Source organism: Oncorhynchus kisutch, linkage group LG29 (genome assembly GCF_002021735.2).
Source record: "Oncorhynchus kisutch isolate 150728-3 linkage group LG29, Okis_V2, whole genome shotgun sequence".
Taxonomy (NCBI): domain Eukaryota; kingdom Metazoa; phylum Chordata; class Actinopteri; order Salmoniformes; family Salmonidae; genus Oncorhynchus; species Oncorhynchus kisutch.
Window position 1 is genome coordinate 36,122,755 of NC_034202.2, and position 113,610 is coordinate 36,236,364.

Genomic DNA, 113,610 nt, shown 5'->3' on the forward strand with positions numbered 1-113,610 from the left:
CTGGGTCTTCCTTTCCTGTGGCGGTCCTCATGACAGCCAGCTAACTCTGGGTCTTCCTTTCCTGTGGCGGTCCTCATGACAGCCAGGTAACTCTGGGTCTTCCTTTCCTGTGGCGGTCCTCATGACAGCCAGCTAACTCTGGGTCTTCCTTTCCTGTGGCGGTCCTCATGACAGCTAGGTAACTCTGGGTCTTCCTTTCCTGTGGCGGTCCTCATGACAGCCAGGTAACTCTGGGTCTTCCTTTCCTGTGGCGGTCCTCATGACAGCCAGCTAACTCTGGGTCTTCCTTTCCTGTGGCGGTCCTCATGACAGCCAGGTAACTCTGGGTCTTCCTTTCCTGTGGCGGTCCTCATGACAGCCAGGTAACTCTGGGTCTTCCTTTCCTGTGGCGGTCCTCATGACAGCCAGTTTCATCATAGCACTTGATGGTTTTTGCGACTGCACTTGGAAGAAACTTTTAAAGTCCTTGAAATGTTCTGGATTAACTGACCTTCATGTCTTAAAGTAACGCTGGACTGTCATTTATCGTTGCTTATTTGAGCTGTTCTTGCCATAATATGGACTTGGTCTTTTACCAAACAGGGCTTTCTTCTGTATACCACCCCTACCTTGTCACAACACAACTGATTGTCTTTCCTACCCTACCAGCTAACGATGTCATTCTTCTGTGAGCTGCTCCATGCAGCAAACTTTTGCTGGCTGCAGAGGATATTCCGCTGAAACAGGGCTGTGTGCTGCACTCATGTGAATATATTTCACGTGCTTTTTGATTCTGTAGGCGACGTTTGTGTATGATCTCTATTGTACTACATAATTAATAAGTAGTAAACCTCCACTACACTACTTTGATACGCAACAGAAGGGATTAAGAAGTGAGTATAGGCAATGCCCACTGAAAAAAAGTGGGTATAGGGTGTATAACTGCTTATAGCTTTCCACCACACCACTGGCCATTTGTGTTTTACAAAAAGTGCACTCTCCTCCGTCATTGCGCTGGTATTATGGTTGCTGTCAGTGTTGCCAACAGTGTTGCGAGTATTCAGACCCCTCTAGCGACACATTTTTAAAAAAGTGACTAGCGACAAATCTAGAGACCTTTTCTGGTGTTATTGGAGACTGATGTGAAAGCATGTATCGATCGTTCTTACTCTTCTCAACGAGCAGAGGGTGCTGCCGTGGGCCCCACCCCGTCCCAAAGCACTCACAGGTGGCCCAGTCCCAGAAGATTTGTAGTTCTAAACATATTTAGGGTGTTTTTTACTCACTTTCTGTTTCTCCCACGACCTCCTCTCTCCTACAGAGTCCATCACAATTACATGGCCAATTCAGCAAATTGGGCGATGAAGTCGTTTAGCAACTTCTAGCGACTTTTAGGACTGCCAATAGCTACTTTCCTTACTGAGGAGTTGGCAACAATGTCCGTTCAGTATCACGAGCCTGGTCCAATAGGTAGGTTCGCTACTGCGCAAACAGGTCTTCCATTAACTAATAGTGAGCGCGCAACTTTACAGCAATTTGCCCCACTCTTCCCTACCAATTAGTCAAGGCAATTCGGACAAAGTTTGAGGTTATTTTTTAATTTAAGTAAAGGAATGTAGCCTAATGTTACGAGTAAAATAGAAATCCCACGTTTCAATAGGCATTAAGAACATTGTTAAAGAAAGGAGTGAATATATTTGACCTGGGCCCCGAGTCCATACAAGACCGAGACACTCAATACTGCTTGTCTTGTCTTACCATCCAACTGGAAGTCCAGAATGACACAGAGCAGTGAAAAGTAAAATTGGACCCAGCTGAGACCTTTCCATCGACCCGGCTTCATAGTTCACTGTACTTCACTTCTCCACGTCTCTGTAGTGATGGGACGATTGACACCTGAGCTCCGATGCCAATAGATCCAATTTTCAAAGCACTAACGTTCCAATACGACAACGTATTGATAGTGAAGTTATGTTTGATACCGGAGCTCCGAGGCATCCGTCGAAATCGCTAAGCAGTTTATTTCAAAGCAGTGTGCTGATGCATGTATCTGCTTTATCAGAAGTACGTTATAAAAGACCAAAGTTTCGTTTCGTCAAACCAATTAGGTGGTGGTTCGGTATTGGTTTCGGTAGAAGACAAGGCTACACAATATTTTTGACAACCAGATGTCACTAGTGCAGTGATTCTCAACTGGGAGTTCGCGACCCCCATGGGGGTCATGGGATAATAATAATGCCACAAAGAACGTTTGCATATATCGCGCTTTACTCATCTCATATGTATATACTGTATCCTTCACTAACTATTCATTACAATCTGTTGCATCTTAGCCGCTCTGTCACTGCTTTAAACATTATTTTGAAAAGGGAACCACCGCACCGAAACTTTCATTTTGAAAGAATCCCGCCGCACCACTATTGTTGCTGACTTAACACATCCAGTGCGTCCGCAGTGGTGAAATGGCAAGCTATGTTCGGACTCCGAGGCTTTTCGCGCTGCACTCACTGACCAATACAATAACGTTCTCGCCACACACACACACACACACACACACACACACACACACACACACACACACACACACACACACACACACACACACACACACACACACACAATGAAATTACAGATTTCTCGACACACACACATTTCGCTACACCCGCAACAACATCTGCTAAATATGTGTATGTGACCAGTAAACATTTGGTTTGACACATTGACCCAATAAAAACAAATCATTCTGTAACATTGTTTTGTTTTAAATGTGACACGTCCAATCAGATAATATACAGCTCTTCTTCTGACAGCTAGTTTGATTGACAGCTATGCAGATGTGTTCTGCAGGCATTGCCCATGTGGATAGTCAACGGTCATTTAACATATGTAGTCTAGCTGTCAGAGTAAAATCATGGGCCTGTTTTTATGACATGCAGCTCCCTCTTCATCTACTGCTGCTTCCAACGTCAACAAAAAGGCAGACAACCCGGTCTCTGTCAAGAAGAGAAAATACGACCCCGACTTCATAAAATATGGTTTTACATAAATAGAAGACAGGCAGGGTGAGTGTAGACCGCAGTGGGTCCTATGCAACAAGCTGTTAAGCATAAAACCCTCCAAAATTAAAAAGCATCTGGGCACCAAGCATCCAAGCCACAAAGGTAAGACAGCTGACTTTTAAAAGGACATGTCAACATCTGGAGGCCTCACAATATTCATTGAACAACGTATATGCATGGTACAAGAAAAGTCACTTCGCACATCATACCTTGTGGCCCAGCGTATTGCTAAGCACAAATAAGACCACACCAGCGCAGAGGATCTCAGACTCCCTGCTGCGATTGATATGTGCACTGAAATAGTGGGAGAGTCAGCAGCCAACAAACTTAAAACCAGACCCCTATCCAATGACACCATGAGGAAAAGAATCCAGAACATGTGTGAGGACATACACTACCAGTCAAAACCTTTAGAACACCTACTCATTCAAGGGTTTTTCTTTATTTTGACTATTTTCTCCATTGTAGAATAATAGTGAAGATGTCAAAACTATGAAATAACACATACAGAACCATGTAGTAACCAAAAAAGTGCTCAATCAAAAGATATGAGATTCTTCAAATAGCCACCCTTCGCCTTGATGACAACGTTGCATACTCTTGGCATTCTCTCAACCAGCTTCACCTGGGAAGCTTTTCTAACTGTCTTCAAGGATTTCCCACATATGCTGAGCACTTGTTCGCTGCTGTTCCTTCACTCTGCAGTCCAACTTGTCCCAAACCATCTCAATTTGGTTGAGGTCGGGGGATTGTGGAGGCCAGGTCATCTGATGCAGCACTCCAGCACTCTCCTTCTTTGTCAAACATCCCTTACACAGCCTGGAGGTGTGTTGGATCATTGTCCTGTTGAAAAACAAATGATAGTCCCACTAAGCCCAAACCAGATGAGATGGCATATCGCTGCAGAATGCTGTGGTAGTCATGCTGGTTAAGTGTGCCTTGAGTTCTAAATAAATCACTGACAGGGTCACCAGCGAAGCACCCCCACACCATAACACCTCCTCCTCCATGCTTTACTGTGGGAAATACACGTGGCGATCATCCGTTCACTCACACCGCGTCTTACAAAGACACGGCGGTTGGATCCAAAAATCTCACATTTGGACTCCAGACCAAAGGACAAATTTCCACCGGTCTAAGGACCATTGCTCGTGTTTCTTGGCCCAAGCAAGTCTCTTCTTATTGGTGTCCTTTAGTAGTGGTTTCTTTTCAGCAATTCGACCATGAAGGTGTGATTCATACAGTCTCCTCTGAAGAGTTGATGCGGAAATGTGTCATTTATCTTTGCTTATTTGAGCTGTTCTTGCCATAATATGGACTTGGTCTTTTACCAAATAGGGCTATCTTCTGGCTTAGCTTTTGCTCTGACATGTACTGACATCTGTGGGACCTTTAACAGACAGGTGTTTGCCTTTCCAAATGATGTTCAATCAATTGAATTTACCACAGGTGGACTCCAATCTAGTTGTGGAAACATCAAGGATGATCAATGGAAACAGGATGCAACTGAACTCAATTTCGAGTCTCATAGCAAAGGGTCTGAATACTTTATGTAAATAAGGAATCTGTTTATTTTAATACATTTCTAAAAACGTGTTTTTGCTTTGTCATTATGGGGTATTGTGTGTACTGTAGATTGCTGCGTATTTTTATTGATTTTATCCATTTTAGAATAAGGCTGTAACGTAACAAAATGTGGAAAAGGTCAAGGGGTCTGAATAGGCATTGTATGCAGCACCCCATTAGGTCCTGCATGAGCTGGAGCTGTGTGATAAGATAAGCTCTGTTTGCTAGCTGTTAACAAGCTATTTTGGTTAGGTCAAAGATCTGTGGTCAGCTAGGTGCTTATGAAAATTTGCTAGATATCCACCGACTGTAGTTACATGTACAACGCATGTTACCATCCTTACAACTAAAAAGAAAACCTGCATAGGCTAGCATAATGACTATTTTGACCTTTTTGTTGACAAGTCTTTAGTGTAGTAACTTTCTACGTGATGACATGCTAGCTAGCATTAGCCCACCAGGAAAGGGATATTTAGCTAGCTAGTTAACTTTAATTCATTGTTCGTGAAGTCAGACTTGCTAGCTAAAGATAGGCCAGCACCATGGCAAGGATTGTTGGTTAGCTAGCATGGCACCACTTAGAAGTCTGACGACATGAATGGTGAGCTAATGTTAACTAACTAGCTCGATAAATATTGCCGAGTGGGCTAGCCAGTTTAGGCACCTCCATTCCAGGAGAAATGTCCCATCCCCATAGTAGGATTTTAGATGTGCAGAAAGACCAAAGCCCAGTCTATTGTACCGTTACCATAGTTTAGTCCGTGGGTTATGGAATTTTAATATAGGATTTGTTACCATTTTAGTAATCAAATGGTTTTTTAAAGTATTTCAGATGGGCGACCAGAAACCCAGTGACAACATTCAGGTCTGGAGCCACACACAAGCCTAAGATCACCATCCTAACAGTTGGCATTATGCATTGGGGCAGGTAACGTTCTCCTGGAATCCGCCAAACCCAGATTTGTGCGTCAGACTGCCAGATGGTGAAGCGGTTAGCTTTACACCACTCCAGACAACGCTTGGCATTGCGGTCTTAGGCTTGAATGTTGTCACTGTGTTTCCGTTCTGCCCATCTGAAATACTTTTTTAATATTACCTCGTGGCTTGGTTTTTCCTCTGACATGCACTGTCAAATGTGGGCCCTTATATAGACAGGTCTTTACAAATCATGTACAATCAATTGAATTTACCACAGGCGGACTCCAATTAAGTTGTATAAACATGTTAAGGATGATGAGCTCAATTTCGAGTCTCATAGCAAAGGGTCTCAATACATACGTAAGGTATTTGCTAACATTTAAAAAAATCTGTTTTCGCTTTGTCATAGTCTAGTTGATCAAGACTCATGACATCCTTTAGGTATTTAATAATAATAATAATAAGTGTTGCGTTCGAGACCACCTAAAGTGAGACCGATTCAAGACTGGAGCGAATCAAGTCTGAGTCAAGACCGAGACCGATTCAAGACTGGAGCGAATCAAGTCTGAGTCAAGACTAATTTTGTTAAATCGTCACCATAATAGTTAAACATGTCCAGTATTTCTGTGTTCATATTTCAGAAGAATTCTTTAGACATTTAGAATGGTGAAAAAAATGCATGCTGAGGGAAAATAGAGCCAATACAAATGTTTATTATCCCAAACACAGTGGGGAACAATGGGGTCGTTTACGCTTTCAGAGAAAGGCTAAGGATTTTTAAAAAAATTATACAAATCACATTATTATTCTTTTCAATGATGTTCTGATTCAATCTCTTCAGTTTTTGCTTGAAAGGAATCGGTTAACACTGAACAGAAAAAAATATCCATTCAGGATTTCTCTTGGGGAGATAAATGTACACTGAACAAAAATATAAATGCGACATGTAAAGTGTTGGTCCCATGTTTAATGAGCGTAATTAAAAGATCACAGAAATGTTCCGTACACACAAAACATTTTTCTCTCCAATAATCCACGTCAAATGTCGTTTTAGAGAATTTGGCAGTACGTCCAACCGGCCTCACAACCGCTGACTACGTGTAGGGCATCCTGTGGGCGAGTGGTTTGCTGATGTCAACATTGTGAACAGAGTGCCCCATGGTGACGGTGGGGTTATGGTATGGGCAGGCATAAGCTATGAACAACGAACACAATAGCATTTTATCGATGGCAATTTGAATGCACAGAAATACCGTGACGAGATCCTGAGGCCCATTTCTTTTAAGGTATCTGTGACCAACAGATGCATATCTGTTTTCCCAGTCATGTGAAATCCATAGATTAGGGCATTATTTATTTATTTAAATTGACTGATTTCCTCGTATGAACTGTAATTCAGTAAAATCTTTGAAATTGTTGCATGTTGCGTTTATATTTTTATTCAGTATAGCTAACTAAAGTCAGCCATTGGCTAGGCCATCAGATGCTTGATAGAAGACATCTGCCATTCAACCGTATTAGGGCAATATTTTGGAGTGACAGTGGAATCAACCGATCACATTGACTTGTAATGGCCAACAAGTCACCGTCCAACAGCAAGCAGTAGTAGCTAGCTAGCTTTCGTTGTAGGCTAGTTTGCAGCGGCTGCAGCAGGTGTTATAGAACAGGATGTTGTTGCTAATTTGTTAGCTTCTCCCTTTTCAAGATGAACTTTCAACAAGAAGTTTAGTTTCAAAAGATCACCATCTGGTGAGTGGAACTGTGTTGTTTTATTGCAGCTCACATGCTGTTATCTCTTTGAAAATAACGTGTGTGAAACATTGTTGCATTTAAACTTTAGATCACCGGTTACTTTGTGTGCTTAATGTGAAATGTTTTTTTGCAATGGGAAATAATATTTGTACATTTTGATTGAGAAATGCTTAGCCTAATGGTTGTGTTTTTGTATTCTTATGACTGGGACCTACTGGGTTATTATGTCAGAGTGAATGGACTGCTGTCTTTCTATCGGCCCTATAGACCCTTTTCCAGTACACGACACACTGACCTCACACACAGATGTGTGCGACTCTCGGCGGCAGTAAGAAAGCCATCGCCATCTGCGCCCATTCAACATAGCCTAGATGTACTTTTTTATTACTTTTAAACAAAATAACTTTTTTGAGTTCTCATATGCTTACAATGATGTTTTGATTCTTGCTTGAATAGTCGCTAAGATTATATTTGGTTGTGATCTTTGCAAAATAACTATTTTGAATGCAGCAGTTGTTAGCTAGAATGCTAACACTCATTGATATAGGCTGTAGCAAAAGCTAGCCAAATAGCCATTTACTGGTTGGAGTTGAAGTGTTTTTTAAAAGTATAATGCAGTTGATTTGCGATGATGACACAAACATTATATTAAGCAGAACATTCATATGAGCCTTAAAATCCAATTATAATCGAAAATTAGTGTGAAATGCACTCATAAGCAACATGTAAATAGAGGCTTTTTTTGCTGCTATTCTATAAGAACACCCCCTTGTTCTGCCACCAACTTGCGGGCATCGCACTCTTGCGTCAATATTTGTAAACACAGAAAGGGGTCTATGCAGTGGTGTCTGGAGAAGGGGGTCTTGTGTGAAAAATCCTATGTTTTCCTATACATTTCCAAACTTTACTCTCAAAAATAACACTTTAAAGTTCAAAGTCTACAACAATGCTGAAACCACACCAGGAGACCATTTTTTTTTACGTCTGGGAAAAATCAAAAAATATATTTTTAGGGTGTAGTTGCCCTACATTGCAGTCAATATTTAATTGGGACGTTTTAAGGGGGAAGCCTTAAGAGATGTTCATGCAAACAGTACATGATGACTAGATTACACATCGCAAATAGCCTACTAACCAAGACTAAGGACCAAACTTTTTCATCACCTGGTTTGCATACCCATTGTTGCATTAGTTAGCATTTACTGGTATTTAGCATAAATTGAAAGGTCTTTCCTACCGGCTACCGATGTCATTCTGTGAGCTGTTCCATGCGGCTGAGACTAGGCTGTGTGCATGCAAATATATTTCACGTGCTTTGTATAGGCTACTTTGTGCATGATTTCTCTATTGTGCTAAATAATGAATATGTTGTATACCTCCACTACACTAATTTGATAATACATTTATAAAACAACAGGTCGGAATTCAAGTCCACAAATGTATTGTTTAAAGTTTATTGACTGTTAGGGAAATTACACCCCACAGAGGTAGGATTAGATAGACATAATTACAACCATTTAATCTGAAAAGTACCCACTAATGACTCCCAACTGTAAACCTCCATCATCAAAGTACTTCACTTATTGAGATTTCCAGATATAGTGCGTTTTATTCATCCAAATAAATCTAAATATAATCAAATGGACTTTTTTGATGTTATTAGAAGAAAAGAAAAATGGACTGACTTGGGTAAATTATTCTAGATAAACCATCAGTCTTGGACAAAATAATATGGCCCAAAACTGACATATCTCGTTGCAGCCACTGAATTATACTATCAATGTTTAAAGATTCTCTATCTGAAATGTTTTTAGTGATAACAATCCCTAAATATTTCAATTCCTTTTTAACAGGTATGGAGGCAATATTGACAGAGTCACAGAAATGAATTAGCATGAGATTACATTTTTTAAGGTTGAGAGTCAATCCAGAGGCCATAGAAAATTTATTTATTCTGTGAATAGCCACCCTATCCTTTAGGAAAAGTGCAGTATCATCTGAAAATTGACTGATATTTAGATCTTTACCAAAAATACATATCCCTTTTCAATTCTTAGATGTTAAGAAATATGGCTAATAAATCTGTGGCTACAATAAATAAAAGAGGCGACATTGGACAACCCTGTATAATTCCTCTAACAATAGAGAAACGAGGGGATATTCCATTACTCAATGCTAGTATCATTACATGGGCCATTCTGCTGATTCAGTGCTTTTTCCGTCCCCAGGACATTACATGCATAAATATTCATGAAAAATCTGTATAATACTAATACTATAAATATATTATCAAGCAGTGTCCTGCACTTTGTCCTAAATGCAATTTTAAGATGCATCATGTAAAACCTTAATGAAAACTACCGAGAACACTGATTTTTATTTTATTTTAGTCCATCCACACTAACACTACACTTCACCATGAAATATTATGATTAGAATCCTTAAGAAATATTTTTTGGGTGTGTTATTGTGTGACTCTATTTCCAATTTAGACTTAAAATACATTTTCTCATTGGAAATTCAGAATATAGTAAAAATTGACATTTTAGTCGTGTCCCCAGGTTCACTCAGTCCTGTTACCCTGACACATTCCACCCTCTAAACATTTGGGATCAACAGGAAGTAGCATCATTTGAGTCTCCTGAAGGCCATGGCATGACCGAAAGTTCTCTCACTCTTTCTTCCTGTATCTTTTATCATATTGTAAGTATGACGGAGAATGTCAATCTCAACGTACAGTCCTGTTACCTAAATGTATTTCTTAGATGTTGTGTTTTGTGTTTTTTTTTCCAATATAGTTTTGGTAAACCACTTGAAGGTGCTAAGTGTTCTCATGCTATTAACATTGATGCCATGTGGCTACATTTCATGTATTTGCTAATGCTATGCTAAAAACTCAGTCCTATTACTTTCAGTCCTGTTACCCTTCATATGAGTAACAGGACTGAATAAGAGTAACAGGAGTGAGAAGTTTGAATGAAATAGCCATTTTAAATGTGTATCTGGTATTTCACATTGATACATTATAATACTATTCTCTTGGTTTTTAGTTTTACAGTTGGAATTACTGAAGGTGTTTTCAGTTTTACAACGTGAACACATTACTTACAGGGCGTCAATCGATTAAGTGCTGCAGAGAAGCAGCGGCGGTATTGTGCTCGACGTGATGCAGACCCAGAAAGGAGAGACAGATATTTGAAGAAGGAACAGCAGAAATACAGGGAGGACATAACATCAGGCAGGAAGAAAACAGTCAGATACTTGAAGAAGGAACAGCAGAAATACAGGGAGGACATAACATCAGGCAGGAAGAAAACAGTCAGATACTTGAAGAAGGAACAGCAGAAATACAGGGAGGACATAACATCAGGCAGGAAGAAAACAGTCAGATACTTGAAGAAGGAACAGCAGAAATACAGGGAGGACATAACATCAGGCAGGAAGAAAACAGTCAGATACTTGAAGAAGGAACAGCAGAAATACAGGGAGGACATAACATCAGGCAGGAAGAAAACAGTCAGATACTTGAAGAAGGAACAGCAGAAATACAGGGAGGACATAACATCAGGCAGGAAGAAAACAGTCAGATACTTGAAGAAGGAACAGCAGAAATACAGGGAGGACATAACATCAGGCAGGAAGAAAACAGTCAGATACTTGAAGAAGGAACAGCAGAAATACAGGGAGGACATAACATCAGGCAGGAAGAAAACAGTCAGATACTTGAAGAAGGAACAGCAGAAATACAGGGAGGAGATAACATCAGGCAGGAAGAAAACAGTCAATAACATTAGTAAGAAGGAAAAGCGCAGACGTCGCAAAAAGTGAAAGGAGACTTACCACAGGACCAAGTCCAGGGAAGAAGCCCTAAAGCATCTCACCACACCTCTAGGTAGCCCGCAGCTTTCACCAGACAGAGCAGATCATCCAGAGCCAAGCAGTTCAAGGTCAGGATGAGAGTTAGTGCTAGTGTGTTAAATGGATTATGTGTAAAATGATTGATGGCTTGTTAATAGGGCATATAGGGTAACATTTTATTGTAGCCACTTATTAATTAACAACTACTGTGATGTACTTGTGTGTTTTAGGCAAAAGGATGAAGGGCTTAAAAGGAAGTGAAAGCCAGAGAAGCTCCGGAAACAAACTGAAGAGATACAGTGCCTTGCGAAAGTATTCGGCCCCCTTGAACTTTGCGACCTTTTGCCACATTTCAGGCTTCAAACATAAAGATATAAAACTATTTTTTTGTGAAGAATCAACAACAAGTGGGACACAATCATGAAGTGGAACGACATTTATTGGATATTTCAAACTTTTTTAACAAATCAAAAACTGAAAAATTGGGCGTGCAAAATTATTCAGCCCCTTTACTTTCAGTGCAGCAAACTCTCTCCAGAAGTTCAGTGAGGATCTCTGAATGATCCAATGTTGACCTAAATGACTAATGATAAATACAATCCACCTGTGTGTAATCAAGTCTCCATATAAATGCACCTGCACTGTGAGTTCTAAAATCCGTCACATGCAACATGGAGTGCATGAAGTGCATGTATGGGGACTATGCGGTGTGCAAGGACCTCTCGTCCCGTCTCTGGCCAATACAATGATAAGAATGAAGTGACTTATGTCCAGTGGGCAACTGTGGATAAGGAGCACAAGAATGACCCCAATGGCGGCACATTCATAGTCACCATCAAAAAAAAAGAGTTACAGACCACCCAAGAGCAACTGCTGGAACAGCTGAACCTGATGCTGCGCAAGTTTAAGATGCACACTTACAACATCAAGAATCAGTTCACCCACTACGGGGCACTGAAACAAGGCTTCAAAGCACATGAACGCTTAATTCATGTTGACTTTTCCGAAAAGGACCTCTAAGTACGCCACAGAAATACAGACGGTCCACTTCAGAGCATCACACCAGCAGGCAACATTGCACACAAGGTGTGCTTTATGTGCATACAAAAACCGACCGGTGTCCTTCTGCCCCGTCTAGGGCCCACCAGCAATCTGGCAACACTTGTCACCAGTGCTTGATTATGTGCAGAGTGCACATCCAGACATCTCCACTATCCATTTTTACAGTGATGGCCGTTGCACTCAGTACAAGCAGCGAGGGAATGTTTTCCTGTTTTGTACTGAGCTGTTGAGAAGAGGATTCACTACTGGAATGTGGAACTTCTTTGAGGCAAGCCACGGCAAGGGTGCCCCAGATGGAGTGGGCAGGGCCCTGAAGAGGACGGCTGACAGTCTTGTCAACAAGGGGACTGATGTCCCTGATGTTCAGTAACCCTAGGCCATGGAGAGCTGACCTACAGTGATGTCAGCTGCTTGTTCACAGCAAGACAACATCTGAGCTGTGAGCGCTTTAATGCAAAGCATTTCACATTCAATCGACAGAAGGCTCCCACAACCAGAGATCAGTGGCAAAGTTCTGAGGTTGTTGGCAAATGGTGTGTGCTGAAGTACAAATGGTCAACTTGACACACGTCAAGGTTCGTTGAATGAAAAGGATTGGAGCCAACAGGTTTCGCTGGCCAGCCCGCGAAGACATCCTTTCGTACCCGTTTCAAGACATCCTGTGTACCATCCCACGAGCGAGGCAAGTCACAGGTCGTTACATGGAAATTGACAACGAAGTCTGGGACAAACCAGAGACTGTTTCTTAGAAAAGGCAAGGGAAGTTTTTTTTCATTAATTTATTGCAATTCTATATGAAATACAAATTGTATGTCATGTTTGCAAGTGAATGTTGTTTTATATGCAGAAAATACATTTTAAGTTAATATTAGATAATGTTGAGTCAATGTAGAGATATAAGGATCTGCTTAATAAGCTTAGCTTTTTGAATTTGTCTTTCTTGCCTTTTGTAGAGGAAGATGGAGAACCCATACTGTGCAGAGGCAGGCTGCAGGGGGAGGAGCGATACTCACACCTCTCTCCACCGCACGCACACACACACACATTTATATATTTATTTTATTTCACCTTTATTTAACCAGGTAGGCTAGTTGAGAACAAGTTCTCATTTACAACTGCGACCTGGCCAAGATAAAGCAAAACACGAACATAAAAACAACAACACAGTTACACAAAAACAAATGTACAGTCAATAACACAATATAAAAAAATAGTAATAAAAGAATAAGTACAGTGTGTGTAAATGTAGAAGATTAGGGAGGTAAGGCAATAAATAGGCCATAGAGGTGAAATAATTTCAATTTAGCGTTAATACTGGAGTGATAGATGTGCAGATGATGATGTGCAAGTAGAGATATTGGGGTGCAAAAGAGCAAAAAAATGTATAACAATATGCGGATGAGGGAGTTGGGTGTGCAATTTACAGATGGGCTATGTACAGGTACAATGATCGGTAAACTGCTCTGACATGTCATGCTTAAAGTTAGAGGGAGATATGTCTCCAGCTTCAGTGATTTTTGCAATTCGTTCCAGTCATTGGCAGCAGAGAACTGGAAGGAAAGGAGGCTAAAGTAGGTGTTGGCTTTGGGGATAACCAGTGAAATTTTCAACTGTTCTGCCTGTGATTATTATTATTTGACCATGCTGGTCATGTATGAACATTTGAACATCTTGGCCATGTTCTGTTATAATCTCCACCCGGCACCCCACATAGCCTGGTTCCTGATCTCGCAGAAAAATTAATCCATGCTTTTGTCACTTCTAGGTTAGACTACTGCAATGCTCTACTTTCCGGCTACCCGGATAAAGCACTAAATAAACTTCAGTTGGTGCTAAATACGGCTGCTAGAATCCTGACTAGAACCAAGAAATTTGATCATATTACTCCAGTGCTAGCCTCTCTACACTTGCTTCCTGTCAAAGCAAGGGCTGATTTCAAGGTTTTACTGCTAACCTACAAAGCATTACATGGGCTTGCTCCTACCCATCTCTCTGATTTGGTCCTGCCGTACATACCTACACGTACGCTACGGTCACAAGACGCAGGCCTCCTAATTGTCCCTAGAATTTCTAAGCAAACAGCTGGAGGCAGGGCTTTCTCCTATAGAGCTCCATTTTTATGGAACGGTCTGCCTACCCATGTCAGAGACGCAAACTCGGTCTCAACCTTTAAGTCTTTACTGAAGACTCATCTCTTCAGTGGGTCATATGATTGAGTGTAGTCTGGCCCAGGAGTGGGAAGGTGAACGGAAAGGCTCTGGAGCAACGAACCGCCCTTGCTGTCTCTGCCTGGCCGGTTCCCCTCTTTCCACTGGGATTCTCTGCCTCTAACCCTATTACAGGGGCTCAGTCACTGGCTTACTGGGGCTCTCTCATGCCGTCCCTGGAAGGGGTGCGTCACCTGAGTGGGTTGATTCACTGATGTGGTCATCCTGTCTGGGTTGGCGCCCCCCCTTGGGTTGTGCCATGGCGGAGATCTTTGTGGGCTATACTCGGCCCTGTCTCAGGATGGTAAGTTGGTGGTTGAAGATATCCCTCTAGTGGTGTGGGGGCTGTGCTTTGGCAAAGTGGGTGGGGTTATATCCTTCCTGTTTGGCCCTGTTCGGGGGTGTCCTCGGGGCTAGGGTCAGTTTGTTATATCTGGAGTACTTCTCCTGTCCTATTCGGTGTCCTGTGTGAATCTAAGTGTGCGTTCTCTAATTCTCTCCTTCTTTCTTTCTCTCTCTCGGAGGACCTGAGCCCTAGGACCATGCCCCAGGATTACCTGACATGATGACTCCTTGCTGTCCCCAGTCCACCTGGCCGTGCTGCTGCTCCAGTTTCAACTGTTCTGCCTTCTTATTATTCGAACATGCTGGTCATTTATGAACATTTGAACATCTTGGCCATGTTCTGTTATAATCTCCACCCGGCACAGCCAGAAGAGGACTGGCCACCCCACATAGCCTGGTACCTCTCTAGGTTTCTTCCTAGGTTTTGGCCTTTCTAGGGAGTTTTTCCTAGCCACCGTGCTTCTACACCTGCATTGCTTGCTGTTTGGGGTTTTAGGCTGGGTTTCTGTACAGCACTTTGAGATATCAGCTGATGTACGAAGGGCTATATAAATCCATTTGATTTGATTTGATTGATATCAGCTTATGTACGAAGGGCTATATAAATAGATTTGATTTGAAATATACCTGCTAGAGCGTGTGCGTTCTGCGCGTGCTATAATTTTACATTGGAGATGTTTAATATGAGTCAGGAAGGAGAGTTTACAGTCTAACCAATGTGTAGTCCTTAGTGTTTCCCAAGATGGCGTAGCAGTAGGTCGTCCTGTCCTGTCGTGTCCCTGTATATATCGTTTATTTTTCGTTTTTTACATATTTTCTCCACATATCTCTTTGAAAACATTTTGCTAAACCCTAAGCTTCCAAATACTCTCCTGCAACCTGACTCACCCAATGTAGCTATTTTTCCTAAAGTATTTATATTTACTTCGGGACCCCTCAACTGAAGCTAGCCAGCTAACCAGCGGGTATGCTAGCGGTCTCCAGCTAACCGGTCATCAGCTAACCTGTAGTTCGGAAAGCTCTCGCCTGTTCGTACAACGCGACTTTAACCAGAGCACAACGGACCTATTTATTTTTCATCCCAGGATTCCCACCGCAAACGGAACATCTTTCAGCTGGATTTTTCAGCAACTAGCTATCTAGCTAAACCGCAACCTCGGATTACTCCTGGCTAGCGTTTCCACCCACTTAGCTTGAAGCTAGCCCGGCCGTAGCACCTGTGCTACCACCGTAGCATACTCCTGAGCTACAATACCCGGGCCCACGACCGGTCTACCGATGTCATCGCATGAAGAGGAATAAACAGACTCACCCCATCGCGACGTCCCCCAAAGGCTAACTCTCTAGCCCTGCTTGCTAATTCGGCCTGCTAACTGCTAGCTTGTCCAGCTCCGGCCCGCTAACTGCTACCTTGTCTAGCCCGGGCCTACAAACTGTTAGCACAGGCCTGCTAACCGCCTGAATCGCCGCGTCTCAAACGCTCACCGGACCCATATTTACTTTCTCTCTTTTGACTTTTCATTTGTTTATACCTTCCGGAAACCTGCCTCACCCAATGTGATACGGAATCGCTATTATTTTTTATTTATTTTTAGAACACACTCAAGAACCTCCAGAAGCTAACCAGCTAACTAGCTACAAGCTATTTAGTCATTGTTAGTTTTTTTAAAACCTGGATAACACTCGCCAGGCCAGCTTCCCTGCCCCATCCACCGCTGCCCCCTGGACACTGATCTCTTGGCTACATAGCTGATGCACGCTGGACTGTCCATTAATCACGGTACTCCATTCTGCTTGTTTGTTCTATCTGTTGGCCCCGTTGCCTAGTCTACGCCATTTTACCTGCTGTTGTTGTGCTAGCTGATTAGCTGTTGTCTCACCTACTGTTTTAGCTAGCTTTCCCAATTCAACACCTGTGATTACTGTATGCCTCGCTGTATGTCTCTCTCAAATGTCAATATGCCTTGTATACTGTTGTTCAGGTTAGTTATCATTGTTTTAGTTCACAATAGAGCCCCTAGTTCCACTCTTCACGCCCCTGATAACTCCTTTGTCCCACCTCCCACACATGCAGTGACCTCACCCATTACTACCAGCATGTCCAGAGATACAACCTCCCTCATCATCACCCAGTGCCTGGGCTTACCTCCGCTGTACCCGCACCCCACCATACCCCTGTCTGCGCATTATGCCCTGAATATATTCTACCATGCCCAGAAACCTGCTCCTCTTATTCTCTGTCCCCAACGCTCGAGGCGACCAGCTTTGATAGCCTTTAGCCGCACCCTCATACTACTCCTTCTCTGTTCCGCGGTGATGTGGAGGTATACCCAGGCCCTGCATGTCCCCAGGCACCCTCATTTGTTGACTTCTGTGATCGAAAAAGCCTTGGTTTCATGCATGTCAACATCAGAAGCCTCCTCCCTAAGTTTGTTTTACTCACTGCTTTAGCACACTCTGCTAACCCTGATGTCCTTGCTGTGTCTGAATCCTGGCTCAGGAAGGCCACCAAAAATTCAGAGATTTCCATACCCAACTATAACATCTTCCGTCAAGATAGAACTGCCAAAGGGGGCGGAGTTGCAGTTTACTGCAGAGATAGCCTGCAAAGTAATGTCATACTTTCCAGGTCCATACCCAAACAGTTCGAACTACTAATTTTGAAAATTACTCTCTCCAGAAATAAGTCTCTCACGGTTGCCGCCTGCTACCGACCCCCCCTCAGCTCCCAGCTGTGCCCTGGACACCATTTGTGAATTGATCGCCCCCCATCTAGCTTCAGAGTTTGTTCTGTTAGGTGACCTAAACTGGGATATGCTTAACACCTCGCCAGTCCTACAATCTAAGCTAGATGCCCTCAATCTCACACAAATCATCAAGGAACCCACCAGGTACAACCCTAACTCTGTAAACAAGGGCACCCTCATAGACGTCATCCTGACCAACTGGCCCTCCAAATACACCTCCGCTGTCTTCAACCAGGATCTCAGCGATCACTGCCTCATTGCCTGTATCCGCTACGGAGCCGCAGTCAAACGACCACCCCTCATCACTGTCAAACGCTCCCTAAAACACTTCTGTGAGCAGGCCTTTCTAATCGACCTGGCCCGGGTATCCTGGAAGGACATTGACCTCATCCCGTCAGTTGAGGATGCCCGGTCATTCTTTAAAAGTAACTTCCTCACCATTTTAGATAAGCATGCTCCGTTCAAAAAATGCAGAACTAAGAACAGATACAGCCCTTGGTTCACCCCAGACCTGACTGCCCTCGACCAGCACAAAAACATCCTGTGGCGGACTGCAATAGCATCGAATAGTCCCCGTGATATGCAACTGTTCAGGGAAGTCCGGAACCAATACACGCAGTCAGTCAGGAAAGCTAAGGCCAGCTTCTTCAGGCAGAAGTTTGCATCCTGTAGCTCCAACTCCAAAAAGTTCTGGGACACCGTGAAGTCCATGGAGAACAAGAGCACCTCCTCCCAGCTGCCCACTGCACTGAGGCTAGGTAACACGGTCACCACTGATAAATCCATGATTATCAAAAACTTCAATAAGCATTTCTCAACGGCTGGCCATGCCTTCCACCTGACTACTTCAACCTCGGCCAACAGCTCCGCCCCCCCCCCCGCAGCTCCTTGCCCAAGCCTCTCCAGGTTCTCCTTTAACCAAATCCAGATAGCAGATGTTCTGAAAGAGCTGCAAAACCTGGACCCGTACAAATCAGCTGGGCTTGACAATCTGGACCCTCTATTTCTGAAATTATCTGCCACCATTGTCGCAACCCCTATTACCAGCCTGTTCAACCTCTCTTTCATATAGTCTGAGATCCCCAAGGATTGGAAAGCTGCCGCAGTCATCCCCCTCTTCAAAGGGGGAGACACCCTGGACCCAAACTGTTACAGACCTATATCCATCCTGCCCTGCCTATCTAAGGTCTTCGAAAGCCAAGTCAACAAACAGGTCACTGACCATCTCGAATCCCACCGCACCTTCTCCGCTGTGCAATCTGGTTTCCGAGCCGGTCATGGGTGCACCTCAGCCACACTCAAGGTACTCAACGATATCATAACCGCCATCGATAAAAGACAGTACTGTGCAGCCGTCTTCATCGACCTTGCCAAGGCTTTCGACTCTGTCAATCACCATATTCTTATCGGCAGACTCAGGAGCCTCGGTTTTTCGGATGACTGCCTTGCCTGGTTCACCAATTACTTTGCAGACAGAGTTCAGTGCGTCAAATCGGAGGGCATGCTGTCTGGTCCTCTGGCAGTCTCTATGGGGGTGCCACAGGGTTCAATTCTCGGGCCGACTCTTTTCTCTGTGTATATCAATGATGTTGCTCTTGCTGCGGGCGATTCCCTGATCCACCTCTACGCAGACGACACCATTCTATATACTTTCGGCCCGTCTTTGGACACTGTGCTATCTAACCTCCAAACAAGCTTCAATGCCATACAACACTCCTTCCGTGGCCTCCAACTGCTCTTAAACGCTAGTAAAACCAAATGCATGCTTTTCAACCGGTCGCTGCCTGCACCCGCATGCCCAACTAGCATCACCACCCTGGATGGTTCCGACCTAGAATATGTGGACGTCTATAAGTACCTAGGTGTCTGGCTAGACTGCAAACTCTCCTTCCAGACTCATATCAAACATCTCCAATCGAAAATCAAATCAAGAGTCGGCTTTCTATTCCGCAACAAAGCCTCCTTCACTCACGCCGCCAAGCTTACCCTAGTAAAACTGACTATCCTACCGATCCTCGACTTCGGCGATGTCATCTACAAAATGGCTTCCAACACTCTACTCAGCAAACTCGATGCAGTCTATCACAGTGCCATCCGTTTTGTCACTAAAGCACCTTATACCACCCACCACTGCGACTTGTATGCTCTAGTCGGCTGGCCCTCGCTACATATTCGTCGCCAGACCCACTGGCTCCAGGTCATCTACAAGTCCATGCTAGGTAAAGCTCCGCCTTATCTCAGCTCACTGGTCACGATGGCAACACCCATCCGTAGCACGCGCTCCAGCAGGTGTATCTCACTGATCATCCCTAAAGCCAACACCTCATTTGGCCGCCTTTCGTTCCAGTACTCTGCTGCCTGTGACTGGAACGAATTGCAAAAATCGCTGAAGTTGGAGACTTTTATCTCCCTCACCAACTTCAAACATCAGCTATCTGAGCAGCTAACCGATCGCTGCAGCTGTACATAGTCTATTGGTAAATAGCCCACCCTTTTTCACCTACCTCATCCCCATACTGTTTTTATTTATTTACTTTTCTGCTCTTTTGCACACCAATATCTCTACCTGTACATGACCATCTGATCATTCATCACTCCAGTGTTAATCTGCAAAATGGTAATTATTTGCCTACCTCCTCATGCCTTTTGCACACATTGTATATAGACTCCCCCTTTGGTTTCTACTGTGTTATTGACTTGTTAATTGTTTACTCCATGTGTAACTCTTTGTTGTCTGCTCACACTGCTATGCTTTATCTTGGCCAGGTCGCAGTTGCAAATGAGAACTTGTTCTCAACTAGCCTACCTGGTTAAATAAAGGTGAAAAAAAAAAAAATTAAATAAAAAAAAGTCGTCCACATATTCTAAGTCAGAACATCCAGAGTAGTGATGCTAGTCGGGCGGGCGGGTGCGGGCAGCAATTGGTTGAAGAGAATGCATTTAGTTTTACTAGCATTTAAAAGCAGTTGTAGGCCACGGAAGGAGTGCTATATGGCATTGAAGCTGGTTTGGAGGTTTTGCTAACATAGTGTCCAAAGAAGGAATTTGTGTGTTTTTGTTTGTTCACCCGCCTCTTGATGATTGACCACAAGTTCTCAATGGGATTAGGGTCTGGGGAGTTTCCTGGCCATGGACCCAAAATATTGATGTTTTGTTCCCCGAGTCACTTAGTTATCACTTTTGCCTTATGGCAAGGTGCTCCATCATGCTGGAAAAGGCATTGTTCATCACCAAACTGTTCCTGGATGGTTGGGAGAAGTTGCTCTCGGAGGATGTGTTGGTACCATTCTTTATTCAAGGCTGTGTCCTTAGGACAAATTGTGAGTAAGCCCACTCCCTTGGCTGAGAAGCAACCCCACACATGAATAGTCTCAGGATGCTTTACTGTTGGCATGACACAGGACTGATGGTAGCGCTCACCTTGTCTTCTTCGGACAAGCTTTTTTCCAGATGTCCCAAACAATGGGAAAGGGGATTCATCAGGCTTTACCCCCGTCCTCAGCAGTCCAATCCCTGTACCTTTTGCAGAATATCAGTCTGTTCCTGATGTTTTTCCTAGAGAGAAGTGGCTTCTTTGCTGCCCTTCTTGACACCAGGCCGTCCTCCAAAAGTCTTCGCCTCACTGTGTGTGCAGATGTACTCACACCTGCCTGCTGCCATTCCTGAGCAAGCGTTGTACTGGTGGTGCCCTGATCCCGCAACTGAATCAACTTTAGAAGACGGTCCTGGTGCTTGCTGGACTTTCTTGGGCGCCCTGAAGCCTTATTCACAACAATTGAACCGCTCTCCTTGAAGTTCTTGATGATCTAGTAGTGTGGGCTCAATAGCATCTCATTCGTGTGCAAGATCTTGAGAATCAGCTATACATGTGATGGAAGAATGCATTGCACATGTGATGGAAGAATGCACTGTTCATGCAGAGGGTTGCAATTCCATTGAATTGGGGATTGACCAAGAATTAAGTAAATATGTATCAGACACCGGGATGAGACACTCCATATGTGGTCTGGAGTGCTGACTTGTGTACTACAACACGTAGTAGGTAGTAGTAGTGAAAATAAAGTCTAGACCAGATTACCCCAAATGTTTAATTATCATAATTTATACATACTCTTTTACATACAGTTAGGTTGGAGTCATTAAAACTTGTTTTTCAACCATTCCACAAATTTCTTGTTAACAAACTATAGCTTTGGCAATTCAGTTAGGACATCTACTTTGCACATGACACAAGTAATTTTTCCAACAATTGTTTACAGACAGATTATTTCACTTATAATTCACTGTATCACAATTCCAGTGGGCCAGAAGTTTACACTAAGTTGACTGTGCCTTTAAATAGCTTGGAAAATTCCAGAAAATGATGTCATGGCTTTAGAAGCTTCTGATAGGCTAATTGACATCATTTGAGTCAATTGGAGGTGTACCTGTGGATGTATTTCAAGGCCTACCTTCAAACTCAGTGCCTCTTTGCTTTACATCATGGGAAAATCAGCCAAGACCTAAGAACATTTTTTAAAATCTTCCACAAGTCTGGTTCATCCTTGGGAGCAATTTACAAAACGCCTGAAGGTACCACGTTCATCTGTACAAACAATAGTATGCAAGTATAAACACCATGGGACCATGCAGGCGTCATACCGCTCAGGAAGGAGACACGTTCTGTCTCCTAGATATGAACATACTTTGGTGCGAAAAGTGCAAATCAATCCCAGAACAACAGCAAAGGACCTTGTGAAGATGCTGGAGGAAACAGGTAGAAAATATCTATATCCACAGTAAAATGAGTCCTATATTGACACAACCTGAAAGGCCTCTCAGCAAGGAAGAAGCCACTGCTCCAAAACCGCCATAAAAAAGCCAGACTACGGTTTGCAACTGCACATGGGGACAAAGATCGTACGTTTTGGAGAAATGTCCTCTCGTCAGATGAAACAAAAATATAACTATTTGGCCATAATCACCATCGTCATGTTTGGAGGAAAAGGGGGAAGCTTACAAGCCAAAAAACACCATCCCAACCGTGAAGCACGGGGGTGGCAGCATCATGTTGTGGTGGTGCTTTGCTGCAGGGGGGACTGGTGCACTTCACAAAATAGATGGCATCATGAGGTAGGAAAATATGTGGATATATTGAAGCTCAAGACACCAGTTAAAAGTTAAAGCTTGGTCGCAAATGGGTCTTCCAAATGGATAATGACCCCAAGCGTACCTCCAAAGCTGTGGCAAAATGGCTTAAGGCCAACACAGTCAAGGTATTGGAGTTGCCTCACAAGGCCCTGGGCTCAATTCAATAGAACATTTCTGGGCAGAACTGAAAAAGTGTGCAAGCAAGGAGACCTACAAACCTGACTCAGTTACACCAGCTCTGTCAGGAGGAATGGGCCAGAATTCACTCAACTCATTGTGGGAAGCTTGTGGAAGGCTACCTGAAACGTTTGACCCAAGTTAAACAATTTGAAGGCAATGCTACCAAATACTAATTGAGTGTATGTAAACTTCTGACCCACTGGGAATGTGATGAAAGAAATCAAATCTGAAACAAATCATTCTCTCTAGTATTATTCTGACATGTTACGTTCTTAAAATAAAGTGGTGATCCTAACTGACCTAAGACAGGACATTTTTACTGTCAGGAATTGTGAAAAACTAAGTTTAAAATGTATTTGGCTAAGGTGTATTGTAAACTTCCAACTTCAACTGTAAATGAATGGATCAATTGATAGCGAGAGTCATACATTGTAGAAGATTACTTCCCCAAACAAAGTCCAGCTTTTTAATGTCATAGATACAAACCAGTCATTCCCATGTGCATCAGAGTCAAGTCTTCCTTGGTAAATGTACCACTTGTATCTAGCCTTAAAGCAACAACGTGCCCCCTAGGTTGAAACCCTCTAGGTCAGGTGTTCTCAAACTTTTTTGCTTGGCGACTACCAATTGAGGTGTTTTTTGAGTCGCAACCCACTGTCATGATGTAGCCCTTTCTGGGTGTCTATTGTGGCTTCCACCGCTCTCTCACGCTCTCCTAAACCCAGGTTTTAGTGTCTCAGGTCATAAATTCCTGGCAGAGACTCTCTCCCCGTGGTCATGCAGAGAGAGCACGGAGACTGCAGTATTTTGAAGAGGCGCAACAACCTCAAGAGGCTGATGAAATTTGTCTCGTCACCAAAAACACTCTGTCGGGCTCTATCACCGATTGGTACGGCAACTGCTCCGCCCACAACCGCAAGGCTCTCCAGAGGGTAGTGAGGGACTGCACAACGCAGCACGGGGGCAAACTACCTGCCCTCCAAGACACCTACACCACCCGATGTCACAGGAAGGCCAAAATGATCATCAAGGACAACAACCACCCGAGCCACTGCCTGTTCACCCCGCTATCATCCAGAAGGCGAGGTCAGTACAGTTGCATCAAAGCTGGGACCGAGATGCTGAAAAACAGCTTCTATCTCAAGGCCATCACTAACATTGAGTGGCTGCTGCCAATATACTGTCTTTAATCTCTAGCCACTTTAATAATAAATAATGGGATGTAATAAATGTATCACTAGTCACTTTAAACAATGCCACTTTATATAGTTTACATTCCCTACATTACTCACTCATATGTATATACTGTACTCTATACCATCTACTGCATCTTGCCCTATGCCGTTCGGCCACCGCTCATCCATATATTTAGATGTACATATTCTTATTCATTCCTTTACACTTGTGTGTATATAAGGTCGTTTTTGTGAAATTGTTAGATTACTTGTTAGATATTACTGCATGGTCGGAACTAGAAGCACAAGCATTTCGCTACACTCGCATTAACATCTACTAACCATGTGTATGTGACCAATAAAATTTGATTTGAGAGAACAAGGGACTTCACTTGGCCAAACTCCTAAATCGCCAAAATGGGAGAATTAAACAGTATGTCTACTTTTGAGAGTGTGGGAATGGTCCGTGGACACTTAAGGGACAGTTATGTTGAGTGTTTCATTTGACCTCATGAAAGACAGGAAACACACAAAACGGTATATCTTAAAAAGTGAAAATTTCCCAGCTGTCAGGTTTACATCTAAATATTGTGAAACGTATGTGATTAAACATGAAACTATTTGTGAAAAGATGTAATGTAATGTTAACCTTCTAAATGAGTATGGATTTAACTAGTCAGTGGCTACGCCCACGTGAGCATAGAAATTACATTGGCGTTTTCTACTGGAACGCATAAAACCCACTCCTGATGAAATTCACCCCAGACTAAGCAAACCCCAGCGTGAGCCGAGGTTGCAAATGGTTGAATTTCTGAGACCAAAACATGCCGGGTGACGCTGGTGTGCAAAGTGGTTGAAACTTCAACTCTACCAAAGGACAAGACTATTCCACGTGGAGCATTGGCTACACGGCTGGAAATGGTTCATCTGAGACTATCGATCCCTACAGAATAAGAGCAAATCTTAGATACTAATTACTAGTCTGCAGCTAGAAATGACGTAAACCGAGGACGAGAATACAGACAACCGCCGAAACATCTATTCTATGAGAACATTTCTGAACGGTACTCTGAAGTAACCATTCTAACCACTAAATACTTTGATCTTCGGGGAAACGTAACCAGAGAGAGACTGATCAACTCTCCAGCAGACGGACCAGATTCCAACAGACAATGACATACGGGTGTAGATATATACTTGCAATCATTCTCGAATGAGCAGCCGTATATGTGTGAAGGATTAGCATTTCAATGTATATAACTAGACTGTGTGTAATGAATCCATTGGTCTTTCCCGCTCTTTCTCAGTCCCACACCTTTCCCATTGTCCGTCCACCAAGCCGTCCTATCGGCTTAGCCCACTAGGGACTCTTTCCGGTCATTGTTAGTAACCAATATCTACTGTTTGTTCATGGTCACGTGTTTGGTTTATATCTTCTTTGATTAAAGATAAGGATTTATATTCATCTACTGTCATTGAGTACGCACACTAATAACTCTATTAAACTGATTGTCATGTAAAACACCTTACTCTGCTGATCTTAAGCGTACACCGGTTAAAACATGGTTTTCTGAGCAATCTTTCAAATGATTATTATTATATAAAATAGGCTTCCCAAAAATACAAGTTTATTTCAACTGCCGATTTTCTGCATTTATCAAAGTCCCATCAGGTAGTCTGATTTCAGATGTGTCCATGGAAACATGATTTATTTGGGAAATCGTTAATTCTTGCAAAGCATGTAAACGTTTAAAAATCGGAATATTCCCAATAATCGTATTATTGTGTGCCATATGTAACCTCTTGCGGTTTCTAAATAAGCAGTGTGCACACTCACGATGAAACCCCCCACTAGACCGACAGGACACAGAAGAACTAAAAGGACTTTATTACAGTGGAATCTTTGTTCAGTAGCCCTCTGCCAAACAAAATACTCATTACAAACTAAATATTACATTTGTCTCCTAAAACATTCTTTCTCAATTTCTTTTAAACATTTTTTAAAATCACTTTTTCTATAATTGTATATATTCTTTTATGTAAGACATTCATCTTTTTTTGCACAACCTATCCAGTTTAATACAGATTGCATGGCGTGGGAATGGTTCCAGTAACTCTACTGATCAGACCGTAGAGATCCCGTCTCTCCACGGATGAACCAGAGTGGATCTCTTATTTTAATCTGACCATTCAGAGTATAATCTAGATGTCATCATAATCTGACCAACTGAATTACATCAATCGATGTAGATAAAAAAAAAAAAACATTTCTCTCGATAAGAGAAATAAAAACCCGAACAGCAAATGAAAACCATTAGGAAGGAAGAGGAGTACAGCACATCCTCCTCAGTTTGGGGAGAGACCTGAAGGTTCTTTGCAGAAAGAATGAGTGGACAAGAGAAGATGGAGAATAGTTCACAGGTCAGTAGCGAGTCTGAACAAGTAGAGACAATAGAATCCAACGGAATTTAATGGGATCCAACGGAACTCGATAGAACCCCAATGGAACTCGATAGAACCAACGGAACTCGATAGAACCCCAACGGAATCTAATAACACTACTCCAGGACCACACTGTGTGTGTGTGTGTATGTACAAGGTGTTGTTGATCATGTTCTTTCATTCATTTCCTTGTTTCAAAGCATTGGTAAAGACCATGTCAGTTATCACAGAGATTTGTGTCTTCACAATACAAGCAGTTAATTGGTCTCAACTTGGATTTGTTTTTAAATGTCGATTTTTTTTTCAATTCTAAAAATGTACAATATTAACACATTATTTCCTATACATCCCACATGAAATTGCTGTTAAATCAACTATTTATATATATATTCTTTTACCACACCTCCTCCCCCACATATATATATATATATACATATAGAGAGAGAGGGGTCTGTCTGTCTATTTGAGGGGGTCGGGGGGTAACGACAGGGGGCGGTGCAGGAGCAACAGCAGCATCACCACCCACCCAAAAGGACATTCAGCAGTCATAAACCAACACCTGTACTGTTCTGTACTAAAGTCTGTATGGCATACTGTAGTGTACTACACCTGTACTGTTCTGTACTAAAGTCTGTATGGCATACTGTAGTGTACTACACCTGTACTGTTCTGTACTAAAGTCTGTATGGCATACTGTAGTGTACTACACCTGTACTGTTCTGTACTAAAGTCTGTATGGCATACTGTAGTGTACTACACCTGTACTGTTCTGTACTAAAGTCTGTATGGCATACTGTAGTGTACTACACCTGTACTGTTCTGTACTAAAGTCTGTATGGCATACTGTAGTGTACTACACCTGTACTGTTCTGAACTAAAGTCTGTATGGCATACTGTAGTGTACTACACCTGTACTGTTCTGAACTAAAGTCTGTATGGCATACTGTAGTGTACTACACCTGTACTGTTCTGTACTAAAGTCTGTATGGCATACTGTAGTGTCCTACACCTGTACTGTTCTGAACTAAAGTCTGTATGGCATACTGTAGTGTACTACACCTGTACTGTTCTGTACTAAAGTCTGTATGGCATACTGTAGTGTACTACACCTGTACTGTTCTGAACTAAAGTCTGTATGGCATACTGTAGTGTCCTACACCTGTACTGTTCTGAACTAAAGTCTGTATGGCATACTGTAGTGTACTACACCTGTACTGTTCTGAACTAAAGTCTGTATGGCATACTGTAGTGTACTACACCTGTACTGTTCTGAACTAAAGTCTGTATGGCATACTGTAGTGTATAGTATGTTTACCCCCAGACAACCTCCACCGTTCTAGAACTCTCCTTTGAACATTCTGTAAACCCCACAGTTCTTATTCAGTAACCCTCAGATCCTCACTTCCACCCATCTTCCCTTAAATCCCTCTATGACTTGACCTCAACTTCCTGTACCAGTTCTATAACGCCACCCTCTCGTATCACTCTGTTCACATACACCATGCCCCATAGGTGGGAGGGTCAGGGGGGGGGGGGTGATTTGAGGGATGGAGATAAAAAGGTGAAGGAGAGCGAGAAAAGGTAAGAGAAAGAAATGGTGAATATGGATCATGTGAGATCCACTTTTTCATGGAAGTGTGTTTATGTCTGTTTGTACAGTAAGTGCCAGCATCCCTGTGAAGTCACATGATCACGGCAAAGTGCTGTTGTCATTGGATCAAAATGGCCGTCCAAACCAGAGACTGACAGTGACGTGACTGATTAAAACCCAAGAGAAGTTTTCTGCGATGTTCCAAACCAGCATACGGAACAACTCCCTGTTCAATGTGTCCGTCACGGTCTGAACTCAGTGGCGAACACAACTTATTACAACCAGCTTATAAGCATCCTGACGTTTCAGGTTCGTGACATACTGCATAAAGACTAAATCAAGTAAAGGATTGACAAATGTAAAGTGCTTATAAAGTGGTTTGCCACTATTAGAGTATGGCACAGCTACAGTACGTTCTAGCACAGTCTCCTGTCAGTCGATACCAAGGACGGGCAACTTTAACGGGGTGGGGGGCCAAAATAAAAACAACAGAACTCATCATGAGGGGCCACAGTGCCTTGCGGGTTTACGTACCCACATCCATAAACACATGCAGTAAGAGATATTGGTTTCCCCTATGACTCCCAACCTAGTGTGCTGTATCCACTGTGTATGATACCTGTATATGTATGGCTGTGTGACAATGTATGAGTTGGGCCTGCGTGTGTGTGTGTGTGTGTGTGTACATGCGTGTTTGGTCAGGTGTATGACAAGCGTGTTTGGATAAGTGTGTGTTACACTCCAGCTGTGGGTGTTTGTGACTCTCAGATGTGTGAGTATACACACACACACACACACACACACACGTGTATCATAGCTTTCTGATGAGAACCCTATAGGCCCATCTCCAAAACAGAAACTTCAAGAAATGGGGGAAAAAAAGTCATATTTTTAACAAACATAATTACCAAACTTCAGGACCTTTTATAAACATATGTTCTTAGTCGTAGAGTCAGGAAATATTCAGTCTATATTGGAGGGGAGTTACTGCATTCAATACAAATGGAGTTACAAGGTTTCCATCAGACAGCAACGGTATGTATATGTGCAGAGTGTCTTCAGCTAATAATCCTTTATATCAGTCCTGTCACACGTACCAGGGTTTCACGTGTGTGAATTGGAAATGTGTTTTTTTGCATATCCCAACTCTCCCTGAGACGCCCTCGGAGAGTGGGGTCACGGCTAGGGTCAGCCATTATGAACGGTGACTGAAAGCATTCGGGGTTAAGTGCCGTCGACAGACCACCCCCCCCCCCCACCACCAACTTGTCGGCTTGGGGATTTAAACTAGAGACCTTTCGGTTACTGACCCAAACCTCTAAACGCTGTCTTGGTGTGTGTCTAGGTGTATGACAGATGTGTGTGTCTAGGTGTGTGTGTGTCTAGGTGTATGACAGATGTGTGTGTCTAGGTGTGTGTGTGTCTAGGTGTATGACAGATGTGTGTGTGTCTAGGTGTATGACAGATGTGTGTGTCTAGGTGTGTGTGTGTCTAGGTGTATGACAGATGTGTGTGTGTCTAGGTGTGTGTGTGTCTAGGTGTATGACAGATGTGTGTGTGTCTAGGTGTATGACAGATGTGTGTGTGTCTAGGTGTATGACAGATGTGTGTGTCTAGGTGTATGACAGATGTGTGTGTCTAGGTGTATGACAGATGTGTGTGTCTAGGTGTATGACAGATGTGTGTGTCTAGGTGTGTGTGTGTCTAGGTGTATGACAGATGTGTGTGTCTAGGTGTGTGTGTGTCTAGGTGTATGACAGATGTGTGTGTGTCTAGGTGTGTGTGTGTCTAGGTGTATGACAGATGTGTGTGTCTAGGTGTGTGTGTGTCTAGGTGTATGACAGATGTGTGTGTGTCTAGGTGTATGACAGATGTGTGTGTGTCTAGGTGTATGACAGATGTGTGTGTCTAGGTGTGTGTGTGTCTAGGTGTATGACAGATGTGTGTGTGTCTAGGTGTGTGTGTGTCTAGGTGTATGACAGATGTGTGTGTGTCTAGGTGTATGACAGATGTGTGTGTGTCTAGGTGTATGACAGATGTGTGTGTGTCTAGGTGTATGACAGATGTGTGTGTCTAGGTGTGTGTGTGTCTAGGTGTATGACAGATGTGTGTGTCTAGGTGTGTGTGTGTCTAGGTGTATGACAGATGTGTGTGTGTGTCTAGGTGTATGACAGATGTGTGTGTCTAGGTGTGTGTGTGTCTAGGTGTATGACAGATGTGTGTGTCTAGGTGTGTGTGTGTCTAGGTGTATGACAGATGTGTGTGTCTAGGTGTGTGTGTGTGTCTAGGTGTATGACAGATGTGTGTGTGTCTAGGTGTATGACAGATGTGTGTGTCTAGGTGTGTGTGTGTCTAGGTGTATGACAGATGTGTGTGTGTCTAGGTGTATGACAGATGTGTGTGTCTAGGTGTGTGTGTGTCTAGGTGTATGACAGATGTGTGTGTCTAGGTGTATGACAGATGTGTGTGTCTAGGTGTGTGTGTGTGTCTACGTGTATGACAGATGTGTGTGTCTAGGTGTGTGTGTGTCTACGTGTATGACAGATGTGTGTGTCTAGGTGTATGACAGATGTGTGTGTCTAGGTGTGTGTGTGTCTACGTGTATGACAGGTGTGTGTGTGTCTAGGTGTATGACAGATGTGTGTGTGTCTAGGTGTATGACAGATGTGTGTGTGTCTAGGTGTATGACAGATGTGTGTGTCTCGGTATGTGTGTGTGTGTATCTAGGTGTGTGTGTGTGTCTAGGTGTATGACTGTGATTATTATTATTTGACCATGCTGGTCATCTATGAACATTTGAACATCTTGGCCATGTTCTGTTATAATCTCCACCCGGCACAGCCAGAAGAGGACTGGCCACCCCACATAGCCTGGTTCCTCTCTAGGTTTCTTCCTAGGTTTTGGCCTTTCTAGGGAGTTTTTCCTAGCCACCGTGCTTCTACACCTGCATTACTTGCTGTTTGGGGTTTTAGGCTGGGTTTCTGTACAGCACTTTGAGATATCAGCTGATGTAAGAAGGGCTATATAAATACATTTGATTTGATGACAGATGTGTGTGTGTCTAGGTGCGTGTGTGTCTAGGTGCGTGTGTGTGTGTCTAGGTGCATGTGCGTGTTTCTAGGTGTGTGTGCGTGTGTCTAAGTGTGTGTGAGTGTGTCTAAGTGTGTGTGTGTGTGTCTAGGTGTATGTGTGTGTGTGTGTGTGTGTGTGTGTGTCTAGATGTGTGTGTGTGTGTGTGTGTCTAGATGTGTGTGTGTGTGTGTGTCTAGATGTGTGTGTGTGTGTGTGTGTGTCTAGATGTGTGTGTGTGTGTGTGTGTGTCTAGATGTGTGTGTGTGTGTGTGTGTGTCTAGATGTGTGTGTGTGTGTGTTGTCTAGATGTGTGTGTGTGATGTGTGTGTGTGTGTGTGTGTCCTAGATGTGTGTGTGTGTGTGTGTCTAGATGTGTGTGTGTGTGTGTGTGTGTCTAGATGTGTGTGTGTGTGTGTGTGTCTAGATGTGTGTGTGTGTGTGTGTGTGTCTAGATGTGTGTGTGTGTGTGTGTGTGTCTAGATGTTGTGTGTGTGTGTGTGTGTGTCTAGATGTGTGTGTGTGTGTGTGTGTCTAGATGTGTGTGTGTGTGTGTGTGTCTAGATGTGTGTGTGTGTGTGTGTGTGTCTAGATGTGTGTGTGTGTGTGTGTGTGTCTAGATGTGTGTGTGTGTGTGTGTGTGTGTCTAGATGTGTGTGTGTGTGTGTGTGTGTGTCTAGATGTGTGTGTGTGTGTGTGTGTGTGTGTGTCTAGATGTGTGTGTGTGTGTGTGTGTGTGTGTCTAGATGTGTGTGTGTGTGTGGTGTGTGTGTCTAGATGTGTGTGTGTGTGTGTGTCTAGATGTTGTGTGTGTGTGTGTGTGTCTAGATGTGTGTGTGTGTGTGTGTGTCTAGATGTGTGTGTGTGTGTGTGTCTAGATGTGTGTGTGTGTGTGTGTCTAGATGTGTGTGTGTGTGTGTGTGTGTGTCTAGATGTGTGTGTGTGTGTGTGTGTGTGTCTAGATGTGTGTGTGTGTGTGTGTGTGTGTCTAGATGTGTGTGTGTGTGTGTGTGTGTGTGTGTGTCTAGATGTGTGTGTGTGTGTGTGTGTGTGTGTCTAGATGTGTGTGTGTGTGTGTGTGTGTGTGTCTAGATGTGTGTGTGTGTGTGTGTGTGTCTAGATGTGTGTGTGTGTGTGTCTAGATGTGTGTGTGTGTGTGTGTGTCTAGATGTGTGTGTGTGTGTGTGTGTGTCTAGATGTGTGTGTGTGTGTGTGTCTAGATGTGTGTGTGTGTGTGTGTGTGTGTGTCTAGATGTGTGTGTGTGTGTGTGTGTGTGTCTAGATGTGTGTGTGTGTGTGTGTGTGTGTCTAGATGTGTGTGTGTGTGTGTGTGTGTCTAGATGTGTGTGTGTGTGTGTGTGTCTAGATGTGTGTGTGTGTGTGTGTGTCTAGATGTGTGTGTGGTGTGTGTGTGTGTCTAGATGTGTGTGTGTGTGTGTGTCTAGATGGTGTGTGTGTGTGTGTGTGTCTAGATTGTGTGTGTGTGTGTGTTGTCTAGATGTGTGTGTGTGTGTGTGTCTAGATGTGTGTGTGTGTGTGTGTGTCTAGATGTGTGTGTGTGTGTGTGTCTAGATGTGTCTAGAATGTGTGTGTGTGTGTGTCTAGATGTGTGTGTGTGTGTGGTGTGTGTCTAGATGTGTGTGTGTGTGTGTGTGTGTGTGTGTGTCTAGATGTGTGTGTGTGTGTGTGTGGTTCTAGATGTGTGTGGTGTGTCTAAGATGTGTGTGTGTGTGTGTGTGTGTGTCTAGATGTGTGTGTGTGTGTCTAAGATGTGTGGTGTGTGTGTGTGTGCTGTGTGTCAGAGGTGTGTGTGTGTGTGGTGTGTGTTAGATGTGTGTGTGTGTGTGTGTGTGTGTGTCTAGATGTGTGTGTGTGTCTAGATGTGTGTGTGTGTGTGTGTGTCTAGATGGTGTGTGTGTGTGTGTGTCTTAGATGTGTGTGTGTGTGTGCTAGATGGTGTGTGTGTGTGTGGTGGCTAGGATGTGTGTGTGGTGTGTGTGTTGTGTGTCTAGATGTGTGGGTGTGTGGGTGTGTCTAGATGTGTGTGTCGTAGATGTGGTGTCTGATGTGTGTGTGTCTAGATGTGGGTGTGTGTTGTAGGGTTTCTAGGATGTTGTGTGTGGGTGTGGTGTCTAGATGTGTGTTGTGTGTCTAGATGTGTGTGTGTGTGTGTGGTGTCTAGATGTGTGTGTGTGTGTGTTGTGTCTAGATGTGGTGGTGGTCGTAGATGTGTGTGCTAGAATGTTGTTGTGTGTGTGTGGTCTAGATGTGTGTGTTGTGTGTGTGTCTAGATGTGCTAGATGTGGGTGTGTGTGGGCTAGAAGGTGTGGTGGTGTGCTAGTAAGTGTGGCTAGATTGTGTGTGTGGTGTGTGTCTAGATGTTGTGTGTGTGTCTATTGTGTGTGTTGTGTTCTAGATTGTGTGTGTGTGTGGTGTGTGTCTAGATGTGTGTGTGTGTGTGTGTGTGTGTGTGTCTAGATGTGTGGTGTGGTCTAGATGTGTGTGTGTCTAGGTGTGTGTGTGTGTGTGTCTAGATGTGTGTGTGTGTGTGTTGTGTCTAGATGTGTGTGTGTGTGTAGATGTGTGTGTCTAGATGTGTGTGTAGATGTTGTGTGTGTGTGTGTCTAGATGTGTTGTGTGTGTGTGTGTGTCTAGATGTGTGTGTGTGTGTGTGTGTAGTGTCGATGTGGTGTGTGTGTGTGTGTGTGTGTCTAGATGTGTGTGGTGTGTGTGTGTAGATGTGTGTGTCTAGATGTGTGTGTGTGTGTTGTGTGTGTCTAGATGTGTGTGTGTGTGTGTGTGTCTAGCTGTGTTGTGTGTGTGTGTGTGTCTAGATGTGTGTGTGTGTGTGTGTCTAGATGTTGTGTGTGTGTGTGTGTCTAGATGTGTGTGTGTGTGTGTGTGTCTAGATGTGTGGTGTCTAGATTGTGTGTGTGTGTGTGTGTGTGTGTGTGTCTAGATGTGTGTGTGTGGTTGTGTGTGTGTACTAGATGTGTGTGTGTGTGTCTAGTGTGGGTGTGTGTGTGTGTCTAGATGTGTGTGTGTGTGTGTTGTGTGTCTAGATGTGTGTGGTGTGTGTGGTCTAGATGTGTGTGTGTGTGTGTGTCTAGATGTGTGTGTGTGTGTTGTGTCTAGATGTGTGTGTGTTGTGTGTGTCCTAGATGTGTGTGTCTAGATGTGTGTGTGTTGTGTCTAGATGCTTGTGTGTGTGTGTGTGTGTGTCTAGATGTGTGTGTGTGTGTGTGTCAGAATGTGTGTGTGTGTTCTAGATGGTGTGTGTGTGTGTGTGTGTGTGTGTCTAGATGTGTGTGTGGTGTGTGTGTGTGTGTGTCTAGATGTGTGTTGTGTGTGTGTGTGTGTGTGTCTAGATGTGTGTGGTGTGTGTGGTGGTGTGTTCTAGATGTGTGTGGTGTGTGTGTGTGTGTGTCTAGATGTGTGTGTGTGTGTGTGTGGTGTGTCTAGATGTGTGTGTGTGTGTGTGTGTGTGTGTCCTAGATGTGTGTGTGTGTGTGTGTGTGTGGTGTGGTCTAGATGTGTGTGTGTTGTGTGTGTGTGTGTCTAGATGTGTGTGTGTCTAGATGTGTGTGTGTGTGTGTGTGTGTGTCCTAGATGTGTGTGTTGTGTGTGTGTGTGTCTAGATGTGTGTGTGTGTGTGTGTGTGTGTGTCTAGATGTGTGTGTGTGTGTGTCTAGATGTTGTGTGTGTGTGTGTGTGTGTCTAGATGTGTGTGTGTGTGTGTGTGTGTGTGTGTCTAGATGTGTGTGTGTGTGTGTGTGTGTCTAGATGTGTGTGTGTGCTAGATGTGTGTGTGTGTGTGTGTGTGTCTAGATGTGTGTGTGTGTGTCTAGATGTGTGTGTGTGTGTCTAGATGTGTGTGTGTGTGTGTGTCTAGATGTGTGTGTGTGTGTCTAGATGTGTGTGTGTGTGTCTAGATGTGTGTGTGTGTGTGTGTGTGTGTCTAGATGTGTGTGTGTGTGTGTGTCTAGATGTGTGTGTGTGTGTGTGTGTGTGTGTGTCTAGATGTGTGTGTGTGTGTGTCTAGATGTGTGTGTGTGTTGTCTAGATGTGTGTGTGTGTGTGTGTGTGTGTGTGTCTAGATGTGTGTGTGTGTGTGTGTGTGTCTAGATGTGTGTGTGTGTGTGTGTGTTGTGTGTGTCTAGATGTGTGTGTGTGTGTGTGTGTGTGTGGTGTCTAGTGTGTGTGTGTGTGTGTGTGTCTAGATGTGTGTGTGTGTGTGTGTGTGTGTGTCTAGATGTGTGTGTGTGTGTGTGTGTGTGTGTCTCTAGATGTGTGTGTGTGTGTGTGTGTGTGTGTCTAGATGTGTGTGTGTGTGTGTGTCTAGATGTGTTGTGTCTAGATGTGTGGTGTGTGTGTGTCTAGATGTGTGTGTGTGTGTGTGTGTGTGTCTAGATGTGTGTGTGTGTGTCTAGATGTGTGTGTGTGTGTGTGTGTGTGTCTAGATGTGTGTGTGTGTCTAGATGTGTGTGTGTGTGTCTAGATGTGTGTGTGTGTGTGTCTAGATGTGTGTGTGTGTGTGTGTGTGTGTGTGTCTAGATGTGTGTGTGTGTGTGTGTGTGTCTAGATGTGTGTGTGTGTGTGTGTCTAGATGTGTGTGTGTCTAGATGTGTGTGTGTGTGTGTGTGTGTGTGTCTAGATGTGTGTGTGTGTGTGTGTGTGTGTGTGTGTCTAGATGTGTGTGTGTGTGTGTGTGTGTGTGTGTCTAGATGTGTGTGTGTGTGTGTGTGTGTGTGTGTGTCTAGATGTGTGTGTGTGTGTGTGTGTGTGTGTGTCTAGATGTGTGTGTGTCTAGATGTGTGTCTAGATGTGTGTGTGTGTGTGTCTAGATGTGTGTGTGTGTGTGTGTCTAGATGTGTGTGTGTGTGTGTGTCTAGATGTGTGTGTGTGTGTGTGTCTAGATGTGTGTGTGTGTGTGTGTCTAGATGTGTGTGTGTGTGTGTGTGTGTGTGTGTGTGTGTGTGTGTGTGTGTGTCTAGATGTGTGTGTGTGTGTGTGTGTGTGTCTAGATGTGTGTCTAGATGTGTGTGTGTGTGTCTAGATGTGTGTGTGTGTGTGTGTGTGTGTGTCTAGATGTGTGTGTGTGTGTGTGTGTCTAGATGTGTGTGTGTGTGTGTGTGTCTAGATGTGTGTGTGTGTGTGTGTGTCTAGATGTGTGTGTGTGTGTGTGTCTAGATGTGTGTGTGTGTGTGTGTGTGTGTCTAGATGTGTGTGTGTGTGTGTGTGTCTAGATGTGTGTGTGTGTGTGTGTGTGTCTAGATGTGTGTGTGTGTGTCTAGATGTGTGTGTCTAGATGTGTGTGTTTAGATGTGTGTGTGTGTGTGTCTAGATGTGTGTGTGTGTCTAGATGTGTGTGTGTGTCTAGATGTGTGTGTGTGTGTGTGTGTCTAGATGTGTGTGTCTAGATGTGTGTGTTTAGATGTGTGTGTTTAGATGTGTGTGTGTGTGTGTTTAGGTATGTGTGTGTGTGTGTTTAGGTGTGTGTGTGTGTGTGTGTGTTTAGGTGTGTGTGTGTGTTTAGGTGTGTGTGTTTAGGTGTGTGTGTGTTTAGGTGTGTGTGTTTAGGTCTGTGTGTGTGTGTGTAGGTGTGTGTGTGTGTTTAGGTGTGTGTGTGTTTTTAGGTGTGTGTGTGTGTGTTTAGGTGTGTGTGTGTGTTTAGGTGTGTGTGTTTAGGTGTGTGTGTGTGTGTGTGTGTTTAGGTGTGTGTGTTTAGGTGTGTTTAGGTGTGTGTGTTTAGGTGTGTTTAGGTGTGTGTGTGTGTAAGTGTTTAGGTGTGTGTGTGTGTGTGTTTAGGTGTGTGTGTGTGTGTGTGTGTTTAGGTGTGTTTAGGTGTGTGTGTGTAGGTGTGTTTAGGTGTGTGTGTTTAGGTGTGTTTAGGTGTGTGTGTGTGTAAGTGTTTAGGTGTGTGTGTGTGTGTGTTTAGGTGTGTGTGTGTGTGTGTGTTTAGGTGTGTTTAGGTGTGTGTGTGTAGGTGTGTTTAGGTGTGTGTGTGTGTGTGTTTAAGTGTGTAGGTGTGTGTTTAGGTGTGTGTTTAGGTGTGTGTGTTTAGGTGTTTAGGTGTGTGTGTGTAGGTGTGTGTGTGTGTGTGTATGTAGGTGTGTGTGTAGGTGTGTGTGTGTGTAGGTTTGTGTGTGTGTGTGTGTGTGTGTCTAGGTGTATGACAGGTGTGATCCGTTGGAGATCTGAGAGGTGATGCTGGCGCTCATGCTCATAGCCTGTTCGCTCCGCCCCCCTCCTGACATCGACGCCCTCCTCATAGCCTGGGGGCTGTTCCTGGCCCCCCCCACCACCCCTCCCACACTCCCCCTCTGACTCCCTCCCCCAGAGGGCTGATGCAGGCTCCAGGGAGGGGGACCCCCAGCGAGCACAGGGTGACCCCACGGCTGCTGGGAGCTGGTCCCCCCCTGGTGGTGGCTGTGACCATGATGAGACAGTCCGGACCCCCCTCCTCCCCATCCCCCTGGGCTGCCCTGTGTGTCTGAGCCAGAGCCCTGCAGGTTAGACAGGACCATGTTGCTGAAGCCTAGTCTCATGGACTCTGAGTCAAAGGCCTCTATCTCTCTGGCCTGGCGCTCCAACAGGGACCTGATACGCTCCACACGCTCGTTCTGCAGAGACAGCATCTCCTCCTCAATCTGGAGACACACACAAACAGAGAGAGAGAGATGGGGACGAGAGACCGTCAGAAACACACAGCGATGCCAACACCTACTAAATCACACACACACACACCCCTCGTCCCTACCTTGTGTTCCAGAAGAGCCCTGCGGAGCGACACTCTCTGCTCCAGATCCTTCCTCTCTCTGTCGTGCTGGGCTTCTGTCTGCATCTTGATCTTACTCTGGTAGGCGTTCAGCAGCTCCAACTCCTGCTGCAGCTGCATCCTCAGCACCTGACACTCCCCTTCCTGGGCCTCGTCCAATCGCAGCTGGGGAGGGAGAAGGGTGGACAGAGGGCATGGGGACAAAACAAAGGTGGAGACCAGTAGTAAAATAGATCTGAAATCATTGGAGAGTTTTAGCAATATGCTACAAACTAGGGCAGCACGAAATGGGCTCCCCCAAAAAAATGTACATTTGTTTTTACTTGCAGATCAAATCAGATCACTTGGAGGGAAATAGAATGACGAAGCTAAGTGGAAACCAGCATCGTTCCTGTTTGGAACAATCATTTTACCGAACAGAACACCAAGAGAACTGCATCTAACAGCGAGGAGGATAAACAGCGCTGCTTGATTGACAGGGGGCGGGGCTTGGTGTCTGTGGGAAAGCAGTCGTAAGAGGAGTGGGAAAGACACTACAAAAACAGTCAACTAGAAAAATAAAAAAATTGATATAGCACGCAGCTGAGCAGCATTTAAACAATTCCATGCGATATGGATCACTTGCAATATGGATTGCACATGTCAATATTGCGATTTTGACGTGAATTTGATTAATTACGCAGCCCTACCACAAACAGTAGCCCCTTGGGGTTAGGACTAGGGAGTGAACATATTTTTAGTAAGTCTTCCCGAAAAGTAGATTTTAATTTGCCTGTGTTTGATACCTGTTTAGAGAGACAACAGTGTGTACGTGCGTGTGGTACTCACAGCCTGTGTGGAAAGCATGTTGTTGATAGAGTGGTCATACTGCTCGGCCAGGATGGCCAGTTTCCTGGTCTGCTCCTCCTTCAGCCTCTTGAGCACCGCCTTGTGGTCGGCCTTGGGAGTGCTCTCCAACAGGTGGTTCCTCAGGGCCTTGTACTGACGTGTCTGGATCTTACACGTGTCCTGGAACTGCTTCTTAATCTGCAACTCCTTAGACTGGGGGAGGGAGTGGAGGACCGTAAAATAGGTGTGTGTGTGTGTGTGTGTGTGTGTGTATGCCAGCGTCTGTGTGTTCCTGACCTTTAAACTCTTGGGCTGCTGTCGGACCTCCATGACGTGTTTGCGTCTCAGCTCTCTCTCCCTCCTCTTGTTGTACTCCAGCTGATTGGTCAGTTCTGTCTGGTGCTGTGTCCTGATAAGCTCTGCCCTCATCTTCTGGATGGTTCCCAGATGTCTGAACTCCAGCTCCTGCATCGACTCGTGATGTCTGAGCAGCATGGCATGTTCCAAGTCCTTCTGGGTCTGACGCTTATTCAACTCCTGAGAGAGGGAGAAGAAGAGAGATTGAATGACAAGTAATATAACAATAATTTAGGGTTTCACACTTGTACAGTTGTGTTTTTTACACATGTTTTAAATGGAAATGTGTTTTTTTTTTGCATATCCCAACTCCCAGAGACGCCCTCAGGAGTGGGGTTATAGCCAGGGTCAGCCTGGAGACCCTGGAGAGCAGATTTTTCCCCTTGACTGCTCGGGGATGCGAACTAGCGACCTTTCGGTTTCTGGTCCAACACTCTAACCGTTAGGTTACCTGCCTCCCTATGTGGGGGGAGGGTGAAGGGGAGAGGAGGGAGAGAGATGGAGGCAGGAGGAGAGAGGAGTTGAAAGAGATAGAGGACAGGAGAGCGTGAATGAAAAGTGGTAAGGGGATGGAGGGAGGGGAGAGGAGAGAAGGGTTGAAACAGAAATGGAGGAGAGGTAGAGAGGGTGTTAAGAGAGGAGAGGATGAAAGAGAGCATGAAAGATAATGAAAAATAAATGAATTGAGAAAGGGAGAGGAATGTTCACACAAGACAGCTCCATGTGTTGAGCGATAACCTGTCATGTCCTTTGGAGGTGAATAGGAATGATGTGTGTCTGTGTGTTGTGTACCTCTCGTGCCAGGTCCTGCTCCACGTTGTGCCTGGCAATGAGTATCCTCCGTTTGAAGCGCCGACACTCCAGCTCCAGGTACTGCCGCTGTCTCCTCAACAAGTTGGCTTCCTCCTCAGCCTGACAAATTACATCAAACTTTACTTAACTGTGTGGCTCAGTTGGTAATGGATCTTACAACACAAAAGGGTTGTGGGTTCGATTCCCGCTCAGGAATGACTAAGTTGCTTTGGATAAAAGCGTCTGCTCTGGTATATATTGTATAATATCTTACATAGTACATTTTGTACCATAAAAATGCAGTACAAAGTACTTCACATACATCAATTAATAATACAAGAAAAGTACCATACGTTTATAGACAGATACATGAAGAGAGTACAACAATAGCAGAAGTCTCGAGGTATTGCTCGCCTGAGGTAGAATACCTCATGATAGTGTGGTATACAGTTTATCTACCAAGAGAGAAATCTATATTATTCGTAGCCTTCTATTTACCACCACAAACCAATGGTGGAAAAAATAACGAATTGTTCTCAAAGATGGTGCCGATAGAGACGGCGGCTCCGCTTCTAGTCCTTTAGGAAACCGCAGTATTTTTTGTTGTTCATGTATTATTTCTTACATTGTTAGCCTAGAAAACCTTAAGTGCTATTACATACAGCCGGGAAAAACTATTGTATATCAGAGAGACGTCAACTTACCAGAACAACCAGCACTACGACCAGGAATACGACTTTCCCAAAACGGATCCTTTGTCTGCACCTCCCAGGGAATTCCAACTAATTCCCGAGGCCGACTCAAAACAACACCACCGGAGGAGAGTGTGCCGGAGCGGTCTTCTAGTGAGGCTTCGGATGTGCACACACCACCCACCACTTCAGAGTATATTACTCGTTAATGTCCAGTCATATTGCGAACAAAGTTGCTAAAATTAGAGCAAGAGTTGCTTTCCAAAGAGATATCCGGGATTGTAACATACTCTTTCACGGAAACATGGCAAGCTTGGGACATGCTGTCGGAGTTAGTACAATAAATGGGACTTTCAGTGCATCACGCCGACACAAATAATCATCTCTCCGGTAAGAAGAGGGCCGGGGGTGTATGTCTATGATTAAAAACTCATGGTGTAATTGTATCAACATACAGGAACTCAAGTCCTTTTATTCACCTGACCTAGAATTCCTCACAATCAAATGCCAACCATATTATCTCCCAAGAGAACTCTCCTCCGTTATTGTCAGAGCCGTGTATATTCCCCCGCAAGCGGATACCAAGACGAGGAATTTCATTGGACTTTATGCAAACTGGAAACCATATGTCTGGGGATTAACAAAGCTACCTAAATTCTATTAGCATATCGATTGCAGTACATGAGCGAGTAACACGCTCGACCACTGCTACTCTAACTTCCGCGATGCATTACAAAAAGAAAACCAGCCTAGTCTTGCTTAGAGACAAATTCAACAACTTCTTTGCCCGCTTTGAGGACAATACAGTGCCACCGACGTGGCCCGCTACCAAAGACTGTGGGCTCCCATTCTCCGTGGCCGACGTAAGTAAAACATTTAAACGCGTTAACCCTTGCAGGGCTGCCGGCCCAGACGGCAATCCTAGCCACGTCCTCAGACCATGCGCAGACCAGCTGGCTGGTGTGTTTACGGACATATTCAACCAATCCCTATCTCAGTCTGCGGTCTCCACATGCTTCAAGATGGCCACCATTGTTCCTGTTCCCAAGAAAGCCAAGGTAACTGAACTAAATTACTTTTGCCCCGTAGCACTCACTTCTGTCATCATGAAATGCTTTGAGAGACTATGCAAAGATCACCCTACCTGTCACCCTAGACCCACTTCAATTTGCTTACAGCCCTAATAGGTCCACAGACGATGCAATCGCCATCACACTGCACAATCCCATCTGGACAAGAGGAATACCTTTGTAAGAATGCTGTACATTGACTACAGCTCAGCATTCAACACCATAGTACCCTCCAAGCTCATCATTAAACTTGAGTCCCCCGGTCTGAACCCCTCCCTGTGCAACTCGGCCCTGGACTGATGAGCCACCTCCAGGTGGTGAAGGTAGGAAACAACATCTCCACTCCACTGATCCTCCCCACTGGGGCCCCACAAGTTTGCGATCTCAGCCCCCTCCTGTACTCCCTGTTCACCCACGACTACATGACCATGCACGCGCCTCCAACTCAATCATCAAGTTTGCAGACGACACTACAGTGGTAGGCTTGATTACCAATAACAACAACGAGACAGCCTACAAGAAGAAGGTGAGTGCCCTCGGAGTGTGGTGTCACGAAAATAACCTCTCACTCAATGTCAGCAAAACAAGAGATGATCGAGGACTTCAGAAAACAGCAGAGGGAGCACCCCCCTATCCACATCGACGGGACAGCAGTGGAGCACCCCCCTATCCACATCGACGGGACAGCAGTGGAGCACCCCCCTATCCACATCGACGGGACAGCAGAGGGAGCACCCCCCTATCCACATCGACGGGACAGCAGAGGGAGCACCCCCCTATCCACATCGACGGGACAGCAGTGGAGCACCCCCCTATCCACATCGACGGGACAGCAGTGGAGCACCCCCCTATCCACATCGACGGGACAGCAGAGGGAGCACCCCCCTATCCACATCGACGGGACAGCAGAGGGAGCACCCCCCTATCCACATCGACGGGACAGCAGAGGGAGCACCCCCCTATCCACATCGACGGGACAGCAGTGGAGCACCCCCCTATCCACATCGACGGGACAGCAGTGGAGCACCCCCCTATCCACATCGACGGGACAGCAGTGGAGCACCCCCCCCTATCCACATCGACGGGACAGCAGTGGAGCACCCCCCTATCCACATCGACGGGACAGCAGTGGAGCACCCCCCTATCCACATCGACGGGACAGCAGAGGGAGCACCCCCCTATCCACATCGACGGGACAGCAGAGGGAGCACCCCCCTATCCACATCGACGGGACAGCAGAGGGAGCACCCCCCTATCCACATCGACGGGACAGCAGAGGGAGCACCCCCCTATCCACATCGACGGGACAGCAGAGGGAGCACCCCCCTATCCACATCGACGGGACAGCAGAGGGAGCACCCCCCTATCCACATCGACGGGACAGCAGAGGGAGCACCCCCCTATCCACATCGACGGGACAGCAGAGGGAGCACCCCCCTATCCACATCGACGGGACAGCAGTGGAGCACCCCCCTATCCACATCGACGGGACAGCAGTGGAGAAGGTGGAAAGTTTTAAGTTCCTTTGTGTACATATACACCGACAAACTGAAATGGTACACAGACAGTGTGGTGAAGAAGGCGAAACACCGCCTCTTCAACCTCAGGAGGCTGAAAGAATGTGTCTTGTCACCTAAAACCCTCACTAACTTTTACAGGTGCACAATCAAGAGCATCCTGTCGGGCGGTATCACCCCCTGGAACGGCAACTGCATCGCCCACAACTAGTGATACACCGATATGACATTTTTGGCCGACACCAATATTTTCCTTGACAAAAAAAAACAATAGCGATATACATTTTTGCGGCCTTTTAAGCATTCTAGTACAATTAAATAGTTAACACACACACACGGACGCAGCTGTCTAAGGCACTGCATCTCAGTGCAAGAGGAATCACTACAGTCCCTGGTTCGAATACAGGCTGTATCACATCCGGGCGTGAATGCGAGTTGCCATTTTTAGCTAATATCAGCCCAATTCCGATATGTTCACCGATATATCCTGCATCCCTACCCACAACCGCAGAGCTCTCCAGAGTGGTGCGGTCTGCAAAACGCATCCTAACCGCTTGCATCCCCAAACGGTATGGCAACTGCTAAGCATCTGACCGTAAGGCACTACAGAGGGTATGGCCCAGTACATCACTGGGGACAAGCTTCCTACAATCCAGGACCAAAATACTAGGCGGTGTCAGAGGAAGGCCCAAAAAATTGTCAAAGACACCAGTCACCCAAGTCATAGAGTATTCTCTTTGCGACCGGAGCGCCAATCCTAGGTCCAAAAGGCTCCTTAACAGCTTCTACCCCCAAGCCATAAAACTGCTGAACAATTAATCAAATGGCCACCCAGACTGTTTGCATTGACCCTTTTGTTTTTACACTGCTGCTACTCGCTGTTTATTTTCTATGCATAGTCACTTTACCCGTACATAGAGTATTCTCTTTGCGACCGGAGCGCCAATCCTAGGTCCAAAAGGCTCCTTAACAGCTTCTACCTCCAAGCCATAAAACTGCTGAACAATTAATCAAATGGCCACCCAGACTGTTTGCATTGACCCTTTTGTTTTTACACTGCTGGTACTCGCTGTTTATTTTCTATGCATAGTCACTTTACCCGTACTTACATCCACAAATTACCTCGACTAACCAGTCATTTGCGTTGATGTCATTTCTACTGTACCTGGAAGTGCTGGATGTTCTCCTTCTGCTTGGACAGCCACTCCTGCTTCTCCTTCTTAGGGGTTGACTGGTTCTCACTCAACTCCTACAGGACAGAGAGAAGTGAGTGTGTGTATACACCTCTTGTACCAGGTCCTGTTCCACGGTGTGTGTGTGTGTGTGTGTGTGTGTGTGTGTGTGTGTGTGTTTACGTGCGTGCGTTCGCTTGAACCAGGGACCCTCTGAACCCATCACCTAAAAAGCAGTGCTAAATTACAAAATAAAATTCTTACCAAAGTCATTCTGTAATTTGTGTGAACTATCCTTTTAAGTTGATATATTAATATATAAATATAATATATAAATATATTGTGTAGTTAAATTAAGGTTATACATTTATATACACTGCTCAAAAAAATAAAGGGAACACTTAAACAACACAATGTAACTCCATGTCAATCACACTTCTGTGAAATCAAACTGTCCACTTTGGAAGTAACACTGATTGACAATAAATTTCACATGCTGTTGTGCAAATGGAATAGACAACAGGTGGAAATTATAGGCAATTAGCAAGACACCCCCAATAAAGGAGTGGTTCTGCAGGTGGGGACCACAGACCACTTCTCAGTTCCTATGCTTCCTGGCTGATGTTTTGGTCACTTTTGAATGCTGGCGGTGCTTTCACTCTAGTGGTAGCATGAGACGGAGTCTTACAACCCACACAAGTGGCTCAGGTAGTGCAGCTCATCCAGGATGGGACATCAATGCGAGCTGTGGCAAGAAGGTTTGCTGTGTCTGTCAGCGTAGTGTCCAGAGCATGGAGGCGCTACCAGGAGACAGACCAGTACATCACGAGACGTGGAGGAGGCCGTATGAGGGCAACAACCCAGCACCAAGACCGCTACCTCCGCCTTTGTGCAAGGAGGAGCAGGAGAAGCAATGCCAGAGCCCTGCAAAATGACCTCCAGCAGGCCACAAATGTGCATGTGTCTGCTCAAACGGTCAGAAACCGACTCCATGAGGGTGGTATGAGGGCCTGACGTCCACAGGTGGGTGTTGTACAGCCCAACACCGTGCAGGACGTTTGGCATTTGCCAGAGAACACCAAGATTGGCAAATTCGCCACTGGCGCCCTGTGCTCTTCACAGATGAAAGCAGGTTCACACTGAGCACATGTGATAGACGTGACAGAGTCTTGGAGACGCCGTGGAGAATGTTCTGCTGCCTGCAACATCCTCCAGCATGACCGGTTTGGCGGTGGGTCAGTCATGGTGTGGGGTGGCATTTCTTTGGGGTGCTCTCCCATGTGCTCGCCAGAGGTAGCCTGACTGCCATTAGGTACCGAGATGAGACCCTCAGACCCCTTGTGAGACCATATGCTGGTGCGGTGGCCCTGGGTTCCTCCTAATGCAAGACAATGCTAGACCTCATGTGGCTGGAGTGTGTCAGCAGTTCCTGCAAGAGGAAGGCATTGATGCTATGGACTGGCCCGCCCATTCCCCAGACCTGAATCCAATTGAGCACATCTGGGACGTCATGTCTCGCTCCACCACAGACTGTCCAGGAGTTGGTGGATGCTTTAGTCCAGGTCTGGGAGGAGATCCCTCAGGAGACCATCCGCCACTTCATCAGGAGCATGCCCAGGCGTTGTAGGGAGGTCATACAGGAATGTGGAGGCCACACACACTACTGAGCCTCATTTTGACTTGTTTTATGGACATTACATCAAAGTTGGATCAGCCTGTAGTGTGGTTTTCCACTTTAATTTTGAGTGCGACTCCAAATCCAGACCTCCATGGGTTGATAAATTTGATTTCCATTGATAATTCGTGTGTGATTTTGTTGTCAGCACATTCAACTATGTAAAGAAAAAAGTATTTAATAAGAATATTTCATTCATTCAGATCTAGGATGTGTTATTTTAGTGTTCCCTTTATTTTTTTGAGCAGTATATATATATATATATATATATATATATATCAGATGTGCAGTCCTACTGCTCCCAGCCTCAGACTGGTGAAACTCTCCTCAGGAAGAAGATAAAAAGGGGTGGGGTCTAGACAGAAACTAGTTGCAATAAGTTGCCACTTACCAAACCAATCACATATTTACACTGGTAGAGCTCCTAACAGTTTGTGATTCTGATTTGCAACAGGCAGCATATGACACAGGCTACTAAAAGGTTGTCCGGGATGGGGAAAAGGAAATGCTTCTCCTGAGGGAAAACCACATTTCTACTCAGAGCCAATCAATTGCGAGCATTGAATGTCAGCACTCCCATTCAAATCGCAAAATCCAAATAATGAAATTCCTCAGACTTCCAATAGTCAAGACAAGATTTTGGAAGGACGATCACGCACGACTAAACTTCTCCAAGCTGTAATTTACTTATAAGCTCTGGTGATTAAATTTGGCCCACATCCCTCCAATATAAATGGACCATTACCCAGGGTGCTACTGAAGCCATGGTCCTTCAGAACTAATTCTAGGTCTAGATTGGTTGACGGCAAAGATGGACACTACTAGTCTACCACGCAGTAACAGCTACCTAGCTAGCCGTTCCATATCGGCTAAACTCACCCTCCTTTGACCTGGTCTCCGCAGCAACCCCAGCAGCCGGGCAAAGCCCAACTGAGTGATCCGGGTCAACAGCATCAACGTAACAGTGTTGCTTCCATCCCTGTTCCTGTCCCTCACTGGGCTCGAACGAGGGGCGCGTAGTAGTGCCTGTCCCTGTTCACCCACGAAGCAGCGTTACCTGTGTGTGTGTGTGTGTGTGTGTGTGTGTGTGTGTGTGTGTGTGTGTGTGTGTGTGTGTGTGTGTGTGTGTATTCAGATAGTATTCAGACCCCTTGACTTTTATAATTTGTTTCATTACAGCCTAATTCTAAAATGGATTAAATGTTTGTCTTTTCTTTCATCAATCGACAATCTCACGCAAAATGAGAAAGCAAAAACGGAAATATCACATTTACATAATTATTCAGACCCTATACTCAGTACTTTGTTGAAGCACCTTTGACAGCAATTACAGCCTGGAGTCTTCTTGGGTATGACGCTACAAGCTTGGCACTCCTGTATTTGGGGAGTTTCTCCCATTCTTCTCTGCAGATCCTCTCAAGCTCTATCAGGTTGGATGGGGAGCGACGCTGCACAGCTATTTTCAGGTCTCTCCAGTGATGTTCGATCGGGTTCAAGTCCGGGCTCTGGTTGGGCCACTCAAGGACATTCAGAGACTTGTCCCAAAGCCTCTCCTGCGCATTTAAAACTGAGTTTAAATGTAACATTTAATCCTAGTAAAAATTCCCTGTTTTAGGTCAGTTAGGATCACCAGTTTTATTTTAAGAATGTGAAATGTCAGAATAATAGTAGAGAGAATGATTTATGTCTTCCATCACATTCCCAGTGGGTCAGAAGTTTACATACACTCAATTAGTATTTGGTAGCATTGCCTTTAAATTGCTTAACTTGGATCAAATGTTTCAGGTAGCCTTCCACAAGCTTCCCACAATTAGTTGGGTGAATTTTGGCCCATTCCTCCTGACAGAGCTGGTTTAAATGAGTCAGGTTTGTAGGCCTCCTTGCTCACACACGCTTTTTCAGTTCTGCCCACACATTTTCTATGGGATTGAGGTCAGGGCTTTGTGATGGCCACTCCAATACCTTGACGATGTTGGCCTTTTGCCACAACTTTGGAAGTATGCGTGGGGTCATTGTCCATTTGGAAGACCCATTTGCAACCAAGCTTTAACTTCCTGACTGATGTCTTGAGATGTTGCTTCAATATATCCAAATAATTTTCCTGCCTCATGATGCCATACATTTTGTGAAGTGCACCAGTCCCTCCTGCAGCAAAGCACCCCCATAACATGATGCTGCCACCCCCGTGCTTCACGGTTGGAATGGTGTTCTTCGGCCTCCCCCTTTTTCCTCCAAACACAATGATGGTCATTATGGCCAAACAGTTCTAATTTTGTTTCATCAGACCAGAGGACATTTCTCCAAAAACTACAATCTTTGTCCCCATGTGCAGTTGCAAACCATAGTCTGAATATTTTATGGCAGGTTTTGGAGCAGAGGCTGCTTCCTTGCTGAGCGGCCTTTCAGGTTATGTTGATATAGGACTCGTTTTACTGTGGATATAGATACGTTTGTACCCGTTTCCTCCAGCATCGTCACAAGGTCCTTTGCTGTTGATCTGGGATTGATTTGCACTTTTTGCACCAAAGTACATTCATCTCTAGGAGACAGAACGCGTCTCCTTCCTGAGCGGTATGACGGCTGCGTGGTCCCATGGTGTTTATACTTGCGTACTATTGTTTGCACAGATGAACGTGGTACCTTCAGGTGTTTGGAAATTGCTCTCAAGGATGAACCAGACTTGGAGGTCCACAATTTTTTTTTTTCAGATTTTCTCATGTCAAGCAAAGAGGCACTGAGTTTGAAGGTAGGCATTGAAATACATCCACAGGTACACCTCCAATTGACTCAAATGATGTCAATTAGCCTATCAGAAGCTTCTAAAGCCATGACATCATTTTCTGGAATTTTCCAAGCGGTTTAAAGGCACAGTCAACAGTGTATGTAAACTTCTGACCCACTGGAATTGTGATATAGTGAATTATAAGTGAAATAATCTGTCAGTAAACAAGTGTTGGAAAAATTACTTGTGTCGTTCACAAAGTAGATGTCCTAAACGACTTGCCAAAAATATATAGTTTGTTAACAAGAAATTTGTAGAGTGGTTGAAAAACAAGTTTTAATGACTCCAACCTAAGTGTATGTAAACTTCCGACTTCAACTGTACGTAAATAAGGTATTTTCTGCAAGCATTTCTAAAAACCTGTTTTCGCTTTGTCATTATGGGGTATTTTGTGTAGATTGATAGATATGTGGAAAGAGAGAAAGGGTCTGAATACTTTCCGAATGCACTGTGTGTGTGTGTGTGTGTGTGTGTGTACCTCTTTAAGCTGCTCCTTGCGAAGTTTGTACTCTCGTTTCTGAGACTCCAGGAAGCTGCTGAGTTCTTTCTTCTGTTGGACCTGAATGTGCTGCTGGAACTTCTTCTCATCGTTGTTAAATGTCTTTGCCTGCGCGCCCGCACACACACACACACAGAGAGAAAACTGCATGAACAGGAGTTGCAATGTATGAAGTTCTCATTGTCCTCTGTGTGGGGAGAGTATAGCAGAGAAGACTGAAGGACCAAATCAGGATTTAGAAATTCAATCAACCAATTTGCAGGCCAGAAAAAGGACAGTCATTTTTAAAATATATAAGTATGGTATATAGGTCCATTACAATATAGATACTGTATATAAGCAGGCAGCATACCACCCTGCATACCACTGTTGGCTTGCTTCTGAAGCTAAGCAGGGTTGGTTCTGGTCAGTCCCTGGATGGGAGACCAAGTGGTGTTGGAGGGCCAGTAGGAGGCACTCTTTCCTCCGGTCTAAAAAATATCCCAATGCCCCAGGGCACTGCTCTGTGTAGGGTGCTGTCTTTCAGATGGGATGTGAAACGGGTGTCCTGACTCTGAGGTCATTAAAGATCCCATGGCACTTATCTTAGGGGTGTTAACCGCAGTGTCCTGGCTAAATTCCCAATCTGGCCCTCAAACCATCATGGTTTGGGTCATTCATCCCTCTCCCCAGGATGTTGCTGTAAATGAGAACGTGTTCTCAGTCAACTTAAAAAAAAAATATAGGTCCATTAAAATATAGACTACCTCATCCCCATTCTCTTTTGCACATCTATCATGTTAATTGTAATTATTTCACCTCCCTAATCTTCTACATTTTCTATTGTGTTATTGACTGTACGGGTTGTTTGTGTGTAACTGTGTTTTTGCTGCACTGCATCGCTTTATCTTGGCCAGGTTGCAGTTGTAAATGAGAACTTGTTCTCAACTGGCCTACCTGGTTAAATAAAGGTGAAATAAAATAAAAAATAAATATATTTTAAGGCAAAAGGTGGCTATTTGAAGAATCTCAAATATAAAATATTAGGATTTGTTTAACACTTCTTTGGTTACGAAATGTTTCCATGTGTATTATTTCATAGTTGATGTCTTCACTATTCATCTATTACGTAGAAAATAAACTCACCAAAAAGAAACGTCCCTTTTTCAGGACCCTGTCTTTCAAAGATGATTCGTAAAAATCCAAATAACTTCACAGATCTTCATTGTAAAGGGTTTAAACACTGTTTTCCATGCTTCTTCAATGAACCATAAACAATGAATGAACATGCACCTGTGGAACTGTCTTTAAGACACTAACAGCTTACAGACGGTAGGAAATTAAGGTCACAGTTATGAAAACATAGGACACTAAAGAGGCCTTTCTACTGACTCTGAAAAACACCAAAAGAAAGATGCCCAGGGTCCCTGCTCTTCTGCGTGAACGTGCCTTAGGCATGCTGCAAGGAAGCATGAGGACTGCAGATGTGGCCAGGGCAATAAATTGCATAAATTGTATGTGTGTACTGTGAGACGCCTAAGACAGTGCTACAGGGAGACAGGACGGACAGCTGATCATCCTCGCAGTGGCAGACCACGTGTAACAACACCTGCACAGGATCAGTACACCCGAACTACACGCTGCGGGACAGGTACAGGATGGAAACAACAATTGGCCGAGTTACACCAGGAACGCAAAATCCCTCCATCAGTGCTCAGACTGTCCGCAATAGGCTGAGAGAGGCTGGACTGAGGGCTTGTAGGCCTATTTGTAAGGCAGGTCCTCACCAGACATCACCAGCAACAACGTCGCCTATGGGCACAAACCCACCGTCGCTGGACCAGACAGAACTGGCAAAAAGTGCTCTTCATTGACAAGTAGTGATTTTGTTTCACCGGGAGGGATGGTCGGGTTCACGTTTAACGTCAAAGGAATGAGCGTTACACCGAGGCCTGTACTCTGGAGCGGGATCGAATTTGGAGGTGGAGAGTCCAACATGGTCTGGGGCGGTATGTCACAGCATCATCGGACTGAGCTTGTTGTCATTGCAGGCAATCTCAATGCTGTGCGTTACAGGGAAAACATCCTCCTCCCTCATGTGGTACCCTTCCTGCAGGCTCATTCTGACATGACAATGCCACCAGCTTGTTCTATGCGTGACTTCCCGCAAGACAGGAATGTCAGTGTTCTGCCATGGCCAATGAAGAGCCTGAATCCCAACCCATTGAGCACGTCTGGGATCGGAGGGTGAGGGCCATTGCCCCCAGAAATGTCCGGGAACTTGCAGGTGCCTTGGTGGAAGAGTGGGGTAACATCTCACAGTAATAACTGGTAAATCTGGTGCAGTCCATGAGGAGGAGACGCACTGCAGTACTTAAAGCAGTTGGTGGCCACACCAGATACTGACTTATTTTTGATTTTGACACCCCTTTGTTCAGGGACACATTCCAGTCTCAACGTCAACAGTGAAGAGGAGACTCCGGGATGCTGGCCTTCTAGGCAGTGTTCCCATGTCCAATGTCGGTGTTCCTTTACCCATCTCAATCTTTTCTTTTTATTGGCCAGTCTAAATATGGCTTTTTCTTTGCAACTCTGCCTAGAAGGCCAGCATCCCCGAGTTGCCTCTTCACTGTTGATGTTGAGACGGGTGTTTGCGGGTACTATTTAATGAAGCTGCCAGTTGAGGACTTGTGAGGCGTCTGTTTCTCAAACTAGACACTGATGTACTTGTCCTCTTGCTCAGTTGTGCACCAGGGCCTCCCACTCTTTCTATTCTGGTTAGAGCCAGTTTGCGCTGTTCTGTGAAGGGAGTAGTCCACGGCGTTGTAGGAGATCTTCAGTTTCTTGGCAATTTATCGCATAGAATAGCCTTCATTTCTCAGAACAAGAATAGACTGACGAGTGTCAGAAGAAAGTTATTTGTTTCTGGCCATTTTGAGCCTGTAATCGAACCGACAAATGCTGATGCTCCAGATACTCTAAGTGACCCGGAACTTTTGAACGGTGGTGTGTGTGTGTATCGATCTGTCTCTGTGTGTGTAGGTCTGTCTCCGTGTGTGTGTATTAATGAAGTATACAGTATAAACCCTGGATTGCGTAAGCGTATGTATTAAGGTCACTGTAATAAAATATACTTGTCAAAAAACAAAAAGTACACATTGATAAAGGCACTTCTATAGCTTCTAAAATCTGTTTTACAATGTTGGGGAGCACAAATATGGCTGGCAATGGCTACAAAACAGTCAGCCATCATATGGGGCGGTAGGGTAGCCTAGTGGTTAGAACGTTGGACTAGTAACCAAAAGGTTGCAAGTTCGAATCCCCCCAGCTGACAAGGTACAAATCTGTCGTTCTGCCCCTGAACAGGCAGTTAACCCACTGTTCCTAGGCCGTCATTGAAAATAAGAATTTGTTCTTAACTGACTTGCCTAGTAAAATAAAAGGTAAAATAAAAAAAAATATATACACATCAATCGTGTAATACACACAGAGGCGCAGAGAGACGCACACGATTGATGTGTATATATATATATATATATATATATATCTCTGTGTGTGTGTCTCTTATCTCCGTACATCTTTCTCCATAGCAGCCTGGTGTCTCTTGACCAGTTTCTCTATCTCCTGGGCGAAGCTGTTCCTCTGGCTCTCCAGCTCTTTGTCCAGACGGAGCCGGTGTTCGTCCATCTCAGCCTTCAGCTTATTCTCCAGACCCATCAGATGCTTCTGGTGCTGCCGCCTCATCCTCTTATAGCCAGACATCTGCTCCCTCAGCTCACTATCCTGCTCGTGCTCCTGCATCTCACGAGTCACCTGGGGGGAGAGAGAAAGGTAGAGAGAGAGTTCTGTTAACTTACTGTTGTGATAGTCTCTGCTATAGTGTCACCTGTTGAAGGACTTGAGTGGTTTTTGGAATTTAGAGAAAGAGTTTCAAAAAAGAGATGTCTCACCAGTGAGGCAGTGTGTATATGTGTGTGTGTTCTCACCAGTGAGGCAGTGTGTGTTCTCACCAGTGAGGCAGTGTGTGTTCTCACCAGTGAGGCAGTGTGTGTAGGTGTGTGTGTTCTCACCAGTGAGGCAGTGTGTGTAGGTGTGTGTGTTCTCACCAGTGAGGCAGTGTGTGTAGGTGTGTGTGTTCTCACCAGTGAGGCAGTGTGTGTAGGTGTGTGTGTTCTCACCAGTGAGGCAGTGTGTGTAGGTGTGTGTGTTCTCACCAGTGAGGCAGTGTGTGTAGGTGTGTGTGTTCTCACCAGTGAGGCAGTGTGTGTAGGTGTGTGTGTTCTCACCAGTGAGGCAGTGTGTGTAGGTGTGTGTGTTCTCACCAGTGAGACAGTGTGTGTAGGTGTGTGTGTTCTCACCAGTGAGGCAGTGTGTGTAGGTGTGTGTGTTCTCACCAGTGAGGCAGTGTGTGTAGGTGTGTGTGTTCTCACCAGTGAGGCAGTGTGTGTAGGTGTGTGTGTTCTCACCAGTGAGGCAGTGTGTGTAGGTGTGTGTGTTCTCACCAGTGAGGCAGTGTGTGTAGGTGTGTGTGTTCTCACCAGTGAGGCAGTGTGTGTAGGTGTGTGTGTTCTCACCAGTGAGGCAGTGTGTGTATGTGTGTGTGTTCTCACCAGTGAGGCAGTGTGTAGGTGTGTGTGTTCTCACCAGTGAGGCAGTGTGTGTATGTGTGTGTGTTCTCACCAGTGAGGCAGTGTGTGTATGTGTGTGTGTTCTCACCAGTGAGGCAGTGTGTTTATGTGTGTGTATTCTCACCAGTGAGGCAGTGTGTGTATGTGTGTGTATTCTCACCAGTGAGGCAGTGTGTGTATGTGTGTGTGTTCTCACCAGTGAGGCAGTGTGTGTAGGTGTGTGTGTTCTCACCAGTGAGGCAGTGTGTGTAGGTATGTGTGTTCTCACCAGTGAGGCAGTGTGTGTAGGTGTGTGTGTTCTCACCAGTGAGGCAGTGTGTAGGTGTGTGTGTTCTCACCAGTGAGGCAGTGTGTGTAGGTGTGTGTGTTCTCACCAGTGAGGCAGTGTGTGTATGTGTTCTCACCAGTGAGGCAGTGTGTGTAGGTGTGTGTGTTCTCACCAGTGAGGCAGTGTGTGTGTGTGTGTGTTCTCACCAGTGAGGCAGTGTGTGTATGCGTGTGTGTTCTAACCAGTGAGGCAGTGTGTTTATGTGTGTGTATTCTCACCAGTGAGGCAGTGTGTGTATGTGTGTGTATTCTCACCAGTGAGGCAGTGTGTGTATGTGTGTGTGTTCTCACCAGTGAGGCAGTGTGTAGGTGTGTGTGTTCTCACCAGTGAGGCAGTGTGTAGGTGTGTGTGTTCTCACCAGTGAGGCAGTGTGTGTAGGTGTGTGTGTTCTCACCAGTGAGGCAGTGTGTGTAGGTGTGTGTGTTCTCACCAGTGAGGCAGTGTGTGTAGGTGTGTGTGTTCTCACCAGTGAGGCAGTGTGTGTAGGTATGTGTGTTCTCACCAGTGAGGCAGTGTGTGTAGGTGTGTGTGTTCTCACCAGTGAGGCAGTGTGTGTAGGTGTGTGTGTTCTCACCAGTGAGGCAGTGTGTGTAGGTGTGTGTGTTCTCACCAGTGAGGCAGTGTGTGTAGGTGTGTGTGTTCTCACCAGTGAGGCAGTGTGTGTAGGTGTGTGTGTTCTCACCAGTGAGGCAGTGTGTGTAGGTGTGTGTGTTCTCACCAGTGAGGCAGTGCGTATGGTAGCGAAGTGTTCTCTGTTGCGTTCTCTGTAGTGTTTCCTTGGGGGTTGAGCGGCCGGGGGCTCAGTGGGATGGCCCTGCACCTCTGGGTCACCATGGTTACCCTCCTCTTCCTCCTGGCCAAGGCATTGTCATCATTATCAACATCATGTGTACATGCAGTGTATATATATATATATATAAATAAATAATATAGCGGTGTGTGTATCAAGGTGTGTAAAGTGGTGTGTGTATGTATGGTATGTATAGCAGTTTATACAATGTGTGGGTCTAATCCTGGACGATTGGTTAAAACCGCATTCCAGCCGGTGTCTATTCCACAAGTTACCACCGGCTAAATCTATGACATTAAAATGCCTATTTACTCTGTTCCATCGGACTGCTTAATCCACTGTCTCAACAGCCCAGCCAGGCAATTTATAAACTTGATCTCCACTATAAAAAGCATCTGGCCATTATCTCAGATTTCTTTTAGACTAACATTTAGTTTTCAACAGCGGAGATTTGTATAAACCTTGCCGTCTGTCTCTCTGACATTTGCAACATGGCTTCACTGCCGAAATTCCATCCTCAGCGGTCCCATAGTAATGAATGTGTTGGGAGTCGGGATGAGATAGACAGGAAGCTTTTCTCAGCCAGATGAAATCATTGTTTTTATGGACATATACAAAGAAATGTCAACCGAAAACAGGTAAAACTAAACAAAATGCAGATAGTTAGCAGTCTTCCCAGCTTCAGTTTTTAGTCATTGTGTTAGCTGTGTTGTTGGCTAGCTCCTCTGAACAACACTGTCCTGACGAGAGAGCACATTTTCTATGCCAGGTGAAATCGCACATCATTAGCACATTGTTATGGATGTCTCCACATAAATGTCACTAGACAACGGCTTAAAAAAATGCAAATGCAGCTACTTATTCTGGCTGCACTGCTGTTGCACTGACGTGACTAAGCCGTAGTTGGCTAGCTAGCAAGGGAAAAGAACGTTACGAACGAATGAGTGGGTCACGTCCATAAACACAGAACAAAAAGACTGAACGACTGGGTCGCGTCTCTGGCAGCCAAACCGATAGAACAAACGACCAGCCAGCTTGGGTAGCAAACCTAGATTTGTGTCGGGACTACAGTAATAGTCAGAAGTTTAGACACACGCACTCATTCAAGGGGTTTTCTTTATTTGTACTATTTTCTACATTGTAGAATAATAGTGAAGACATCAAAACTATGAAATAACACATATGGAATCATGTAGTAACCAAAAACATGTGTTAAAGAAATCAAAATATATTTTAGAATCAAGCAGCCATCCTTTGCCTTGATGACAGCTTTGCACACTCTTGGCATCCTCTCAACCAGCTTCACCTGGAACACTTTTCAAACAGTCCTGAAGGAGTTCCCACATATGCTGAGCACTTGTTGGCTGCTTTTCCGTCACTCTGCGGTCCAACTCATCCCAAACCATCTCAATTGGATTGAGGTCGGGTGATTGTGGAGGCCAGGTCATCTGATGCAGCAATCTATCACTATCATTTTTGGTCAAATAGCCATTACATAGCCTGGAGGTGTATTTTGGGTCATTGTCCTGTTGAAAAGCAAATGATCGTCACACTAAGCACAAACCAGATGGGATGGCGTATCGCTGTAGAATGCTGTGGTAGCCATGCTGGTTAAGTGTGCCTTGAATTCTAAATAAATCACAGACAGTATGATCAGCAAAGCACCCTCACTCCATCACACTTCCTTCTCCATGCTTCACGGTGGGAAACACACATGCAGAGATCATCCGTTCACCTAATCTGCGTCTCACAAAGACACGGAGGTTGGAACCAAAAATGTTTATGTTGAGATGTGTCCATTGAATTCTCTGAAGCATTCATTTGGGCTGCAATTTCTGAGGCTGGTAACTCTAATGAACTTATCCTCTGCAGCAGAGGTAACTCTGGGTCTTCCTTTCCTGTGGCGTTCCTCATGAGAGCCAGTTTCATAGTAGCGCTTGATGGTTTTTGTGACTGTAATTAAAGAAACCTTTAAAGTTCTTGACATTTTCAAGATTGACTGACCATGTCTTAAAGTAATGATGGACTGGTGTTTCTCTTTGCTTATTTGAGCTGTTCTTGCCATAATATGTTCTTGGTCATTTACCAAATAGGGCTATCTTCTGTATACGACAGCCCTACCTTGTCACAACACAACTGATTGTCTCAAACACATTAAGAAGGAAAGACATTCCACAAATTAACTTTTAACAAGGCACACCTGTTAATCGAAATGCATTCCAGGCGACAACCTCATGAAGCTGGTTGAGACAATGCCAAGAGCGTGTAAAACTGTCATCAAGGCAAAGGGTGGATGCTTTGAAGAACCTAAAATATATTTTGATTTGTTTAACACTTTTTGAGTTACTACATGATTCCATATGTATTATTTCATAGTTCTGATTTCATCATTATTAGTCTACAATGTAGAAAATAGTACAAATAAATAAGAACCATTGAATGAATAGGTGTGTCTAAACTTTTGACTGGTACAGTATATCTCGCGGAAGGAGGAAATAGTATGAATAAATATATCAAAATAAAGTTTTTAAATTAAAGTGTCAATCATTTGAATATGTTGGTAACCCGATATATAAAAGTGATAATTTCTTCGAAGCCGTTGTTTGGAGTATATATATTGGCACGGGGTCGCTTAGTCTCGGGCCTAACACCCATGCCAATATATCCTCCAAAACAGCGGCTTCCCGGCCATCATCACTTCAGTGTGTAGTAGCCCCACCAGTTTGAGGTGTATGACAGAGCTGTTGGACATGACCGTGTGGTCTCCCTCCATCAGGTCCAGTTCACTGCGGTCGTCCTGTGCTGCTTCATTCAGACTGTTGACTGAGCTGCTCTGGGAGCTGATAGACATACTGGGGATGGACTGGTTACTGCCCACACTGTTCACTGTGTCTGTACGACCTGCACCGTGCTCCACCTCCTAGACACACCCAGACAGAGAGAGAGCCACCCAAACAGTGAGAGAGAGAGACAGACAGCCAGAGAGAGAGAGAGAGGGGGAGGGAGACAGACACAGGGAGACAGACAGCCTCACAAATAGGAAAACAGAGAGTGGTCAGATAGTATGTTCAGTTTCATCCCCTGGCTGCTACCTCTGCTCTGATTGGCACTGAAGATTACATGCAAACTACCCCACACACACACACATCCTCTTCCCCTTCACCACCACACACACCTCGTCTCCATCCTGTGTCTCAGCCTGTGGTCCGTTGTGAGCCTCCTGGAACAGGATCTTCTTCATCTTACGGTACTGCAGGTTGTCCAGCTCCCTGACCGCCTCTTTGGTCCTCAGGATCAGATCCATCAGAACAGAGTCTGGACGCTCTCGTTGGACAAACGCATGCTACAGGGGTAGGAGAGAGAGGGAGGGAGGGAGGGAAAGTGTGAAGGAGGAGAAGGATGGGGTAAAGTTAATTTATTAATTCAAGCCTATTCAGTTGACCAGTTGACATTTACATAGCATAATTTTTTAGGGCGTTTTCACACTTCGTGCCTTCCAGACAATTTTTGTTAACTTGGTGCGTTTGGAACTGAGACCTCTCAAAAGAACCCCGAAACAAACTGAGATCGAGAGGTGGTCGGAGTTCAGTTCGCTTGAATTCTGCGGTGCGGTCTCTTTTTTTTAGGGCAATGTGAACGCAAAGCTTCCCAGGTTTGCTTGTCATTATTCCTGCACGACACACTAGACTACTGCAACACCGTTCCCCCTGCCATAACCCCTCACACTAGACTACTGACATAACCCCTCACACTAGACTACTGCAACACCGTTCCCCCTGCCATAACCCCTCACACTAGACTACTGCAACACCGTTTCCCCTGACATAACCCCTCACACTAGACTACTGACATAACCCCTCACACTAGACTACTGACATAACCCCTCACACTAGACTACTGACATAACCCCTCACACTAGACTACTGACATAACCCCTCACACTAGACTACTGACATAACCCCTCACACTAGACTACTGACATAACCCCTCACACTAGACTACTGACATAACCCCTCACACTAGACTACTGACATAACCCCTCACACTAGACTACTGACATAACCCCTCACACTAGACTACTGACATAACCCCTCACACTAGACTACTGACATAACCCCTCACACTAGACTACTGACATAACCCCTCACACTAGACTACTGACATAACCCCTCACACTAGACTACTGACATAACCCCTCACACTAGACTACTGACATAACCCCTCACACTAGACTACTGACATAACCCCTCACACTAGACTACTGACATAACCCCTCACACTAGACTACTGACATAACCCCTCACACTAGACTACTGACATAACCCCTCACACTAGACTACTGACATAACCCCTCACACTAGACTACTGACATAACCCCTCACACTAGACTACTGACATAACCCCTCACACTAGACTACTGACATAACCCCTCACACTAGACTACTGACATAACCCCTCACACTAGACTACTGACATAACCCCTCACACTAGACTACTGACATAACCCCTCACACTAGACTACTGACATAACCCCTCACACTAGACTACTGACATAACCCCTCACACTAGACTACTGACATAACCCCTCACACTAGACTACTGACATAACCCCTCACACTAGACTACTGACATAACCCCTCACACTAGACTACTGACATAACCCCTCACACTAGACTACTGACATAACCCCTCACATTGGTGCCATAGGAGAGAGAAGATGGTGTGCAGGTTTGCAGAAAGAAAATCTGTGCTGTGGTTGGATATTGATTAGCAATTGTCAAGGATGCACAGAAATGCCAAAATATGCGTGGAGTTGTTTTGTTTAGATTATGTGTTTGCAATATGTGATCTATAGGCTGGGTGTTAAGTTAGTGGTATATTCCATAGAGGGGTTTGAATAGAGAGAAGACAGTAATCTATAGGCTGGGAACAATTCTCGCTCTTAAAGGGGCAGTCGCCTATATTGGGTGTATAAATTCATTATTTTATCTGCAGTTCACTCTTCTGCTATTTATTCTGTTACCAATAATATTTACATGTTAATAGTATCTTCTGATTACATTTATTATGTCTCATATTTTGCATTGATTATTATTATTTGTAGTTTTACGGCTTTTTCCCCCCCAATTTCGTGGAATCCAAATTGGTAGTTACAGTCTTGTCTCGTCGCTGTAACTCCCGTACGAACACAACCAAGCCGCACTGCTTCTTGACACAATGCCCACTTAACCAGGAAGCCAGCTGCACCAATGTGTCGGAGGAAACACCGTAAACCTGGCGACCGTGTCAGCGTGCACTGCGCTCAGCCCGCCACAGGATTTGCTAGTGGGCGATGGGACAAGGATACGATGCTGGGCCAATTGTGCACCGACCAATGGGTCTCCCGGTCGCTTCCGGCTGTTGACAGAGCCTGGAATAGAACCCAGAATCTTTAGTGGCACAGCCAGTACTGCGATGCAGTGCCTTTCATCACAGCGCCACTCAGAATACGTTTGTCTCATATTTTAACCAATTGCAATCTATAAGATTCCAAAATGTATGTTGGCTGTATCACAACCAGCCGTGATTGGGAGTCCCATAGGGCGGAGCACAAGAACAGATTCTGATGGAATGGCTCGTCCTGCACTTTGTAAAAACCCCAAAGTGCATTGAGTGAATATCTTGGTTAGTTTTTAAACATAGTGATGTGAATGCAACAAGTACTCTGTAAACTATTTAGTGAATATAAAAGAGAACAGTTCTTTAGCTTTTTTTTTTTAAGCACAGAGTTCACTTTAAAGAGGACTGAGATCGGGTATTTTAAGAGGACTATATGCGAAAAAACCCCAAAACCTAAAATCTTCATGTCAATTTATTATTATTTATTTTTTTAAGTGTTCTCACGTTTAGTAGATGGTCAGACTTGGGTCTATCCTGGGGGATTTTCTGAAGGCAGGAATCAACAAAGTTTCTAAAGTAATCCGTCCTGCATAGAGAGAGGAAGGGAAGGAGAGAAGGAGGGAAGGAGGGAGGGATAAAGAGCAAGTGAAGAAGAAAAAAACATTGTCACAATTACATTGAAGTAACAGTAAAATCCATCACCTATGATAGCCCTAATGCGTAATAGCTATAGCACTACAATAAAATGCTATATCCTTATGAAAATACCTGGAGTTGTGTGTGTGTGTGTGTGTGTCTGTCTCAGGGTCTCCGTTATGAAAATGTGGCACCGGACATTTAAGAAATGTACCGGACCCCGTACCCGGATTAGGGAGTCCACCCGCGGTGCTCAGAACGACAGAAATCACATGTTGATCATGGTAATTCATCTGAACAGAACGTGCAAGTGGAGGATACAAGGACGTGTCCTTCTTTACCACTCACATTGAAGACGTTAGAAGAACCTTTACTTAGACAACAAGAGGAGTAACGAACAGCTAAATCACAAGCCAAGGCATACGAGCCAAGGCATACGGGCCAAGGCATACGGGCCAAGGCATACGGGCCAAGGCATACGGGCCAAGGCATACGGGCCAAGGCATACGGGCCAAGGCATACGGGCCAAGGCATACGGGCCAAGGCATACGGGCCAAGGCATACGAGCCAAGGCATACGAGCCAAGGCATACGAGCCAAGGCATACGAGCCGGCTCGTGTGAGTTAAGTTTGGGGGAAGCAAATGTTCCCAGTGAATGCACCTTTAAAATAAAGCATTCCTTGCATCATCACGTTTGCAGAGACTGATGTAAGACAGTCCACTATGCAGAATGTGATGAGTAGATTGGCTAGTCATGATTTAGGTTTATAATACAACTGAATCACTGTTCTGAAAAAAGACAATTCTACTACACTTTGTATGACTGGAGACATCAGCTGAATCTTTTCTTAATATGACAAATGACAGGGTAGCCTACTCTTCTGACAATGACAAACAGATCAATAACATCAACGCTGTCCATATAAACAGGCCTCAGAGAAGGGGAGACACATAGAAAATGACGTCCATCTAAACTGGAGGAAAGTATTGTCCAGAAACAAACATAAGTGGCACTGACCCAACGATGATAAAGAGTGAACATGCTCAGTGTCCACTCACTGGGGATACGGCCGATGCTCTCTGCTGGTGCCAATAAGCTAGCATATAGGACTACTGTTGTTCGCTCAATTAAGTTGAGAATTTTGATAAATATAAAGACAGGTTAGAGTCTTTTATTTGCTTTACAACAGTCATTTGTTTTCCAAACTATGTTTTCTCACGATTTCATTTAGAAATATAGCGATATGACTGGCAGGGCCCCTCTACTTTTCACTGACAGTCACAACTGATCTATTTGGTATTTGCAGCACGCGCTGCTTTTCTTTCCCGACCGTAGGCAATGAGATTTAAAACGATCCACAACTTATCATTTCTTTACAGCTAGGGGTAAATGATAGTCTTTGGCCAAATCATGCTTTAGTAGCCTATTCTGAATGATTTCATTTATTTCTGTATAGACAGTAGGCTATATCATTTTGGCAATTTAATTCAATTCACTTAGCGAAAGCTTCCCTAAGCCTTATGGACGCGCTGCCTATGTCAATCTACTATCCCCCTCAGTAGAACAGTGTACCTATTCTATTGGTCAGCTTGTGGAGAAAGAAATAGCCGAAACAGACTCTGGGACAGTTGTGGGACAATATACCCCAAATTCATACAACCAGTAGGCCTAGGCTACATAATTTTTTTTTTTTTACATTCAAAAGCAATGAGGCTCATGCAACATATTAGACCGTTTAGCTTAAAATGTTGATAAACTGTTATTTCTTCACATTATTAGGGCAGCAATGTGCCAAGACTGGACAATGAAAGAAAGTTACAAACCAATAGAACACGAGCGAAATAGCTTACTAGTTTCAATGGCCTGTCTTCAGACAAGTCTTGATCAATGGCCTGTCTTCAGACAAGTCTTGATCAATGGCCTGTCTTCAGACAAGTCTATCAGATAATTGCCTCCAATGATTTTGCCTTTAGGCTACTTTGAAGCAAGGTAAAACATGCCTCATAAAACATGCCCCGTGCTGTCCAGTGTAAATATAATTATTCCTTGTTTTTTCGTGAAAAAATTGTATATATTTCAATATTACTTTCCATCTACGAACTGAACATACTCTCCTGCAACCCGCCTCACCCAATGTGGTACGGATCTGTTATTTTGTATACTTATAAACTGGAACAACCATCAAAAGCTAGCCAGCTAACGGGCTACTAGCTAGTAGTCAATTAGCCATTGCTAGGCCGATCTGCTAGGACCACCTCCCGGCTAGCTGAAGAGGCCCATCAGCCACTCCTTGGGCTACAATACCTATTTTGCCAATTGGACCGGACTACCAACGTAATTCTGCCGACGGGGATTTTTCATCTGGCTCCTCCGTTGCGACATCCCCTGAATGCCATACCGCTAGCCGTGGCCTGCTAGCTGTCTAGAGCACATTGGACTGTTAGCTTAAGAGGCCCATTGGACAAATTCTTTGGCCACTATACCTATTTTGCCAATTGGCCTGGTTTACCACACGGAGCCCTGCTGATCCGTCTGCCGACGTAACTGCACGAGGGTGCCAAAACAGACTTTCTTCCGTCGCGACTTCCCTCAAAGACCCTTCCGCTAGCTTGCTAGCCCCGGCCTGCTAGCTGCCTGAAGCCACTCACTGGACTCCTATGATCACTCGGCTACGCATGCCTCTCCCTAACATCAATATGCCTTGTCCATTGCTGTTTTGGTTAGCAATTGTTGCCTTATTTCACTGTAGAACCTCTAGCCCTGCTCAATACGCCTTAGTTAACACTTTAGTTCCACCTCCCACACATGGGGTGAAATCACCTGGTTTAAATGATATTCGAGACAATAAATCTCTTTCATCGTCACTTTATGCACAGGTTTACCCCAACTGTATTCACATCCTACCATACCTTTGTCTGTACATTATGCCTTGAATCTATTCTACCGTGCCCAGAAACCTGCTCCTTTTACTCTCTGTTCCGAACGCACTAGACAACCAGTTCTGTTAGCCTTTAGCCGACCATTATCCTACTCCTCCTCTGTTCCTCTGGTGATGTGGAGGTTAATCCAGACCCTGCAGTGCCTAGCTCCACTCCCATTTCCCAGGTGCTATCATTTGTTGACTTCTGTAACCGTAAAAGCCTTTATTCACTGCCCTAGCACACTCCGCCAACCTGGATGTCATGTCTGAATCCTGGCTTAGGAAGCCCACCAAAAACCCAGACATTTCCATCCCTAACTATAACATTTTCTGACAAAATGCCAAAGGGGGCGGAGTTGCAATCTACTGCAGGGATAGCCTGCAGAGTTCTGTCTTACTATCCAGGTCTGAGCCCAAACAATTTGAGCTTCTACTTCTAAAAATGTACCTTTCCAGAAACAAGTCTCTTAACGTTGCCGCTTGGTATAGACCACCCTCTGCCCCCAGGTGTGCCCTGGACACAATATGTGAATTGATTGCCCCCCATCTATCTTCAGAGCTCGTGCTGTTAGGTGACCTAAACTGGGACATGCTTAACACCCTGGCCATCCTACAATCTAAGCTTGATGCTCTCAATATCACACAAATTATCAAGGAACCCACCAGGTACAACCCCAAATCTGTAAACACGGGCACCCTCATAGATATCATCCTAACCAACCTGCCCTCCAAATACACCTCTGCTGTTTTCAACCAGGATCTCAGCAATCACTGCCTCATTGCCTGCGTCTGTAATGGGTCTGCGGTCAAGCAACCACCCCTCATCACTGTCAAACGCTCCCTAAAACATTTCAGCGAGAAGGCCTTTCTAATCGACCTGGCCCGGGTATCCTGGAAGGATATTGACCTCATTCAGTCAGTAGAGGACATCTGGTTGTTCTTTAAAAAAGTGCTTTCCTCACCATCTAACATGCACATGCACCATTCAAAAAATGTAAAACCAGGAACAGATAAAGCCCTTGTTTCACTCAAGACCTGACTGCCCTTGACCAGCACAAAAACATCCTGAGGCGTACTGCATTAGCATCGAATAGCCCCCGCTATAAGCAACTATTCAGGGAAGTTAGGAACCAATATATACAGGCAGTTAGGAAAGCAAAGGCTAGCGTTTTCAAACAGAAATTTGCATCCTGTCACACAAACTCCAAAAAGTTCTGGGACACTGTAAAGCCCATGGAGAACAAGCGCACCTCCTCCCAGCTGCCCACTGCACTAAGGCTAGGAAACACTCATCACCGATAAGCATTTTTCTACAGCTGGCCATGATTTCCACATAGCTACCCCGACCCCGGTCAACAGCCCTGCACCCCTCACCGCAACTTGCACAAGCCTCCCCCATTTCTCCTTCACCCAAATCCAGATAGCTGATGTTCGAAAAGAGCTGCAAAATCTGGAACCTACAAATCACCCGAGCTAGACAATCTGGACCCCTCTTCCTAAATTTATCAGCCAAAATTCTTGCAACCCCTATTACTAGCTTGCTCAACCTCTCTTTCGTATTGTCTGAGATCCCCAAAGATTGGAAAGCTGCCACGGTCATCCCCCTCTTCAAAGGCGGAGACACTGTAGACCCAAACTGCTACAGACCTATATCTATCCAACCCTGCCTTTCTAACGTCTTCAAAAGCCAAGTTAACCTGTTGAATGTAGGGGGCAGTATTTTGATGTTTGGATGAAAAACGTACCCAAATTAAATTGCATATAATTGTCAGATTAGGATAGAAAACTCAAAAGTTTCCAAAACTGTCTAAATATTGTATGTGAGTATAACATAACTGATATTGCAGGCGAAAACCTGAGGATAATCCAACTAGGAAGTGCCTCTTATTTTGAAAGCTCCCTGTTCCATTGCATGCCTTCCCTCCATTTAAAGGGATATCAACCAGATTCCTTTCCCTATGGCTTCCACATGGTGTGAACAGTCTTTAGACATAGTTTCAGCCTTTTATTCTGAAAAATGAGCGAGAACGATCACATCGCGTCAGTGGATGGCTGGGTGCCAGCAGAGTTTTGCATGCGCAACAGCTTGGAGCAGACATTTTCTCGCTCTCTCTCCTATTGAAAAAGCTACGGTCCAGTTGATATTATCGATTATTGTAAAAACAACCTGAGGATTGATTATAAAAAACGTTTGACATGTTTCTACGAATTTTACGGATACTATTTGGAATTTTCTTCTGCCCCGTCGTGACCGCTCGAGTCTGTGGATTACTCAACTAAACGCGCCAACCAAATGGAGGTATTTTGGATATAAAAATAATCTTTATTGAACATGTATTGTGTAACTGGGAGTCTCGTGAGTGCAAACATCTGAAGATCATCAAAGGTAAGCGATTCATTTTATTGCTTTTCTGACTTCCGTGACCAATCTACTTTGCTGCTAGCTGGTTGTAATGTTTTGTCTGCTGAGAGAGATGTCCTAACATAAACGCTTGGATAGCTTTAGCTGTAAAGCTTTTTTTAAATCTGACACACCAGGTGGATTAACAACAAGCTAAAACTGTGTTTTGCTATATTGCACTTGTGATTTCATGAAAATGTAATATTTTTAGTAATTTAATTTGAATTTGGCACTCTGCAATTCAGCGGATGTTGACGAAAATGATCCCGCTAACGGGTTGGGTGCGCCAAGAAGTTAAACTGATCACTGACCATTTCGAATCCCACCGTACCTTCCCCGCTATGCAATCTGGTTTCCGAGCTGGTCACGGGTGCACCTCAGCCACGCTCAAGGTCCTAAACGATATCATAACAGCCATCAATAAGAGACATTACTGTGCAGCTGTATTCATCAACCTGGCCAAGGCTTTCGACTCTGTCAATCACCTTATTCTTATCGGCAGACTCAACAGCCTTGATTTATCAAATGACTGCCTAGCCTGGTTCACCAACTACTTCTCTGACAGAGTTCAGTGTGTCAAATCAGAGGGCCTGTTGTCCGGACCTCTGGCAGTTTCTATGGGGGTGCCACAGGATTCAATCCTCTGGCCGACTCTTTTCTCTGTATACATCAATGATGTCGCTCTTGCTGCTGGTGAGTCTCTGATCCACCTCTACGCAGACGACACCATTCTGTATACTTCTGGCCCTTCTTTGGACACTATGTTAACAAACCTCCAGACGAGCTTCAATGCCATACAACTCTCCTTCCGTGGCCTCCAACTGCTCTTAAATGCAAGTAAAACTAAATGCATGCTTTTCAACCGATCGCTGCCCTCACCTACCCACCCGTCCAGCATCACTACTCTGGACGGTTCTGATTTAGAATATGTGGACAAGTGCAATACCTAGGTGTCTCGTTAGACTGTAAACTCTCCTTCCAGACTCACATTAAGCATCTCCAATCCAAAATTAAATCTAGTATCGGCTTCCTATTTCGCAACAAAGCATCCTTCACTCATGCTGCCAAACATACCATATTAAAACTGACTGTCCGCCGAAGTCAAGGATCGTTAGATGTCATTTACAAAATAGCCCCCAACACTCTACTCAGCAAATTGGATGCAGTCTATCACAGTGCCATCTGTTTTGTCACCAAAGCCCCATATACTACCCACCAATGCGACCTGTATGCTCTCTTTGGCTGGCCCTCGCTTAATATCCGTCGCCAAACCCACTTAGCTCACCATAGCAGCACACACTCCAGCAGGTATATTTCACTGGTCACCCTCAAAGCCAATTCCTTCTTCGGCCTTCCAGTTCTCCGCTGCCAATGACTGGAACGAACTGCAAAAAAAATCACTGAAGCTGGAGACTCATATCTCCCTCACTAACTTTAAGCACCAGCTGTCAGAGCAGCTCACAGATCACTGCACCTGTACATAGCCCATCTGTAAATAGCCCATCCAACTACCTCATCCCCATATTGTTATTTATTTTGCTCCTTTGCCCCCCCAGTACCACTACTTTCACACTCATCTTCTGCACATTTCACTCCAGTGTTTAATTTGCCATACTGTAATAATTTCGCCACTATGGCCTGTTTATTGCCTCACCCCCTTTATCCTAACTCATTTGCACACACTGTATATATAATTTCTCTACTGTATTATTGACTGTATGTTCCATGTGTAACTCTGTGTTGTTGTTTGTGTCGCACTACTTTGCTTTATCTTGGCCAGGTCGCAGTTGTAAATAAGAACTTGTTTTCAACCATCCTACCTAGTTCAATAAAAGGTGAACATTTTTTTTTTAAATAATATGTTGTAAAATGTTCAGGTTTCAAGTATGTTTTCAAAATGCACCCTGCCTCCACCTGATTGCAAAGTGGCGTGTGACGTGCTGATGAAGCCTGCCTTCCAGTATGCATTTGAATGGGAAGCGTGTTTCAATTACCAGTTTAGAAATAAAAGTAGTAGCTCTTTTTAATCGTGGCCCAATTTTTTTTTCTTCTCTCTCAACAGGACTGGACTTATAAAAGCACAGTGTGACAGATTTTCCACATGTGATAAGATAGAATGAATACACACACACACGCCATTTTAATTCCACTAAATTATGCAAATGAACCCATAAACTGTTAAGTATGACCGGTCAAATGTATTTACATCAACTGGTATTCCAACAACGAATATTCCGCAATGGGATTCCTTTTTCGCGCCCACACTATTGGCCGGTAGAATTTCGATTTCTCTGCACTGAACGTTTTTTTACAGCTAACGGAAACTCTGGTGTGTGTGTTTGTGTGTGTGTGTGTGATAGTCTGTGTATAACACACTCACCAGTCGCTGGACTGCAGCGTAGGGCTCTCATTCTGCGCTATGTGGTATAAGGCACTCATAGCGTTCATATTGAACAGAGGAGGCTTTCTCTCCGCTGCACACAAGAGTTACACACACATTAGTCACATACACAGACATGTGTTTACACACACGGTATGTTGCACATATACACAATCGAAAACCACCCACACACATCTACCTACCTAGTTCTACACAGGTGATCCCCAGGGACCAGACGTCCACCTTCCCGTCATACTGGCCCTCGTCCATGGCCAAGATCACTTCTGGGGCCATCCTGAAGAGAGAGGGGGAGGGGCAAGAGCAAGGAGGAGGTGAAGAGGAGAGAGAGAGAGAGAGAGAGAGAGAGAGAGAGAGAGAGAGAGAGAGAGAGAGAGAGAGAGAGAGAGAGAGAGAGACAGACAGAGAGCTCAATTACAATCATTGAACATTTTGCCTATAGAAGGCATGTCAGGTAGAGCCTATAGAAGGCATGCCAGGTAGAGCCTATAGAAGGCATGCCAGGTAGAGCCTATAGAAGGCATGCCAGGTAGAGCCTATAGAAGGCATGCCAGGTAGAGCCTATAGAAGGCATGCCAGGTAGAGCCTATAGAAGGCATGTCAGGTAGAGCCTATAGAAGGCATGTCAGGTAGAGCCTATAGAAGGCATGTCAGGTAGAGCCTATAGAAGGCATGTCAGGTAGAGCCTATAGAAGGCATGTCAGGTAGAGCCTATAGAAGGCATGTCAGGTAGAGCCTATAGAAGGCATGTCAGGTAGAGCCTATAGAAGGCATGTCAGGTAGAGCCTATAGAAGGCATGTCAGGTAGAGCCTATAGAAGGCATGTCAGGTAGAGCCTATAGAAGGCATGTCAGGTAGAGCCTATAGAAGGCATGTCAGGTAGAGCCTATAGAAGGCATGTCAGGTAGAGCCTATAGAAGGCATGTCAGGTAGAGCCTATAGAAGGCATGCCAGGTAGAGCCTATAGAAGGCATGCCAGGTAGAGCCTATAGAAGGCATGCCAGGTAGACCCTATAGAAGGCATGCCAGGTAGAGCCTATAGAAGGCATGTCAGGTAGAGCCTATAGAAGGCATGTCAGGAAATAAAAACTTGTCATCACACGGTCAAAGCTTCACCCCCTGGTAGACCCCGCTGACTGTTGGGCTCTGCTGTCCCTCACCAATATGGAGTCCCCACAAAAGAGTTGGCTGGCGAGGCAATGGAGGCGGAGCCAAAGTCAGCTAGCTTGACCTGTCCTGGCTCCGTCAGGAGGATGTTACCAGCCTTGATGTCTCTGGAGAGGGAGAGGGATGGAGAGGGAGAGAGATGGAGAGGGATGGAGAGGGAGAGAGATGGAGAGAGATGGAGAGGGAGAGAGATGGAGAGGGAGAGAGAACGAGATTTTCAAAACAGTACTTTGGACCACATGCTAATCTCGTTATGGACACGTACCACTGGGTCAGTAGGTGTAATCTCATTATGGACACGTACCACTGGGTCAGTAGGTGTAATCTCATTATGGACAAATACCACTGGGTCAGTAGGTGTAATCTCATTATGGACAAGTACCACTGGGTCAGTAGGTGTAATCTCATTATGGACAAGTACCACTGGGTCAGTAGGTGTAATCTCATTATGGACACGTACCACTGGGTCAGTAGGTGTAATCTCATTATGGACAAGTACCACTGGGTCAGTAGGTGTAATCTCGTTATGGACAAGTACCACTGGGTCAGTAGGTGTAATCTCGTTATGGACAAGTACCACTGGGTCAGTAGGTGTAATCTCATTATGGACAAGTACCACTGGGTCAATAGGTGTAATCTCATTATGGACAAGTACCACTGGGTCAGTAGGTGTAATCTCATTATGGACAAGTACCACTGGGTCAGTAGGTGTAATCTCATTATGGACAAGTACCACTGGGTCAGTAGGTGTAATCTCATTATGGACAAGTACCACTGGGTCAGTAGGTGTCATCTCATTATGGACAAGTACCACTGGGTCAGTAGGTGTAATCTTGTTCCTGAATACTCCTCTGTCTCACCTGTGAATCATGTTGTGGGAGTGAAGGTAGGCCAACCCCTGCAAAGCTCCGTGGGTAATGGCAGCGATCTCCATTTCCTGAAGGGGATTTTTATGAACTACAGGATGAGTGAGAGAGGATATTTTAGAAAACATTTGCTAATAATTTGTAAAAAGACACATTGTGTCAAACACAGTCTAAATTGACCACGATGTAGTACAACACAAAAAGGAAGGTTAATGTTTCTAGAATGTTTTACCTTCTAGAACATCAGAAGCGGAGCCCAGACAGTACTCCATCACCAGCTAAACACAGAGAACACATCCAGGAAGAAAACAGGTCCATGGATATACACCTGAAGGTAAGGTTACTGAAACATCTCAGTGGGAGTTTTAACCTCAAAATGTGTGTGAGGGTGTTTTTTCTGGGTTTCATAGGTAGTAGCCCTCCATACTCCACTGTGTGTGTGTCTTACCCATGCTGTGTGTTCTCGTAGGTAGCAGCCCTTGTACTCTATGCTGTTGGGATGTTGAATCCTCTGGAGAAACTTCACCTCTTTTATGATGTCCTGCCATTTCTGAGAGAGATATTGTTTTATTTATTTATTTTTTAAATACCTGTATTGGCCCAAAAGCTGCATCATTAAAAACAAAGAAAGAGTGAGAGAAAGAGTGAGAGAAAGAGAGTGTAAAAAGAGAATAAAGCCATACAAAGAAAGACTTCATATATTTCTGTGGAGACATGGTGAGACTTCATATATTTCTGTGGAGACATGGTGAGACTTCATATATTTCTGTGGAGACATGGTGAGACTTCATATATTTCTGTGGAGACATGGTGAGACTTCATATATTTCTGTGGAGACATGGTGAGACTTCATATATTTCTGTGGAGACATGGTGAGACTTCATATATTTCTGTGGAGACATGGTGAGACTTCATATATTTCTGTGGAGACATGGTGAGACTTCATATATCTCTGTGGAGACATGGTGAGACTTCATATATTTCTGTGGAGACATGGTGAGACTTCATATATTTCTGTGGAGACATGGTGAGACTTCATATATTTCTGTGGAGACATGGTGAGACTTCATATATTTCTGTGGAGACATGGTGAGACTTCATATATTTCTGTGGAGACATGGTGCGACTACAAATGATTTATTGGTTCAACCAACTGGGGAAATGAGATGGGAGCAGAGTGACTACTCAGATCACTCTGAATGAACACAAAATATACAGAGAATTCTCTGTAAGTCTCCACTAAGGGTATGTTCTCATACGTGACACACAACCGGAATGGTGTCTGTCTGTCTGTCTACTGGGGTGCTTTTCTTCCTACACAGATTAGGTGTAATCTGATTACAGCTAATCTGAAATTACGAGGAGAGCGAGGCGAAAGTGAAAGTGTATGAGAGCCGTGGGGTGACCTTGGAGATAATGTGTTCAGCTCACATATTTCTATCGGGGAGTGTGTGTGTGTGTGTGTGTGTGTAGCAGTCGCTCTCGCCTATCGGGGAGAGTGTGTGTGTGTAGCAGTCGCTCTCACCTATCGGGGAGAGTGTGTGTGTGTGTGTGTGTGTGTGTGTGTAGCAGTCGCTCTCACCTATCGGGGAGAGTGTGTGTGTGTGTGTGTGTAGCAGTCGCTCTCACCTATCGGGGAGAGTGTGTGTGTGTGTGTGTGTGTAGCAGTCGCTCTCACCTATCGGGGAGAGTGTGTGTGTGTGTGTGTGTGTGTAGCAGTCGGTCTCACCTATCGGGGAGTGTGTGTGTGTGTGTGTAGCAGTCGCTCTCACCTATCGGGGAGAGTGTGTGTGTGTGTAGCAGTCGCTCTCACCTATCGGGGAGAGTGTGTGTGTGTGTGTGTGTAGCAGTCGCTCTCACCTATCGGGGAGAGTGTGTGTGTGTGTGTGTAGCAGTCGCTCTCACCTATCGGGGAGAGTGTGTGTGTGTGTGTGTCGGTCTCACCTCGTTGGACTGCTTCCCGTTGTAGGACATCTTCTTGATGGCCACCACCTCGGTAGTTCGCACATCCCGCGCCTTAAGACACAGAACACACAGGCCTTAGACACGGAACATACACAGGCAGAGAACACAGACACAGGCCTTATAACACAGACAAAGTAAACACACAGGCCTTAGACACAGAGAGAACACAGGTGGAACAGCAGGACTATTACAGCACAGGATTCGGTGTGTGTGTTTGCATGTTTGAGTGATGTTTGAGTGTGTGTGTGTGTGTGTGTGTGTGTGTGTGTGTGAGTGATGTGCATGTTTGAGTGTGTACATACAAAGTAGACTGCTCCAAAGCTGCCATGACCTATCTCTCTGAGGTCAGAGAACAGTTTCTCAGGGTCTTCCTTGAAGAATAGCTCGGCTACATCCGGGTCCTTCAGACTGCCCGCCCGCACAGTGGAGGGCATGCTGGGTAATGTAGTTTGCCGTCTCCCGGCAGGGCGGGGAAAGGAGGAGGGGCCAGCAGACTATCTGGCCGTTGGAGCGCAGCTGGATCTACGCCAGAGCAGCTGACAACTCATCTGCCAGTGGGGAGGAGCCAGAGGGGCTGGAGCATGGGCACCTGGAGGAAGTAGGAAGAATATGAGACTGGAACAGCTTTGTTACTCCGCTGGAGAAACATTGGATCAAACATTGCCTCTCACTCAGATTAACCTCATCCCCAGCCTATTGTGCACAGCGTGGGAGTGTCCATAGAATTATTTTAATTTACAAAGACATTTTGATTTTTACTACCTTTTTATTTGTGCATTTTTATTGTTCAGAAATGTGGTGGGTACTCTCTTCGTTCGCTGGACTTTATCCTGCTAACTGTTCCAAATGTCTGAACTGAATTTGGTAAAAGGGCTTTTATGTACTCTGCGCCATCGTCTTTGGAACACCTTACAAAATACTTTTAAACTGGAAGAACTTGTCCTGATTGGTGTTTTTAAATCACCGATGAAGGATTTTGAGGCTGATTCCCTGACCTGTCAATGTTTTTCATTTGCTGTTTTATACTCTTCTGATTTCAATGGTTTTTACTGGATACTTGTAGTTTTTCATGTTGTCTGTCTGTAATTTTTTTGTAATGACTTGGTGCTGCCCATCTTGGCCAGGGCGCTCTCTGAGCCCTTCCTGGTTAAATAAAGGTTAAATAAATAAAATTAAAAAAAATGGGAGTGGTCTTATGCAGTAAAATGTCATTTAATTTTATAGAATCAAAATGACTGCGAGGCTAGGGGAAAGTTGTGGTAGATTGATGAGTTGGTCATTAAATTGTTCTAAACTCACTACATTAAATTACACCTGGTAAATTTACTGGACACTACTGGCCTGGGCGAGCAGACGCACAAACATCATGTAGATCTTTAAACTACTGGCCTGGGCGAGCAGACGCACAAACATCAAGTGGATTGATCATTGATTTAACATCCAGGTTTAAACTAGGCTATTGCCTTAATGAGAGAGAGAAGTGGGGTCAGAGTGCAGTGAGAGATTCAGTGTGTGTGTGCGTCATTAAGTGACGTATTGATAAGTGTGTGTGCACGGATTTCTTCTGGGACTGAAACATTAGCCTCTGATGTGCAAATCAACACAGCAGAGCTCTCAATAAAACACACACCATTATGGGTTAGGGAGATATTTATTTAAATATATATATATATAAGAAAAGAAAAAAAAGAGGGGCGAGAGAGGAGCGAGAGAAAGAGGAGAGAGATTTTATGAACTTCTGTGAGTGTTATTTGTTTATGATCTATTTCACTAGCTTTGGTAATGTAAACATATTTCCCATGCCAATAAAGCTCTTAAATTGAATTCACACACAAACATCAAATTAATCAGATATACAGTGTAGACAGTGTTGTAAATGACTATTGGTGCTGGATATGTCTGATTTTTAATGGAATATCTACATAGGCGTACAGAGGTCCATTATCAGCAACCATCACTTCTGTGTTCCAATGACATGTTGTGTTAGCTAATCCAAGTTTGTCATTTTAACAGGCTAATTGATCATTTTTAAAACCTTTTGCAATTATTGTGTGAAAACGGTTGTTCTGATTAAAGAAGCAATAAAACTGTCCTTCTTTAGACTAGTTGAGTATCTGGAGCATCAGCATTTGTGTGTTCGATTACAGGCTCAAAATGGCCAGAAACAAAATAACTTACTTCTGAAACTCGTCAGTCTATTCTTGTTCTGAGAAATGAAGGCTATTCCATGCGATAAATTGCCAAGACACTGACGATCTTGTACAACGCTATGTACTACTCCCTTCACAGAACTGTGCAAACTGGCACTAACCAGAATAGAAAGAGTGGGAGGCCCCGGTGCACAACTGAGCAAGAGGACAAGTACATTAGAGTGTCTAGTTTGGGAAACAGACGCCTCACAAGTCCTCAACCGTTTCCAACTACAATAGTCATTTACAACATTAACAATGTCTACACTGTATTTCTGATCAATTTCTGATCAATCAAAAAAAAAAAGTGCTTTTCTTTCAAAAACAAGGACATTTCAATCTTTTGAACGACGGTGTATGTAGGAATAAAGTGACTAGGCAACAGGATAGATAATAAACAGTAACAGCAGCGTATGTAATGAGTCAAAATATTAGTGCAAAAAGAGTCAATGCAGATTGTTAAATAGTTAACCAAATAGCTACCCAGATGAACTATTTAGCAGTCTTTTTGGCTAGGGGTTAGAAGCCGTTCAGGATTCTGTTGGTTCCATGCTTGTCGTGCGGTAGGAGAGAACCGTCTATGACTTGAGTGGCTGGAGTCTATGACAATTTTTAGGGCTATCCTCTCACACCGCCTGGTATAGAATCAAATCAAATTTTATTTGTCACATACACATGGTTAGCAGATGTTAATGCGAGTGTAGCGAAATGCTTGTGCTTCTAGTTCCGACAATGCAGTAATAACCAACAAGTAATCTAACTAACAATTCCAAAACTACTGTCTTATACACAGTGTAAGGGGATAAAGAATATGTACATAAGGATATATGAATGAGTGATGGTACAGAGCAGCATAGGCAAGATACAGTAGATGATATCGAGTACAGTATATACATATGAGATGAGTATGTAAACAAAGTGGCATAGTTAAAGTGGCTAGTGATACATGTATTACATAAGGATGCAGTCGATGATATAGAGTACAGTATATACGTATGCATATGAGATGAATAATGTAGGGTAAGTAACATTATATAAGGTAGCATTGTTTAAAGTGGCTAGTGATATATTTACATCAATTCCCATTATTAAAGTGGCTGGAGTTGAGTCAGTGTCACTGTCAGTGTGTTGGCAGCAGCCACTCAATGTTAGTGGTGGCTGTTTAACAGTCTGATGGCCTTGAGATAGAAGCTGTTTTTCAGTCTCTCGGCCCCAGCTTTGATGCACCTGTACTGACCTCGCCTTCTGAATGATGGTGGGGTGAACAGGCAGTGGCTCGGGTGGTTGATGTCCTTGATGATCTTTATGGCCTTCCTGTAACATCGGGTGGTGTAGGTGTCCTGGAGGGCAGGTAGTTTGCCCCCGGTGATGCGTTGTGCAGACCTCACTACCCTCTGGAGAGCCTTACGGTTGAGGGCGGAGCAGTTGCCGTACCAGGCGGTGATACAGCCCGGCAGGATGCTCTCGATTGTGCATCTGTAGAGGTTTGTGAGTGCTTTTGGTGACAATCCGAATTTCTTCAGCCTCCTGAGGTTGAAGAGGCGCTGCTGCGCCTTCTTCACGATGCTGTCTGTGTGAGTGGACCAACTCAGTTTGTCTGTGTATGCCGAGGAACATAAAACTTGCTACCCTCTCCACTACTGTTCCATCGATGTGGATAGGGGGGTGTTCCCTCTGCTGTTTCCTGAAGTCCACAATCATCTCCTTAGTTTTGTTGACGTTGAGTGTGAGGTTATTTTCCTGACACCACACTCCGAGGGCCCTCACCTCCTCCCTGTAGGCCGTCTCGTCGTTGTTGGTAATCAAGCCTACCACTGTTGTGTCGTCCGCAAACCCACGCAGTCGTGGGTGAACAGGGAGTACAGGAGAGGGCTCAGAACGCACCCTTGTGGGGCCCCAGTGTTGAGGATCAGCGGGGAGGAGATGTTGTTGCCTACCCTCACCACCTGGGGGCGGCCCGTCAGGAAGTCCAGTACCCAGTTGCACAGGGCGGGGTCGAGACCCAGGGTCTCGAGCTTGATGACGAGCTTGGAGGGTACTATGGTGTTGAATGCCGAGCTGTAGTCGATGAACAGCATTCTCACATAGAGGTCCTGGATGGCTTGGCACTCAGCCCCAGAGATGTACTGGGCCATACGCACTACAGGGGCTGTTACACTGACCGTATTACCGCCAGCCATGAGTCATGAAGGCAGTCAAATTCCACATGACCACAGTCACGGTAACTAGTCTTCTTCAAGCTCTGATGCTGCTGATGGTCATTAGTAGCCTACCAAACTTGCTAACTGCCTGATACTCAGCACTCTATTGTCCCTCTAATCACTCTGACGTCAATGCAAATGCAACCGAAAATCTTATCAAAAAACACTTCATGAGAGCCCATGAGCTCATGTAGCGCAACATTTCTATAGGCTTTGCAATTGCGCGAGAAAACAGAGGGACAGCCTTGATTAAAAAGAGGAGAATCCCATCAGCTTTCTATAGGTTAGGCCCATTAGATTTATTTTTCAACTTCCCTAATATTAAGCACATTGTTTATATTTACAACAGGAGTTTAACCTATCTGTCTGGCATGAAAATGAACCACGGGAAAAGAGTCCTCCATTCACTATTTAAGAGCATAGATGGTCATGTATTTTTCCCCCTGACCCGGTTTCCAGACTTGCATGATAATGGTCCATTGTAAAAATCTAAATTTCACACATATTATTTAGTATATGGTAAATATGAAACAATATTTCGGCTATCACGTAAAAAAAAAAAAAAATAGGATCTATTTGAAGAAAGAAAAGTATATTTACACATTAGTGTTAGGCAGTTTGTTGTGGTACGAGGTGTTATGGATCACGATGAAGTCATATCAAAACCGTCGGACAGATTGACGTTCAACGTTGAGACGACCCATTCCCACCATCACTAAGGTCATGCGCACCACTTTCAATGACAGAGGCAATGCTTACAGTTCTAAGCCCAGTTACTGCTAGTGGAATGAGCACCGTGCTCATCAATCCCTGCTAAAGGGGGTTGAAACGGAAAATGTTCAACATTAAGACAAGTTCACTGAAAGTAACTAATCAGGTCAATCTAAATGTATAATAACCCTTCTTGAATTGATCAAATGAAGTTGGATCCAAGCAACAACAAAAATAATGATGCTGTACCTAATATATTAGTGCTTGTAAAACACTAAAAAGTTTGGTATATTATTATTATTTTTATTTTTTTAAATGCTCATGTTGGGAATTCAAAAAGCTCATAGTAAATAGTTGCCTCAGTTTTCTAAGTAGAACAATAGGTTTTACAGTGTGTACAGCATGAACCCAGAGAGTAAAAAGACAACTGACCAATCAACATACTATGATTCACACCCCGTGAACAGAGAAAGTAGGCCTAGAGCGCAAACGCTGTCAACCAATCAACACAGCAGTTCTGGCCTGAATCAGTGCATAAAACACAGTCCATGGACACAGTCACAGTAGAGAGACAAACGCACGAGGATTTAGCCCTTCTCTCACACACACACACAAGCTCCTCTGTCATTAGGATAAAGCCAGTGTTTAGCATAACTCTCACTATGCTACCACATCACTAGTCAAATCAAAGTTTATTGGTCGTACACAGCAACGTTAAATAGGGTGCAGTGAAATGCTTGTTTCTTTTTTTTTTATTCCCCAATTTCATGGAATCCAAATTGGTAGTTACAGTCTTGTCTCATCGTTTGCAACTCCCCTACAGACTCTGGAGAGGCGAAGGTCGAGAGCCGCTCATCCCCTGAAACACAACCCAACCAAGCCGCACTGCTTCTTGACACACTGCCCACTTAACCCAGAAGCCAGACGCACCAATGTGTCGGAGGAAACACCGTACAACTGGTCGACCGTGTCAGCGAGCATGTGCCCAGCCCGCCACAGGAGTCGCTAGAGCGCGATGGGACATCCCGGGACGGCCTAACCCTCCCCTAACACGGACAACGCTGGGCCAATGGTGTGTCGCGTCATGGGTCTCCCGGTCGTGGCCGGCTGCGACACAGCCCAGTATCAAACCAGGATATGTAGTAACGCAGCTTGCACTGCATTCGTTAGACCGCTGCGCCACTCGGGAGACCTCTGAAATGCGTATGTTACTAGCTCCAAACAATCCAGTCAAATGTCAAAAAGTACACAAATGATCAAAAGAAATTGTGAAATGGCTGAACGAATTTGGTAACGGATTTGTATTTTCAGCTCAGATGTGCTCACAAGGCAATGGCATACAACGCAGCCTTGGCATAGCCACGGCAATGGTGTTTCCATGTTTTTAAAATATATATTTTATGTATTCATTCAAATCGAACTTTATTTGCAACATTCGCCAAATACAACAAGTGTAGACGTGACAGTGAAATGCTTACTTACAAGCCCTTAACCAACAGTGCAGTACAAGAAGATATTTACCAAGTAGGCTAAAATAAAAAGTCATAATAAAAAGTATCACAATAAGAATAACGAGGCTATATACTCGGTACCGAGTCAGTGTGCAGGGGTACAGGCTAGTTGAAGTAATCTGTACATGTAGGTGGGGTTCACAGTGCGGACAGAACTGAGGTCCCAGTACCAAACGGTTCGCTACATGTACCATTACAGCCGTATCAATGATTCATTTAACTGAACCCCTGTTCAGTTAAATGGTTAAATGGAAAAACATCACCAAATTCACATTACATACTACTTATCAGACACTGATACTATTTACTGAGAAGTGATACTGTATTCTGGTTGTTGGGGTGGGATTGGCATGGGGCCGTGGTTGGCTTTTTACCATTCCTTTGGATTCCTCACATCTAACTCGCTGTCAGAATAAAGTTTGGTCGAAATGTATTTATTATTTAACTAGGCAGAGTCCGTTAAGAAAAAAAATCATCTTATTTACAATGACACCCTGGCCAAACCCTAACCCAGACGACGCTGGGACAATTGTGCATCACGGCCGGTTGTGAAACAGCTTGGAAACTAACCAAACGAACGCCTCTAGCACTGAGATGCAATGCCTTAGACCGCAGCACCACTCGTGAGACAAAATCAGTTGTTAGGTACTATTATTTATTGAATATTATATGAACACAAATCATTTAAAATGGCCAATTTGGATGCAATCAATTAGCATTATTTCTCAGAGATTATTATTATTTAGGTCAACAAAATTCACTTTGAAGGAATGCTAATCTTATCCGTTTCTAACCACAAAAAATTTCAGAACAATCTGAGTTGGTGGTTGTTGAAAATGTACCCAGGGTCACTGTATGTGTCCTGGGGTGGACTGGCTGGCTGAGAGGGTGTTTCTAAGCATGCCAGTGTTTTACTGGGACAGAGGCTGCTGCTACGGTGGGTTATGTCAGGTGGCGGCTGGTATAGAGTGGGTTGGGGGAGGTCAGGATAACAACACTGATCCTGTGGACTGTACTGTGTGGCGGGACGAGAGAACAGGCTTTACATTACTCCCTCTCTGATCGCTTTTTCTTGGGAGATGCAGAAATCCTAAAGACTACAGTACTGTCAGTGTGGCAACAGTGACCAGGCCTGAAGCTGTTATAACACATAGTAGAACACAAACATTAACAGGCTGTTACGCCACCTACCCAGGTAGCTCAACTAAGACGCCACCTACCCAGGTAGCTCAACTAAGACGCCACCTACCCAGGTAGCTCAACTAAGACGCCACCTACCCAGGTAGCTCAACTAAGACGCCACCTACCCAGGTAGCTCAACTAAGACGCCACCTACCCAGGTAGCTCAACTAAGACGCCACCTACCCAGGTAGCTCAACTAAGACGCCACCTACCCAGGTAGCTCAACTAAGACGCCACCTACCCAGGTAGCTCAACTAAGACGCCACCTACCCAGGTAGCTCAACTAAGACGCCACCTACCCAGGTAGCTCAACTAAGACGCCACCTACCCACGTAGCTCAACTAAGACGCCACCTACCCACGTAGCTCAACTAAGACGCCACCTACCCACGTAGCTCAAGTATGGCGCCACCTACCCACGTAGCTCAACTGAGACGCCACCTACCCACGTAGCTCAACTGAGACGCCACCTACCCACGTAGCTCAACTGAGACGCCACCTACCCACGTAGCTCAACTGAGACGCCACCTACCCACGTAGCTCAACTGAGACGCCACCTACCCACGTAGCTCAACTGAGACGCCACCTACCCACGTAGCTCAACTGAGACGCCACCTACCCACGTAGCTCAACTGAGACGCCACCTACCCACGTAGCTCAACTGAGACGCCACCTACCCACGTAGCTCAACTGAGACGCCACCTACCCACGTAGCTCAACTGAGACGCCACCTACCCACGTAGCTCAACTGAGACGCCACCTACCCACGTAGCTCAACTGAGACGCCACCTACCCACGTAGCTCAACTGAGACGCCACCTACCCACGTAGCTCAACTGAGACGCCACCTACCCACGTAGCTCAACTGAGACGCCACCTACCCACGTAGCTCAACTGAGACGCCACCTACCCACGTAGCTCAACTGAGACGCCACCTACCCACGTAGCTCAACTGAGACGCCACCTACCCACGTAGCTCAACTGAGACGCCACCTACCCACGTAGCTCAACTGAGACGCCACCTACCCACGTAGCTCAACTGAGACGCCACCTACCCACGTAGCTCAACTGAGACGCCACCTACCCACGTAGCTCAACTGAGACGCCACCTACCCACGTAGCTCAACTGAGACGCCACCTACCCACGTAGCTCAACTGAGACGCCACCTACCCACGTAGCTCAACTGAGACGCCACCTACCCACGTAGCTCAACTGAGACGCCACCTACCCACGTAGCTCAACTGAGACGCCACCTACCCACGTAGCTCAACTGAGACGCCACCTACCCACGTAGCTCAACTGAGACGCCACCTACCCACGTAGCTCAACTGAGACGCCACCTACCCACGTAGCTCAACTGAGACGCCACCTACCCACGTAGCTCAACTGAGACGCCACCTACCCACGTAGCTCAACTGAGACGCTACCTACCCACATAGCTCAACTGAGACGCTACCTACCCACGTAGCTCAACTGAGACGCTACCTACCCACGTAGCTCAACTGAGACGCTACCTACCCACGTAGCTCAACTGAGACGCTACCTACCCACGCAGCTCAACTGAGACGCTACCTACCCACGTAGCTCAACTATGACGGTACCTACCCACGTAGCTCAACTATGACGGTACCTACCCACGTAGCTCAACTATGACGGTACCTACCCACGTAGCTCAACTATGGCGCTACCTACCCACGTAGCTCAACTAAGACACTACCTACCCACAAAGCTCAACTAAGAGCAGTTAAAGTCGGAAGTTAAAATACACTTAGGTTGGAGTAATTAAAACTCGTTTTTCAACCACTCCACAAATTTCTTGTTAACAAACTATAGTTTTGGCAAGTCGTTTAGGACATCTACTTTCTGCATGACACAAGTCATTTTTCCAATAATTGTTTACAGACAGGTTAGTTAACTTTTATTCACTATATCACAATTCCAGTAGGTCAGAAGTTACATACACTAAGTTGACTGTACCTTTAAACCGATTGGAAAATTGCAGAAAATGACGTCATGGCTTTAGAAGCTGATAGGCTAATTGACATCGTTTGAGTCAATTGGAGGTGTACATGTGGATGCATTTCAAGGCCTAATTCAAACTCAGTGCCTCTTTGCTTGACATCATGGGAAAATCTAAAGAAATCAGCCAAAAATATTGTAGACCTCCACAAGTCTGGTTCATCCTTGGGAGCAATTTACAAACACCTGAAGGTACCATGTTCATCTGTACAAACAATAGTACGCAAGTATAAACACCATGGGACCACACAGCTGTCATACCGCTCAGGAAGGAGACGCGTTCTGTCTCCTAGAGACAAAAGGTACTTTGGTGCAAAAAGTGCAAATCAATCCCAGAACAGCAGCAAAGGACCTTGTGAAGATGCTGGAGGAAACCGGTACAAAAGTATCTATATCCACAGTAAAACAAGTCCTATATCGACATAACCTGAAAGGCCGCTCAGCAAGGACGAAGCCACTGCTCCAAAACCGCCATAAAAAAGCCAGACTATGGTTTGCAACTGCACATGGGAATACATATTGTGCTTTTTGGATAAATATTCTCTGGCCTGATGAAACACAAATAGAACTGTTTGGCCATAATGACCATCGTTATATTTGGAGGAAAAAGGGGGAGGGCTTGCAAGCCAAAGGACACCATCCTAACCGTGAAGCACGAGGGTGGCAGCATCATGTTGTGGGGGTGCTTTGCTGCAGGAGGGACTGGTGCACTTCACAAAATAGATAGAATCATGAGGAAGGAAAATTATGTGGATAAATTGAAGCAACATCTCAAGACAGCAGTGAGGAAGTTAAAGCTTGGTTGCAAATGAGTCTTCCAAATGGACAATGACCCCAAGCATACTTCCAAAGCTGTTGCAAAATGGCTTAAGGACAACAAAGTCAAGGTACTGGAGAGGCCATCAGAACGCCCTGACATCAATCCCATAGAAAATGTGTGTGCAGAACTGAAAAAGAGTGTACGAGCAAGGAGGCTTACAAATGAGACTCAGTTACACCAGCTCTGTCAGGAGGAATGGGCCAAAATTCACCCAACTTATTGTGGGAAGCTTGTGGAAGGCTACCCAAAACATTTGACCCAAGTTAAACAATTTAAAGGCAATGCTACAAAATACTAATTGAGTGTATGTAAACTTCTGACCCACTGGGAATGTGATTAAAGAAATAAGATCTGAAATAAATCACTCTACTATCATTCTGACATTTCACATTCTTAAAATAAAAGTGGTGATCCTAACTGACCAAGACAGGGTCTTTTTACTAGGATTAAATGTCAGGAATTGTGAAAAACTGAGTTTAAATGTATTTGGCTAAGGTGTATGTAAACTTCCGTCTTCAACTGTTGCTAAACTATGACGCTACCGACCCTTGTAGCTAAACTCCATACCAGGCTTCACCGCCTGGTATGGCAACTGCTTGGCCTCTGACCGCAAGGCACTACAGAGGGTAGTGCGTACGGCCCAGTAAATCACTGGAGCCAAGCCATCCAGGACCTCTATACCAGGCGATGTCAGAGGAAAGCTCTAAAAACTGTCACAGACTCCAGCCACCCTAGTCGTAGACTGTTCTCTCTGCTACCACACGGCAAGCAGTACCGGAGCGCCAAGTCTAGGTCCAAAAGGCTTCTCAACAGCTTCTACACCCAAGCCTGAACAGCTAATCAAATGGCTACCCAGACTATGTGTATTGCCCCCCTCCCTCCCCCTTTTACACTGCTGCTACTCTCTGTTTATTATCTTTGAATAGTTACTTTAATAACTCTACCTACATGTACATACTACCTCAATTACCTCGACTAACCGGTGCCCCTGCATTGTTGGTATTGTTGGCATTGTTAAAACTGCATTGTTGGTTAAGGGCTTGTAAGTAAGCATTTCACTGTTGTATTCGGCGCATGTGACAAATACAGTTTTATTTAAACTCTCACTGGTCGAGTGATGGCCGAAACTTCAAATCATTGAGTGCAGATGTGAGGACAGTCTGTGGATAGCTACCTTATATCACTGGTTGTGATATTGCCTACTGTACATTCAAACTCATAGAAAGCCAAGTGTTTGAAAGCAATGTTGTTAAATCAATGCAAAAGGTGTGCATTGTTAAAGGGGGAAAAAGTGTTCTTGCTTTGTCATTCCCAACACCTCCAACCTTAATGTGTAGGAAGGATGTGATGGGGAGTTGTTGCCAATTTACATTTAGGATGTCATTGTCTAACAAATACCATTGTCTAACAAAATAAATCAATATTTAGAGCTGTTTTCCATTAAATACAGTTTGTCACCATCTGGAGTGTGCAATGCTGGCGAACAGGCATAGATAGTCAAGGCCGAGAAAGAATGTAACGCAATGTCAACACAGAAATTAGGAATGTGACTCGCGTCACTGCCCACAAACAAGACAGCAACCGCCAGGAATGAATGCAGGCGTACCAAGAAAGACAATACCCGAAACGACAATAGATTTGTCAAGTTGCTTGTTTGCTGACTGTAAACATTAAACCTAGCAACACTTAGGACATAACTAGTGCTATATTCAGTTCACAGTTTAGACTGGAGTGGTTGACATTTGGTCGTGAAGCTACTGCTGTGTTTCTGATCGCCTCAGCCATGATTTACAGTGAGGAAAAAACACACCAGGGAGTGTCACATCAAAACTACCTGTCTACATTCGGAGAGGATTCGCTAGTTAGCTATCTGGCTAGTAAAACAGTAGACGTTAGCTGTTACAAAGCCAGCATTTATCGCTGGACGAACGTTAACTAGCTAGCCATGTCCTTCCCAGCATTTGACAATCTGTCTTGTCAGTTAGCTGCCATTGAATTGTTTACAAGTTTAAAAAGGAGACCTTCGCTTCATAAGCTTATCAACGGTTAGCCATGTAGCTAGTTAGCCATGTAGCTAGTTATCATTCCCCAATTCACAAACGTTAGAGCAAAACATTCCTCTCTGACTAAAGTTAGCTCGTTGGATGTCATCGAGCTAACATTAACCATCCACGTCGTAAACTAACTACAGTATTTAATGATGTTGTCTAACCAGCTGTTCAAGTTGGCTAACTAAGAAGCCTAGCTAGACGGCAAGTTATCCAGATAAACACATTTCTCACCAGCATAAGTTGGCTTGAATGCACACTGGACACTTACCTGTCAGAGGCCAGGTTCAGGTAGAATAACAGGAAGCAAATGTCCAACAAGGCAAGGAAGGGCGCAACAAACGGATTCGAGTCTGGAGGTGGAGCACAGATTGGAGTTTTGTTAGCTAGCCCTTTCCAGGTTTGTACGATGCCGACTCGTTGTGTTTGGTCAACCCGAAAAACAAGTATAATGTGTGTACAACGTAAGGCCAGTCGAGGCCCTGAAAATAACTACCAATAGCTGGGTTAATAAACCAGTCAGCCAACGAAGTTCTCCACTCCTCCCAATCAGTTTCCAAAGATGGCGGCGGCGAGAATTCACCTCCTCCTTACTAACGTGACAATCATAGGGCAAAATATCTACAAACATCGACAACTGTTAAAACTGAAAAGCACCTAGTTCTGACTAAAACGATTAGTGTGCCGCACTTGGGTGGCCTTGTCGCTGTTTACCCCCGGGTGGGTGCTGAAGTTACTGTCCCCTCCTCTCCGTGCTAGCTATCCTCCTGCGAAACATCCAGCCAAGATCCGCAATCTGAATCCTCCCTGAATCCTCCCTGATGCCAAGTTGGCGGGGCGTGACAACACAAGAGGGAATTCGTAGTTGGTTATGAGTAAAAGCACACAAATTGGTGGTGGTTGACAGTCAGGGTAGACTCACAATCATGTTCCGAATACCTATCAAATAATATTATTATTCATTTTATATTCTCAAATGTTCAAGACTAGTTCAACATTCAAAGTAAACACACACACAATCCTCTTCATTGCCTGGAAACCCGGTGTAGGATTGCATTGAATTCTACGTCAGGCTAGAAAATTGCTTTTGAATCAGGAACATTTCCTCTCATGACCTCAACGAGCCAGAATGTTGAATACAATTACATTTTAAAGTACTTTACCGGTTGTCTGTCAGGTCCTATTTGGTGATAGGAATGTGAGACAATATATCTACAGGAAAGTATAATTACATAACCTGTTCAAAGTGCTGATAGTACTTTCATATTGCCTTCATCTGGTGTATAAAAACACATGCACCAGACACACGCATACTTGCCGAGCTCGTGCACGTGTTTACACGGTTCTGCACATGCTTCGGGTCATAGAAATCTGAGTGTATCACCAGAGCTTTGAAAAGTTGATGTAATTATACTTTCCTGTAGATATATTGTCTCACATTCCTACCGCCAAAAAGTACCAAGTGCACGGACAACCAGTACGTTAAAATAACATTTTATTTAGCATTCTGTCTCGAAGAGGTCATGAGAGGAATCTTTCCTAACTTCAAATGCTCCTTTCTGCCTGAGATAGAATTCAACTCAATTCAATGTTTGGTTTCCTGGCAATTCTGTTCATAGCTATATGCTTTATTGCATGTGTGTGTGTGTGTGTGTGTGTGTCCTGAGTCTTGCTGAGCTCCTTAGCCGATTATGATCTAAGTCTTTGCCACAAATAGCCCAAATAACCTCCACACACCCATAGTCCTGACTGAGCTTCAGCATTCACTAAAAATCTGGATGACGCATGCACTGCTGCAATTATAATGTATAAACACGTACAGTGTCCAATAGTGACTGAAACCTTTTTTATTTTGAATAGTCAGTTTGCCACTCATAAGGTAGAGTCAGTCTCTCTCTCTCAAACACACATAGAGCTGGTCACCTGTATATGTGTATCCCTGACTTCCAGATATCTCATATACCATGACCACCAATACTTCATATACAATTTGGTCAATAGCATGTGTCCTTCAAATGTGAACCCCCAAAAGTGTCAAACTGTAATTTAAAGTGATGAATCATGTATGTAATCCAAGCTAAAGTGAGATTTTTACTCAAAATAAAACATCAGTGAAAGAGACAGACAGCATCACATAGGTTGAGTCCCAAAGGGCACCGTATTCCCACATATGTAATATATATATATATATATATATTATATACACACCCTTTGACTTTTTCCACATTTTGTTATGTTACAGCCTTATTCTCAAATGGATTAAATAAATAAAAATGTCCTCATCCATCTACACACAATACCCCATAATGACAAAGCAGAAACAGGTTTTTAGAAATGTATTAAACATAAAAAAGAGGAATACCTTATTTACATAACTATTCAGACCCATTGCTATGAGACTCTACATTTTGCTCAGGTGCATCCTGTTTCCATATATATCCTTGATTGAAGGTCCATCATTGAAGATCCCCAAGAACACAGTGGGCTCCATCATTGAAGGTCCCCAAGAACACAGTGGGCTCCATCATTGAAGGTCCCCAAGAACACAGTGGGCTCCATCATTCTTAAATGGAAAAAGTTTAGAACCACAAAGACTCTTTCTAGAGCTGGCCACCCGGCTTAACTGAGCAATCGGGGAGAAGGACCTTGGTCAGGGAGGTAACCAAGAACCTGATGGTCACTCTGACAGAGGTCCTCTGTGGAGATGGTTGTCCTTCTGGAAGGTTCTCCCATCTCTGCAGCACTCCATCAGTCAGGTCTTCGTGGTAGAGTGGCCAAACGGAAGCTACTCCTCTGTAAAAGTTACATGACAGCCCGCTTGGAGTTTGCCAAAAGGCACCTAAAGACTCTCAGTCCATGAGAAACAAAATTCTCTGGTCTGATGAAACCAAGATTGAACTCTTTGGCCTGAATGCCAAGTGTCATGTCTGGAGGAAATCTAGCACCATCCCTACGGTGAAGCATGGTGGTGGCAGCATCATGCTGTGGGGATGTGTTTCAGCTGCAGGAACTGGAAGATTAGTCAGCATAGAGGGAAAGATGAATGGGCAAAGTACATAAGGATGAAAATCTGCTCCAGAGCACTCAGGACCTCAGACTTGGGCAAAGTTTCACCTTCCAACAGGACAACGACTCTAAGTACACAGCCAAGGGAACACATGAGTGGCTCCAGGACGAGTCTCTGAATGTTATTCAGAGGCCCACCCAGAGCCCGGAATTCAACCCAATCGAACATCTCTGGAGAGACCTGAACATAGCTGTGCAGCGATGCTCCCCATCCAACCTGACCGAGCTTGAGAGGATCTCCAGAGAGCAATGGGAGAAACACCCCAAATACAGGTGTGCCAAGCTTGTAGCGTTATACCCAAGAAGACTCTAGACTGTAATCACCGTCAAAGGTGCTTTAACTTAGTAAAGGGTCTGAATACTTACAGTTGAAGCCAAATATATTTAACTTAAGTTTTTCACAATTCCAGACATTTAATCCAAGTAAATATTCCCTGTCTTAGGTCAGTTTTCTTTTTTCTTTTACCTTTATTTAACTAGGCAAGTCAGTTAAGAACAAATTCTTATTTTCAATGACAGCCTAGGAAAAGTGGGTTAACTGCCTGTTCAGGAAGAACGACAGATTTGTACCTTGTCAGCTCAGGGGTTTGAACTTGAAACCTTCCCGTTACTAGTCCAACGCTCTAACCACTAGGCTACCCTGCACCCCCAGTTAGGATCACCACTTTATTTGAAGAATGTGAAATGTCAGAATAATCGTAGAGAGAATGATTTATATCAGCTTTTATTTCTTTCATCACATTCCCAGTGGGTCAGAAGTTTACATACACTCAATTCGTATTTGATAGCATTGCCTTTAAATTGTTTAACTTGGGTCAAACATTTTGGGTAGCCTTCCACAAGCTTCCCACAATAAGTTGGGTGAATTTTGGTCCATTCCTCCTGACAAAGCTGGTGTAACTGAGTCAGGTTTGTAGGCCTCCCTGCTTTAACTTCCTGACTGATGTCTTGAGATGTTGTTTCAATATATCCACATAATTTTCCTGCCTCATGATGCCATCTATTTTGTGAGGTGCACCAGTCCCTCCTGCAGCAAAGCACCCCACAACATGACGCTGCCACCCCCATTCTTCACGGTTGGGATGGTGTTCTTCGGCTTGCAAGCCTTCCCCCTTTTCCTCCAAACATAAAGATGGTCATTATGGCCAAACAGTTCTATTTTTGTTTCATCAGACCAGAGGACATTTCTCCAAAAAGTACGATCTTTGTGCCCATGTGGAGTAGTAAACCGTAGTCTGGATTTTTTATGGCCGTTTTGGAGCAGTGGCTTCTTCCTTGTTGAGCATTTTCACAAGGTCCTTTGCTGTTGTTCTGGGATTGATTTTCACTTTTCACACCAAAGTAAGTTAATCTCTAGAAGACAGAACTGGTCTCCTTCCTGAGCGATATGACAGCTGTGTGGTCCCATGGTGTTTATACTTGCATACTATTGTTTGTACAGATGAACGTGGTACCTTCAGGCATTTGGAAATTACTCCCAAGGATGAACCAGACTTGTGGAGTTCTTCAATTTTGTCAAGCAAAGAGCCACTGAGTTTGATGGTAGGCCTAGAAATACATCCACAGGTACACCTCCAATTGACTCAAATGATGCCAATTAGCATATCAGAAGCTTCTAAAGCCATTACATAATTTTCTGGAATTTTCCAAGTTGTTTAAAGGCACAGTCAACTTAGTGTATGTAAACTTCTGACCCACTGGAATTGTGATACAGTGAATTATAAGTGAACTAATCTGTCTGTAAACAATTGTTGGAAAAATTACTTGTGTCATGCAAAAAGTAGATGTCCTAACCGACTTGCCAAAACTATAGTTTGTTAACAAGAAATTTGTAGAGTGGTTGAAAAACGAGTTCTAATGACTCCAACCTAATTGAGTGTAAACTTCCGATTTCAACTGTATGTAAATGTGATATTTCAGTAGTTTTTTTGCAAACACTCATCTAACAGGACTGGGTATAGATAGAAGGCTACATGTACAATCATTATAATACTGTAGCATAAGGAGGACATCACCTAGCCACCTTATCCAGCGATTTGGTCCTAATCGCTAAGATGTTGAACTTTCCAACACAGTGATAAGGTTTGAGATGCTATTGGGACTACTTCCTGAATTTGCTGCAGTATAGGCACAGCATATCACATCATAAGGAAAAGGAGACAACTACATATGTATATGGCTCTGAAAGGAAATAAGATTTGTGACAAAGATGGTTTGCTGAGAAGTGGCAGTGAAATGTGTGTGGTACTGAAAGGGTTAAGGATGGGCATTCTGCAACAGGCTTCGGGCCAGGCAGCCAATCAGCTTGCAGAACGGGTCTTCTAGAGCCCTGATTGGCTGCTGGGCGGCCATTGTCCTGACGATGGGAATCAGGTCCTGTCTGTGTGGTCTGTATCCAGGCGCTGGGGAAGTATGCTGCTGGAGCAGTGACAGAGAGAAACACTGCACAACACTCTCTCTCTGTCTGTATGTGAGTCTCTCTATAGCAATCTCGCTCTCTGTCTGTGAGTCTCTCTATAGCTCTCTTTCTCTCTCTGTCTGTGAGTCTCTCTATAGCTCTCTCTGTGTGTCTCTGTGTGTGAGTCTCTCTATAGCTCTCTCTCTCTGTCTGTGTGTGTGTGTGTCTCTCTCTCTCTGTCTGTGAGTCTCTCTATAGCTCTCTCTCTCTCTGTCTGTGAGTCTCTCTATAGCTCTCTCTCTCTCTCTCTGTCTGTGAGTCTCTCTATAGCTCTCTCTCTCTCTGTCTGTGAGTCTCTCTATAGCTCTCTCTCTGTCTGTGAGTCTCTCTATAGCTCTCTCTCTCTCTGTCTGTGTCTCTCTCTCTCACTCACTCACATACACACAAAAAAACAACAGTTTAGTTGGTCAGTTAGTGTCCACAAACCTCCAGGGTCCATAATCACAAACAGGACCATGGGCTGTGTTGGCAAACAGAGAGAGTTGCCCTGGTCTGCCCCTGTCTCTGTGCGCATCCTCAAATGGCATCCCATTCCCAAATGGTTCTGGTCAAAAGTAGTGCACTTTATAGGGAATAAGGTGGCATATGTGATGCAACCCCGATCACCTCCAGCATTTCCTGCCCTCCAGCTCTGGGCTTCTCCCTCCCTGAGAAGAGTGTTTATGACAGTTCTCCCTCCTGCTCTCGAATGCTCTGCTCTCTCTGTGTTTCGTTGCTGTTGCTTCCAAGCACAAATTTAATTACACTAGTTGCCACAGGAGGGTGCTCATTGCTCAAAGCTAAGGCCTATACGAACACATCCTGTCACTGCTGCCATTCAACAGGTTCAAGATGTGGCTGTTTTTCCCCCCCAACTTCAAATCTAAGACTTATAAATTATTCTCTTGTTTTTTCAACCCTGTACCCATTACTTTAGTATGACGATTTCAGAGTTGAGTATGTTATTCTGCTTTGTGCCACATCTCCAATCAAGTAAGAATGTGCTGCAGCATGTGACTCACAGGAGGTTGGTGGCACCTTAGCTGGGCTCGTGGTAAGGGCTGGAGCTGAATCGGTGGAATGTTATCAAACACATGCTTTCTGTGTATTTGATGCCATTCCATTCGCTCCATTCCAACCATTATTATGAGCCGTCCTCCCCTCAGCAGCCTCCTGTGCATTACTGTATCATAGCTTTGTTATCATACTGCACTCTTTAATTGGTTAATGTTGCATAGGAGTTTAAAAATTTGACTCAAAAAGTGATCTTGACTCAGATAACGTTTGTGACCACTGTTCTAGAGTTCTCTGTTAACACTATCAACGTTTACCTTTAATGTGGCAATTGTGATCGAATCAACACAATATGAGCCACTTTCAATGCAACATAACGAAACAAAAACTATGCAAGGGATTTTGTTGTAGGCAGAACGCATCGAACTAGGATTCTATTGCATTGACAAGCATGACTCAGCCAGTACTGTACAGACCTGTGCAGCATAAACAATCAGAGCTGCAGGAGGTCTATATGCAAATACACCATTGCCATATATGGATCTGTGCCATTCACTTTGAACTGGACTGTGTTTACAGCATGTGCGGTTGTGAGTAGATGCGCTTGTTTTGAGATCAAAGCGTGAGCTGCATGTTTCCACGTGTGTACATTTTGTTAATATTTTTTACCTTTATTTTACTAGGCAAGTCAGTTAAGAAAAAATTCAATGACGGCCTAGGAACAGTGGGTTAACTGCCTTGTTCAGGCAATTATAATCAATGAACTAATCACTGATCATAATCTTGATGTGATTGGCCTGACTGAAACATGGCCTAAGCCTGATGAATTTACTGTGTTAAATGAGGCCTCACCTCCTGGCTACACTAGTGACCATATCCCCCGTGCATCCCGCAAAGGCGGAGGTGTTGCTAAAATTTACAAGAGCAAATTTCAATTTACAAAAAAAAAAAAAGACGTTTTCATCTTTTGAGCTTCTAGTCATGAAATCTATGCAGCCTACTCAATCACTTTTTATAGCTACTGTTTACAGGCCTCCTGGGCCATATACAGCGTTCCTCACTGAGTTCCCTGAATTCCTATCGGACCTTGTAGTCATAGCAGATAATATTCTCATCTTTGGTGACTTTAATATTCACATGGAAAAGTCCACAGACCCACTCCAAAAGGCTTTTGGAGCCATCATCGACTCAGTGGGTTTTGTCCAACATGTCTCTGGACCTACTCACTGTTACAGTCATACTCTGGACCTACTTTTGTCCCGTGGAATAAATATTATGGATCTTAATGTTTTTCCTCATAATCCTGGACTATCGGACCACCATTTTATTACGTTTGCAATTGCAACAAATAATCTGCTCAGACCCCAACCAAGGAGCATCAAAAGTCGTGCTATAAATTCACAGACAACACAACGATTCCTTGATGCCCTTCTAGACTCCCTCTGCCTACCCAAGGACGTCAGAGGACAAAAATCAGTTAACCACCTAACTGAGGAACTCAATTTAACCTTGCGCAATACCCTAGATGCAGTTGCACCCCTAAAAACATTTGTCATAAGAAACTAGCTCCCTGGTAGACAGAAAATACCTGAGATCTTCCAGAAAATTGGAACGGAAATGACGCCACACCAAACTGGAAGTCTTCCGACTAGCTTGGAAAGACAGTACCGTGCAGTATCGAAGAGCTCGAAGAGAGGATGGCTTTCACTTCAGCAGTAATAAATTCATGAACTTCTTTGAGGAAAAGATCATGATTATTAGAAAGCAAATTACGGACTCCTCTTTAAATCTGCATATTCCTTCAAAGCTCAGTTGTCCTGAGTCTGCACAACTCTGCCAGGACCTAGGATCAAGAGAGACGCTCAAGTGTTTTAGTAATATATCTCTTGACACAATGATGAATATAATCATGGCCTCTAAACCTTCAAGCTGCATACTGGACCCTATTCCAACTAAACTACTGAAAGAGCTGCTTCCTGTGCTTGGCCCTCCTATGTTGAACATAATAAACGGCTCTCTATCCACTGGATGTGTACCAAACTCACTAAAAGTGGCAGTAATAAAGCCTCTTGAAAAAGCCAAACCTTGACCCAGAAAATATACTTTTTTTTAAATAAAAAAATAAAATAGGCCTATATCCAATCTTCCATTCCTCTCCAAAATTTTAGAAAGGCTGTTGCGCAGCAACTCACTGCCTTCCTGAAGACAAACAATGTATACAAAATGCTTCAGTCTGGTTTTAGACCCCATCATAGCACTGAGACTGCACTTGTGAAGGTGGTAAATGACCTTTTAATTACATGGACTTGCTCCTACCTATCTCTCTGATTTGGTCCTGCCGTACATACCTACACGTACGCTACGGTCACAAGACGCAGGCCTCCTAATTGTCCATAGAATTTCTAAGCTAACAGCTGGAGGCAGGGCTTTCTCCTATAGAGCTCCATTTTTATGGAATGGTCTGCCTACCCATGTGAGAGACGCAGACTCTGTCTCAACCTTTAAGTCTTTACTGAAGACTCATCTCTTCAGTGGGTCATATGATTGAGTGTAGTCTGGCCCAGGAGTGGGAAGGTGAACGGAAAGGCTCTGGAGCAACGAACCGCCCTTGCTGTCTCTGCCTGGCCGGTTCCCCTCTTTCCACTGGGATTCTCTGCCTCTAACCCAATTACAGGGGCTGGCTTACTGGTGCTCTTTCATGCCGTCCCTAGGAGGGGTGCGTCACTTGAGTGGGTTGAGTCACTGATGTGATCGCCCTGTCTGGGTTGGGTTCTTCCTAGGTTTTGGCCTTTCTAGGGAGTTTTTCCTAGCCACCGTGCTTCTACACCTGCATTGCTTGCTGTTTGGGGTTTTAGGCTGGGTTTCTGTACAGCACTTTGAGATATCAGCTGATGTACGAAGGGCTATATAAATACATTTGATTTGATTTAGGGGCAGAACGACAGATTTGTACCTTGTAAGCTCAGGGATTCGATCTTACAACCTTTCGGTTACTAGTCCAACGCTCTAACCACTAGGCTACGCTATCCTTTGCTAGTTCGTGAGTTATTAGCTCAGTTATAGATTATTTGTAGTCAACAATAGGTGAGTGATTGCTTCTGACAAGAGTGCACATTTCTAGACATCTTTGAAAAGCGAGTTAGTAGGTAGAGCTTTTTTTGTCCTAAAAGGGGCAGTGTTGTATTTTGAGACAAGTTTGAATAAGCTTAGTAGCCAGTAGCCTACTTAGTAACACAGTAGCCTACTTAGTAACACAGTAGCCTACTTAGTAACACAGTAGCCTACTTAGTAACACAGTAGCCTACTTAGTAACACAGTAGCCTACTTAGTAACACAGTAGCCTACTTAGTAACACAGTAGCCTACTTAGTAACACAGTAGCCTACTTGGCCTCTTAAAACTGTACCGAAAAGTGAGTACAGCCTCAGTGTTCACAGTAAACGCGAGTTGGAATATGCACAGAATTTTAACATTCAAGTTGTGCTCTGCAGACCTGAAATTTTCTCAGTGCCTAAATGATTTTTAGGGAACATTGGTTGTCTGTCTGTTCTGGAGCGTCACCTTTTTCATTTTTTATTTAACCAGGTAGGCTAGTTGAGAACACCTTTATTTAACCAGGTAGGCTAGTTGAGAACACCTTTATTTAACCAGGTAGGCTAGTTGAGAACAGGTTCTCATTTACAACTGCGACCTGGCCAAGATAAAGCAAAGCAGTTCGACACATACAACACAGAGTTACACATGGAGTAAACAAACATACAGTCAATAATACAGTAGAAAAACAAGTCTATATACAAAGTGTGCAAATGAGGTGAGATAAGGGAGGTAAAGGCAAAAAATAGTTTAAAAAAAGTAAATACAAAAAAGCAAATAAACACTGGAGTGTTAGATGTGCAGTAGATTAATGTGCAAAGTAGAAATACTGGGGTGCAAAGGAGCAAGATAAATAAATAAATACAGTAGGGGATGAGGTAGTTGTTTGGGCTATTTACAGATGGGCTGTGTACAGGTGCAGTGATCTGTGAGCTGCTCTGACAGCTGGTGCTTAAAGCTAGTGAGGAAGATATGAGGGAGATATGAGTCTCCAGCTTCAGTGATGTTTGTAGTTCGTTTCAGTCATTGGTAGCAGAGAACTGGAAGGACTGGAACGAACTACAAACATCACTGAAGCTGGAGACTCATATCTCCCTCATTGTTTACTCCATGTGTAACCAAAGGAGGAATTGGCTTTGGGGGTGACCAGTGAGATGAAACTGCTGGAGTGTGTGCTATGGGTGGGGGCTGCTATGGTGACCAGCAAGCTGATATAAGGCGGGGCTTTACTTAGCAGGGTCTTGTAGATGACCTGGAGCAAGTGGGTTTGGCGACAAGTATGAAGCGAGGGCCAGCCAACGAGAGCGTACAGGTCGCAGTGGTGGGTAGTATATGGGGCTTTGGTGACAAAACAGATGGCACCGTGATAGACTGCATCCAATTTATTGAGTAAAATGTTGGAGGCTATTTTGTAAATGACATCGCCGAAGTCGAGGATCGGGAGGATGATCAGTTTTACGAGGGTGTGTTTGGCAGCATGAGTGAAGGATGCTTTGTTGCAAAAGAGGAAGCCAATTCTAGATTTAATTTTCGATTGGAGATGCTTAATGTGAGTCTGGAAGGAGAGTTTACAGTCTAGCCAGACACCTAGGTATTTGTAGTTATCCACATATTCTAAGTCAAAACCATCCAGAGTAGTGATGCTGGACGGGCGGGCAGGTGCAGGCAGCGATCGGTTGAAGACCATGCATTTAGCTTTACTTGTATTTCATAGCAGTTGGAGGCCACGGAAGGAGAGTTGTATGGCATTGAAGCTCGTGAGGAGGGTAGTTAACAGTGTCCAAAGGGCCAGAAGTATACCGAATGGTGTCGTCTGCGTAGAGGTGGATCAGAGACTCACCAGCAGCAAGAGCGACGTCATTGATGTATACAGAGAAGAGAGTCGGCCCAAGAATTGAACCCTGTGGCACCCCCATAATGACTGCCAGAGGCCCGGACAACAGGCCTTCCGATTTGACACACTGAACTCTATCGGAGAAGTAGTTGGTGAACCAGGCGAAGCATTCATTTGAAAAACCAAGGCTGTTGAGTCTGCCGATAAGGATGCAGTGATTGACAGAGTCGAATACGGCATTGAGAAAGGCCTCGCTGAAGTGTTTCAGGGAGCGTTTGACAGTGATGAGGGGAGGTCGTTTGACCGCAGACCCATTACGGATGCAGGCAACGAGGCAGTCATCGCTGAGATCTTGGTTGAAAACAGCAGAGGTGTATTTAGAGAGCAAGTTGGTTAAGATGATATCTACATTAAAGCAGTGAATAAAACAAACTTAGGGAGGAGGCTTCTAATGTTAACATGCATGAAACCAAGGCTTTTACAGTTACAGAAGTCATCAAAAGAGAGCACCTGGAGAATAGGAGTGGAGCTAGGCACTGCAGGGCCTGGATTAACCTCTACATTGCCACCTACTGGAAGGAACAACTTGATGATAAGGCATAGGCCTAGGGGGGGGGACAGCATGATGATAAGGCCTAGGGGGGGAGAGCATGATGATAAGGCCTAGGGGGGGAGAGCATGATGATAAGGCCTAGGGGGGGAGAGCATGATGATAAGGCCTAGGGGGGGAGAGCATGATGATAAGGCCTAGGGGGGGAGAGCATGATGATAAGGCCTAGGGGGGGAGAGCATGATGATAAGGCCTAGGGGGGAGAGCATGATGATAAGGCCTAGGGGGGGAGAGCATGATGATAAGGCCTAGGGGGGGGGAGCATGATGATAAGGCCTAGGGGGGGGGGAGCATGATGATAAGGCCTAGGGGGGGGGAGCATGATGATAAGGCCTAGGGGGACAACATTTAATTTTTTAAAGCATGTTACTGGAACCTGTATGCAATCCACAGCTTTTTGTCACCTGAGGACAGGGAACATGGTTCTGAATCGGTAGAGTGATATCAATAACACTGCAAACAATCATAGAAACACCGCTATAAATGTTATTTCAGAGATGTTTATATTAGGTGTGTAGGTACAGTGGCAAGTACATGAACCCGTTGGAATTATCTGGATTTCTGTATAATATTGGTCATAAAATTTGATCCGGTCTTCATCTGAGTCAGAACAAACAAAACACAGTCTGCTTAAACTAATAAACACACAAATTATTGTATTTTTGTCTTAATTGAATACATCATTTAAACATTCACAGTGAAGGTTGGAAAAAGTATGTCAACTCCTAGGCTAATGACTACTCCAAAAGCTAATTGGAATCAGCTAACCTGGAGTACAATCATTGAGACGAGATTGGAGATGTTGGAGATGTTGGTTAGACGAGATTGGAGATGTTGGAGATGTTGGTTAGACGAGATTGGAGATGTTGGAGATGTTGGTGAGACGAGATTGGAGATGTTGGTTAGAGCTGCCCTATATAAAAAAAAAAATACTCACAAAATTTGAGTTCGCTATTCACAAGAAGCATTGTCTGATGTGGACAAAATAGATTTCAGAAGAACCAATATTAAGAATTGTTGACTTGCATAAAGCTGGAAAGGGTTACAAAAGTATCTCAAAGCCTTGACGTTTGTCAGTCCACGGTAAGAGAAATTGAGAAAGTTCATCACTGTTGCTACTCTCCTTAGGAGTAACCGTCCTGCAAAGATGACTACAAGAGCACAGCACAGAATGCTCAATTAGGTTAAGAAGAACCCTAGAGTGTCAGCTAAAGACTTACAGAAATCTCTGGAACATGCTAACATCTCAGTTGACGAGTCTACGATACATAAAACACTAAACAAGAATGGTGTTCATGGGAGGACACCACGGAAGAAGCCACTGCTGTCTGAATTTTGCAAAAGAGCATCTGGATGTTCCACAGCGCTACTGGCAAAATATTCTGTGTACAGATGAAACTACAGTTGAGTTGTTTGGAAGGAACACACAACACTATGTGTGGAGGAAAAAAAAGGCACAGCACACCAACATCATCCCAACTGTAAAGTATGGTGGAGGGAGCATCATGGTTTGGGGCTGCTTTGCCTCTTCACGGCCTGGACAGCTTGCTATCGTCGACGGAAAAATGAATTCCTAAGTTTTTTTGCAGGAGAATTCCTAAGACATTTTGCAGGAGAATGTTAGGCTCTGTCTGACAATTGAAGCTCAACAGAAGTTGGGTGATGCAACAGGACAACGACCCAAAACACAGAAGTAAATCAACAACAGAATGGCCTCAAAAGAAAATACGCCTTCTGGAGTGGCTCAGACAGAGTCCTGACCTCAACCCGATTGAGATGCTGTGGCATGACCTCAAGAGAGCGGTTCACACCAGACAACCCAAGAATATTGCTGAACTGAAACAGTTTTGTTAAGAGGAATGGTCAACAATTCCTCCTGACCATTGTGCAGATCTGATCCACAACTACAGAAAACATTTGGTTGTTATTGCTGCCAAAGTAGGGTTAAGCAGTTATTAAAACCAAGGGTTCACATACTTTTCCCACCCTGCACTGTGAATGTTTACACCGTGTGTTCAATAAAGACATGAAAACATATAATTGTGTTATTAGTTTAAGCAGACTGTGTTTGTCTATTGTTGAGACTTAAATGAAGATCACATTTTATGACCAATTTATGTAGAGGTCCAGGTAATTCCAAAAAGATTCACCTACTTTTTCTTTCCACTGTATACTGATATCTTGTAGCTGTGTTTGTGCAGTTTGTGGAATTTAACTTTTTATTACATTTCTCACAGAACTCTTTGTATTTGTCATTAATAAGAAATACAAGACAGTACATTCCCCAGACAGATAGAACCTTGTCCTAGAGTAGGACGATCAAGAGAGATTATCCTAGTCCAAGACTTAATCTGTGTTCAGGAAACTGTCCCAGAGTTCAGCAGACAGGGTGTCGACCAGAGTCATTTCCTGGCATATTTGAACAAAGTGGAAATCAACTGGGAAACTAAAAATCATCAGGGGTCAAAATGGGTTAAGTTAACTTAAACTTTAGGGACAAGGGTTAGGTTAAGGTTTGGGATAGCTTTAGTGAGATTAGTGTAAGAGCTAGGGAAAGGCTTAAAGATTAGCACTGGGTAAGTGTACAGTGGTTGGCCACCATTCATTTTCTGCCTGTTGAAACTACCTCCTTTTAATAAAGACGATCTAACAGTCACGGTTTGACTCTGGGGTTTGTTTATAATTGTTGTTCTTTTTTTTACTCTGGGGTTTGTTTTTAATTGTTGTTCTTTTTTTTACTCTGGGGTTTGTTTATAATTGTTGTTGTTGTTTACTCTGGGGTTTGAGTATGAATGAACACGTTTGTAAACCGAAACGCAGTTAATTCTACATGACAGGAGCCTACATACAGATACTTCACACAACACAGACACATTGTGAAATCCAGTTCATAAGACAAACATGTTGGTGATTTATAACATGAGTCCTGAGCTGCAGTGAAGATGGGATGGTTACATTCCATCAAGTGAAGCTGGACTCACAGGTAGAACACTGAGACATGGTGTCACACTGAGACATGGTGTCACACTGAGACATGGTGTCACACTGAGACATGGTGTCACACTGAGACATGGTGTCACACTGAGTCATGGTGTCACACTGAGACATGGTGTCACACTGAGACATGGTGTCACACTGAGACATGGTGTACGAGCAACGTGTCACATCTTACCTGTACATGTACTCTTCATAATATAACCCATCCCGAAGCATGTTAGTGCTGGAGTAGATAAAAACCCTGCAACTCCAAAAGAAAGTTACCATCTTAAACAGAAATATATAAACAAAATAGCTTACAAAAACATTTATTGAAGGTTTCAAAGTAACAACCATTACATAACAGGTTTGCTACGACGTTGGACTGTAGTGAAATAATACTGATCATATAATGCATATATATATATGTATACACAAATCTCACATGTGATAAGACTTCACAATTTATATCTTAATGAATTATCTGATTCCATAGAGAATATACTTAGATTGTTTTTTACAGTAATAGGCTAATCAAGAAATGTCAGAATTAAAATTGTAACAGATTTAACTACATTGTAAAAACTTTAACGATTCACAGGCATGAAGCTTAAGTTATAAAGCATTTACAAGTGTGACAAGGCATATGACAGGGGCGGAAAGGTAGCCTAGTGGTTAGAGCGTTGGGCCAGTAACCGAAAGGTCGTTGTTTTGAATACCAGGTGAAAAATCTGTCTTTGCCCATGAGCAAAGCACTTTACCCTAATTTGCTCCAGGGGTGCTGTACTACTAGTACTACTAAACAACACATTTCACTGCACCTATCCGGTGTGTGTGAGAGAAAACAGATTGGAGGGGATCTTACAGTGAAAAAGCAAAGCATGACCAGAAACAGACCTACTCAGGCCGAGCAGCCTACAACATGTTCATATAGCTTTTCTGTAGAGCGTAGGACATGAGGAACAGACAAAAAAAAGGCATTCTCTTTCTAACATTTCAAGGTGACTTAATCAAACCATCCAACCATAACAAGTTACAGTAACCTGATCACCCAGGCCCAAAATCCACAGGGTGTCAAGAGTCTAACGGCTTGTGTGGGGGATGAAACCAAATAAGGCAGAATTCCTAAGGACAATAAAAATCACTTAACACAGTAGCTTAAAGTTCACCCTGTCCAGATACAAGTTACCACAGATCATACATCCATATAGATGACATCAAAGTTTGCTTCAGAAGTTTATGAGATAGCAAACATGGAGGCAACAGCATCACTAACACTCATTTCAATAGTCAGGAAGGGCTGAATGGCCCTTGAGTGTTTTCCTGGGCAATTTGCCATGCAGACCCAGAGGTGACAAAGCACATAAGTGAGGGCCTACAGTACAGTATTATTCAGTTAATATCAAACCTGAGGGGTATGTTCACTTACAGGTGTCAGTTTGAATAAGCCTTTATCTTCAAAACAGACATTTTACACAATGGACACTGTTGTTTAGTGAATATTCTTCATGTGTGATTTAAGGGAACTTATCTGACTAAAGCATTTGTTGCAATCGTTGCAGCGATACGGTTTCTCTCCAGTGTGAATTCGCTTGTGGCGTGTCAGATCACCCGATGATGTAAAACCTTTCACACATACAGAACACTTAAATGGCTTCTCCCCTGTGTGAGTCATCATATGAAGTGACAGTTTTCTGCTATAAATGAACCTTTTGCAGCAGACATGGCACTGATGTGATTTCTCCCCTGTGTGAGTCTTCATGTGTTCTCTAAGGACTCCCTTCCAAGTGAAGCTTTTGCCACAAACAGTGCACAGATACGGTTTCTCTCCGGTGTGAATTCCCTGGTGGTCTTTGAGATAACTCAGTGACGTACAGCCTTTTCCACAAACAGGACACTTATGCAGCTCTCGCTCGGTTTTATTTCCCGACTCTCTCTCTGTGTGAATTCTCATATGCTTTCTCAGATAACGTTTCTCCCGGAAGCACTTGCCACAATCACTGCAAAGATACAACTGTTTCTCTGATTGACTTTCTCTCCTTTTCTCCCCTGTGTGTGTCCTCATATGTCTAGTCAGATCACATTTCTGAATGAATCTTTTGTTGCAAACATGACATTGATGTGGTTTCTCCCCAGTGTGAATTCGCTGGTGGATTTTTAGGACATTTGGATATGCAAAGCCTTTCCCACATACAGGACACATATGCAGTCTTCTCTTTTTGTGACTCCCCGGTTCGCTCTCTGTCCGACTCCCCGGTTCGCTCTCTGTCCGGCTCCCCGGTTCGCTCTCTGTCCGGCTCCCCGGTTCGCTCTCTGTCCGACTCCCCGGTTCGCTCTCTGTCCGACTCCCCGGTTCGCTCTCTGTGTGAGTCTTCATATGAACCCTCAGGTAGCTCATCGTTCGGAAGCTTTTGCCACAATCGCTGCAGAGATATGTTGGTTTCTCTCCAGAGTGATTCAGCTCGTGTTGTTTCAGACCACCCAATGATTTAAAGCATTTTTCACAAAGAGGGCACTTATATGATTTCTCCCCTGTGTGAATTCTCATATGCTTTCTCAGTTCATGTTTTTGACTGAAAGATTTGTCACATTCTTTACACTGATATGGTTTCTCCCCTGTGTGAATCTTCATATGCACGTTTAATGTTGCCCTTTGAGTGAAGCGTTTCTCACATTCAGTGCAACAAAACGGTTTCTCCCCTGTGTGAATCCTCATATGGTCTTTTAATGATGACCTTTGAGTGAAGCATTTCTCACATTCACGGCAACCATATGGTTTCTCCCCTGTGTGAGTCCTCATATGCTTGACCAGATGTCCCTTGCGGTAGAAGCATTTGTCACATTCTTTGCACTTATGTGGTTTCTCACCTGTATGAATTACCTGATGTATTTTTAACAGGCCTGAGCTAGTAAAGCTTTTAATACACACAGGACACTTGAAGGGTTTCTCCCCTGTGTGATTTCTCTGATGTACTTTATAATGGCTTACATTATAAAAGGTTTTACTGCACACCGCACACGTGTATGGTTTCTCACTACCATGAAACTTCTGTTGGTGTTCCTTTAGGTAGCGTGGCCTCTTAAAGCATTTATTACACACAGGACAGATGCATGGATTCGCTCCATGAGTTTTCCCATGTATTTTCAGAGAGCCTGGTGTGTTGAAACATTCCTTGCACACTGGACAATTGTACGGTTTTGCATCTGGGTGAGTAGTGCTCATATGCTTGTTGAAGTCAGTCTTGACACTGAAGGATTTGCCACATTCTTTGCACAGATGTGTTTTTTCACCTGTGTGAATTCGCTGATGATCTTTTAAAGAAGCTGTGCAAAGAAAGGATTCACTGCACAAAGAACACCACAATGGGTCTTTCTCCCCTGTGTGAACTTTTTTGTGTCGTTGTAGACCATTTAGTGATTTAAAGCCTTTTCCACAGAAAGGACATGTGTGTCGTTTCTCTGCTTTGTGAATTCTCTGATGTACTTTTAAACTGACTGGTGCCTTAAACAGTTTACTGCACACAGGACACTTGTATCGCCTCTTGCTTGTGTGACACTTCAATGGTGCCCTCTGCTCGTTGGTTGTCTTGGCCTCAGTGCAGACTTGAGAGCTTTGTCCTTTCTTGTCCCGGGTTCTCTTTGACCCTGACGGTAGTTCTTCACTCTCCTCCTCATCAATACTTACAATGATTTCACTTGGAGTTGCAGAACAGTCTTGATGTAGTACAGAGAGCGTGTGAGAGTCACTGGTTGGTTCTGATACTCTGATACTGTAGTGCTCTTCATCTGATTGGGTCTGTTCAGTTGCATTGGTGGGTAGAGAGTCCCTTTTGCTGTCCTGATCACAGTCACTTTCCACACAGGGAGGAATAAATATCAACTGTATGACCTCTGTGGTAGCAGACCTAAGTCTTTGAAGCTGCTCTTCCTCCTGACTGGTCCGGAGTTCCTCTGTAATCTGGGTGGGCTCTGGGTCCTCCTGCCTCAGACTGGGGCTCCACTCCTGCTCACAGTGCGGCTGCTGGTTAGGGGGAACCTCCTCTTCAGGGAAAGTTACCTGCTTGGGGTCTGTAGAGAAGGAAAGGAGTAAAAATACTGAATAACAATTCAAAATACTTCACATTCTGAATTCTCTATGCCGTGCTTAGGGCTGTGGAGGTCATGAAATTGTCAGCTGGTGATTGTGAAGCAAATAACTGCCGGTCTCAAGGTAATTGAGAAGATGTCTGGAATGACACATCGATCTGTGGAATGACACATCGATCTCTGTAATGACATATCGTCCCATCGACCTGTCCGAACATTGTATGGTCTATTTATTTTTTTACCCGGGGCAGGGGGTCTTTGCGTTGCCTAGCAATTCAGCCTGGGTCCTCTACAAACCACTGATTAAAGTCAAATCATTAGACTACAATGTGAAAATCATCTTACCAATATTGTATTTCCCTGTGTGTAAATAAGTACATCAATATGAACCAATCGTATGGTTACATGTGGTACCGATAACTTTGATTGGTGATTTGGAACCAAATGTTGTAGGCCTACAGTGTGATAGGAGACCCTTTCAATGGTGATTACCAACAATTTCACCTGAGATCGTGGGCGCATGTTGACCATAGAAGACATCACTGGGCAGTCCTCTTGGGAGAGCAAAGCAAACAGTCATTCTCAGTGTTCAACAGCGGGCCAGCGCAGAACTCACATCCTCCCTACTGATGTCTTCAGAGGAGATGGTCATTTCGCTTTTTGTTTGAATGAGACTTTTTAGTCTAAACAAATTTTTCATGATCAACTTTCAACTGAATCCAGAACGCCAGTAATATAGGGTTCTATTGCAGAAAGTTGTGTTTGTGAACAGACAAAAACAACAACATGACAAAGGTAATAATGAGAGAGAGAATTCTAAAATGGTAGAAACATCAGCACAAGAACTGTTTGTCGGGAGCGTCATGAAATGAGTTTCATTATTCGATTCACCCCAATCTGAACTAACGCAATGGCGAAGTGAATCATTTTGTGTGTCAAAAATAATCATGAATCGTTCAAAGGAAATCAATCAAAAAGGCCGGCCTTAAACGCAAGTGTCGGTGGAAAGTTTTTGGAGAAATGACAAACGAAATATGAGCATGTGTTCTTAATGTTTTGTGTACTCAGTATATGTTAATATGACCAACTTTAAAATGTATGGGCCTAACATACAGATTTTTTTTTTATTCCGTATGTACTAATTAGCATATTAAGTTCCTATAAAAGTTGCATGTTACATTTTAAAATAATTTAAGAAATTAACAAACTTGAAGTTTTACATAAAGCATAAAGCTACGTTACTGTAATGATGCATCTTCCCTATGCTGCTTCCTACACTTGTTATTTTTCTGATTTCCTGATTGGATAACATCTAGACTCAGTAACATGTGGTGTCCTGTTCTTGCTAACTTTTGTCACCTGTCTTAATGCGGTCCTTCTCCTGCTGTTTATTCTGGGGTTCAGACTAAATGCAGTGGTAAATGTGCTGCTCACAGTAGACAGCAGCAACATGGACCTGTTAAATTGACTAGAAGGGTGTTGATATATAGTTGTGTTTAGGCATGACAACATGGACCTGTTAAATTGACTAGAGGGGTGTTGATATATAGTTGTGTTTAGGCATGGCTTCCTTGTTTTCAGTCTTATGCGTGTTTCTCATTCTGCTGGAGTTGACCTAGTATTTTATTAACCCCTACCTCACACATCCGGTTGTTTCATTTGTAACTCATCCAACAAAATCACAATATGCTGTTTTACATTGTGTTATTTGTGCTGGTCTAATTCCTATAATGGACAAGCAGAAGAACCCGTGGGCTCTCAGATATAACAGTTCATAGAATGCTCTTCGATATCCCAAGTTTGTGGCATTGATTCATAAATCATAGAATTTTTACTTAAATTCAAATGTTATGTGTAAAAGGCATATGTATGCATTGTTTACCATTTTGATTTCTTTAAAACAATGTAATTCTTGAGTTCAGGTGTTTGACGGGTGACTAGGTACATTCTTGTCATATAAATATGCTTATTAATGAATGATTATGGATACATTCTGCAATGAGTTTATCTGGGTTTGAATCTGCAACACAACATGTCAAGTTAGTTCTGAATTGCTTTACTACAGCAGTGCATTCTGACACAATGAATTTAAACAGGGTAAGCCTACACAACACACAGCCTTTATTTGAAGGGTTTCTAAAATACACGTTGGATTAAAGGAATTGTGGGAAAACGATTGGAACCATTTCCGTGTTTTGCAACACGTCCCGTGGGGCTCAATGGTAAGTCCTAACCTCGTGAAAGTGTGTTGCGTGTTCCTGAGAAGCTTCTCTATCACATGAAATACAAAGTATAACACCAGAACCACAGTTTCAATGTTGACCCCTAACACTAATATTATAGCTAGCTTATGTGACCATAAGTATGTGGACACCTGCTCGTCAAACGTCTCTTTCCAAAATTATGGGCATTAATATGGAGTTGGTCCCGGTCCCCCCCCCTTTTGCTGCTATAACAGCCTCCACTCGTCTGGGAAGGCTTTCCACTAGATGTTGGAATATTGCTGCGGGGACTTGCTTCCATTCAGCCACAAGAGGATTAGTGAGGTCAGGGACTGATGTTGGGCGATTAAGCCTGCCTCAAGGTTGGCGTTCCAATTCATCCCAAAGGTGTTAGATGGGGTTGAGGCCAGGGCCCTGTGCAGACCAATCCGGTTCTTCCACACCGATAGACATACCATTTCTATAAGGACCTCGCTCTGTGCACAGGGGCATTGTCATGCTGAAACAGGAAAAGGCCTTCCCCAAAATGTTGCCACAAAGTTGGAAGCACAGAATCGTCTAGAATGTCATTGTGTGCTGCAGCATTAAAATTTCCCTTCACTGGAACTAGAGGCTTAGACCGAACCATGAAGAACAGCCCCAGACCTTGACGCATCCTATGACGATGCCACATTTAAAGTCACTGTGCTTTTCGGGTGGGTATAATTTGTGGAATGTTCCAACAGGAATCTGTTCCAAAAACGTTGTAAATAACAAGGTTGCCAACAAACAACACGGCAGAATAAGATACTGGGTAGGATTTGTTGGCAACCTTGTACTTTACGAAGTTTTTGAAACAGATTCCTGTTGGAACGTTCCACAAATTATACCCACCCTGCTCTTCAGAACGGGCCTTTCTACTACCAATGTTTGTCTACGGAGATTGCATGGCCGCGTGCTCGACTTTATAACGTTACACCTGTCAGCAACGGGTGTAGTTGAAATAGGGGTGTCAACATACTTTTGTATATATACACAGTATAATGCATTATGTTAACTGTAAAAAAAAAATGAAATAACATATTTATTTGATTGTATATACGTTATATACCTAGCCTTAGCAAGCTCTTTGCCAGCAAGCTAAGCTTTTTTTTAGCTATAATATTTAGCTAACGTTAGTTTTGCAAACGTTAGCTACTTAGCATCAAGTGTAGACGATAGAAGAAAAAAGGTCGTTAAAACATTAGTATATTCGTTTAGAAGACTTCAGTAAAACATTTTACCGGAGAATGACCTTCGATACAGACTTTTATCACTAGCCAAGTCCTTGTTCCATCTGTGCCCGTAGTGTACAGTAGCTGCGTTAACGCAGCAGAGAAAGGCCTATAGGATCTCAGCGTGAGTCGCGTAAACCAGGCTAGATAATTAACGTTAGCTACTAAACTTGAAGTCAAAACAGCGTATTAAGTTACCTGACCTTAGTAGTGAATACGATACGTCCACGGCTAGTGATTCAGCAAAGACAATATTTTGTGATCCGATAACTTGGTGTAAGTGGTGGCTACAAACCTGCTCCGAAATGATCCAGAAGAAGCCCCCGTAGACGGTCGTTCTCTCCCTGAACCTCTGCTACCGTCTTTTCTACCACAACACATATTTCCACCGCCGCTGTTGTCAGCCGCTCCCGGTACTCTGCTAACGTCTTCTCCGCAGAACCAAATATATCCACAGCCGCTGCTGTTAGCCGCTCGTTAATAAACACACTCAACACCTGTAGTTTAGACATTTTACGTACAAATCTACATTTCAGACGCTCAAACTACATATTCCTATTAGACCCACACTTTCTGCTGAAAACATGCGACCGAGCGCCATTACCACTGTGAAATATGCAATAATAACTAAGTACTTCCGGGTCATGGATTTCTTTTTTTGCAATCCTTCAGAATAAGAGTCTTGTCCTGTATATTTTGTCAATTAATATTGATGGGGAAAATGGTGGATAATGTGCACAATTATCGAAATGTTATACTACTTATCATACAAATAATAATTGTAAGTGTTTCTATAAAATAGTCTATATTGTGGTCAACAATGTTTTTTGTGTGGGTACTTCTATTATTCATTGCGGCATACATAATTGCCTGAACATTGTGTCAAAGTAAAAGAGAGTTCCATTCTAGTCAGGAGCACTTCTACTTTCCAAATCCACAAAGTGTAAACCCTGAGGAGCATCACTGCTCATTTTGCAGCCCTTAAAGAGGGGCCCATCAGCTTAAATCCAATCTTTTTTCCCCTTCATATTGGTCATACATATTGCACCTTACATAATTGTATGCTGTGTCGCAGTAAGGGGGGGGGGGGGGGGGGGGTCCAATTCTATTCAGGAGCACTTCTAATTTCCAAATGCACCGGGTTTCCACCCCCCAGCGTCATCATTGCTACTATTGTGGCCCTTTAAGAGTGGAAAATCCGCTTAAATCCAAATATGTGCATATTAGATAGGTTTTATTTACACAAATGCATGTGCATAGGTAATCCCTGTCACATGCGGTGTCTACACTTGACACATACATGCGACTTCTGCTATCAAAATACGAAGATTGCACTGAAAGACGGGTTTAGATGCACAAAAGTCGCTTTGTGGTCTGACTGTGTTCAGATCTGTAACTGACTTGCCTAGTTAAATAAAGGTTGTCAGGGAAACCAGAAAGAGGTTTCCAGCACGTTTTCAAGTTAAAAGTCTCCATTCTCTATTACTCCTCAGTTGAGTTTATCTCACATTTAAGTAGCTAATGTAATGGATGTGTTTGCCACTGCAAGTCTAGATAGCACTAGCTGTATTATGCCTACAACAGTGAAGTGTCTGTCCGCTGGGTGGATCTCTACAGCATGGGCATATCTCTGGGTGACGTGGACATCCCCATGCATGCACCTTATCCAAATATGACAAATTCAATATTGCACCATCCCATTCTCTGGGCTCTGTCTGCAATCATAACTAGTAGTATCTACTAGAATAATGAAACATAACCAGTAGTATCTACCAGGAATAATGAATCATAACCAGTAGTATCTACTAGAATAATGAATCATAACCAGTAGTATCTACCAGAATATTGAAACATAACCAGTAGTATCTACCAGAATAATGAAACATAACCAGTAGTATCTACCAGGAATAATGAATCATAACCAGTAGTATCTACCAGAATAATGAGTCATAACCAGTAGTATCTACCAGGAATAATTAATCATAACTAGTAGTATCTACCAGGAATAATGAAACATAACCAGTAGTATCTACCAGAATAATGAATCATAACCAGTAGTATCTACCAGGAATATCATAACCAGTAGTATCTACCAGGAATAATGAAACATAACCAGTAGAATCTACCAGGAATAATGAAACATAACCAGTAGTATGTACCAGAATAATGAAACATACAGTAATAATCATAATAATAGATGTTTGGTTGATCTATTAATTATGTATGACCACTGGAGCCTTTGCCACTCAAAATATTTTATTTATAGAATATTTTTATTTTTATTTATCATCCCTTAACATCTTGCCAAAGCATATTCTGTGAGAGAGGTTAATATAAATGTAAAATCATTTGACATGATTCGGGTCATGAACATATGGATTTTGAAATGAACAAGGGAGAGATTAAATGTAGGCTAAGTCTGGCATAAGTTTATTCCCGCACTTTACAATAACTCTGTTGCGGTGGTTTTAGGGAGTCTTCATAAAGGCTAAACTGCTTTTTCGTGTAGAACTCATCACAGGCTGTTTGGTGTACATTAATTTTGTTGGAGAGATGAAACTGCCAAAACTTTGAAAGGTAGAATTGTAGGTCAGAATTGCAACAACAAGATTTGTTCGAGCCTAAAATGTTGGTTCGTAATCATAACATGGTGTTTGTATGTTCACAGATGAAATGTCACGTTTCCGTTTCATAAATGGCTTTTCTTATGAGCGTAGAAATTAACGTATGGATTTTCTTACGAACCTAGCGATATGTACGTTCAACCTTTTGGCAGCTATCTGGCTCCATACCAACTAGCCTGACTGCTAGAGAAACCTCCTTCTCAAAAAACATTAGAGGAGAAGGTCAGAGGGGCGGGACCTCTGGGTTTCTCATCCAATGGGTTTTGAGAAGATGAAGTGAGAGGACGACAAGTTTGTAACTGAGATGTTATCTTTGTCTTTTCGAATAAAGCATGGCACAGATGTTGGACCAGGGCTAGTTCAAATTGTGGTCTAGTAGCTTGGCTGGCCAGTGCCCAAAATCCTTCAATTCCATCCCTGAGTAGAAAAGTGTAAATAATCTGTATTTTTAATTGAAATATGACAAATAATTGTCTAAATATGAACAATGATTCAAATGTGTTCATATTGTTACATTTGCATTGCATTTGGGTTTCAGAACATGTTCCAAGGTCAAATGAAAGAACAACACATCTCTGTATACATCACATGAATATAACACTGGACAGGAAAAACGACCGATTGTGTGCAAAATACTGAGGTAAATCAACTTCCGGGTTGGTGATGTAAGTGACATTGGTGACCCAATGAAATTCAAGCTAAGGTGAGAGGAATACAATTCTAAACACTATTTCCAGTTGTGCATCTACTAACACTGAAAGTAGGATCAAATCTGTTTCGTCATTCTCATTTTGTCTAGGTGTGTATTTCCTTATTGAGATGTTTTTGTCATTAATTAACAAAACGGGTTCCATTACATCTTATTACAAAATAAACTGTCACGCCCTGGCCATAGAGAGGCTTTTTATTCTCTATTTTGGTTAGGCCAGGGTGTGACTAGGGTGGGCATTCTGTGTTCTTTTTTCTATGTTTTTGTATTTCTTTGTTTTTGGCTGGGTGTGGTTCTCAATCAGGGACAGCTGTCTGTCGTTGTCTCTGATTGAGAACCATACTTAGGTAGCTCTTGCCCACATGGGTTTTGTGGGTAGTTGCTTTCTGTTTTTGTGTCTGCACCAGACAGAACTTTCGGTTGTTCTTGTTTTGTCGTTCTATTAAATAATGATGAACACGCTGCACCTTGGTCCTCACCTTCTTCCACCAACAGCCGTTAAATAAACACTCCTCCCTCATCCTATCCTAGCTCAAAGCCCATCCCACCTCCACACTGAGTATCTTCAAGTTAAATACAATTGCATTAGCTAAATCAGCTGTTAGAAAACACAAGTTAAGAGTTTCTTCCAGTGGTGCATGAATGTTTAACTTCAGGAGGCTGAAGAAAATCAGCTTGGCCCCTAAAACCCTCACAAACTTATACAGATGCACCATGGAGAGCCTCCTGTCGAGCTTCATTGCCTGGTACAGCAACTGCACCGCCCGTAATCCAGAACTCTCTAGAGGATGGTGCTGTCTTCCTAACCCATCACCGGGGGCACACTGCCTGCCCTCCCAGACACCTACAGCATCCGATGTCACAGGAAGGCCAAAAAGAATATCAAGGACAACAACCAGCCGAGCCACAGCCTGTTCACCCTGCTATCATCCAGAAGGCGAGGTCAGTACAGGTGCATTAAAGCTGGGACCGAGAGACTGAAAAACATCTATCTCAAGGCCATCAGACTATTAAATAGCCATCACTAGCCAACCTCTACCCAGTACCCTGCCCTGAACTTAGTCACTGTCACCAGCTGGCTATCACCCGGTTACTCAACCCTGCAACTTAGAAGCTCCTGCCCTATGTACATAGACATAGAATCACTGGTCACTTTAATAATGGAACACCAGTCACTTTAATAATGGAACACCGGTCACTTTAATAATGGAACACTGGTCACTTTAATAATGGAACACTGGTCACTTTAATAATGGAACACTGGTCACTTTAATAATGGAACACCGGTCACTTTAATGGAACACTGGTCACTTTAATGGAACACTGGTCACTTTAATAATGGAACACTGGTCACTTTAATAATGGAACACCGGTCACTTTAATAATGGAACACTGGTCACTTTAATAATGGAACACTGGTCACTTTAATAATGGAACACCGGTCACTTTAATAATGGAACACCGGTCACTTTAATGGAACACCGGTCACTTTAATAATGGAACACTGGTCACTTTAATAATGGAACACTGGTCACTTTAATGGAACACTGATCACTTTAATAATGGAACACCGGTCACTTTAATAATGGAACACTGGTCACTTTAATAATGGAACACCGGTCACTTTAATAATGGAACACTGGTCACTTTAATAATGGAACACTGATCACTTTAATAATGGAACACCGGTCACTTTAATAATGGAACACTGGTCACTTTAATAATGGAACACCGGTCACTTTAATAATGGAATACTGGTCACTTTAATAATGGAACACTGGTCACTTTAATAATGGAACACTGGTCACTTTAATGGAACACCGGTCACTTTAATAATGGAACACTGGTCACTTTAGTAATGGAACACTGGTCACTTTAATAATGGAACACTGGTCACTAATAATGGAACACTGGTCACTTTAGTAATGGAACACTGGTCACTTTAATAATGGAACACTGGTCACTTTAATAATGGAACACTGGTCACTTTAATAATGGAACACTGGTCACTTTAATGGAACACCGGTCACTTTAATAATGGAACACTGGTCACTTTAATAATGGAACACTGGTCACTTTAATAATGAAACACTGGTCACTTTAATAATGGAACACTGGTCACTTTAATGATGTTAACATACTGTTTTACCCACTTCATATGTATGTACTGTATAAACAGTATTTTAGTCAAGGTCATCCGATTGAACCTTTGCTGTACATATACTATTATATCAATCTATTCTTCAGGTATACTAAATATTCTATCGTATACTGTCCATAATGTCTATACATCCCATCACACATATA

The 113,610-nt window shown here is 44.0% G+C and overlaps 3 protein-coding genes and 1 long non-coding RNA gene across 6 annotated transcripts in view; all 4 read right to left on the reverse strand.

Annotated features, from left to right (window-relative positions):
• LOC109873912 (dnaJ homolog subfamily C member 3-like) overlaps positions 1-2,163 on the reverse strand; it is a 26,452-nt gene extending 24,289 nt beyond the window's left edge. Inside the window, exon 1 of the mRNA XM_031809631.1 lies at positions 1,738-2,163. Coding sequence (XP_031665491.1) covers positions 1,738-1,822 — 85 coding nt within the window. The 5' untranslated portion in view covers positions 1,823-2,163. The remainder of the gene's footprint in view (positions 1-1,737) is intronic.
• A 23,687-nt stretch (positions 2,164-25,850) lies between these two features.
• LOC116358295 (uncharacterized) lies at positions 25,851-29,419 on the reverse strand. The gene is made up of 2 exons (XR_004206183.1): positions 27,030-29,419; positions 25,851-26,979 (listed from the first exon to the last, which is right to left on the reverse strand). It is a non-coding gene; the product is annotated as an uncharacterized LOC116358295 (long non-coding RNA).
• Positions 29,420-37,151: 7,732 nt separating this feature from the next.
• LOC109873914 (serine/threonine-protein kinase TAO1-like) lies at positions 37,152-86,192 on the reverse strand. 3 transcript variants are annotated; one of them, XM_031809513.1, is made up of 22 exons: positions 85,877-86,191; positions 85,652-85,733; positions 73,003-73,289; positions 72,680-72,751; positions 71,184-71,285; positions 70,968-71,013; positions 70,730-70,826; positions 69,863-69,976; positions 68,888-68,979; positions 68,685-68,778; positions 60,851-60,932; positions 58,143-58,310; positions 57,687-57,887; positions 54,896-55,030; positions 52,798-53,034; positions 49,222-49,350; positions 44,280-44,363; positions 39,836-39,955; positions 38,984-39,223; positions 38,687-38,899; positions 37,841-38,023; positions 37,152-37,730 (listed from the first exon to the last, which is right to left on the reverse strand). In XM_031809513.1, the coding sequence occupies exons 3-22, from the start codon at positions 73,132-73,134 to the stop codon at positions 37,245-37,247; spliced, it is 3,027 nt and encodes a 1,008-aa protein (XP_031665373.1). In that variant the 5' UTR covers positions 73,135-73,289; positions 85,652-85,733; positions 85,877-86,191; the 3' UTR covers positions 37,152-37,244. The 3 variants fall into 3 exon arrangements, with proteins under 3 accessions (XP_031665373.1, XP_031665372.1, XP_031665374.1); XM_031809512.1 differs by having other exon boundaries at positions 85,652-86,191; XM_031809514.1 differs by lacking the exon at positions 57,687-57,887 and having other exon boundaries at positions 85,652-86,192.
• A 14,530-nt stretch (positions 86,193-100,722) lies between these two features.
• On the reverse strand, positions 100,723-108,577 carry LOC109874330 (zinc finger protein 271-like). Its single transcript, XM_020466192.2, has 2 exons — positions 108,266-108,577; positions 100,723-104,477 (listed from the first exon to the last, which is right to left on the reverse strand). The coding sequence occupies exons 1-2, from the start codon at positions 108,480-108,482 to the stop codon at positions 101,902-101,904; spliced, it is 2,793 nt and encodes a 930-aa protein (XP_020321781.1). The 5' UTR covers positions 108,483-108,577; the 3' UTR covers positions 100,723-101,901.
• Positions 108,578-113,610: the final 5,033 nt, after the last annotated feature.

Excerpts from the sequence above, each read along its gene's own strand:
- LOC109873914 (XM_031809513.1), bottom strand. The coding sequence starts at position 73,134 with ATGCCCTCCACTGTGCGGGCGGGCAGTCTGAAGGACCCGGATGTAGCC. Across the intron at positions 68,980-69,862 it reads TTTGTGGGGACTCCATATTG|GATGGCCCCAGAAGTGATCT; the intron begins GTGAGGGACAGC and ends CTCTCTCTTCAG. Across the intron at positions 53,035-54,895 it reads CCATACGCACTGCCTCACTG|GTGACTCGTGAGATGCAGGA; the intron begins GTGAGAACACAC and ends CTCTCCCCCCAG.
- LOC109874330 (XM_020466192.2), bottom strand. The coding sequence starts at position 108,482 with ATGTCTAAACTACAGGTGTTGAGTGTGTTTATTAACGAGCGGCTAACA. Across the intron at positions 104,478-108,265 it reads TCTGGATCATTTCGGAGCAG|ACCCCAAGCAGGTAACTTTC; the intron begins GTTTGTAGCCAC and ends CCTTCTCTACAG.